Source organism: Suillus subalutaceus (assembly GCF_016647625.1).
Source record: "Suillus subalutaceus strain FC151 chromosome Unknown DFJ58scaffold_136, whole genome shotgun sequence".
NCBI lineage: Eukaryota > Fungi > Basidiomycota > Agaricomycetes > Boletales > Suillaceae > Suillus > Suillus subalutaceus.
In genome coordinates this window covers 1-127738 of record NW_024540385.1, presented here as the reverse complement: position 1 = coordinate 127738, position 127738 = coordinate 1, and the positions used below count along the sequence as shown (strand labels likewise).

The 127738-nt window shown below is 48.0% G+C and overlaps 37 protein-coding genes across 37 annotated transcripts in view; 16 read left to right on the top strand and 21 right to left on the bottom strand.

The window, feature by feature from the left end:
- The window catches only part of DFJ58DRAFT_907922 (RNA dependent RNA polymerase-domain-containing protein), a gene marked incomplete at its 3' end in the record, with an annotated part of 4557 nt that extends 1919 nt beyond the window's left edge, over positions 1–2638 (bottom strand). The window contains exons 1-10 of the mRNA XM_041395080.1: positions 2183–2638; positions 2058–2130; positions 1846–1998; positions 1785–1796; positions 1555–1730; positions 1204–1505; positions 683–1154; positions 532–631; positions 313–476; positions 1–263 (exon numbers count right to left, since the gene is read on the bottom strand). The exon at positions 1–263 is cut by the window's left edge and continues 362 nt beyond it. Of these exons, the coding sequence (XP_041239016.1) occupies positions 1–263; positions 313–476; positions 532–631; positions 683–1154; positions 1204–1505; positions 1555–1730; positions 1785–1796; positions 1846–1998; positions 2058–2130; positions 2183–2200 (1733 nt within the window). The 5' untranslated portion in view covers positions 2201–2638. The remainder of the gene's footprint in view (positions 264–312; positions 477–531; positions 632–682; positions 1155–1203; positions 1506–1554; positions 1731–1784; positions 1797–1845; positions 1999–2057; positions 2131–2182) is intronic.
- Positions 2639–2678: 40 nt separating this feature from the next.
- Positions 2679–3890, bottom strand: DFJ58DRAFT_810870 (uncharacterized protein). The gene is made up of 7 exons (XM_041391447.1): positions 3716–3890; positions 3487–3659; positions 3339–3435; positions 3219–3281; positions 3022–3163; positions 2836–2974; positions 2679–2788 (listed from the first exon to the last, which is right to left on the bottom strand). The coding sequence occupies exons 1-7, from the start codon at positions 3867–3869 to the stop codon at positions 2768–2770; spliced, it is 789 nt and encodes a 262-aa protein (XP_041239015.1). The 5' UTR covers positions 3870–3890; the 3' UTR covers positions 2679–2767.
- A 43-nt stretch (positions 3891–3933) lies between these two features.
- On the bottom strand, positions 3934–6816 carry DFJ58DRAFT_916783 (uncharacterized protein; the record flags this gene model as incomplete). Its single annotated transcript, XM_041395497.1, has 11 exons — positions 3934–4262; positions 4318–4535; positions 4586–5376; positions 5435–5574; positions 5622–5710; positions 5762–5886; positions 5941–6023; positions 6074–6150; positions 6201–6395; positions 6456–6743; positions 6769–6816. 11 exons carry the CDS (start codon positions 6814–6816, stop codon positions 4088–4090), a joined length of 2229 nt encoding a protein of 742 aa, XP_041239014.1. The 3' UTR covers positions 3934–4087.
- A 402-nt stretch (positions 6817–7218) lies between these two features.
- DFJ58DRAFT_858356 (CHAT domain-containing protein) lies at positions 7219–12271 on the top strand (the record flags this gene model as incomplete). The annotated part of the gene is made up of 9 exons (XM_041393967.1): positions 7219–7367; positions 7470–7592; positions 7642–7792; positions 7867–7984; positions 8019–8156; positions 8210–8986; positions 9083–9948; positions 10072–11570; positions 11652–12271. The coding sequence occupies exons 1-9, from the start codon at positions 7232–7234 to the stop codon at positions 12269–12271; spliced, it is 4428 nt and encodes a 1475-aa protein (XP_041239013.1). The 5' UTR covers positions 7219–7231.
- Positions 12272–12754: 483 nt separating this feature from the next.
- On the bottom strand, positions 12755–15133 carry DFJ58DRAFT_810866 (uncharacterized protein). Its single transcript, XM_041391446.1, has 10 exons — positions 14722–15133; positions 14493–14672; positions 14428–14436; positions 14347–14375; positions 14206–14299; positions 14103–14155; positions 13923–14048; positions 13302–13874; positions 13226–13242; positions 12755–13174 (listed from the first exon to the last, which is right to left on the bottom strand). The coding sequence occupies exons 1-10, from the start codon at positions 15061–15063 to the stop codon at positions 12852–12854; spliced, it is 1746 nt and encodes a 581-aa protein (XP_041239012.1). The 5' UTR covers positions 15064–15133; the 3' UTR covers positions 12755–12851.
- A 25-nt stretch (positions 15134–15158) lies between these two features.
- On the top strand, positions 15159–16162 carry DFJ58DRAFT_810862 (carbohydrate-binding module family 50 protein). The gene is made up of 4 exons (XM_041391445.1): positions 15159–15315; positions 15368–15500; positions 15556–15659; positions 15714–16162. The coding sequence occupies exons 1-4, from the start codon at positions 15289–15291 to the stop codon at positions 16026–16028; spliced, it is 579 nt and encodes a 192-aa protein (XP_041239011.1). The 5' UTR covers positions 15159–15288; the 3' UTR covers positions 16029–16162.
- Positions 16163–16203: 41 nt separating this feature from the next.
- Positions 16204–17376, top strand: DFJ58DRAFT_708482 (uncharacterized protein). The gene is made up of 6 exons (XM_041383786.1): positions 16204–16338; positions 16391–16428; positions 16478–16668; positions 16721–16798; positions 16852–16917; positions 16969–17376. Exons 1-6 carry the CDS (start codon positions 16302–16304, stop codon positions 17060–17062), a joined length of 504 nt encoding a protein of 167 aa, XP_041239010.1. The 5' UTR covers positions 16204–16301; the 3' UTR covers positions 17063–17376.
- A 186-nt stretch (positions 17377–17562) lies between these two features.
- On the top strand, positions 17563–19112 carry DFJ58DRAFT_689278 (Ribokinase-like protein). The gene is made up of 5 exons (XM_041383365.1): positions 17563–17813; positions 17869–17947; positions 18006–18172; positions 18225–18837; positions 18891–19112. The coding sequence occupies exons 1-5, from the start codon at positions 17674–17676 to the stop codon at positions 18930–18932; spliced, it is 1041 nt and encodes a 346-aa protein (XP_041239009.1). The 5' UTR covers positions 17563–17673; the 3' UTR covers positions 18933–19112.
- DFJ58DRAFT_810858 (uncharacterized protein) lies at positions 19113–21068 on the bottom strand. Its single transcript, XM_041391444.1, has 9 exons — positions 20878–21068; positions 20645–20811; positions 20549–20582; positions 20458–20489; positions 20193–20404; positions 19558–20145; positions 19387–19500; positions 19316–19332; positions 19113–19249 (listed from the first exon to the last, which is right to left on the bottom strand). The coding sequence occupies exons 1-9, from the start codon at positions 20899–20901 to the stop codon at positions 19217–19219; spliced, it is 1221 nt and encodes a 406-aa protein (XP_041239008.1). The 5' UTR covers positions 20902–21068; the 3' UTR covers positions 19113–19216.
- Positions 21069–21716: 648 nt separating this feature from the next.
- On the bottom strand, positions 21717–23254 carry DFJ58DRAFT_810849 (CRAL TRIO domain-containing protein; the record flags this gene model as incomplete). Its single annotated transcript, XM_041391443.1, has 8 exons — positions 21717–21953; positions 22001–22093; positions 22155–22270; positions 22321–22555; positions 22604–22711; positions 22767–22795; positions 22854–23045; positions 23096–23254. 8 exons carry the CDS (start codon positions 23252–23254, stop codon positions 21815–21817), a joined length of 1071 nt encoding a protein of 356 aa, XP_041239007.1. The 3' UTR covers positions 21717–21814.
- Positions 23255–23329: 75 nt separating this feature from the next.
- DFJ58DRAFT_810844 (H/ACA ribonucleoprotein complex, subunit Nop10) lies at positions 23330–23951 on the top strand. The gene is made up of 3 exons (XM_041391442.1): positions 23330–23438; positions 23495–23537; positions 23616–23951. Exons 1-3 carry the CDS (start codon positions 23385–23387, stop codon positions 23711–23713), a joined length of 195 nt encoding a protein of 64 aa, XP_041239006.1. The 5' UTR covers positions 23330–23384; the 3' UTR covers positions 23714–23951.
- A 682-nt stretch (positions 23952–24633) lies between these two features.
- DFJ58DRAFT_810842 (glycosyltransferase family 2 protein) lies at positions 24634–29791 on the top strand. The gene is made up of 6 exons (XM_041391441.1): positions 24634–25301; positions 25362–25640; positions 25690–26260; positions 26310–27772; positions 27834–28692; positions 28748–29791. Exons 1-6 carry the CDS (start codon positions 24848–24850, stop codon positions 29454–29456), a joined length of 4335 nt encoding a protein of 1444 aa, XP_041239005.1. The 5' UTR covers positions 24634–24847; the 3' UTR covers positions 29457–29791.
- A 32-nt stretch (positions 29792–29823) lies between these two features.
- DFJ58DRAFT_93695 (uncharacterized protein) lies at positions 29824–31397 on the top strand. Its single transcript, XM_041395630.1, has 5 exons — positions 29824–30175; positions 30228–30625; positions 30673–30871; positions 30926–31033; positions 31084–31397. Exons 1-5 carry the CDS (start codon positions 29909–29911, stop codon positions 31087–31089), a joined length of 978 nt encoding a protein of 325 aa, XP_041239004.1. The 5' UTR covers positions 29824–29908; the 3' UTR covers positions 31090–31397.
- Positions 31398–32377: 980 nt separating this feature from the next.
- Positions 32378–34320, top strand: DFJ58DRAFT_810834 (uncharacterized protein). Its single transcript, XM_041391440.1, has 14 exons — positions 32378–32621; positions 32676–32711; positions 32769–32788; positions 32847–32861; positions 32916–32954; positions 33007–33035; positions 33086–33096; positions 33159–33191; positions 33222–33224; positions 33359–33418; positions 33477–33617; positions 33671–33905; positions 33968–34013; positions 34069–34320. The coding sequence occupies exons 1-14, from the start codon at positions 32420–32422 to the stop codon at positions 34267–34269; spliced, it is 1071 nt and encodes a 356-aa protein (XP_041239003.1). The 5' UTR covers positions 32378–32419; the 3' UTR covers positions 34270–34320.
- A 245-nt stretch (positions 34321–34565) lies between these two features.
- DFJ58DRAFT_93625 (uncharacterized protein) lies at positions 34566–35984 on the bottom strand. Its single transcript, XM_041395628.1, has 3 exons — positions 35934–35984; positions 35429–35859; positions 34566–35380 (listed from the first exon to the last, which is right to left on the bottom strand). The coding sequence occupies exons 2-3, from the start codon at positions 35594–35596 to the stop codon at positions 34862–34864; spliced, it is 687 nt and encodes a 228-aa protein (XP_041239002.1). The 5' UTR covers positions 35597–35859; positions 35934–35984; the 3' UTR covers positions 34566–34861.
- A 419-nt stretch (positions 35985–36403) lies between these two features.
- Positions 36404–37116, bottom strand: DFJ58DRAFT_810828 (uncharacterized protein). Its single transcript, XM_041391439.1, has 2 exons — positions 36865–37116; positions 36404–36811 (listed from the first exon to the last, which is right to left on the bottom strand). The coding sequence occupies exons 1-2, from the start codon at positions 36907–36909 to the stop codon at positions 36578–36580; spliced, it is 279 nt and encodes a 92-aa protein (XP_041239001.1). The 5' UTR covers positions 36910–37116; the 3' UTR covers positions 36404–36577.
- Positions 37117–38662: 1546 nt separating this feature from the next.
- Positions 38663–38953, bottom strand: DFJ58DRAFT_627973 (uncharacterized protein; the record flags this gene model as incomplete). The annotated part of the gene is made up of 1 exon (XM_041381149.1): positions 38663–38953. A coding segment is annotated over one exon (291 nt), but the record flags the coding sequence as incomplete, so codon positions are not given.
- A 2263-nt stretch (positions 38954–41216) lies between these two features.
- Positions 41217–41979, bottom strand: DFJ58DRAFT_667220 (uncharacterized protein; the record flags this gene model as incomplete). The annotated part of the gene is made up of 2 exons (XM_041382606.1): positions 41217–41778; positions 41834–41979. The coding sequence occupies 2 exons, from the start codon at positions 41977–41979 to the stop codon at positions 41217–41219; spliced, it is 708 nt and encodes a 235-aa protein (XP_041238999.1).
- A 3270-nt stretch (positions 41980–45249) lies between these two features.
- On the bottom strand, positions 45250–46432 carry DFJ58DRAFT_810820 (uncharacterized protein). Its single transcript, XM_041391438.1, has 2 exons — positions 46124–46432; positions 45250–46071 (listed from the first exon to the last, which is right to left on the bottom strand). Exons 1-2 carry the CDS (start codon positions 46328–46330, stop codon positions 45523–45525), a joined length of 756 nt encoding a protein of 251 aa, XP_041238998.1. The 5' UTR covers positions 46331–46432; the 3' UTR covers positions 45250–45522.
- A 681-nt stretch (positions 46433–47113) lies between these two features.
- On the bottom strand, positions 47114–48323 carry DFJ58DRAFT_810818 (uncharacterized protein). The gene is made up of 3 exons (XM_041391437.1): positions 48240–48323; positions 47447–48193; positions 47114–47394 (listed from the first exon to the last, which is right to left on the bottom strand). The coding sequence occupies exons 1-3, from the start codon at positions 48291–48293 to the stop codon at positions 47272–47274; spliced, it is 924 nt and encodes a 307-aa protein (XP_041238997.1). The 5' UTR covers positions 48294–48323; the 3' UTR covers positions 47114–47271.
- Positions 48324–48325: 2 nt separating this feature from the next.
- DFJ58DRAFT_93523 (uncharacterized protein) lies at positions 48326–49205 on the bottom strand. The gene is made up of 2 exons (XM_041395627.1): positions 49031–49205; positions 48326–48974 (listed from the first exon to the last, which is right to left on the bottom strand). The coding sequence occupies exons 1-2, from the start codon at positions 49124–49126 to the stop codon at positions 48540–48542; spliced, it is 531 nt and encodes a 176-aa protein (XP_041238996.1). The 5' UTR covers positions 49127–49205; the 3' UTR covers positions 48326–48539.
- Positions 49206–49663: 458 nt separating this feature from the next.
- On the bottom strand, positions 49664–53610 carry DFJ58DRAFT_93518 (uncharacterized protein). The gene is made up of 3 exons (XM_041395626.1): positions 52166–53610; positions 50496–52117; positions 49664–50440 (listed from the first exon to the last, which is right to left on the bottom strand). Exons 1-3 carry the CDS (start codon positions 53520–53522, stop codon positions 49700–49702), a joined length of 3720 nt encoding a protein of 1239 aa, XP_041238995.1. The 5' UTR covers positions 53523–53610; the 3' UTR covers positions 49664–49699.
- Positions 53611–54223: 613 nt separating this feature from the next.
- Positions 54224–54975, bottom strand: DFJ58DRAFT_93485 (thioredoxin-like protein). The gene is made up of 4 exons (XM_041395624.1): positions 54814–54975; positions 54584–54760; positions 54451–54525; positions 54224–54399 (listed from the first exon to the last, which is right to left on the bottom strand). Exons 1-4 carry the CDS (start codon positions 54856–54858, stop codon positions 54355–54357), a joined length of 342 nt encoding a protein of 113 aa, XP_041238994.1. The 5' UTR covers positions 54859–54975; the 3' UTR covers positions 54224–54354.
- A 1006-nt stretch (positions 54976–55981) lies between these two features.
- Positions 55982–59321, top strand: DFJ58DRAFT_708457 (uncharacterized protein). The gene is made up of 5 exons (XM_041383785.1): positions 55982–57384; positions 57432–57535; positions 57587–58040; positions 58096–58404; positions 58460–59321. Exons 1-5 carry the CDS (start codon positions 56100–56102, stop codon positions 59161–59163), a joined length of 2856 nt encoding a protein of 951 aa, XP_041238993.1. The 5' UTR covers positions 55982–56099; the 3' UTR covers positions 59164–59321.
- A 10118-nt stretch (positions 59322–69439) lies between these two features.
- Positions 69440–73828, bottom strand: DFJ58DRAFT_718396 (uncharacterized protein; the record flags this gene model as incomplete). The annotated part of the gene is made up of 7 exons (XM_041384470.1): positions 69440–70896; positions 70960–70994; positions 71054–71124; positions 71180–71293; positions 71342–71839; positions 71894–73161; positions 73396–73828. The coding sequence occupies 7 exons, from the start codon at positions 73826–73828 to the stop codon at positions 69440–69442; spliced, it is 3876 nt and encodes a 1291-aa protein (XP_041238992.1).
- A 2781-nt stretch (positions 73829–76609) lies between these two features.
- DFJ58DRAFT_732939 (uncharacterized protein) lies at positions 76610–77442 on the bottom strand (the record flags this gene model as incomplete). The annotated part of the gene is made up of 6 exons (XM_041386224.1): positions 76610–76749; positions 76800–76874; positions 76941–77027; positions 77090–77166; positions 77223–77358; positions 77409–77442. 6 exons carry the CDS (start codon positions 77440–77442, stop codon positions 76610–76612), a joined length of 549 nt encoding a protein of 182 aa, XP_041238991.1.
- Positions 77443–78349: 907 nt separating this feature from the next.
- DFJ58DRAFT_810785 (uncharacterized protein) lies at positions 78350–79329 on the top strand. Its single transcript, XM_041391436.1, has 3 exons — positions 78350–78774; positions 78829–78864; positions 78917–79329. Exons 1-3 carry the CDS (start codon positions 78562–78564, stop codon positions 79115–79117), a joined length of 450 nt encoding a protein of 149 aa, XP_041238990.1. The 5' UTR covers positions 78350–78561; the 3' UTR covers positions 79118–79329.
- Positions 79330–80538: 1209 nt separating this feature from the next.
- Positions 80539–82181, top strand: DFJ58DRAFT_810780 (uncharacterized protein). The gene is made up of 2 exons (XM_041391435.1): positions 80539–80805; positions 80873–82181. Exons 1-2 carry the CDS (start codon positions 80554–80556, stop codon positions 82133–82135), a joined length of 1515 nt encoding a protein of 504 aa, XP_041238989.1. The 5' UTR covers positions 80539–80553; the 3' UTR covers positions 82136–82181.
- A 1716-nt stretch (positions 82182–83897) lies between these two features.
- Positions 83898–86197, bottom strand: DFJ58DRAFT_907910 (cytochrome P450). Its single transcript, XM_041395079.1, has 9 exons — positions 85828–86197; positions 85450–85771; positions 85250–85398; positions 85074–85189; positions 84872–85003; positions 84622–84811; positions 84360–84569; positions 84164–84299; positions 83898–84115 (listed from the first exon to the last, which is right to left on the bottom strand). The coding sequence occupies exons 1-9, from the start codon at positions 86006–86008 to the stop codon at positions 84046–84048; spliced, it is 1506 nt and encodes a 501-aa protein (XP_041238988.1). The 5' UTR covers positions 86009–86197; the 3' UTR covers positions 83898–84045.
- A 1954-nt stretch (positions 86198–88151) lies between these two features.
- On the bottom strand, positions 88152–89891 carry DFJ58DRAFT_810772 (heterokaryon incompatibility protein-domain-containing protein). Its single transcript, XM_041391434.1, has one exon. The coding sequence runs from the start codon at positions 89742–89744 to the stop codon at positions 88200–88202; it is 1545 nt and encodes a 514-aa protein (XP_041238987.1). The 5' UTR covers positions 89745–89891; the 3' UTR covers positions 88152–88199.
- Positions 89892–91072: 1181 nt separating this feature from the next.
- Positions 91073–91832, top strand: DFJ58DRAFT_845402 (uncharacterized protein; the record flags this gene model as incomplete). The annotated part of the gene is made up of 2 exons (XM_041393152.1): positions 91073–91145; positions 91198–91832. The coding sequence occupies 2 exons, from the start codon at positions 91073–91075 to the stop codon at positions 91830–91832; spliced, it is 708 nt and encodes a 235-aa protein (XP_041238986.1).
- Positions 91833–91973: 141 nt separating this feature from the next.
- DFJ58DRAFT_93110 (permease for cytosine/purines, uracil, thiamine, allantoin-domain-containing protein) lies at positions 91974–94357 on the bottom strand. The gene is made up of 10 exons (XM_041395622.1): positions 93912–94357; positions 93849–93863; positions 93712–93783; positions 93494–93658; positions 93126–93444; positions 92814–93073; positions 92477–92767; positions 92351–92423; positions 92238–92303; positions 91974–92187 (listed from the first exon to the last, which is right to left on the bottom strand). The coding sequence occupies exons 1-10, from the start codon at positions 94130–94132 to the stop codon at positions 92116–92118; spliced, it is 1554 nt and encodes a 517-aa protein (XP_041238985.1). The 5' UTR covers positions 94133–94357; the 3' UTR covers positions 91974–92115.
- Positions 94358–97870: 3513 nt separating this feature from the next.
- DFJ58DRAFT_858320 (uncharacterized protein) lies at positions 97871–103805 on the top strand (the record flags this gene model as incomplete). Its single annotated transcript, XM_041393966.1, has 19 exons — positions 97871–97960; positions 98011–98053; positions 98113–98156; positions 98211–98606; positions 98661–98760; positions 98814–98853; positions 98905–99021; positions 99085–99502; positions 99550–99824; positions 99887–100613; positions 100643–101464; positions 101513–101722; positions 101778–101900; positions 101949–102041; positions 102167–102470; positions 102502–102606; positions 102657–102962; positions 103014–103133; positions 103190–103805. The coding sequence occupies 19 exons, from the start codon at positions 97871–97873 to the stop codon at positions 103645–103647; spliced, it is 4791 nt and encodes a 1596-aa protein (XP_041238984.1). The 3' UTR covers positions 103648–103805.
- A 1873-nt stretch (positions 103806–105678) lies between these two features.
- Positions 105679–106306, top strand: DFJ58DRAFT_845398 (uncharacterized protein; the record flags this gene model as incomplete). Its single annotated transcript, XM_041393151.1, has 4 exons — positions 105679–105717; positions 105775–105858; positions 105885–105995; positions 106049–106306. The coding sequence occupies 4 exons, from the start codon at positions 105679–105681 to the stop codon at positions 106304–106306; spliced, it is 492 nt and encodes a 163-aa protein (XP_041238983.1).
- Positions 106307–112480: 6174 nt separating this feature from the next.
- Positions 112481–115226, top strand: DFJ58DRAFT_93032 (cytochrome P450). Its single transcript, XM_041395621.1, has 10 exons — positions 112481–112820; positions 112884–113139; positions 113195–113519; positions 113570–113718; positions 113777–113892; positions 113963–114094; positions 114155–114344; positions 114397–114606; positions 114666–114801; positions 114848–115226. The coding sequence occupies exons 1-10, from the start codon at positions 112800–112802 to the stop codon at positions 114915–114917; spliced, it is 1605 nt and encodes a 534-aa protein (XP_041238982.1). The 5' UTR covers positions 112481–112799; the 3' UTR covers positions 114918–115226.
- Positions 115227–116552: 1326 nt separating this feature from the next.
- On the bottom strand, positions 116553–122411 carry DFJ58DRAFT_718389 (uncharacterized protein; the record flags this gene model as incomplete). The annotated part of the gene is made up of 17 exons (XM_041384469.1): positions 116553–116560; positions 117050–117313; positions 117364–117573; positions 118315–118741; positions 118801–118940; positions 118987–119125; positions 119151–119163; positions 119208–119575; positions 120487–120535; positions 120603–120634; positions 120672–120746; positions 120803–120968; positions 121029–121222; positions 121359–121506; positions 121562–121647; positions 121698–121840; positions 122384–122411. The coding sequence occupies 17 exons, from the start codon at positions 122409–122411 to the stop codon at positions 116553–116555; spliced, it is 2490 nt and encodes an 829-aa protein (XP_041238981.1).
- Positions 122412–122876: 465 nt separating this feature from the next.
- Positions 122877–127576, top strand: DFJ58DRAFT_845393 (uncharacterized protein; the record flags this gene model as incomplete). Its single annotated transcript, XM_041393150.1, has 20 exons — positions 122877–123000; positions 123059–123195; positions 123288–123382; positions 123434–123537; positions 123972–123996; positions 124158–124198; positions 124271–124363; positions 124611–124674; positions 124695–124838; positions 124899–125068; positions 125234–125295; positions 125344–125374; positions 125508–125647; positions 125791–125844; positions 125978–126042; positions 126093–126197; positions 126257–126480; positions 126543–126848; positions 126960–127346; positions 127518–127576. The coding sequence occupies 20 exons, from the start codon at positions 122877–122879 to the stop codon at positions 127574–127576; spliced, it is 2430 nt and encodes an 809-aa protein (XP_041238980.1).
- Between the last annotated feature and the right edge of the window lie 162 nt (positions 127577–127738).

The following is a 127738-nucleotide window of genomic DNA, read 5'->3' as shown; positions in this document are numbered from 1 at the left end:
ACAGCTCGCCAGACCATAAGCATGCTGTCTGGTCCACTCCATTCAGTCAGCTGACGGACTTCCTCGTGAAGCCCATCTGCCATGAGATCCTTCAGAACAGACAGGGGAACACGGCCATGCGCCAAGTTGACGAGCGTCTGACTCGACAGACGACTTGGCCCGGTTACCCGAGATGGCGCAAGGAGGTCGAAAATCCTGTGCGCGCTGTCGACCTTGTGTAGCGAGCCAAGATTGATCTTATTCTGTGAATCACGTATCCAGATCTTCGGCAGGTCCATCGGCGATTTGATGGGCGGGATCTGGGTGCAGAACCCACATTCCCTTTGCACCGGCAATGCGTCCTTGTACGGCAGTCGGTCTACTCGAATACTTCATCACTCGCATGATGGCCGTCAAGGCCGCACCGCTGATATAACCACACCCATCAGTCATGATTTTTTCAGCTGGGGGCTTTCCATTGCCCCAGTCCACAGCATCTACGATACCTAAGCAGTCAGTGCCTCATAGTTCAGGAATTAGAGGAAATGCTACGTTGGTCACTAATGAAGAATATGTTTTCTGGAGGGAATTCAATTGTCGGCACCGATGTTGATAGGCCGAGCGCCCATCGTGTAGACCACTTGCTGATGGGCTACTCGGGGAGCGCGTCAGAGCTGCATAATGCGGACAGAAACGTAGTCACCTGTTTCGAATTCAAACTCAGAGGATTGTGCCATTTCACGAACTGGTAGAGTGTCAGTCTGTGACTGTCGCCATCGCCAAGGTTTGTCTGCCGATCTATGTTCTCGTTCGTTTCAAAAAGGTACATGCTCCCTTCCTTAGCATGGAAGGGTACGAAGACGCGGCCACATAACACGAATTTACTTGATATTAAGAATTCCCGGAGTGCCGAGCCGAGTTTATCATAGGTAAGGTTATCTGGCACGCGGACTTGGAGGATGCGACGAGACCCCAAGAACCGAGCGAACCGATGTGATCTCCGAATCTCTGGTTTCTCGAGTTCGAATTTAAAAGACGATCCAGCTTTCACGACACGGGCAACTTGCTGGATCTTCCCTCCGTACCAATGGTCTTTTCCTTCCCACTGTCCCATAGTTCCCAGACCGCGACCTTCGTTTTCGATAATCGCGAGCTGCTCGCGATCGTATTCGAGCCTTTCAATTACGTTTAGCTCGTAATTTATGAGGCGAATAGGATTAATACCAAAGTTCAGATGGCGCTCCCATCGCAGATGGAACTTTGTCTGCCATGACGATAGCGACTTTCCAGGCAGATTGAGCGTTTGAACCTTTGAGTTTTTGTAGACGATGCTCTGTCATGTCTTGGAATGTCCACATGCCACGAGTGACACCTCGTGCCAGTTCGAAAATCGTTCCCCACGCAAGTTTATGTCGATCAAGCACCATCTGAGCCTTCTCGCAGTGGGCGATGTTGACAATATCTAATTCGACACCGAACTCGGGGGATCTGCGTTTTCGACCTTTTCCGACCTGTGGCAGATTCACCTGCAGCATTGTGAAAACACGTTGGATGGAAGAGCATTTTATGACTTACAACTGGTGCGCAAGATGACACTTTGCGCTTAACCGCTGGCGGGGGAGGCGGCGACCAGTCTGGTCCACGCTTCAGGCACGTGGATTCAACGGACGATATCGAGGTCGTGCGACTCGAGAACAGCGAAGATTGCTCGGTCGACGGTGCTGACCCAGAATCACTGTCCGATTCTATCACTGGTTTGGATGATACTGATTAATAAAAGTGCGAATTAGGGAGAGATAACCTACATCGTTGAGCTACTGTGAGGGCGTGAATGATATATTCATTTGAGCAAACTCGACACTGTACCTTCATCGATCTCACGCATCTCCTCGTCGTCATGCGACAAGCGACTTCGTGAATGCGTATCCACCTTAGTCGCTCGAGGCGTTGTCTCCTGCGAAATGGACAGTTTTTCTCCAAGGACTTCAGCCAAAGGTTGAGTTGGAGACTGGGAGTGATCTATAGAGTTGCAACGATCAATTGAATCCGCGTCGACTTGGGTTGCCGCCAACGCGTACCTAAAGCTTCTACTTGCATCTTGAAATCGTCCAAGCCGTTTGAGTATTCCTCGTCGTCTGATGATTCATACACCTAGGAGGCCATGATTATCTTGACCATGCTGCCCCGCGGCGAGCGTACTCACCACAGTCTTCGGGTTCATTTTTGATTCGTGATTCAAGCTGGAACAAAGTTGAACGAACTTTAGAATGAGGAATAATGATCAACCAGGGTCTTGATGAATTCCAATCGCGATGCCGAACCCTTGCCAACCCAAGGTACACAATCCAGGTGATCAAGTTTAGAAGTGCCGTAAAGCTTGTATTGGTTTATCAAGATCAGCAAAGCTTCTGCTCCACGAGTGCATCGCGAACGTCTTCTAGGCCTTGCTATGGTGTTCCTTCAAGTTCCTGGCCAAACGCGGATAGGTAGTCTGAGTGCAGTCCGAGACTCAGTTGCATATTATGATGGCGGAAAAACAAGCAAAGATTCCATCAAAGCGCTCTCGGCTCGCTTGCGCGGCCCGGGACCGGAGTACAATTTTTAAATCACGCTGAGTCATTGGCTGATCTTCGAAATCTTGGTCTTGGTATCATTTGGCAAAGTGGGGGCTTGAGAGGGCTTGAGGCAGTCATGTCAACAACAGGGGACCACTCTAGAGTTCTGACTCAAGTAACGTCAATTAAAATATGATACAGTATCCCGAAACACGACAATACAAGAAGCAAGTTCACTTCCGGGCGAATGTGATCTGAAACGAAATGAGAGTAGTTCTTAAAGAAAAACGTATCCACAGACCTTGATCTTATTCTCTCCATCAAGCTTGTAGTTGTGAAGAGCATCTTTGGCAATCCCAGCACTGCCTTCATCCATGTATTCCACGAACGCGATATCTTTTTTTGTTGGGATAAGCCGAACCTCGTGGAGGTTTGGGTACCTGAGGAAGTCAAGAACGGCCTCCCAACACGGAGGAGGTTTACATACTGAGAAAAGAGGGCCATAAGCTGGTCCTTGGTAACGCTTTCAGGTAGATTTTGAAGGAAAAGGATCTTGTTGGGAGGCAAGTATTCGTCTGGCATCTGGACATTGGGACGCCTAGCTGCAGGAGCTGCAGCAGCTCCGTCAACTGAAAGGAATGTAATTCAGTGTGCAGCTGGTGAATATGAAGCTGTAGCACAAACTTTCTGCAGCCATCCGCTTAGCCTTGAATTTCTGTTTCAAGGGGTTCGAATATCGCGTACGCCCTGCACAATTCAACTCTTCTTAGCTCCGGGTAACAGACATTTTCAAGAATAACCCACTTTTTTGCTCAGCTCTCTTGGACGTGTGTTGTTCAAGGTTGGCAGCATCCAATCGTTTGACAACAGCATCAGATCGCGTCCGCGCAAACGTAATTTGCTGAGACAATCATGTGAGCGGAGAACAAGCTTGGAACTTAGAAATACATACCATAGGTTTGGAGTAGAGAGGGAAGCCGCGGACTTCCTTCATAGCTTTCTGTGCGATCTCTGGGGATGCAAATGAGACGAATGCTTGCCCCCTCATTCTTAGGTTGCTGTGCGCCACAACATCCAGCACCTCCCCATACGACTTGAACAAGCCTTTTAGTGAAGCCTTGAGCACTATGGAAAGAAGAGAGATCGGTTATGACCAAGCTGTAGTATATTTCGATGCTCACCGTCGATCTTCACCTTCTCATTGAGGTTTTGGATATAAAGGGTCTCGGAAACAATTTCATCCCCCTCTGGTTGAGGCGTCCCATTTTCTTCTAATGTTGGTGTAACATCTTGCATGGAGGTCGGGTCCACTGGGGCTGCCTGTAATGTGGCCATGACTTGATAAGTGCGAGCTTCATCGAACTCGGACTTACAGGGAGTGCTTAGTAATCATTTCGTTAAATTTAATCATAACCACAAGCTCTGCTCTAGTACGTACTACGTGGTATGTGATGCTAATTAATTATTCAAGCTTTTATTGGAGTATGGATGGGTAACCAATTACCCACGAACTCAATCGCAATATCTGCATACTTGGGTTCGCAATAGCGACTTCATGAAAACATATCGCTGAAGCTTCTTTCCCAGTGTGGTACTGGGTGATATTTCAAAGGCGGAGGGTCCACAGCTTTCGGCTTCAGTTTTGCAGAAGGAATAGCTAGAGGAGGCACGTCCAAAGCTTCAGCGAAGTCTTTTCCCACAACTTGGTCGATTGGATTTATCGAATGACTTCGCAGAGTCGATATCAGTCAAGAGAGATACATATACATGGTGAATCACTTACTGATCCTCCAAATGATCCGTCATTCCCTGCACAGTCATTTTCTCCGGTTCTTTAGGCTTGTCATGGCAATGAGTGCACCGCCAAATTTTGCGCGGAGGTGTCGTGGTACTCGCGGCGGCTTCCTGTTGGTCTTGGCGAAGACTTCTAGCCTCCTCGTCCGAAATTTTCTCCCACTTCACAGTGGAGTCACTCCAATGCTTCTTAGCGCAATGCTTGACCTGTTATATTTCGTCAACGCCGTCCTACTTCGGCCCACAGATCAACCTACAGATTCTCGCCACGAACGGGCTATCATAGGTCTCTCTCCATCACAGCGGTTGCCATAGCTGCACTTTAGGCAGACCAGCCTAGGGTCCAGATCATCGAGCTCGGACACTGTTGCCACTCTCCAGTTTAAGTCACATGCACGAAGGATGTTCTTCACGGTTTGGGAGGCCTTCTTGTCGAATTCGAGATCGTCCATGGACCACTTTCGTTGCACAGTACTTCCCGGGTATCCTTGGCCCATTGAAAACGTGTTGGGAAGGTGAAGTTCATCCCATGATCGTCGCCGGATCCGATTGCACCTATGGTGAAGATACTCCGGGAAGTACATGTACCGAGGCGAGTCATTAGGCTCAGGAATGTCTTCGCAAAGCCACACTCTGCACGTAAAGACAGCAACAGCAAGTTTCTCGCATCGAATAGAGAGTCGGTCTTGCCAGTACGGGGGGTGGATTTCAAGCTGCCATAGCAAATCTGGCCGCAAATCATGAATAGCGCAGCGCTTCCAGGTGTCGACTAGTTCAGATAGCTCCTCGCGAACGGGCTGAAAATTTTCCACAGTGATGGTCAGATGAGCAGGCAACTCCACGATATCGCGAACTTGTCGCATCCCCAAAAGATCAGCGGCAGTAGGCATGAGATACTTGTGATACCCTTTCTCCCGTTGCCAGTCACTGTATATCGTTGCGATGAGGCTCTGTCGCTCCCTGATCTGCTGTTTTCTTTCTTGTTGAATGCGGAATTCGCGCATTTGGCTCATGAATTCAACCATTTTGTGTTGGATATTTTGCCAGACTATTCAAAATCAGCGTTAAAGGAACACGAACGATTCAAAGCAAATGAAAAGCCTTACTACGATCGGTCAAGGGCTTTGGCTGCTTGACAAGTGGATGATCTTCAAAATGGGTCAGCTTGTAGATTCGTGCAGTATGCTGATCTGGAAGCTTGTTGACATCTTCCTCCCAGCCAAGTTCGATCAACTTCTTCACGATGCTGTAATTGTTGAGCAGTGAGCGCTATAAACTGGACACAAGACTTACGCGTCATAGCGTAAGCTTCTCAGATGGTCGAGCTCCTCCCATCTGCTCTGTTGTTCGCCCTGTGTCCATTTTGTGCACAGAATTGCATGCTGCATACGCTCAACAAACAAGAATGAGCCTTTTAAAAACAGGAGGCATACCTCCTTGCGAACGAGCACTGCATCTCTCTTTGTTCCTCGAAAGACAGATCTTTCTTCTGGCCCGAGCTTTAACAACTCGTCGACCAATGATTCCCTGTCTGAAATCAGACAGCGGATGTCATTGCCTTGAAAGTGAAATCAAGTAAGGACATGCGCCAGTGAATGGACCGAAAACTAACGATTCTGCGTCATGCTCAATGACAAGCAATGGTGCAATTTTGGTCCATATGCTTTTTTGAACTTATCATCGATAACCTCTGTGCTGAAGCGCCAGTCGGTAAGTCTACTATCATCAAACGAGATGTAGCTTACCGCTCTTTAAAGCATTTTTGGCAGTACCTCACTCGGAGGTTCCAGTCGACATTGCGCACATTTGGTTTGAGACAATTCTAAGTAAAGAGGGTCAAATGCATCCGAGTGCTATGTTTAGAACACTTACGTGACAATGCATGTCGAACGCGAGGCTCGCATGCGCAGGCTCTGACATGTCATCAGCACAAGCAGGCATTCCCTTCACATTGGACCGCGCAGCCATCCACACGGTGGTAGATGAGCGATGCATCAGCATGGCGCGCAGAGACTTGGTAGTGCGTGCGAGATGAAGTAAGTCGAGTGGAAGCAGCCTCCCAAAGATCTAGGCGCGGTGATTATGATTACTATCTCGAATGATCATATGACAAGGGACCTGGTTTACCTCGAATAGGATATCCAAAGGTAATGATATAAGTATTTCGAGACTCTGTTTTGGTGCTCGAGGACGATAGTTCTTGAGGAATTCTGTCGCATCTGCGGTGGTAGTTTTTGTAAAGCGCGTTTTGATTCCACCTCTTGCAAAGACGTGCTCCCACCCATTACTGGCGGTGATTTTGATCTTCTTCGTGACGTGTTCTGATTTTTTCTCTTCACTGTCCAATGTCGACAGCGGAGGACCCAAAAAGATTAGAAAAGGACATCTTGGCGGGGAAAAAATATCGAGCTTGATCTTGGACCAAGACGCGTCCAGTCACGTTTGTGACAAACGCGAAACCGTGACAAGTTTTGAAAATTCCTTCCATGATAGGGGTTTTTGGCTTATAGAAGCGTCACGCTTTGCTGGTGGGCATTGCCCACTACCCACCGTTTGGGGGCACCGCTAGACTAGTGACCCTCCATGAGGCTTTAAAGAGGGGCTGGCTGGTCAACCGGTCAACATTAACAGTCTAGAGCATCATGTACAGCAGTGGTCGCGGCAGTTGCCGCAAACAGTGGCGCAGCATGCCTATGCCCATTAATGGCCCATTTTATGTAAATGAGGTTATGGATAGCTGCGAGTTGCTTCTATCCTGTTATCATAAGCGCTGCAAGCTAGCGTGTGGATATCATGTGAATGCTGTAGTTTCCTCCTTTATAGTCCATTCGGCACAGCACTTTTCATGACCTCCAGCACACATCTTACTCTCAAGTGTTAGTTTGAATCTATCCCTCAGCCATATGTCAAGCTTCGTCCCTGGTCATTTCGGTGAATATCCTCCACCTTTTGGAGAGGAGCTGAGCCACCCAGAACGCCCCCAGGACCAAGGACAGACAAACCTCGTGATCAGTGAAATACTACAAGTTGCTGTTCATAGTATGTGTCATCTATCTTCATTCACCATGTATCGATAATTTCCCAAAGCGATTCTGGCAACACTTTATTTCGTCATTGCTCTGCTGTTTCATTTCTTGACAGACTCTGTGCCAGACCCGCTCAATGATACCCTCCAAGCCTTGGGTGAGGAGCCAAGCCACCCAGGACAACCCCAGGGCCCGGAAGAGACACATATTGTGGGAGTACAACAAGTCGTCATTACTGGTATGTAATATTTACCTTCGCTCAGCTCGTATTGACGATTTTCCTCAAGCCATTCGCGCAACCGATCTCACTCTTGGCCTCCGATGCATCCCCGCTGGCTTCCATGTGGTAATAAAGACTGACAGTGCTGAATGCCAGACGAGCAACAAACCTGTACACATAAATCAGGCTGTCGTCGAATGGAACGGGCCCATACTTCTGTAAGTTGCCCTTAATCTCGTCTTTCTTGCAGGTATTGAGAAAGACTCTAGGCCGCGCAAGACATCTTCTAAAGGTTCGGGTCAGCGTTTATGCCTCATTTGAGTTGGGTCCCATACTCTGTCATGGAGAAGCCCTCCGTACATTCGAGATCTCAGTCGGAGAATTACTGGATCGCAGCAAAAAATCACATCGTCAGTATGGTTTATTGCAAATAATGCGTAACAGATGTTAACGAGTATCATAGCCATAATCTTTCAGCCCAAGCAGGAGGAGGTTGTATCCGCGTGTACTTCACTGTTCATAACACTGGAGCAGCAACTTTTTGATGAAAACAATGCTGCAGTTCTTTGCCCCCTGACTACTGTGAGTGATCAATGCAGTCTGACATTCTGATGCTCAGGGTTTGTAACTTGTAGCTTACATCCCGTGATATGGATGCATTAGCACTAAGGACGGATTCCGGACATCGTCTTCTCGCACGATACCGCAGGACGCAGAACAGTAGGGATCTCTACCAATCCATAAAACACTTTGAACGTGCCTCGGATCTCTGTCCCATGGACCATCCCTACCGCTCTGCAGCACTGTTCAATCTAGCTACCACAAAGTTTGTTAGTTGCCAAGCAGACGGAAGATACCTTGACCTCGACATTCCTATCAATCTGTTTCAAGATGCCCTTAATTTATGTCCCACTGATCATCCAGACCGAACTGTCACCCAGCTCCATCTTGCCATTGCTCTACTCTCTCGCTTCGTGAAACGAGGATGTCAGACGGATGCTGATGCGGCTGAAGAGTTGCTGAGCGAAGTCGTCGATGTCTGCCACGCCGACAGCCACATTTACAGAGCAGCTTTGATTGCAATCAAAACATCCGCTCTACATTCTGCTGGAAGCATTGATGTAAATGATCTTGGGCAGGAGCGGCCCGCCGCATCCATGCTTCCGTTATCGCCGAATCAACTTGCTCATCTAGCAGAGCGGTGTTTGCAGAGAGATGAACCCCATGCCTTAGAAGAAGTGATATCCCTTCATTATGATGCACTGGGATACTACAACACTGGGCATGCTTTGCGAGGGCAATTGCTGGGTAATCTGGGTTTAATGCTGGAAACTCGCTTCAAACATCGAGGCAGTGACGAAGACTTGGACCAGGCTATTGCATTTCACGGGGAAACGCTGGCTTTACACCCGGTCGGTAACACAAATCGGTCCTGGTCATTAAATAACCTTGCAAATCAACTCTACATCCGCTTTTACCACTGAGGCAACGATGAAGACTTGGATCAGGCTATCGCACTTCAGAGAGAAGCGCTAGCTTTGTGCCCTGTGGGTCACACAGATCGGTCCAAGTCATTAAGTAACCTTGCGGTTCAACTCTTCACCCGCTTTGAGCACCGAGGCAACGACGAAGACTTGGATCAGGCTATCACACTTGACAGGGAAGCGCTGGTTTTGCACCCGGTCGGTCACACAGATCGGTCGTTGTCATTAAGTAACCTTGCAAATCAACTCTCCACCCGTTTTCAGCACCGAGGCAACGACGAAGACCTGGATCAGGCTATCACGCTTGACAGTGAAGCACTGGTTTTGCGCCCGATCGGTCACACAAATCGGTCCGAGTCATTACATAACCTCGCAAATCAACTCTCCACTCGCTTTCAGCACCGAGGCAATGACGACGATTTGGATCAGGCTATTGCACTTCAAAGGGAAGTGCTGGCTTTGCGTCCGGTCGGTCACACAGATTGGTCCAGGTCATTAAATAACCTTGTGGCTCAACTCTTCACCTGCTTTGACCACCGAGGCAACGACGAAGACTTGGATCAGGCTATTGCACTTGCCAGGGAAGCATTAGCTTTGTGGCCGGTCGGTCACACAAAATGGCCGTTGTCATTAAATAACCTTGTGATTCAACTCTTCACCCGCTTTGAGCACCGTGGCAACAACGAAGACTTGGATCAGGCTATCGCACTTCACAGAGAAGCGCTGGCTTTGCGCCCGGTCGGTCACACAGATCGGTCGTCGTCATTAGGTAACCTTGCCAGTCATCTCTGCATCCGCTTTGAGCACCGAGGCAACGACAAAGATTTGGATCAGGCTATCGCACTTCAGAGGGAATCGCTGGCTTTGCACCCAGTCGGTCACGCAGATCGGTCCGGGTCATTAAATAACCTTGCGAATCAACTCTCCACTCGCTTTGACCACTGAGGCAACGACGAAGACTTGGATCATGCTATCGCACTTCACAGAGAAGCTCTGGCTTTGCATCCGATCAGTCACACAGATCGGTCCAAGTCATTAAATTCCCTTGCGAATCGGCTCTCCACCCGCTTTTACCACCGAGGCAACGACGACAACTTGGATCAGGCTATCGCACTTCAGAGAGAAGCGCTAGCTTTGTGCCCGGTTGGTCACACAGATCGGTCCTGGTTATTAACCAACCTTGGGAATCGACTCTTCACTCGCCTTGAGCACCGAGGCACCGACAAAGACTTGGATCAGGCTACCACACTTTATAGGGAAGCGCTAGCTTTGTGCCCAGTCGGTCACACAGATCAGTTCAAGGCATTGAATACCCTTTCGAATCAACTCTCCACCCGCTTTGAGCACCGAGGCAACGACAAAGACTTGAACCAGGCTATCGCACTTCAGAGAGAAGCACTGGCTTTGTGCCCGGTTGGTCACACATATCGGTCCGGGTCATTAAGCAACCTTGCACATCAACTCTCCACTCGCTTTGACTGCCGAGGTGATAGAGAAGACCTCAACGAGTCACGAGAGAACCTACACTGTGCATTGACTCTGTTGACACAACATGATCCTTTCCAAGTAAATGTCCATGTTTCACTCGCTATCATCTATCTATCGTTCCATCGTTCAGGGCTTGACAGCACCGGCGCGGGCAAAGACTCCGACAGTCTGAATGCTGCCATGCATCATTTCAAGGCAGCAGTAAATGTTGTCTCTGCAGGTTTGGTGGCTCACCTGCAAGCTAGTCTGCGCTGGGTTAATTATGCTCGTCAATATTTACATGATACTGAACTGGAGGCTCATGCAACTTCCATGCAACTTCTGGACACTCACATGACCACGACAGCTTCAGCATCGTCTCGTCACAATATCATGAAGGACTTCCCAAGTACCCTTGCCATGGATGCTGCATCGTGTGCTCTTGGTCGTGGTGATGTGTGTCGCGCCGTTGAGTTGTTGGAACAAGGCAGGACTATCATCTGGACCCAGATGACACGACTCCGCACGCCTCTTGACAGCTTCCAGACACGCGGCGATCACGCAGCGGCCCTGATGAAGAAATTCAGAGACCTCAGCTCCCTCCTCAATAAACCTCCTGCGAACTATCCAGAAGCAAACCCAAGGGTCGATGTAGAAGCAGAAGAAACCAGGTACAGACATTTAGTGAAGGACTGGAATAGAACTGTAGAAGACATCCGGAAGATCGAAAGTTTCTCTCGCTTCCTCCTTCCCCCCTTATTCTCCGATCTTCAAGATGCGGCTCGTGATGGGCCTATCATCGTGCTCATCGCAAGCAAGTCGTCCTGCGATGCCATTATTATCCCGCACAAGCAACCTCCGACTAGCATTCAACTTCCTATCAACTGGTTGAAACTCATTAAGTTGGTGGTCGCAGTCCAGGAGGCAATTAATAAAGAGGCCGGTCCTAAAAGGAACCAATCAGCACTGATAAAAGTATTGAGGAAGTTGTGGGACAATGTCGTCCGCCCGGTGGTCGAGAATCTGGGCAGATTTGCACAACAAGGTTCCTGAATATGGTGGTGCCCGACGTCTCTCTTCAATTTCTTGCCGTTGCACGCTGCTGGCGAATACAGGGCAAATGGAGAGTCCCTTTCGCAGCAATATATCTCTTCATACACGCCATTGCTTACCGCATTGATGAAGGCTCACAGAAGTCACGACAGGTCACCGTCGGTGTCCTTCGCTGCCATTGGTCAGAATCTCCCCGCCGGTCATTCATCCACTTTGGATGGTGTGGAGCCTGAGCTGGAATTGGTGCAGAGTCTTTTGCCCCCTCCCCCAACTGTTTCCTTCACCAAGATAATGAGCATTGATGCAACGAAACGGAGGGCGCTGCGTGCATTGCAAGATAATACTTGGCTCCATTTTGCGTGTCACGGGACACAAAAATATGACGAACCCTTCAAGTCGGCCTTTCTTATGCGCGACCACCCCCTTTCACTCCTTGATATCACCCAAATGGATCTCTCTCGGCATCAATTTGCATTCCTTTCTGCCTGTGAAACCGCAGTTGGTGACTTCAGTACGCCCGACGAAGTGATACACCTAGCGGCTGGCCTGCAATTTGCTGGGGTTAACAGCGTCGTTGGGACATTATGGAATGTCAACGATAGTACTGTGCAGTGCTTAGTCGCGGCATTCTACAAAAACTTGTGCGGGGATGGCACAATGAATTCCAAACGAGCTGCGCGAGCGCTGCACTGAGCGGTCCAGTCGTTGGCTTGCGATAAGGACATGCCCTTAGACCAGCGCATAGTATTCATGCATATTGGCATATGATCAATTTCGTGCATACTCTCAGCTTGTTAATTAATGCGTTAATCTGACGACTTCGCAAGTATCCAGCCGTGGTTACGTGCAGCCTGTTGCCAAGGACTTCGACATTCCACTGATCTAGCATATGTATAACATGGAGAAGACACAATTTATGATAGATGTAGTGTATATACCAGAAAATTGGAAATGACCGTCCGTCCCGTTCGTTGACGTGATAGTCGAGTGTCTGAATTGCGCTAGTTAAGTACTAGCTTCTCTGCTCAAGTGGTCGTTGTATGACAAGGTACTGTGGTGATGCAATATTCATGTGCGCTTATAAGTATCACTTTTGCTATGGTGCGGTTCACTTATGTACCAACCTCGAGCAGAATCAGCAGCTGGCTTTATATCGATGAAGAAATGCATAACAACATCGCGATGGGCCACGCAGATATCCCACATCGAAGGCACTGGACGTCTTTGCAGCGGAAATTCAATTAGACATTTTGTTTCTGGAAATAGACCATGACTACTTCGCACCCTGCTCATCATACTCATACCTGCCATACACCGGCTTCCACTGCTTGCCTTCTGCCTTGGTTCTCACCTCCTCTCTGCTCCAGCTAACTCCTTGGATACCCTCGTCAAATGCCTGTTCTGCTACTGCTATTGCAACCTCAAGATTGGCTGCCGGAGCATCTTGGAAGTCAGGTAACAAGCCGCTGTCTGGGTCTTTGAGTGCAGGAGAGAGAGCAGCAAGACGTTGTGCGCCTGCGATGATCATCCCGTCAGTCATTTGCCTGGATTGCGACAGCATGGAACCAAATCCAAGTCCAGGATAGATAAGAGCATCTGAAAGCAGCAGTGGTCAGTATGCACAAACAGGGTATTGAACGAGCTTACTGTTGCATTCAGCGATGCTGCAAGTTGCAAATCAGCTTGTGCAATGTGCATGATACTCATGAAATGACAAGCTTACACATAGTCTTTGCCGTTCGGCATCTTAGCTGGTGGGAACGGGCTTCCCGTGGCTAGCAGGGCCATCCCTTCTGTCCAGTCATTCGCGTCCTTCGGATCAACTTCCACCAGGTTGCTAGGGTTGCTGAGAGGGAAAATGATAGGTCTCTCGCAACCGTCCTTCATTGTCCTCACGACGCGCTCGGTGAAAGCGCCACCTTTCGTCGAACATCCTATCAAAACTGTCGGCCGTACTTTCCTGACAACCTCCAGAAGCTCAACCTCTCCTGTGTCATTAGTCGGAACATCGCTCCATTCTTCATCAGGCCGCACAAATTCTTGTAGTGCAGGGCGTATCTTGTTAGGGCCAAGGGACTGCTTGATGAGACCAAAGCGATCAACGAGGTAGAGCTTCTTGTTGGCTTCCTCACGAGACACGCCGTCTGTGAGTATGATTGCATCCCGAACTTGTTTTGCAATACCAAGGCCCGCAGAACCCGCTCCGAAGATGACATAGCGTTGATCCGCCAGCTTCGATTTGGTCACCCCGATGGCGGCCATCAAGGCGGCCAGTGTAACCGCACCAGTTCCTTGGCTACAATACGTTAGTATCAATTGAAGCATGGATGACGGGTAGCCATACATATCATCATTGAAAACAGAATGTTCATTCCGGTACAGCTCAAGAAGTCGCTGAGCGTTGGTAACTCCAAAGTCTTCGAAGTGCAGCAGGCAGTGTGGATGATGTTTGCGGATCAGCTGGACAAACCTATGAGGGTATTGCAAGTCTATGAGGCGGGACCAGGGGGCACGTCAAACTTACTTGTCGATGAATTTATCGTACTCATCACCCCGGACCCTTCTTGAAGGCCATCCCTGAATTTGTCTGATGAGTGAATGATAACGGTGATTTAAAAGTCACGCACAACATAGAGCTGATCGCTCAAGAGCCTTTCATTGTCAGTGCCGACATCAAGGGTCACACTGAGCGCTTTCGCCGGGTTAATCCCACCCAATAACCTGTCACCACATGAAGTGAGAATAAGTCAAGGGCAAGGCGAACGCACGTGTATATCGCAGATTTGGCAGATGATATCTGGAACATCTGTTCAACAACGCCCTCTCGTGAGATATAAATGGATTCCCACCCCGATTCCCTATGACGTCAGGCGGTGGTAAGAGCTGCAAGGTAGAGTAACGGAAATGCACCTACTCCAACACCTTGGTCACCGATGCCTAGGATGGCTTCTGCATCTGTACAGACTATCAACTCGATATCTTTGCCACGGGTTTGCTCCAGGAAATCTTCCTCCATGGAGTCTTGGTTCGGGAATGTGAGAAATAACCCCTCGCTGCGACGAAAAAGATGAGAGTAGTTTTCAATCGCTTCTGCCTGCAATACAGTCAATCACTTGAGTATCCGAGACAGGACTAGAACTCACTTCGGTAGGCGTGTATATGATAGAAGTCAACTCCTTGAGATGCCTGGATAGCAAGGAATAGTAAAGAACCCAGTTTTGCTCTTTGAGGCTCTGCAAGAATGAGTTCTTTTGTATGGGGGATCCACGAGAGCTCAGCTGATCATAGGCTCTATCGCACTGTTCTTCGATGGTGTTGACGCGATAAGGAAGTCTGCCCGTTAGACCAAAATCATTACGCTCCTGTTTCGTGAAGGCCGTCCCCTTGTTCCAACGAGGTGAAGTGAGCAATGTCTCCCCGCGTAAGGCGACTTTGAATATGAGTTCTGAGTACATTGGAAATATAGTCTTCGCCAACTTTTGCATCTAGTGCGGCTGAGTTGGACTCCACAACCCCTAGCGGCACTACTAGCCACGTCGTAAAGTGGCAGTGACGGTTATTCGGCTTTCTCCGCGGCATTGTATTGCTTGTGAAAGCGCCAACTCATCTTCAGCTTCAGTCTCCATTTCAATCCTAATTGTGAAGGAGTTCTTTGTTTTGTGAAAACAGAACTTATCCACTGAGTTGGCCTTTTGTGTGCCACGAACACTATGGGGCGCTGGACGCAGTATGACGAAGTACTACTCTACTTTTGACTTTGTCCTCGACAAGCTAACCCAGCGTTTTTAGGATGATTACAGGCTTCCAGAAGGCATGAAGCGAATTGGTTACGACGCCGACAGTGAGCGGTATTATTTCCGCGACCGTGAAGGATCGGTGTACAAAGGACCGGAGGGCTCTGAATTCGGAGAGCTTACGCTAGGTATTAAGCTTTGGACGCTGTTTTGTTAGCACTCATATCTCACACCTACACGCAGTGTCTGAAATACCTTCTTCCATCCCTCAAGAGGTAGACGAAGACAGTGACCTGGAAGCTGCTCCTACCGGCACTAACGGTTATCGCATGTTAGCCCTGGATGAGGTAAGTTCTCACCGTCACTGTCACTGCCCGCGCCCTATCTCAATTTGGCTGTAGAATGGTACCCGGTACAATCCCCGGGGAGGAGCATATCGTACACTTTTCCCATTCTTTCTCATTATCGCTGTCGTCTTATTATTGGTCTGGCGTCTCGTCCTGTTACCCACACGCATTGCCCCTGTTCCATGCCCTTCAACGACCCTCTCCTATATCGTGCAACCTGGAGACACTTGTTGGGATATTGCCAACGACCACAATTCCTCCGTAGACAAACTCCTCATTGTCAACCCCAAAGTGAACTGCGACAAGCTCATGCCTGGTGACCGCGTTTGCGTGCCAGACGAAGGGATGTCCATTAGTGTCCGTTTCTAGTGACTTTTTATTTCAAAATATACTCCACGCAGCATATAGCTAGTCTCATTTGTATTTTATTGCTCATGCATATGCCGGACATTTGGATATCGCCTTTCGTATGCAATAACAGTTTAGATGACGTCAGAACCGAATTTGGTAACGCAGCGGCACAGCCGCTATATGCTTCTATCCAACTGTCTCCACTGGTCTCCATCAAAACTGCGGTTTCTTTCTGCTTGCTTTCATCCTTTCACGAACTATCACGAACATTAACCAAACAAGTCTTGCACAATGGCTTTTGATGCCCATATGCGAAGGGGACACCCTAGTAAGTCTCCGTTGTCTGTTTTATTCAGTTCGACTGACTTGCTGGATTTCAGTTGTATTTTCGTTGATCATCTTGTTCAGTATCATCGAGGTATGTGCACATTTTATGACAATGGTAAAATAATAAACCCCTGTGGTAGCTCGCAATCTCAGCCTGGCTCACATCACGTTTTAATGCCCACAACAACTACTTCAGTCTCACAGAACGAGACAGCACACGTTTTCTACTGTTCACTTCAATATGGACGATCGTGTTATCTGGTGCCTACATGTTTTTCTTCTTTTCTCTTTCAGGCCATGTTTTGAGTAGTGTGGCTTCTCATATCCTCTTGTAAGTCAGCCGCCTTTGCTTTGGACAGTAGAACTTGCTGACAAACTCATAGCCTGTTTCTGACATGGGTCTTCTGGACCGCGGGCGCTGCAAGTATAACCTCAGCTCTCGGTGGAGGGCTGAACTGCAAGTTGGTACATCTTCTTGCTAAATTCTCTCATTTCTCACGTCCTATCTCCTTAGTACCGAGTTCGTGTTCGTGTACTGCGGACAACTTAACGCGCTAGAAGGTTTTGCTTGGGTTATTTGGTATGTGTTATTGATATATGTTTATTGCTTCTTTGTTCATATTCTTGCTAGGATTCTTGTAACTTTCGCAATCCTTGTTGTGCTCATACGTGGCATTTTCGCGGCACGTCGAGGTGATGGAATGCGCGGGCCACTGATTGTATGAGCGTGCAGATTGTCCTTACTTAGTGCTTAGGTCGCCCCGCGCGGAAAACATCATCTTTAGCTTCTTCCAAATTGTTCTTCATTCTACAGACAATGCGCTACACCTGTTGTGTTACCTGAATTGTTCCATCTGCGCCATGCCTTGTCGTGATTGATTACTGACATATATATAGCTAGCTTATGTCCAGTGTCACCCATTCCTCCGATTCCCATATGTGTTCCAATATATCACTTTGTACAGACGCTCCCGCTCCTCTGATGTTGTTCCCGCGCACTGTTAATTCGGTTTGAGTAATACAAGTGTCATACTCGGTTTTCGGTTGCATGATATTGTTTTTAAAGGTTTCATATCTGCAACTTGGAGATGATCGCACAGAAAGTATTATTGGCAACCACTTGATCAACTTCATGCTAGATCCTATAGCTATAGATAGGCTACGATTTGTATGCCCAGAACCATTGGCAATTTATCAATGAAATTTTATGCTCGGTACAGCAGTTGACGTTGGCATGGAAATTTATCTGTATCATCACATGAGTGTCGGCTAGATATCGATCTTTTGGCGTCTTGTTCTCACTAAAGTTCACATCGTCTGTTAATCTCATACCACCATGGCCTCTCAGACGTACCAACTCTTTTGCATAGGTAACCCCCTCCTCGACGTGCAGGTTACCAACGGCGAGGAGCTGCTCAAGAAGTACGATCTGAAGGCCAACGATGCCATCCTTGCGGAGGAGAAGCACATGTCAATGTGAGTGTCCGATAACGGTTCTCTACATCAAACATTCATCGTCGACTGCCCACAGCTACGAGGAGATCGTGAAGAACTACAAGGTCACATACGTTGCTGGCGGTGCTTCTCAAAACGCTGCCCGGGGAGCTGCGGTGAAGTCTTTATGTTCTGTAATCAGGCCTCAGGTTTCAGATAGTGACACTCCCACAGTATGTCCTTCCCCCCAATTCAGTGGTTTACACCGGCTGCGTGGGAGATGATGGCCTGGCAGAGCAACTGCGGGCCGCAAACAAGCGTGAGGGCCTGCAGGAGGTCTACCTCGTCAAGCCAGGCGAAAAGACGGGAGCATGTGCTGTCGTCCTCACCGGGCACCACCGGTAAGGCTATCATCGTGGAATTTGTAGCATTGAACTCATTCGGTAATATTAGCTCCCTGGTCACGACCCTCCGAGCAGCTGAGATGTTCGAACAATCACATCTCTCTTCCCCCGTTGTTGCTCCCTTGGTGGACGCAGCAAATGTCTTCTACGTAGAAGGCTTTTTCCTGACGCACGGCGCGTCCATTGTGCTCGAGCTCAGCAAAAAGGCATCCGCCGCTTCCAAGACATTCGTCATGAACTTCTCGGCACCTTTCATCCCGCAGTTCTTCGGCACCCAACTGCAGTCCATCCTCCCCTACTGCGACATCATCATCGGCAACGAGACCGAAGCTGAGGCATACGCAGCTGCAAACGGTCTGCCAGACACCAAGGACCTTGCTGCGATTGCCAAGGCTGTTGCGACTTCCCCTAAATCGAACACATCTCGCCCACGTGTCGTGGTCTTCACGCACGGCGCTGAGTCCACTATCTTGGTATCATCCGCCGAGCCTGACAGTCCTAAGGTCTTCAAAGTCAGCGCCATCGACGACAAGCTGATCGTCGACACCAACGGCGCTGGTGATGCGTTCGCGGGTGGTTTCCTCGGCGCTTACGTCGCTGGTAAGAGCTTTGATGAGTGTGTCGAGGTTGGACACAAGATGGGCGCCATGTGTGTCCAGCTTGTAAGTCAATGCTTTTTTGATATCAGGACACTCGCTGATTATGAATCCATTAGGTTGGTCCCCAATTCCGGTGGCCCAAGGTCTCCGTTCTTTAGACACGTTGAACTATCTTATACACTTCCTGAATCCTTACATATATCACGCTTTCAACAGCGAAATTGTTGTATCCCTACACACACCGATGTTCTTCATCATTCGCTTTCCACAAGCATGTAGCAACTGATATTTCGAATCTATGATTTCGATGATAATTAAGACTAAAGTTTTACAAAAAGCTCCAATGTTATGCACGGAAGACAGGCTATGTATGCGTGAGTACAGTAAGGTAATGCATGTGAAGAATAGCGAGGAATATCATCAATAATCTAGAGTATGACTGTTATAGCGATGGGGGTGGGGATGCGAGAGATTCCTGGTTCAGTAGGTCCAGCATCAGATCATACACATTAGGTTCTACAGCAGTCATCACATTACCCACCTGAGTCAACAGCTCGGCTTTGCGGATACACATAAGCATCAACTTTCGAATCGCAAAAGAATAAAACGAACCTGGATTCAGCATAGGCTCTCCATCTTCTGTGAGCATGTGTTCCATCTCAGGTGGACGCTCGAAAGTGTGAGTATGGGGTGGTGATTGGGCAGCATAAAATAGTTCAGGTGATTCTATATCGTGGCTGGACGTGAGTTCTGTTGACAATTCGTTTCGTTCATCGATACTACCTCCAGTAGAAGCTGAGCTAGAAGGGTGTGATACCGATCGAGGGTCCACATGGCTGGGTGAATGTATGTTATCCGGTGCATGCGATGGCTCTCTTTCTGTCGACGACAAGGCGACTTCTACGGCGGTTTGATTGACCTTGAAAGATACCTTGTGATTTGTAGTTGGTGACACTGGTGAGATGTCTAGTGAAGGGTCGATGACAGGAGATCTTGCTTCATTCTCATGGAAGTTTCCTGCTCCCGACGCAGAGGGGTCGCCGCCATTGTGCATACTCGTCCTGGTAGGACTACTAGTACTCGATGAGTCGTCACAGGATGAGGGAGAATGCGGCTGGACACCGTTTTGCAGATGTGACATGAGTTCAGAGGGTGGTGGGCCTGGTGACGGGTGAGGCATTCCGCGATAGTATGAATAGTAGGCAGGATGCGGATAGCCCATGGGCGGCATGGGCGGCGGTTGCGACCCGTCAGGAATCCAGGCGCCTTGCGGCCATGTTGCCTGATGTAATCGAGCCGATGATGTCGGGAGTCCAATGTTGGGGGGATATTGACCTTCAACGATTACTCCAAGGGGAGGTGGCATGTATGCTGTCACAATTGAGAGGGTGAAGTAGGTTGAGAACAAATGTACCTACCACCTGCAGGCATAGTATGTTGACGATAATAACTGTGTGGGACTTGCGAACCGCCAAGGACACCGAGAGGGGGTGGAGCATCGGTTGGATTCTCTGCGCCTTTCGATGACGGAGATGGACTTCGGCTGTGAGATTGCGACCCAGATGCCCTAGGCTCGGTGCTACCTTTCTTCTTCTCGACCTCCGTGGGTTCGATGATTACACCGTTGTGTCTGTATGTAACCCCAATCAGATAAATTAGTTGACACTCAACATATGACCATGCCTCGACTTCTGATGCCTCCGTAGTGCATCAGTCTGCAAGATTCACGTATTAATTGCATCATATAAATGAAAATGATCAGAGAATAACGTACTCGTGTAAACGTAGCATCACATTGCGGACATGCACTACAGGGGCAGAGTCACGTCAGAACCGGTCTCGTATTATGCATGCTTGATTAAGCACTCACAATCCTGGCACGGAGTGTAATTTGGTAGTTCGCTGGTGCCGTTTCAGATCGGCCTCCCGAGCAAACTGCTTGTTGCAACCATCGATTTTGCATGGCCATACTCCAGTCTCTGTCACCTTTTTCTTCTGAGTCGTCTTTCTCTTCTGAGATTCTTTTTTCTGTTCCGGCTATAGTTCAGCCACAATAAATTCAGGTGGCTGATAAGCACAATTCAATCCGCGAGTACTACGCACTGTCTGTTTTGCTTGTCGAACCATCTTTGATGGTACGCTGCACTAGATCAACTGTTCAGACTCAAGATAATCCTGATTTTTTTTGTTCAGAATTTATTGGGGTTGGATTGCCTTGTCAATATGCGTTGTGGCTAAACTTGTGGCTGACGTCCGTGCGGCGGCGGGGGAATTTGGGCGATGGCAGACTGTGGCAGAAGGCGTCCGCGACTCGTGGCATTAGCACGGATGATTATGTCATCTTTCTAATTTAGGTAACTCTTCAAGTTCGTTCATTTAAATGCAATAACAACGTCGCCGGGCAGAAATACGTTGTAACTGAGCGGTGGCATAGGAATGAAGAAATAGGGATGATTAAAAAAATGCAACAATAACATGGCCGAAAATATAAACCTATATGGACAAATACAATATACTGTTCCAGTGGAATCTTTTTCCGCAGCGACTTCATAGCCTTGTGTACCTCTACCGTAACGCGTGCGCAGTCAGATCTCCTTGGCATTAACCAGGTTGTCGTTTACAGACCACATAGAACTTACGACACTGCGAAATGCGAAATCCGGAGAATTGCATGGTTACAGCAAGATGGATCGACTCTCCGTACCGATAAGAATGAAAACTCCGGGTGCCAGTTCAATTGGGTGATGTCTCTAATCATTAAGAACCCATCGTGCATTGCGAATTCTGTCGAAGGTTTCCAGACCTGCGTTACTGCCTTGAACGTCAAATCTCCTTGCACTGACGAAGACGGCCAGCAGCCGAGTATTGCAACGTTGAGTACTGAGCTGTGGGACTTAAAAGGTTGCCCAGTGACTTGGTGAGGCTGTTTGAAATATCTGTGGTAAGGATTTGAAGACCCTGTTATACAAACGCTTCTCTGTTAGACTACATTGATGTGTATATAGCGTACAATTATATATATATATAACACCTGGGTGATCTACGACACCTCATTTAACTCGGGGGCAGCGGGTGTCGCTTCGGGAGAAGCAAGCGCCTTTGTCTCGCCAGCAGACGTAACAGATGCAGTGGTGGACGAGGTGGAGGTGCGAGATGCAGTACCGGGTTCAGTATCCTCGCTGTTGACGTTCAGAAAACAAATCATTTAATTGGTAGAGAGACTCACTCGGAATGCTGTGAAGGCAGTTCTCCATGAATATTCTTTGGTCCGTCGAAATAGCCTTCTAAGCGGGTGCCGTCTTCAGCGATGCCACAGAAACTGATGTGATGTTAGGACTTGTGTCATTGATCAATGGGTAAGGCCCCCGAAAAAAACTTACTCGACGATCTGTTTCCAGTACGTCTCGTGATCGAACTCGAAATCAAAATCGCCTCCAAAGTCGGAGTCCAGCTGAGACTTTGGAATGAGGTCAAGAAGATCAGGATTAAACCTCATCTACAATCCGTCGAGTCACGTTTCCTACGCAGATACAGGATAACGCGCACCTTGTCCCGGGTGACAGGATCCAAGAACGGTGAAATGCCTTTGTAAAAGAAGTTGAGCAACATTGGGAGGTTGGTGACGATTGCGCGACCGAGAGTCTCTACATAGTGCTGCTGAAGGATCGTAAGTACTTTACTGGCAACGGAAATCGACGGGTTGGTGCGAAGCGTCGTGGATTTATAATCTACGATGATAACCAATGACTCTTGTCCTGGGGGCATGAAGTCTTTGCACGTTCTCTGCACTCCTGTAAGATAACGTTGAATGAGAGGACCAAGGACGTACAGCCACCAAACGAGGTGTCTTAACTGCCTAGGACTGGTTTCGGTATTCTCACGACCAGGGCGCATGTAGATGATGGGCCTGCCATCTTTATCGAACCCATTTAAGAGGCTGTGTTCCGTTGGTCAACTCTGATTTAATATGAAGTGGGGAAGAAGTTACATACATTTTCCCTGTCTCGGCTTCTATCTTCACCTGCGTTTTTGCAACTGCGTATGTATCAATATTATCTTCGAGTTCAATGTGCACATACCTCATCGGGTCTGATTAACTCCGGTCGGAATTCTCTCCTCCATTTGATTGTTCCCTCTATTCTACGTTTCGCATCAGGGAGTTTCCATTTTGCCGCGCGCATGTACCGAGGCATGGTATCTGGCTTGTTCAACCATCGCAGCTCCCATTTATAGTACGGATCTAATGGGTCCAGAAGCAGGGTATCTGCATACTTTTTACGACGACTCAGGTAACGGGTTGACAGAAAGAAAAATACCACACCTCCCGTAATGTCTTTATATGAGCTTGTTGCTCGTCGGAATACTCGTATATGGGCTGCAAGACAGTACCTGGCTCTGGAGTAGTAAAGACAGCGTTAACCATGGTGTGAAATGAACAGAAGTTAAACAAACACCGTGACAGTACCGCCATGCCAAGCATAGCACATGCATATGGTGGATTTAGTAATAGATAGGGTGCTGATATTTCTGGCAGCGTGGGAACACTGGAGAGATCATTTTGTAGTTTTGTGCTCCTCGTTTTTGCCAGCGTTCACAAGTCATTCGCAGCCATGCATCTTATGTATACGCTAGACGAGAGTGGGAACAGGATATACACTCTGAACGTGAGCATTTTTACTGTCATGGAGAAGCTTTAGTCTGACTTGCTGTTTTATAACAGAAAACAACGAATACAGGCCGAATTACCAAGTCTGCACACCCAGGTTCGTCTCTCGTGATGCCATTTTTTCTGGCTCAAGAGGGTGCATAGCTTGGTATACTGATATCCCTTGTCTATACAGCACGTTTCTCGCCCGATGATAAGTTCTCGAGGCACCGTGTTACCCTTAAAAAGCGCTATGGTGTCCTGTTAACCCAGCTCCCTAGCAAGCCCATGTGATCTTTTGTAAAGGGTCAGGCGTCTTCCGGACAAAATCGCGAGCACCATCAGCATCTCTGCCAAATTATACCTCCTCGCACGGGTTATAGAGTACGCCGTGTAATAACATGTCCTCGTGGTCCAATTGTTAAGCCGTCGCTTCTGGGTATTTGATGACGGGACTTGATCGTTCGTATGCCTTCGTTGACCTTTTTAGTACCTCTACGGGCGGGACCAATGAAAAGTGTATATTTATTCATCGTGCCTGTGCTCACTATAGCTGTGGTATCATCCACGCAACAGCTGCCATTCGGCTCCAGGAATATTCTTAGGATAGGAGTGCCGATGGCTACATATGTGCTAACCGTTTGCGAAAAGAGCGGGGATCGCATCACCATCCACAATAGCAACGGGGCAGAGCGCCACTCAAGTAGCTCACTACAGTCTATTCACCTGGGAGATTTGGATATGAATTCACTCATCATCCAATCAGTCGCTCAAGCTTTACTTTGTCTTCTGGTCACTTACGCCCCCAACGCATACGGCTGTTCCTAGACAAATTGGCGCTGACGGCGTCCACAATGCTGTGGGTGAGAATGTGTGAGAAAGTGTGCATAGAAATAAGTGCTGTTTTGTTTCCGTACACTGGCTCAATCATTGGTAGTGCCTAGACTCCTCATGTTACTTAGAGTATAGCATATGCATGTATTGGCTAAACGATGCACTATGGACAATTATGGGGCCAAAATTCTTCGCCTGTAGAGTCCAACAATTACTAATAGTACGCCCTCAGCTTGAGCGGTATGCTGTTTCTTGTACTGTTACCATTCAGAATACTTTGTTTTCTGACGAGTGTAGACATGACGATTTGAGCGCTCAGCAGTAGAAACGCACTGATTTTTGCATAAAGATTCAGAAATCAACATGTGTCCGGACTCGGCCGAAAATAGTCGTTAACCTGCTCGTGGCATAAAAGACGTTTTGAGAGGCCTGTTGCCTTGCGCCACCACACGGGGCATTACTCTATTTCCCATTCACTTCAATCGAATCCGCCGCTCTTTTCTCCTCACCATCACAATCGACCTCCAAAGCAGCGCTGACGTCCACGACAGCGACCACGTCAGGGTGATCTTAAACATTCCTTGACCCAAAACAATGGATTATCGTGATCAAAGACCTCCACGGTCTGCCCACCACCAGCAGTATCGTCCGTCGCCTCCGCAGACTCCCGTCTACCCAGAACGGCAGTATTCTGGGCATACTCATTCATCTTCGCCGTCACCTGCGAGCGCCTACTCGCAGCAGCGGCCATTTTTCAACCAGTCTCAAGACGGCAGGACGCCAAATATATCTTTCCGAGACACTGAGCGTGGTGATAGGCAGGGTGCCCTGGATCAACAACGCCAGCGTATACTGCCCTCTGCATACGAAAATCAACTTTCACCTACTTTTAAGTCTGAAGGAGCAGATCATTTCGATCCTGCACGAGTGGGGCGGAGGAAGAGTTTAGTAAAGCCAGACAGGGAGAAGATCGAACCTGGCCACAGGCAATGGCACTACCGCACTCATGCAGCACAGATGCAGAACGAGGGGACTTGGCAGAGTGGGCGTTCAGCCGTCAAGTGCGTATTTCCGCCCCGGTAGCATGTTGTCTAACTCGTCATTTTAGCTACTGGTAATCATCCACAGAAAGCAGTGCTCCGCAGAGGAAAATCTTTTCTTGCGCGTGAAGAGGACGTGCAAGAGTCGGGACTTGCCCTCTTTAAACGGGGTGCAACCCTTCGCCGCAAGCGCCCAGCGTCCACTCAGTCTGCCGCGCCACTAACAGCACCTGACCGCCAGTCGCGCAAATGTCTTGACAGCATCGGGCCAGGGCCAAAGGATGGCTGGTTTATTTACTGTTATATCATTACTTGTTGGATTCCTCACTTCATTTTCCGGGCATGCGGTACGCATTTTTGTATAGTTTCGTTGCAAAATTGCTTATTTTATGTCAGGTATCCGCACGCCAGATGCGCAACGTGCATGGCGCGAGAAAATTGGTCTCATAAGCATCATCTTGATAGAGATGTCTGGTGTCGGTTTCATCACATTCGGCTTCACAGAAACCGTTTGCGGCATTCCTCCAAATCGATTCCACCAGGGCCAGATTCAGAATAATTCGGTGATCATCCACGGCTATGACTATGACTTTTCCAACTTCAAGCATCCAGCCGTGGGGCCGTTCAACGGATCAACAAACCCGCTCCTGTATGGCGGGTGGGACCTGGCCAGTAATGACGCAAGCTTCCTGTTCCAGATCACCAATGATAATTGCTTGGGCATCATTACGAGGGCAAACGGTTCCAGTATCACGGGCAGTGGTCAATTGTTGGACTGGTACTTCCCCTGTAATGTGTACGATCCACAATCAAACGCACAGAATGTGTCCGGATATGGAGACTCGACAAATTGTCATGTATCGACCACAGCAAGGCAGGGGCTAGCTGCGATGAAGCCTCAGGGACAGGTCTACTACACATGGGATGATGTCGCAGCTTCCGATCGTAATTTGGCCGTGTTCGAGTCGTGAGTTTCCACGTAGTTAATATTTGCTTATTTTTCACCCTTTTTCTAGAAACATTCTCGACCTAGATCTCCTACAGTGGCTCAGCACCACTGAGGTGCAGTACCCTGCTCTTTTCGATGATATGAAGAATGCAGATGGAACGTACAATGGAAAAGACCTTTCTATGATGTTCATGCGAACAAACCAGCGCCAGGTCGGCATGTGCCTCCAGGACGTAATCTCGGTCGGGTTTATCGATACCAATTCAATCGGTTGCGTTGCCTCTTCGGTCGTCCTCTATCTGTCCCTCACTTTCATCATCGGTGTCGTCTCTATTCGCTTTGTCATGGCCGTCATGTTTTCATGGTTTTTCTCATGGAAGCTTGGTAATTTCCCGCGGGAGACATATGAGCAACGCATGCAGCGCTCAGCCGAGATTGAGGATTGGTCAAATGATATCTACCGGCCTGCACCGAGCCAGTATCGTCCCAACGTGAGCAAGAACGGGTTACGGAATGCGAAGGTCGGGAAAAAAGGATTCTTTCCGTCTACCTCTCGCTTCACACCACAGGAAAATATGCCTAAGGGCGCCTCTCCTCGGCCTACCACGAATTACGGAATGATAGATCCCTACAAGCGGCACACCACATACTCCACCAAAGCTTCTTCTAAAATCAGTCCCCCTGATACACCATACCGTCAATCAAGAAGCACCACGTCATTTGCTGACATAACATCCCGCAATATCTCCCCTCGCTCCGCGTTCCTTGATACACCCTGTCCGTTCCCTCTGCAGAATGTCGTGCCACAGCCTCCCCCCGATTTCGAACCGTTCAACTTCCCCCTAGCGCACACTATTTGCCTAGTCACGGCATACTCAGAGTCTGTCGATGGTCTTCGTACAACGCTCGATTCCCTCGCTACGACAGATTACCCTAACAGCCACAAGCTCATTCTAGTTATTGCGGATGGTATGGTCAAAGGTGCTGGTAATGAAATGACGACGCCGGAGATCTGTCTTTCGATGATGAAAGACTTTGTCATCCCACCGCATGAGGTCGAGCCACACTCTTATGTTGCCATTGCAGATGGGCACAAGCGTCATAACATGGCAAAGGTCTACGCCGGTTTCTACGACTACAATAATGACTCGGTTGAGGTGCCGAAGCAGCAGCGCGTCCCGATGGTTGTCGTTGCCAAGGTCGGCAACCCGCTGGAGACAAACGATGCGAAACCCGGAAACAGAGGCAAGCGTGACTCGCAAATCATGCTCATGGGGTTCTTGCAGAAGGTCATGTTTGACGAACGGATGACGACGTTTGAGTATGAGTTCTTCAACTCTATCTGGCGCGTGACGGGTGTCAGCCCAGATCGATATGAACTTGTGCTTTGCGTTGATGCGGATACTAAGGTGTTCCCGGATTCGCTGACACGCATGGTGTCGTGCATGGTTGTGGACGTTGAGATTATGGGTCTGTGTGGAGAGACAAAGATTGCGAACAAGGCGGATAATTTCGTGACGATGATGCAGGGTATGTTTTGTCTGTTGGTGATTGTTAGAACCTAACCCTAATCCTATTTTTTGTCTCGCAGTCTTCGAGTACTACATCTCACACCACATGACTAAGGCGTTCGAAGCCATGTTCGGTGGTGTCACTTGTTTGCCCGGTTGTTTCAGCATGTACCGGATCAAGGCTCCCAAGGGCGACACTGGGTACTGGGTTCCTGTCCTGGCAAACCCCGATATCGTGGAACGGTACTCGGAGAACGTTGTCGACACTTTGCACAAGAAGAACCTGTTGCTCCTCGGAGAAGATCGATTCCTCACAACCCTCCTACTCATGACGTTCCCGCGGCGCAAGAACATGTTCTGTCCCCAGGCAGTCTGCAAGACCATCGTCCCTGACTCCTTCCGCGTTCTGCTCTCCCAGCGTCGTCGGTGGATTAATTCGACGATCCATAATCTGTTTGAGCTCGTTCTTGTCCGTGATCTTTGTGGAACATTCTGTTTCTCGATGCAGTTTGTTGTGGGTATGGAGCTTATGGGAACGCTCGTCCTGCCCGCCGCTATTAGTTTCACTCTCTACCTCATCATCATCTCTATCATTCCCGGCGGTGCCAACACTACCATTCCTCTCGTGCTGCTTGCTATCGTCCTTGGTTTACCCGGTCTCCTCATTGTCGTAACGTCACGTAAGGTCGCTTATGTTGGATGGATGGTCATTTATTTGATTTCGTTGCCCATATGGAACGGTCTCCTCCCTGCCTATGCGTTCTGGCACTTTGATGACTTCTCATGGGGCCAGACGCGGCAAGTTGCAGGTGACAAGGGTGGCAACCATGGTGATAAGGAAGGAGAATTCGACTCTTCGCATATCGTCATGAAGCGCTGGGCTGAGTTCGAGCGTGATAGGCGGTGGAAGAATGGGGTGCAATCTCGTGATTCGACTTTGTAAGTCTTGTGATTGGTGGTATGCTCCGTTTCTTATCGCTGACTTCCATTACAGCAATAATCGGTACTCGATGGCATCAAACTCTGATGTTAACCATAATGGTGGTGTTGATTCATCGACGACGGAGTCTACACCCAGTGTGCCGTACGCGTCTGGTACTCGGTCAAGACACGACAGTAGCGGCCTTCTTACGCTCCCTGCACCACTTTACGCCAGTAAGAACCACAACTCTATAACATCAACCTCGTCAGCCGCTGTGTCGCGCTCTAGCGAGGACGTTGTTTATTCAGACAGCGGCTCCGCCTTTAATCAGCGACTTGTTTCTACCTCGCAAGACCAGTACATCGACTCGAATACTGAATCTCCGCGGTACCCTCAGTTTGACGCTCACGTTGCCCGGGCAGGGGGTGTTCTTCGCAATCAGACCATATCTAGCCAATACCCTGGAGAGACCCAGAACCCATTCCGTTCTGAACCACATGTGGCTACGTATGATGACCAGCATGGTGGCTATAGTACCGAACCGGAAGATATGTCGCCGCCACCTGTGCCCAGCAAACATCAAAAAGGGGGCCGTGGGGTCAGCTTGTCTGACAATGGACCTGTTCCTGGACCGGAGGGTGTCCGTAGGGTAGCGAAACCATCAGTCCGTCGGCCCACATCACAGGCGCCTCAGAACCGATACTCTCGTTCATCGACGGCGTTTAATCTGCCACCTGGTGCGGCACCTCCACAACCAGGAGGATCTGGAAGCGGATATTAAAGACTCATTCTATTTTTGATTTCATGTGACATTCCTCGATACCAGGTTCCAAACTTTTGGCTGGCCAGTGAATTTATGGATGCTCTTCGTTTACTCTCTTTGGACTCCTTGCACGTGTTCTATGATGATACATTACGATTTTTTTCATCCTTCCCGTCTTTCGTTGAATTTATCTTAGCGCAAAACGCAATATCTCTGTTACTGTAATATTTCAACTTTGATGCATGCACTATCACCCAGATTTATTACATGCATCGTCCACTCCTTATAGATACTAGAGGACTTCTTGTAGCAAAAAAGCCAGGTCTTAAATACAGCCCAGGGTTATTGTCGAAGTGTTTGGTTTGCACAAATAAGGGAGGTCGTGGTAGCCTTGAGGCGCTGGGGGAAGTTGATGTTCAGAAGCCCCGAGCAGCCTTCACAACATTTTCTTACCATCACTGTTAACCATCATGGCAGCAGTATCGATATCCTCCTCACCAATTACACAGGTGTCCCAGCATGCGCCCGTGAACACCAGCCTCCAGCCTCAGTTACTTACTAGGCTGCTCCTCGACCTCCGAGGCAGACGTTTCTCGGTTGACAGAGAAACTATCATGAATCTTCCTGAATCCGTTCTTCTATGTCTCTTTCCAAACGGGCTTGTTCTGAGTCGTCAGAGCCAAGCATTCTCAGATGGCGGGGAAAACGAAGAGGATGACGAAGTGTACGGCGTCGATGTGAGTGGTTACTGAACGATTCACGTGGTTCGGGTTTGCTGACGCGCCGCAGTTCGACCCAGAATGCTTTGCATACGTGCTTGATTTCTTCAGAAACGCATCAGACACGTTCTATGGTACAAATACTTCACCTGGTTTGTTCGCGGCACAGCAGCATCTCCTTGACGGGTCACCTTCAGACTTTGGTCCTTCTGTATCACAAAATCCGCTCCTTACCAAGCAGGCTATCATTGTGCTTCGCGAAGAACTTGAATACTTTGCTATACCGCCAAAAGGAGGAAGGGCTCTGACTGACGAGCACGGCACCGCCAATCAAGCGCTTCTTGATATCAAGCACAAGTGTGGACAAAATGTTATGGACAAGCGTAATATCTTTACCGCCCTCCAACGAAACGTTCACAAAGAGAACAATATTGCTGAACAGCATCTTATTGATATGTTGTGCATGAGGTAAGCCCACTGACGACTATCGGTGGTGCAACTGACAGCGTCCATAGTGGGTTCAATCGGGACGACGAATGGGGTTTCCGTGCTATGGAGCCTTCGCGGTGCTGCATTTCTTCAATAGCTCTTGTATTACTCAAGACGGGCATCGTACACCATCCTCTAGGACAAAACGGCGAGCGCCCGGTCACTATCGACTACAATCAAATGGCTACAGCACAGAAGTTGTTATTATTCTGGAGAAAACCAGCGGTAAGTTTACTTTAGACATGCATGCAACAGTCGTTCACGCAATGTTCATCCTAGCGCAAGTGCTGGTGGGACGGCCTTGAGGTTGATCTGGCTGCACCAGGAGAGCCATCTATTCCTGTGAAACTATGGGCAAGGCGAGTATGGACCCTTGAGCTTAGCTTAGTATGTGCCATCTTTTTCACACGCTTACTCTTTCTGATTAATTCCTTCAGGTATAGCTGTGAGGAAGATTAGAATTGTTGGATACAGACTCATCTCTCCTGCGGACCCTCCTTACGCGTATCATCGTCTCCCCCTGATATCGCATCGATACCCTCCACGATTTTTCCTGCTGCAACCATTAATTAATGCCACACACGCACCTTGACATTTGCTAACGTAACGCAATGGAGGGAATGCGCGTCTTCGACTGATTTATGATAACCGGAGGCGAAACCCCAGCCACTGAGTCACAGAAACAAGTCAACGACGACCTATTCTGAAATGGTTAAATGCGTACACTTCCATTGATGAGGGTAAACTAATGCTCATGGAAGGTGCCCATGCTCAATAAGTGGAGCGAGAAGACAACGGGCCGCTAGTAATCGCGTTACACTGGTGCCCATGGATCGCTATTGAAGGTTTCTTTCAAAATATTTCAAATTCAGTCCATTGATCAATCAATGGGTGGCACTGCTGACATGGGAATCTGATATTATTGGACCAGCTGCAACTCGCTAGTGCTGTGGGCAGAACTATTTTGAGGCAGTTCTGTCGGCAGAACTGCAGAACCTGCGGTGCAGAAGGCAGAATCACGTGTTTTTACACTAGAACACTGATGTCATAAAACCACACATGGAATCAATATTCCAGGTCCGCATCTTCGTTTGCATTATGATCCATGAATATAATCTCATCCTCTATTAAGCTGCGGGAACTAATCCCTCATCAACGTGCTGCATTTCTGCGAAGTCGAACGCTCTCCCTTCTAAAACCTCCGAATCCTTCAGTCCGAGGCAAACTCCGTGTCCATCATTTTTTCTGCATTACGAATATCTTCAAGAAGAGCAAACTCAGCATCACTGAGTGCCATCAAATGAGATTGATTTGGGACCACACTGGAGACTACTGCAAGTGGAAAAAAAAAATGCAAAGTAAGTCTCGAGCTGCTTGGCAACCTCTGTATGGAAGTTTGATTGTCACGGTATGCATGTGAACGTGGCGGCGTCGTGTTGGCTTGCTGTCAGCAACATTCTTAAGGTCGCCGATATGATAGCGAAGGTTAGCGCAAACCTTGCCAAGTGTCTCGAATATGCCGACAAGAGCGCTTGGCCCCATGTGACTGAGGCCGCCTCCAGACTTAGTAAATGATAAACGATTTTAATTGGCTGACTACTGAAGGGATGATGCAACTCTGTAACAGCCATTGTAGTACATCAAATCACGCTATTGATCATACACCGAGCCGATGCTGTGTACTATATAGTACCTCGTCGCGGTTCTTCCGAGTCGGAATTCTGCCACATTCTGCCCGGGAGGTTCTGCCGCATCTGCCTGGCAGTGCCCGCCATGTGGCAGAGTTCTGCCCATACTTTAAGGAAGTATCACGGTCACATGAACGGCGTTCCCGGGTGGCATTATAAGTATCAAGGCTCGACTTCTCGAGCATTGTTCTTCGTTCTGACCTACACGCAGGATATGAGCTTTACGTCCAACTCACCAAATTTTTGGCCAGTTGTCGGATATGATGACCTTCACTTTAGATTCAGTGGTAAGTCTCTGATCTTCTTTGTTCATGTTCTAAGAGTTCATTTTCGCACATTAGCAGTGGCTTCTACAGCGATCATCTTCTACGACTACGGTATCTAACCATTTATATCGCAAATTAGTGCAAGCATGCTCAAATGTGGTCTGCCAGGTCTTGTCTTCACTCGTGAAGTATGTTCTGCGATCTTTCGAAAACTGTTACTTCCACCATTTTACTGATTCATTCTAGGTGGAACTGGTATGGGTGAGGACTTCAAACCAATGTACTTATTGTCTGATTTATACTGACGCTCCGTAGCGTCAACGCTGGAAGCTAACAACAATTCTATATATCATTGTATGTCACCCTCTGAAAGCATCACACTATGTAGCCTGACGATATTGTATAGGCACGTTACTTGGGTCTTGCAATTGCAATGTAAGTTTTAAATGAAGGCCGTGGATCTGTTAACTGAAGAAGGGTTTCAGAGTTCAGATATGTACGTATCTTGTTGTGGAATTCTGATCTTAAACCAACCACTCATGTTTCGATTTGTGGTAGGGGGAGCGCCAGGCATCTTGTTGAGCGATACGGTGAAGCCTCTTAACTTACTTGCAGGTATACAGTAGTGACTGACTGGTCCAACGCAGGAGCACGTTCTACTAGCTACTAACTTGCTGCAGTCTATTTACTAATGTCAGTTCTAGGTGTGAGTCTAATATGAGCTACACGTGTGCGGCAATCCCTTTAACTCGTGATAGGTGGCATCGTTGGCCAATCATGGTCATGGGGAATGGTTGCCCTCGTGTGTACGATGTATGGTCCGTTCCATGATTAAATGAATGTGGGCCATTATTAATGTCTCGAAAACAACTGAAGCGGTCATGTCAATTCGTGTTTTCGCCATGTATAGCCGATCCATGCGGATGCGAATATTCCTGATTATTTGTTTTCTCGCCGCTAGCGCTTTCCGAGGATTAACGGATGGCCTAGCCCTCGTCCTTGCTTCAGGCCCAACATGCAAGTCAGCTGATTTTGTGATAACCACTTGCTCACGAATCGTTGATGTTTAGCTGAAGAATACGTACTTTCCGGGACGGGAGTCTGCACTACGTCCGTAGCCCCCATGGTGCCCTTTCTTGACGGCATCCCAAGTCTATGCATCGAGCTTCTATTTCTCTTCCTTGCCGCACGGGTCCTCGTTGAGCATTCCCGTGAGATGCAGAGAGCACGTTTAGGCTGTAGATTTGGTGATGGTCATGGCGACAGTCTTGCCATCCTCAGGGACCATGTACTGCATTTTTCGTGGTGAGTGAATGCGTTTTCTTGCCCTTCAATTACATATGAAACATTCTTACCATTATTTTTAGTTATGTCATGTTGAGCGTCATGCAGATTGCTGCTATATCCACGAAAGTAAGCATTTTCCTACCGAGACTCTCATCAATGACCACAACATGATGAACCGCAGGGTGATACCGACGGGAGTCGGTGGTATAGAAGCGCTGTAATATCATTCGTCACCATCCAGCAGTGTGTCCTGGTTCCCCGACTGGTTATCAGTACTCGAGAATATTTCTCTCGGATCGATTATGAATCGGACAGTGGCACAGATCTCGGCGCTATGACATTCGCACATACATATAACCTCGATGTAAATACGTCGGCTTGATTCACAAGAGTCTATGATACCACCATCCAATTGAATATGCACGAACATAAATGACAAATGGCCAGATGATGGTATCAATGAAGCCATCCGCAACTTAGGAGCACCTTCTGGTCCTCCAGAGGAGGTGAACCACGCTGAATGGGTGGACGACACTTAAATATTGATACATTGAACTACTGTGACTCGGGGAACCAAGATAATCAATAGTGCGGCAGCACGTAGGCAGAGACTGCGTACGTACTATTGATCACAAAGCATCAGTAGTGAAGTTTAGTCGGACCAGCAAAGAGGAAGCCCAGTCTTCGATTGAAGAACTAAGGGGAAGTGATTCCGAATAATAGGACGCTGTCAAGAAGGAAAATAATACACGAATGAATAGTTGTACATGTAGAATGAAGCGCGTACGGAGAACATGTCGTGATATGAAGCACCCTACGAAGAACCGAGGACAATATTTAGTACAAGTCGAGAAAATGACATCCGTAGAGACAATGAATGTGTTTTTATGTATATAAAAATCCTGCCATTGAACTGTGGAGAGCTGTAGACGGTTCCAGTTGCACAACGATGATATGGTCCATGCGCCTTGGGTTTAGTAGATACCAGGTATCAGCCGGTACCTGACTGCCTTCGCCCACTTCTCCCACTCGCCTCTGAAAGCTGATTTCAGGACTTCATCCTCTTGGCTGACCCTGAACACCACGCTTATCATAAGAATAGTGATCTCCGCCAGCCATACTACCACAATCACTTTCAGTCCAGGGATATCCAAAACCCCTGAGCGTCTAAGCCATGAATCGGTCGATCCGTGCAGGATCAATATGCCAATGACCTCCGTCATACCGGCTGTATAGGCTGGATGGCGTATGACTGCATATGGCCCGGTTGTTACAATGTGTTGCCCTTGGCGGATACTGAGCTGGAAAGTGAAAAAACGACCAAGGGTGCGATAACACCACCAGCGAATGAGACCACCCGTGACAGCGAGTGCGGTACCGAAAACGAAAGGGAAACCGATAGGTGTGTCACGTATTGTGGAAACAGAGTTGGGGTCCGTTGAATGATAGATAATTATGGCGATTTCTGCGAAAGAAAAAACCCAATAAAATGCCTGGTGCATGGTTCTATAAAACGTTTATGGGCAGGCGAAAGAACTCGCCTTTATGGTCGGAAACCCATATTTAACGAGCCGAGTGAAGATCCACTCGTTGAACGTTTGACGAATAACCTCTTTATTCGAAGGGACGTTTCCGGTCGTGAACGATACGTGCAGCGCGATAGCAGACGAGAGGATAAGTGGAACCTTGAGAAGGGACTCCATGATCATGAAGAGCACCTGAACTTTTCAACGCGTGCTTTTATACATGAATACATCGCTGGGCTGTAGTCAAGGGTCGAACCTTATGGCGATCATGTCGTCATAATGCGAAAGTCGGCGTTAGTGAAACAGGGTGTCACGGTGGGGGTGTGATTATGTCGTTGGTTTTGCATTCTTTTGAATTCAGCTCCATGGTACACATGCTAGGCCAGGCCAGATCACGATGGATCCCCGACTCCACGCAGCGGATAATCCTAGTTTGTGTGCTAAAACTGTTTTGAGGAAAGGGGTGAGACAGTGTCGTTAGTTCTGCGATTATTACGCTCGATGGCCCGCTTGCACGCACGCTGAGGTACATACATATGTAGATGGTTCCATGACTCCACACTGCCGTGGCAATCCCTAACTAGAGGAGAAAGTTTGAAATTTGAAACAAAGGTTGCCAATTACGAGTTGTTATTTGACTGCTTATCCAGCGGGAAAGGTCTCGAGCGCTGCGCTTCGCTTCTAGATCCGAGTCTGGTGGATTAATCTTGTTGAAATGTTGACGCGTTGACGATTGATTAGAGTGTTTTTGCTAAGAAATATCATTTAGGTTTTCACGATATAAAATGCCACTTGTTGTAGGATCCACCCCTAGTAGAGACACCATCCCTCTACGAATTGCATTCAAGTTGTAGACACTGGAGGAAAGACAGCAACGAGCTTGTGCCCGACCAAGATATCCCCGGCCTGTCAATGAAAGTCGTTTTCTGATCAGTCACCGGAACTACTAGTATCCTTGATGCGCTATAAACATTGTGGTATCAAGGTGAACAGTATTTCTCCACAAATTTCTGGGTGGGCAAAATGGGTTTCGATTCGTAATGCTAAGAGACTAATAGTATAAACGCACCTGCAGCCTCTCGCGAGCAGCACCAAACGTGGATTCCTCCATCTTGTTGCCGTCCTTGAATGCGATGAATGTAGGATACTGAGCAGCCATACAGATCAGTAGTCAGCGCAAGGTGATTGTTGTGTGCAAAGACATCCGATATTTACGCTCGTTATGCCACCAACTTCGAAGCTGATATCGTCGAGTTTTTCGGCATTAATGACGTAAAATTCGACCTTGTCCGACGAGAACTTGCTTGCGAGCTCATCAAAGGTGGGGGCGATGGCTTTGCAATGAGGGCAACTTTCGGACACGAAGTCTACGATGACAGTCTTCCCCTCCTCCATCATCTGTGGGCTTAAGTGTGATTTTCGTGCTATGCCACTGGCTATGAAGTGCCTACGATGGAAATGAACTGGCTATGAGATGTGATCGGTTTGACAGACATGGTGAGCAGGGTATTTCAAGGACTTGAACGGCACACTGCTGCTTGTGACTGACGATCGACAAATAAAACTAGTTCGTGGTTAACTACACATGTTGACCCGTCCGTGGAACTTTTTGGGAGTTCAACCTCAATTCACGATGCTGGCCGAATTCCCGAGCTGGAAGGTCTACCACATCTCGCAGATAACCGGTTCACTGGGGATCACCGCCCAACATTATTTGAAGGACGCTGATATCTCCTTCCAGGTAGTATGCTCGCCAACACAATGGCTGTCTGCTGCATTACTTGCGCCTCTTCAGATCTGATACCGCACCTGGGCCCATCTGAAATATCCACTTTCTATTGGATTCCCACTCGTTCCCACACCGCCGCTTGCATTAAAAATAATATCGTGTTTTGAGATTCATTCTGAAGACATCTCCATGCCCGTCAATGACGTGGCATGTACATTTCAAGGGGCTCTGTGTCTACGGCGAGGGATAACCCACAATATACCTCCACCAATTATGCAGAATCGCCACAAACTCTTCCGGACGCTCACAACATACCAACCTACTCGTCCTTCTCACTTCAATAGATTGGCACGACCCTCCATCAGCGCAGGATACCCCCTCCCTCTCTTCAGGCAACACGGAGTCATCCCCACGATTAAACAGAGCAGGCACAAGTAGCGTGCTGAGGATATGCTTTGCACCATACCCACTGTCGCCATACTACGCGCTTTCGATTACAGCGCTTGTCACCTTCTCCATCCCCTGCGCACCCCCTTGTGCGATCATCTCCCTCGCGCGCAGCCATTCCGGCCCGTTGCATACATCAGCTGTGAACCACCTAGCAACAGTTTTGTCGGCCACTAAGCTGATGTGTTTCTCCGTGTTGTAGTTGGGGTAAATGTGACATGACCATTCGTACTCGACGTCTTCTCGCGACTTTGACCAGTACTTGAAGCACCGACGAAAGACGAGGTAATTCTGGGGATTGTGCAAAAGGAAATGAAGGGCGATACGAGTGCCAAGGCCAAGGCCGATGAATGAGTGTACGAAGAACACATCATCACTTTTGGAGCCAGTAATTGTCTTCAGGAAGTGTCATGTGGCGAAATATATTCCGCTGTAGACGGGGAAATAAGTTTCAGCGTCTGCACAAAGTTATTCTTGTCAGCTGGCACAGGTCTGTAATTGCACATGGCGATGACATGATATCTCGCCATTCGAACATTTATCCTGTAATGATGGGGCCGCATGCCGCCTGAAACGATATTATTGATAGCGGCCAGATGATTCCGGTGAATGGTTGATCCTAATCTCCCCTAGATAGCCCTTTATGGACGAAGGAAGATAGTCGTTCCTAAAGGGTTGATGCTGAATTTCTCACATGACAGTAGTAGGGGAAAGACTAAGAAAGAAAATCGAAATACGCACTACGTATCGTCAACAAACATCAGGTTAGCCTAGTCGAATGACAATAGACGGGATTAAATAGAAAGTCGGAATCGAAAAAAGACTAAGCCAGTAATACAAAATTCATTGCACGTTTCTACAGTCTGGTTACCGGTGTCACCGTCAACAAAAGAAGAAACCGAGCGCTATCGTAAAATGAGATAAACCTGAAATGAATACCCTTTTGACTAATTCGGAGGAGGAAAGGGGGAGACGATCTCCTTGTATGAGCGTGTCATCTAGAATCTAGATCTAAGATTGAACAGTGAATAGTCGTCGCCATCGCAAACACCAATGTGTTAAGTGCTATGGGTTCAGTAGACCCCAGGTACCAGTCGGTACCTAACTACCTTCGCCCACCTCTCCCACTCGTCTCCGAAAGCTGATTTTAGTGCTTCATCCTCTTGGCTGATCCTGCGCACGATGTTTATCGCAATAAGTGACATCTGCGCCAGCCATGCCACCACAACCAATTTGAGTCCAGGAACATCTAAAATTCCGGAGTGTCTAAGCCATGAAGTGGGCGATCCGTGCAGGATTAAAATGCCAATGAGATGTATAATACCTGCTGTATATGATGGATGGCGTATGACAGTGTATGGTCCAGTCGTGACAATATGGTGCCCTTTGCGGACACTGAGTTGGAAGGTGAAAAAAACGTCCGAGGGTGCGATAGCACCACCAACGGACGAGACCTCCTGTGACGGCAAGTGCGGTGCCAAAAATGAAAGGGAAAGTAATGGGCATATCACGAATCCTGTGACCGACCGCATACTGTGTGATGGCCTGTATAACGGACAGAGAGTCCGTCGTGTGAGAGACGATAGTAGCGATCTCTGCGAAAGAAATAGCCCAGTAAATTGCCTGGCGCATCGCTCTGTAAAAATGATCGTGGACAAGCAATCAAAACACTTGCCTTCATGACCGGAAACCCGTATATAACAAGCCGAGTGAGGACCCACTCATTAAATGTTTGGTGGATAATCTCTTTACTCGGGGGGACGTTTGGGGGTGTGAACGATATTTGCTGCGTGATAGCAGACGAGAGAATAAGTGGAACTTTGAGAAGTGACACCATTTTCATGAAGAGCAGCTGACCTTTCAATGATTGCTTTTTATGCATGAATGCTTCGCTGAGGCTGAGGCTGTACCAAATGGTATCATATGATTGTGGTAAAGGTTGGCATTCATAACAACAGTCGTCACTCGCCTATCACATAGAATGTCAGTCTGTTTCAACCCTTCAAAATTTATACTTGACCTGTCATGCCGGAGAGAAGAAACGGACTAAACCAGTTGCAGGTACTAGCCGGTGAGTAGCATTGAATTTCTTGCCGATAACTGTCGGGAATAAATATCGCTTTGCATATAACGAGTAAGGGAGAAGATAGTGGACAAGTGCCGTCCCACGTATGTCGCTTAGGAGTTGACTTACGCTCCATGATATGCGTTCTGGGCATGATGGTTAAATAAGAGGTCATATGTAGGAATGACTAGCATCACGTACCGTAAGACCTCGACCATAGACGTAGTAAACGAGACGCCCGGATCGCAATTCAAAAGAAGTGTCACTTCGCAAGTTACTTGCTTGTCGTACACCCCTGGAAATGGTGGAAGTGAAGAATGAAGAGTTTAATTTAGGATAGCCTCCCCTGGGACAAACCGCCATCATTCCTGTCACCTCGTGAGTGTCCATTACTTCGCACAGGAACTGGCAAATCACTATACATCAAAAATGACTCACGAAGTCATGGGTCACCCACAAAGTGATGCCACGGCACGGACAATTGAAGGCAGCCGTTTCTTCTTACTAGTTGTTGTCTGTGTAAGCTACAGAACCCTCGTACATTCCGTACCGCAGCATTCGAGGTCGGATCGTATTCTTAGCAAGCAAACATTTCATCTGTTTCTTATCTAACTTGAAGTCCTTAGATATATCCATCTCGAAGCCGCACTGGAAGATTGAGAGATGGCGCTTGCTTGAAATTTCCATGATGATGACTTCACCTTGCGGTACTTTTGGCATCAAATAGCCTAGTTGCAGTGACGGGCGTGATGTCCGGTCCCGTCGAAGTTGGTAGATAATCTGCACAATCGGTCTCTGCAAGAAGTTCTGCAATGAAAGAATTATTCAGAACATATGTGACCTCTGCATTAGCATAGAACCGGAGGAAAAAACATGGTAAATGGGGCCTATTTAATACGCCTTACCGTATGTTATCGTTGCCTTGAGCGTTTCCCGGATGAACTGGCAACTCTCACGAGGTGAGTCACATGATTCGAATTTTGTCCAAACAGGACCTTATAGATTAGATAAAGCGGCGAGTACAACTTACTTTTAATCATACCGGTACATACAGACGAGTTAGAGTTACTAAAACCTCAGTCCGCTACACTACGAGTACGCGACTGAGTATACATTCCTTTCTTTCAGCTCTCGAACGAGTCCGTCCGTTCACTCCCGCGTGTCACTCTAGGATGAACAAAAGATGCTGGATTTCTCACATGACGGTAATACTAGTAGGGGAAAGACTAAGAAAGAAACTCGAAATACGCGCTATGTATTGTCAACAAATATCAGGTCAGCCTGGTAGTGGAATGACAATAGACGAAATTAAATAGAAAGTTAAAATCGAAAAAAGACTCAGCCTCTACAGTCTAGCTACCGACGTCACCGGAAACCAAAGAAAAAACCGAGCACTATCGTAGAATGAAATGAACTTGAAATGAATCCCCTTCAAAAGTTGACAATTTCGGAGGAGGAAAGGAAGCGACGATCTCCTCGTATGAGCGTGTCATCTAGATCTAAGATTGAACAGTGAATAGTTGTCACCATTGCGAAACACCAATGTGTCAAGTGCTATGGGTTCAGTAGACCCCAGGTACCAGTCGGTACCTAACTACCTTCGCCCACTTCTCCCACTCGTCTCCGAAAGCTGATTTCAGTACTTCATCCTCTTGGCTGACCCTGCACACGGTGTTTATCATAAGAATTGTCATCTGCGCTAGCCATGCCACCGCAACTAATTTGAGTCCAGGAACATCTAAAATTCCGGAGTGTCTAAGCCATGAGGTGGGCGATCCGTGCAGGATTACCATGCCAATGATCTGTATAATACCTGCTGTGTACGATGGATGGCGTATGACAGCGTATGGTCCAGTCGTGACAATAGAGTGCCCTTTGCGGATACTGAGTTGGAAGGTGAAAAAACATCCGAGGGTGCGAAAACACCACCAGCGGACGAGACCTCCTGTGACGGCAAGTGAGGTGCCCAAAACGAAAGGGAAAGTAATGGGCGTATCACAAATCCTGTGGCCGACCGCGTACTGTGTGATGGACTGTATAACGGACAGAGAGTCCGTCGCGTGAGAGGCAATGGTGGCGATCTCTGCGAGAGAAAAAGCCCAATAAATTGTCTGGCGTATCGCTCTGTAAAAATGATCATGGACAAGCAATCAAAACACTTGCCTTGATAACCGGATACCCGTATACAATATGCCGACTGAGGACCCACTCGTTAAATGTTTGGTGAATAATCTCTGTACTCGGGGGGACGTTTGGGGCTGTGAACGATATTTGCTGCGCGATAGCAGACAAGAGAATAAGTGGAACTTTGAGAAGTGACGCCATTTTCATGAAGATCAACTGACCTTTCAATGGTTGCTTTTTATGCATGAATGCTTTGCTGAGGCTGTACCAAATGGTATCATATGATTGTAGCAAAGGTCGGCAATCATAAAAACAGTCATCACTTGTCTATCATCGAATGTCAGTCTATTTCATCCCTTCAAAATTTATACTTAACTTGTCATGCCGGCGGGACTAAACCAGTTGCAGGTACTAGCCGATGAGTAGCATTGAATTTCTTGCCGATAACTGTCGGGAATAAATATCGCTTTGCATATAACGAGTAATGGAGAAGATAGTGGACAAGTGCCGTTCCACATATGTCCTTAGGGGTTGACTTACGCTCCATGATGTGCGTTCTGGGCATGATGGTTAAATAAGAGGTCGTATGTAGGAATGACTAGCATCACGTACCGAAAGACCTCGACCATAGACGTAGTAAACGAGATGCCCGGATCGCAATAAGTGTCACTTCGCTAGTTACTTGCTTGCCGTACACCCCTGGGAATGGTGGAAGTGAAGAATGAAGAGTTGCTAGCATCCCCTGGGACAAACCACCATCATTCCTGTCACCTCGTGAGTGCCCATTACTTCACACATGAACTGAAAAATCACTATACATCAAAAATGACTCACGAAGTCATGCGGCACAGACAATTGAAGGCAGCCGTTTCTTCTTACTAATTGTTGTCTGTGTAAGCTACAGAACCCTACATTCCGTAGTGCAGCATTCGAGATCGGATCATATTCGTAGCAAGCAAACATTTCATCTGTTTCTTATCTAACTTGAAGTCCTTGGATATATCCATCTCGAAGCCGCGCTAGAAGATTGAGACGTGGCGCTTGCTTGCAATTTCCACTTTGCGGTGCTTTTGGCATCAAATAGCCTAGTGCAGTGACGGGCGTGATGTCCGGTCCCGTCGAAGTTGGTAGATATTTGGCACAATCGGTCTCTGCAAGAAGTTCTGCAAGGAAAAAATTATTCAGAACATATGTGACCTCTGCATTAGCATAGAACCGGAGGAAAAGACATGGTAAATGGGACCTATATTCGAGCAGTTGGGCTCCCCAGAATCAGAGGTACATATAGTTGTTTCCCAAGTCGGAACCCTCCTCGATGGTAATATAAACGCACCTGCAGCCTCTCGCGAACAGCACCAAACGTGGATTCCTCCATCTCGTTACCATCCTTGAATGCGCGATTACAGCACTTGCCATCCCCTGGGCATTGCGCAACCCCTTGTACGATCACCTCCTTCACGTGCAGCCATTCCGGCCCATTGCATACATCAGCTGCGAACCACCTAGCAACAGCTTTGTCGGTCACTAAGCTGATGTGTTGTAGCTGAGGTAAATGTGGCATGACTATTCGTACTCGACGTCTTCTCGCGACTTTGACCAGTACTTGAAGCCAGCACCGTCGAAAGACGAGGTAATTCTGGGGATTGTGCAAAAGGAAATCAAGGGCGATACGAATGCCTAGGCCAAGGCTGATGAATGAGTGTACGAGTGGGATGCTTAGATGCGCAAGGAAGGCACGAAGGTCAGCGGAGTGACTTGACCGTTATCTTCGTCACACTTTTAACGGAGTTAGACGAGTAGCCTCGAGGTCACAATCATAGAGCAGCCTGAGCATGCGACGGTTGAAACATTAATTTGCCAGCAGAACTTGAAGATGCGGTACTTTGGGTATCGAAGTGTCAACATTACCACGGTCGGATCCTAAATGTGAGGCTTCAATTTTGAAGGTTGACAAATGCGTCGTTGATGAATCCGAGGATGGTGTTAGATATTTCGTTATTCCCCTCCAAGAAATAGTGGAGGTAGCTTCCGTCATTCGAAAGCGATACATCAATCAAGGAATTGTCATCACTTTTGGAACCAGTGACTGTCGACTCTACGAAGTAGGGAGGCTTCTGTACGCACGAAATGTACAGGCACCTGGTCAGAAGATTTCACATTGTGATATTGACGCCCAATAACTAGTCTCTCTGATAAGTCGTTTGCATTATACACTGTTTTTGACCAACAATGTCGAGTGGAGAAAGATGGGGAAAAGACGGTATGTAGTGTGTAAGAAGGTGCCTGCACCGTCGGTGTCTCTGAGTCAGTGCGAGATTACCACCTGACAAGCGATGCAAACTGGCGAGGGCCCACTGCCGCAGCAAAGCACATATGTGACGCGAGGCCGTTGTGCATGACAGGGTTGCCTCACAATGTCCCATTTGCATTCGACCATGATGTGACAGTAAAAAATCTGAAGTTATTGCAAGACAAAGTTGCAGAAGAGAACGACTTCGGACGATGAGGGGGTTCTTGGCCGAGGACAGAGCGGTCAGACTGACATTTGAACACAAATTTGTGAGCGATCACAGAGACAGAGAAGATCACACGTTGACAAGAAAAGACAGTGAGGACAGAATGTAATAGAATATAGACGCACACACTGGCGGTGCGAGAAGCGTTGTATGAGTTGTCAAGGACACCGTGATGAGCCACAGTATGGGCGAAAAAATGAACACATACAGAGCACATATCACAGCCATAAGAGTGCTGGTGCCGCCCCCAAGAATCATGGATGAGAATACACCAATGTACAGTGTAAATGAACAGCACTGGGGACCAGTGCAGTACTGGAATTGGACTGAGGGAGGGAGTTCACAGCACATGAGCGCATACAGGAGCTCGGTTAAGTAGAAAACAAATCATTAGACACAGGAGGTAACGAGAACAAGGTGCATGTCCAGCATCAACACAATGGCGTAGCGTGGAATACAGCATACGACCTTGTAATCAGGCAGGCAGAGTCGGGGATTGGTGGCTCGCCACTGCTACGATCTGATAGGAGGTGTCATGTGGTAAAGTATATTCCACTGTAGATGGGGGAACAGGTTCCGGCCGCGTCAGTGCAAGCATCTGCACAAAGTTATTCTTGTCAGTTGGCACAGGTCCGTAATTGCACCATATGGCGATGATTTGTTATCTCACCATTCGAACATTTGATCCTGTAATGACATGGGGGATTGGGGGGGGCATGGCGCCTGAAACGATGCCGCCGGATGATTCCGGTGAATGGTTGATCCTAGTCTCTCTTAAATATAGTCGTGCCTTAAGGGTTGATCGAGATCCTGAATTTCTCACATGACGTAGGGGAAAAAAAGAAAGTCGAAATATGTACTATGTCAACAAATATCAGGTTAGCATAGAATGTCATGTACAATAGATGAGACTGATGGGTCTCGCACGATTCAAGGAGGCGCACGCACGCCGGAATAGCCAAAAACGGTCCCTCGATACGCAGAGGAGACCAGCTGAAATAAATTATAATTGACTAGCAGTATGACGCGGTAAACAGTAGTAGAAAATCGAAATTGAAAGACCAAGTTAGTAATACAAAATCTATAGCACATCCCTACAGTCTGGCTACCAGCGCTACCGTCAACCAAAGAAGAAACCGAGCGCTATCGTAGAATGAAATGAACTTGAAATGAATCCCCTTCAATGTCGGAGGAGGAAAGGGGGCGACTAAATTCAGGTGCTATGGGTTCAGTAGACGCCAGGCACCAATCGGTACCTGACTACCTTCGCCCACCTCTCCCACTCGTCTCTGAAAGCCGATTTCAGTGCTTCATCCTCTTGGCTGATCCTGCACACGATGTTTATCATAACAACTGACATCTGCGCCAGCCATGCCACCACAACTAATTTGAGTCCAGGAACATCTAAAATTCCGGAGCGTCTAAGCCATGAAGTGGGCGATCCGTGCAGAATTAGCATGCCGGTGAGGTGTATAAAAGCTGCTGTATATGATGGATGGCGTATGACAGCATATGGTCCAGTCGTGACAATAGAGTGCCCTTGGCGGACACTGAGTTGGAAGGTGAAAAAACGTCCGAGGGTGCGATAACACCACCAGCGGATGACACCTCCTGTGATGGCAAGTGCGGTGCCCAAAATGAAAGGGAAAGTAATGGGTGTATCGAGAATCCTATGGCCGACCGCATACTGTGTGATGGCCTGTATAACGGACAGAGAGTCGATTGCATGAGAGGCAATGGTAGCGATCTCTGCTAAAGAAACAGCCCAGTAAATTGCCTGGCGCATCGCTCTGTAAAAATGACCGTGGACAAACAACCAAAACACTTGCCTTCAAAACCGGAAACCCGTATTTAATAGTCCGAGTGAAAACCCACTCATTAAATGTTTGGTGGATAATCTCTTTACTCGGGGGGACGTGTGGGGGAGTGAGCGATATTTGCAGCATGATAGCAGACGAGAGGATAAGTGGAACTTTGAGAAGTGACGCCATGTTCATGAAGAGCAACTGACCTTTCAATGGTCGCTTTTTATGCATGAATACTTCGCTGAGGCTGTACCCAATGGCTGACGCTAGCGCAACAGAGTATCATGACTTGTTCATTGCTTCGCACAGGAACTGACAAATCCAGCCAGGGGGGCGGGTTAACGTTGGCGTTTTACAATGTTTCATGACAACTGACAAATCATTGCTGTATATCAAAAATGACTCACGAAGTCATGCACATGGGTCACCCATAGTGCTGTAGGCAGAACTATTTGCGGGTAGTTCCGCCGGCAGAACTGGCAGAACACGGCAGTAGTAGGGTTGTGCCAACCCACGAAGTGATGGCCCGCCACGGACAATTGAAGGTAGCCGTTTCTTCTTACTAATCATTGTTGTCCGGGTAAGCTACAGAACCCTACATTCCGTAGTGCAGCATTCGAGGTCAGATCATTTTCGTCAGCGGTACTACCGTCCGTGACGAAAATGATCTGACCTCGAATGCTTGCTTGCTACTAGCAAGCAAGCATTTCCATCAGTTTCTTACCTAACTTGAAGATCTCGAAGCATCATCAAAGTCCATTACCGCTGCTGTCGACTGCCTCACTCACTGTGCACCCGTCTACCTGGAATTCCTGCGGACCAGCATCCGGTGATTAACCTGGTACGTGTTTTGTGTATGTTGTAGACTTCGGCAAGCGAGCAAAGTCGCTAAAACTGCTTCTTGTTATGATCATCGGGTCGGACCGCCGTGAGAGTATTCCAGGACCTAGAATAGGTACTGGTATAGCAAAATTAATTGTCTATCACACAGGGCCGGTTTGATACCCGGTCCGGTCTAAACCCGTAAAATATCAACAGCATCACTGAAAACCAACGCCATGGTCATGAGGCGTCTATGCAATGCCTTATTCAATGGTGAGACCCCAAGGCCTCGGGCCCCCCACGCGTACATACATGGAGTCACAGTAAGCCTGAGTAAAAATACGAAAGCACTAAACCAAATATCGTCGTCGCCGAGTCCAACGCTCTTTCCCTTTTCTATGAGGTCCAGAACTCCGGCCAACCTCCGCCTGGACGGGGGAAATGACCTTGATACTAATCTCACCTTCCCGAGCCTACAATTTGGCCACATCAGACCGTTGCTGTATTCAAACGAAGAACACGTACCCATGTCAAAGTAAGCCGATCCAGTTCTAAGAACATTCTGGAGTCACGCGGCATCGGAAAAGGTGTACGACAGACAGTCGCAGTGTATGCATGATTTGAGAAGATTTCTCCAGAGTCAGTCATTCGAGCTGGCTTGCAGATGAAAAAATCTGGCGAGTCGGGATCATTGATACTTTGCGAACGAGCAATGACCCGCTTATTGAAGTCCCAGATGTGGACGTAGAAGTAGCTCTCAGTTGAGAGCACTTCTAGTCTTTGACCAGGATCAGGAACACGATCTTGGGGAAGAGCATAGGCCATTTTGCTACCAAACACACTGATATGGCAGTTTCTGTCGTGCGGAAAATAGTACACGTGCTGAGGTCCCCAGTTTGACCAAGGAACATTGATGGGCGTATCCGAGTGCAAGGCCATATCAGAGAAGATGGCCATATCGATGACTAGGATAGCGTCCCCCGCGAAGGAAAGAAATTCTAAAACCATAATCTGCGACTCCAGGGATGGCACGTAGCTGGGCATGAGGTCTGAGCGTGCTACTTTACCATGGAATGATGGGTGGACATGAATAAGGATGCCCAACAAGGATGAATCATAGCAGCTCTTCGGAAGGTGATATGTGATTCGGCGTTGAGGCGCCCCATCAAGCCCTTGTAACGTGTACAGGTATATCAAGCCTGTGTGGCCAATGACAACAATCTTCTGTTCGTCAACTGGATAGTAATAACGATCCATTTGACATAAATAATGCTGCTGATGTTGAGCAGCAGAATTTTCACAAACAGAGGGAACTTACACTATTTGCATATCCCTTCCTCCAATTGATCACTTGTATGAATATGCCGGACATCAAGTCATCCGCGCCATCATCCGTGCCATCATCCGTGCCATCATCCGCGCCATCTGTGCAATAAAAGACAAATACACGATCACCACAGATTACGGGGCTCTGCGCAAAATCAGCACGGTAATATCCAGGTGCATCAAAAGTATGTTTGCACTCCAAGGAAGCGCACACAGCATTCGGATGCGGACGCTGGGATGAAGCCAGTCGAAACTCCACCGAAAAAAACATGGTGATCTCGTTCTGCATCGGTCACAGTGATACAATGGGGCTCAGAAATACGGCCATAAGATCCTGCAGTGGATCGAAGGCAACAAAGCCCGGGGGCCAGTGCTGTGGAAATAAATCATTTGTAGACCATGCACGGGAGAGTTTGGGATCCGTTCTACAGTCCTGGATGTGGAATGTGTCCAATGTCATGCCCGGGTCTGTCCACCAAAGCCCACATTTCACAAATTGGGATGGCATGGGAAAGGTAGCAGCAGTAACCAAGGTTTCAAAGATAGTGTTCGCTTGAAAGTCAGATCGCCACAAAAATGCCAATTTCTTGAGCGAACACATCTTTCCGGAAATGCCGTTCGAGTGCATGGCACCAGTCTCAGTACTAATCAAGCCCTGAGCATAAAGTTCAAGCTTGTATTGAATGTCAACAGAATTCCAGACCACAGTGCAAAAGGTATTACAGGTCTAGCATGATGAAAAGTTAGCCCTGGAGGAAATGTGAAACAAGAGAAATAGCGGACCATTGCACAGCGATTAATGTCCTTGGGGTTAAGGAGGGTTAGAATGCGACATATGAGTTCTGTAGGAAGCGACAAGAATCCAACCGTCATCGTCATGGTTGTAGAAGAAGAGGGGATTTCGAATTTGAAAATTTTTAGGAGGCCGATTTGTCTCCTCTCCTGGGCGGGAGCAACAAAACAATTCTCATTTGGGATATGAGCGCTTGAGCCTCTGGCAGTTACGTAGCTTTGCTCTGTGTGAAGGCCGTGACACGTTAGATGTGATTCAAATTCATACTCAAATATCGAACGATGACGATGCAAGCAAGTGAGATTGATGATGCGTAAGATTGTCCCAACAGGAACCATAATCGTGGTATATGCTAGTTCAATGTCAATGCAAATGATGACGATGATAAGAAAGTCGAAAAAAGAAAGAGAGAGAAAGTCGAAATCCAAACGAATCGAATCGACTAATGCAAAATCCACGCACATCTTTGTATGCAGCTTGAAGTATATGCGTCAGTGTCTTCAACCAAAAAACAAACAGAAAGAAAAAAAAACGTTCGAGCGCTGTCGTGGAATTAAAAGAAAAGTCGTAGTACCAAAGAGCGACTAGGCGGAACGTCTTAATAAATATGCAGGTGAAAATCAAAAAAATGGATGCACGTCATGAAGTCATCGTACGTGTTATCGCGCGCTCTTCCAGCTCGATGGGGGAGCAGCTTTTCGTCCGGGATTCCTACCAGGCATCGGTGGCTGCAAGTTCGAAGGCTGAGAAGCGCCAGTCTTGGCGCGCGGTCGTGAACCTCCTCCATAGGAACTCGCAGGATTGTTCGGGACGCCGTGCCCAGATGGCGTGTGGCTCGAACGGGAGGACATTGATGGGCCAAACGACTCCCCGTACACACTCCTCGACCCTCCTCCGAACTCACTCTGCGTACTGTTGATCCGACCGGGGAACATGACGGAGCCCGTGGACCACTGGTTTGGCATCATACCAGGCATGCTCATCCCAGGGACGCCCAGCATACTCATCCCGCCCCCTCCCATTCCGCTGTACACGCTACCTCCACCACCCCCATACACAGACCCACCGCCGATATTGGACCCTCGTTCCCACTCGTCTCCGGCTAACGCCATCGCATGTTGAGCCACTGCCATTTGGTACGCTTGCTTCGCGATCATCATCGCGCGCTGGTGAGCAACGAAGTAGCTCTGGTCGGGGCTGAACTGAGAAGCCACCATAGGCCCCATACCTGTCGGCATGGGCTGCTGCCACGGCCCCCACGCAGGAGCATTCATCCCAGGCATCATGCCATCCATGCCCATCATGGGATTGATGCTCATCCGCTGTCCATGCTGAGGCACAAGATCTTCGTCGGAACCATTATGCACAATGGGTCCACGACCATTGACGATTTTCCCGAACTACGATCAAAAAAAATCAGGGCGACGAATAACAATCACAAAAGATAACACAAACCTCAATAGCAGACTTCGCTTCATTCCGTCTCCTCTCATTCCGCTTCTCCTCATCATCAGCGTCATTCTTCACCCTCTCACGACCACGCGGCAGATCATCTCCAAAGCTCACAGATGACCGCTTCGCATTCGCCCCGCGCGCCTTGAGCGTCGAGTCCGCATCGCTTCCATCCCTCAGCCCAATGTTCACCCCAATATCACTACCATCATGTGGAGTGAACGGCGCACCACGACCACTGCTGGAGTCACCTGTTGAGCTACCGGCGGGGCTCTGGCCTCGTAAAGAACTGTTGCTGGCGAATGGGCGGGAGGGCATGAGTGACTGCGATTGCGACCTTGGTGCTGCGGGGATCCCAGGCCTTGCGGAAGGCGCAAGGGAGACAAGCGTGCCTGACGGTGGCCGAGACATTCTGCTATCCAACACACTTGGCGTCGAAGGAGGGCGTGTCTTGTATAAGTCCTTCGAAGACCCCCAACTGGCTTTCACGGAAGGTGAATCAGGTACAGCGGTGATGAGAGGGACAGGTGGGACACGAGAAGAGCGCGAGGAACGAGAAGTTGAGACGACGGAAGAAACATCTGACTTGTCGGTTGATGGTACCTTGGACTGCTGAGCTAGGATACCTGCACGAGAACGAGGAGAGAATGAAGACTTGGTGGGAGAAGGAGATCGTTGCGGAGAAGGAGCCCTTTTGGAGACGGTGGAGAACGTCGCTGTCGGCGAGGCTGATGATACTGCCTGAGAACGAGGACGGGAAGAGAATGAAGACTTGATAGGAGAAGGAGATCGTTGTGGAGAAGGAGGCCTTTTGGAGACGGTGGAGAATGTCGCTGTCGGCGAGGCTGGTGATACTGCCTGAGAGAGATCAGTGGTATATCGACGCGGAGGGCGTGAGGTGACGCTGAAAGAAGCCGGTGGTTTATACTCTCGAACAGGCGTTGGTACAATGCGGTCGTCACGAGGAGATTCTGGCTTGTCATCAGCACTTGGCAAACGTTCGACAGCAGGTGGCGGAACGGCGTTCAGGGGCGGCACTTGTTGGGAAGGTTGTGTAGGCGACTGTGAGGAATCTCGTGATTGATCAAAGGAAGTAACGAGTCTGATGGCGTCCTTCAAATCATCATCAACCTCAATTGGTGAAGAGGATGGCCGAGGGATGGACCCAACATCGCTGCTCGACTTCTTATGGCGGGTGGGAGAAGGAACCTTGGGAGTTGGGCCAGCAGGTGAACGGGGAGTTTCCTGAGCAAAACTCTCAGCCATGCGACTCGGCGTCAAGCTGATAACAGGGGGAGGAGCAAAGGGCTCGTCCCTATCCACTTCACGTTCCTTACCCTTTGTAGACGGTTTTTTCACTGAATGCTCGTGCCTCAGGACAGGCGTGAGCATCGGAGGACTTCCTACGAGTGATTTGATATCAATCAGGGGCTTCGCGGGCATCCGAGGCCGCGAGGCAGCGGATCTGTTAGTGGATATGGATGCAGAACTTCCCGGTCTGCGTGGTGCAACGAGCGCGGACAAAGGCATGTCTTCAGAATCATTATCCGAATCTGATGAAGTATCGGAGTCGTCATCCTTCACCGCTCTTGGTGACAAAGGCGACGACGAAGATTTATCTGAAGCTAAAAGTCATGTTTAGAAACAAGAATATTGATAACTTGTATACTTGCCTGATGATGCGGCAGAAGCGTTTACAGCAGCCAAAGTCGATGCACGACGGGCAGCAGCATTGGGTGTAAGAGCACTAGTGGAGGCAGATGCTCTCGCTCGCATGGCAGCCATGTTGTCAGGCTGCCGTAGCTGCACATTGTCCGATTTTGACCATCTCGGAGGAACTGGCCGTCGAGCCTGAGCGTTCGATGCAGTGGGTGCATGCCCCGCATCGGACTGCGAGCGCGGACCAGGGCGACGAGTCACGGTGCGTTTGCGACTGGGCTTGATAGGCACGCCATCACTATCCACTTCTTCATTAGATTCGTCAGATTCATCCGACTCTGAAGTACTAGTGTCCAAAGCGGACGAAGTTCGGTTAACCAAGATGGACAGCTGGGTGGTAGTTGAATCACGATTAGATGATAGGTGGTGTTCACTTCCGGTAGGCGTTGAAACCGTAGAAGCCCGCTGTCTGGACATATTTTCAGCACGAAGAGTATCGAGGGAAGAAGGGGGTCGGAATGAAGGTACAGGGGAATTTGCACGGCTCCGACGAGCTTGTGCTTCACGAAATGCTGCAACAGATATCCTTTGAGAGGAATCTGAAGCAACACTGTCTCCGCGCGGCCGTGGCCGGACAGGAGGAAGCGGAAGCTCGACATTTGGAACATCAGCTAGAGAAGGGGGCGACTCGGAACGAACGTGGCGGAAAGCTTTCAAATTAAAATTCTCCCTCGGTGAGGGACTTGGAGTGGGAGGAGCTGCAATAGTTGCTGGTGGCGGGGCAGGTTTCGATTTAGTACGCTCTCTAGCCCACGAGAATAACCCGCCAGATTTTTTTGGATTAGGTGGCATCGAAGAAGAAGACGGGGGTGCACTGTGTATCTCATTCCGTGCGATGACGGAAGGGGTATCCAAGCCGGATTGATGGCGCGTGTTTTCATTGGGAAGCGAAAGTGTGGAATTAATGCTGGGGTCGTGGTATGCTCCAAAGAAGAACGGTTTTGGTGGGGAAGGCGGGAGGTCGTGCCCTGAATCAGAGACAACGCTGGATATATGTGTGCGTGGCGGGCTATCGTTGAGAGAGAATACGCTTGTGGAGGTGCCTGAGACATGTGGCTGATGTACATGTCTCCGACGGAATGGCAGTTTCAGCTTGCTCGATGAAGCGACTGCTGGACCGGTATAAACTGCGGCCGGAATAGACTTTAGAGACTTGTCTGGAAAGACATAATCTGGTTCTGAAGAGACTACGGTGCCACTAGAGATGGAAGCCGTAGAAGTCGGCGTCGTTGGGACGTTTAAATTGGATGTTGCGCTGCGAGCACCGGACTGCCTATCTCGTTTAGCAAATATTCCTGCAAGCAATGGCATGAAGAGGGTCAGCAGCAGAAAAGCAGCAGTCCGAATGGTGAATGAAAGAAAGAGCAAGAAATGAAAGGTCGATGTTCGCGATGCCGGGTATGACAAGTTAACAGGGATTGTTTGTCTTTGTTTTCTTCTGCTCCCATTTAGAATGCAAAGTAAAATTGGAACCGACCTGGCGTGACGCGGACGACGAGCATCAGGCTACAGCACAGGGCGACAGAGCGGCCGTACAGGCTACTGTATTAACCGAAAACGCCTAGACTTATCGCCTTGCATACGCATAATCTGTGTTTCATCGAAGTACAACGTTTCAGATCCTACGAATCAAAAAATAGAATCAGTTCCTGCGTACTCTCACAGTCACCGTGATGTTGCCCAACGAAGCACGGCAGATCCTCTCCGGCCACTCGTCCCCGCATTCATATCCAACCATCTCAATAACGCTCTTGATTCACTTTGTATAAACTCACGAAGCTCGATGTGCAGCCGCGGCAGAAGAGAACATGGGAAGTAGTCATTATTTTTTGATACGACTCGCGATTATAGGCGCTATACTAGGTTTGTATCGAGACACGTTGCTTCCCATGACGGCAAGCTTCCATTCGCACTAATAGCGGGATTTCTCTTACTTATCTTTGTGGTGCCAGCATCCGAAGATAGGTCACGTTTGTGCGAGCTAAGCATAATGCGGCTACGCGCAGTGTATGGTAAGCCAAAAGTCGTTATACATGATGTAATTTATACATTGATTTCCCCATATCATAACCAGACGATCCCTTCCATGACCTCTTCATATTATTACAACGCAATTGATTGTCTCTTGTCTAGTAAGTTGCCTTTAAGCAACAACTTCGCATTCCGTCATGTACGAACCCATCAATTTCTACCCGCGACAATCGGTGAGGGTGCACGACATCAAACACGAGGTACTCACGTGCAGACTTAACGCATCGGCGCCCGTGGCATGCCCTACCTTCTTCCCGTCCTTGAACACCATATAAGTAGGGACCTATAATATTCTTCGGTTTCAATTGGCTCCACAAAGACATCATGTTGAAAATACATACAACGCGTACATCAGCTTCCATCACCACGTCCTCCAGTTCATCCACGTTCACACGATAGAAATCCACGCCGATGCGAACGAATGTGTCAGAGAGCTCGGAGAATTGCTGAGAAGTCGACCGGCATAAGCCACTCCAGTCTGCGTGGAAATCTATCAATACGGTTTTACCGCTGTTGATCTGGGAGCGACAGTGAGAAAAGGAGTTTAAGAATGCATGGAATAGGCACTCACGATTCTTGTGAAGTCTTGGGCATCGTCTATGGGGTTGAAAGGCATATTACGACCTTGGTCCAAGTGTAATGAGAATATATGTATTTTATATGTAATACGGAAGAGTGAGACAAGGGTATGACAGAACAAACAAACAAAAGGGGGTTGAAGAAAAGTACAAAGAGGATGTCAAAGGATGTCGGAGGATGTATATCGATTGGAATGGGGACTGGGAGAACTTCATTTCAGCTATGCACGTCACCGTGACGTCGAGGCCCCTTTAAGTGGCTGCCTGCAGGATTAGGTCTAGGTCAATCGATTAGTGATAAGATAACGAATATTCGAATTGCAGGTATCACTTTATCCGGAGGCCTGGACCTGAGAAAAACCTCCCAGTAATCACAAAGGCTGCACAGCAAGATCAACTTGAGACCCTTCTGAGACTCCGCGGCCACAAAATGGGGTATCTGATAAGTACAAGACGACAATGGGCGCCCATTGTCTTTGCTACTCACGGGCACAATTTCGCAACTGGAACCGTCCAGTTCCGAAGACGATGTTGTCGTATGTGTCGGACTGAGCGAGTTATTGGAAGTGGGGGGACTATGCATAGACATCAGTAATCAATGATAGCTTCATTTCCTGGGCATTCGATCTGTTCGATGAAATAATTGTCAGCCTATGTCAACGGTATGTCAATGATACGTGTGCCTACGAGTTCTTGGATAACGATAACCGAATCGCTTGCCGCCAAAAGTGAGTCAGAAGTCTAAGCAGGTTTGGTAGGATATTCGATTAACTTTCTATACGTCTGCGGTCTGCCTAATAATACTACGAGACTATGGAATATAATGAGGCTGATCATCAAGTAGTTGATTCGACTCATCAGTATAGTATGCGGATGGTGAACCTCTCGATAATCGGTGATGGATCCAAAGATACCGATGACATTATTGTGTTCAGAGACTCGCAAATGAATTACTGGTCCTCATTATGATTTGAGCCCAAGTGATTGCTGGAGGAAAGGTGATCATCACTGTAAAGAGTTCGACGGATCGATCATGGTGATGGTAGTTAATTCACTAACTAGTTAGACATGCTTTTATATCTAAGCGAGAAGGTCAGCGGAGTGCTGATTACCTTTTTGGGTTAAGTGGTGCAATGTCAAGATTATTAATTCCTGTGTTGGGCGTCGTTGGCAGCGTCGACCTCGGTAAGTAAACGCAGTCGGTACCGCCTGCGTCGTCGAGCTCAACCATCAATTGCAACGTGTCACGACGTCGCTAATAGCTCCTATCAGCTAGACCATGGCACCCAACTTCTTTTCAAAGCTCGTGAAGCCTAGTACGTCTTCATCTCCGAGCGGAAGAGAGAATACGACTGCTCCATCCCGTCAAAACATTCACGCATCTCCACATTCTCAAAATATTTCACACCCATCTCTTCCTGACCCCGCCAGTGACAATTCTAGTACAAAAGGCAGTGTCAAAATTGGTATAATTCCACCTTCCCCTCGTTCAGCCCTTTCTACTTTTCCTGATCCTCCTCCGCAAGACCACCCTCCTGATACATCTCAACATCGACGTGCCCGCTCACAGGACAGGATGGTCCCAGATAGACATGCTTTATCCTTCGCTGCTCGTCCCATGACAAGTGACTCGTCTTTGTCCACAGATGACATGCTTCCAACTCCAACCCCCTCTCGTTCTCGTCCTGAAGAATGGAAGACAAGCGCTGACAGCTCACCCAAAGCCTCTCATCAGCTGACACCTGCATCGTCCACCGGGAACCTGAAAGCCCTTATAGACAAGCGCACCAACACTCATCCTTCAAATACTCACAAGGTGGTCGATAGAACTCCCTCAAAGAAGTCACTACGCAATAGGACACAGCCCCCAGCTCCACTCGATTTCGATCACTCCCAGAGTAATACTCGTTCCGATGCGCACCGGCGAACTGGTCGCCACGAACACAATGCCGTCATAATTGAAAATGGCCTCGTGGACTCACCCACCGCAATAAGCCATGCCCAAAGAGGCACCCATCATCAACAGGAGCTTTTACCTACCCTCACCGACGCCGACGCAAGATCCATCCGCTCAGCTAATAGTTCAGCTTCAAAGAAGAAGAAAGGTTGGCGTCGTCCTTCACTCACTACTCCCACTCGCAAACATCCTGGTGTTGCTCCTGCTACAGCCGCTTCTAGTCTCACCATGTCCAATACTGGTTCTCAAATCTCCCCTGTTTCTCCTCTTTCAAATTCGGCATCAAAAAAAGTTACCAATGGAACGGTCAGATCAAATGGTTCCGCTCGCTCTGCGATGCAGTATGCCGCTTCTGCCTCCGTGACGTCTATGCCCAGTCCTGTCGATGCCAGCGCTCGCACGAGGCACCCCTTGTCCAGTCGAGATGACTTTTCAGACGGCCAGACAGACACGTTTGCTTCCAGCGAAGAGAGCGAGGGGTCGGATGACGAACTTGATATTAATGAAGATATTCCCGTCACGGGTTTCGCCGTTGCAAGCAGCAAGCGTAATGCAGACTTCCACGAGTTGTTCCCTAGTATTCCCGAAGGCGATTATCTCATCGAAGGTTTGTCCCATTTTGAAAATGTCAAATATCTGCTTCATATCTTGTAGATTATGGGTGCGCATTACAGCGCGAGATCCTCATCCAAGGCCGGATATACATCTCAGAGAACCACATATGTTTCCATGCGAACATTTTCGGGTGGATCACCGACGTACGTTGCACGCGGTTATACATTCTTGCAAATTAAGTGATACCCCCACAGCTGTCAATCCCAATATACGAAATAACCGCTCTCGAGAAGAAGATGACAGCATTTGTCATCCCCAATGCCATCCAAATAACCACCCGACAGGCAAAATACACCTTTGCCTCGTTCCTCTCCCGTGATACGACTTATGACGTGATCGCCAATATCTGGCGACTCTCCCGTCCTGATGATACTCTAAGTCAAAACGGCTCGTCTGGCAACATCATTTCGCCCGCTAGTACTTCTGATGTTTCAGGTCCCCTGGTCACGAGCGGAGGCAAAGAAACAGCTCCTGTGGCTCGCTTTAACAAAAACAAAGTCACGCACTGCGCATGCTCGAAGAATGCACAGCATCTTAATGAGATCGCGCTAGAAACAGTATTACCTGGGACACCGGACAAGATTTATAACCTGATGTTTGCGAGTGGGTTTATCAAGGATTTTATGCGGGTGGATCAGAAGCTTATGGGTGGGTGGCATCTCACTTTACCCGCGAATCACTGGCACTAATGCTTCCCATTCAGATGTGCAGATATCGGATTGGATTCCCACAGGCGACAACTTGAAGCTTTTGGCGCGGAATATGTCATATATTAAGCCCCTGAACAATAGCGTCGGCCCGAAGCAAACAAAGTGCGAGATCCACGATGAAACCTTGACCTGTGACTTTGATGACCACGTCGTGATGTTGACGACGACGAAGACACCCGACGTGCCTAGCGGAGGCGTGTTCACCGTCAAGACGAAGACATGCTTAATGTGGGCAAGCGCTATTTCCACACGGGTGATCGTCACCACGCAAGTAGATTGGACTGGGAGAAGTTTCATTAAAGGTTTGCTATTCTCTCTTCCCACAACATCTTGTGCTCACGCTCGCAATACGCAAAGGTCTGATCGAAAAGTCAGCAATAGACGGTCAAAAGGTATACCACTCCGACCTCGACAAAGCCATGCGGATGTACATCCAAGAACACCAATCCGAATTCATCCCAGCAGGCGTAGACCCAACAGCCGTGGCACCCGTCGAGCCCCTCAGCCCCGTAATCGAATTCATGAACCCCACTCTCCTCGGTGGCTCTTCGGGCATCTCAGACGCGGCAGCCCGCAAGGCACGCGAACACGAACGTAACAGACGTGGGCTTCAATGGGCATATGAGACGTTTGATGGTGCCTACGGCGTTGCGACGCGCTCTACGTTTGGAGCGCTTGAACTTGTCAAGGAAGCTTGGGAACAGAGCTCGGCGATGACGATTTTATATTTCGTTATTGTTATTCTTGTGTTTAGTAATCTGTGGACATTGATGCTTGTGGGTCAGAGGGAGGAAGCGGGGAGAAGGAAGGAGGCGAAGAGGACTGAGGAGAGGGAGAAGTGGGTGCAGGATATTGTTTCTCGGATTTGGGAGGAGTTGGCTGTTGGGAGGGCGAGAGGTAATATTGGGCCTTTTGGTGGTGGGGCTGTTGGTGATGGGTCGGTACTTGTGAGTCAAGTGGGCGGTGATTGGAGGTCGGAGGTGGATTCTATCACTTCGACGTTGAATGCTGTTGAGGAGCGGGTAAGACTCTTACGGGAGAGTCTGGATGCTCTGGATTAACTCATGGGAGATCTACGCTCTTATGTACATACTACGCTTATTATTGTAGACACTGGCTAACTTCTCGGCGCCAGCCCCTACTCGGTTATTCTTATTTTGTGTCCATCGAATTAAACGCAAGCTGATCTTTTTGTTTAATTTTGCATTGGCAAATAACTGCTAATCCCCCGTAATTCTACTGTTAGTACATGATGTTCTTCGACTCGTAGACACCAGTCTTAGTCAAGTGGTAAGGGTGACAGAATAGAAATCTGTCGACAAGGTTCGAAACCTGCTCAACAATGTTTTTCCTTTTACCACGCCTTGAACATTCAAATATTCACTCATGGACGGATCCTTCAAGGTCTATCTCATCACACCCAACTGGCAGATTAGAAATCTGTTCTCAAAGGTGTTGCAGATTTGAAATATGATTTTCCCTCACCTTGACCAGTTCTTCGGAGGTTCTCAAACTTAGGAAGCACCCTGGCCGAAGTGCACTGGTCACCACAACAGAATCGAATTCTGTTTCTCTTCAACTGCGCCGGTTCGAGACCTGCTGATGAGACAAGGTTTTTTCCTATAGGAACGCGCCTTGACATTCACTCATGGATGGTTTCGTTGGAGATGCATATGAACTCGTCTTAGCCAAGTGGTTACCACAACAGAATCCAAATCTGTTTCCCTTGGACTGTGTAGGTTCCAAACCTGCCGATCGACACAGCAGAATTGAAATCTGTTTCCCTTGTACTGTGCAGGTTCGAAACCTGCTAATTTGACAAGGTTTTTCTCTATCTGAACGCACCTTGACATTCACTTATGGATAGTTTCGTTGGGATGCGTATTAACTCGTCTTAGTCAAGTGGTTGTCACAACAGAATCAAATTCTGTTTCCCCCGGACTGTGTAGGTTCCAAACCTGCCGATCGCCAGGTTTTTTCTGAATACACCTTGAAGATTCCCTCATGAATGGTCTCCTCAGAGGGCCATCTCAACTGCGTCCTGGCCGAAGTAGTACTACTACTACAACAGAATCTAAATCTGTCTCTTCGACTCTGCCGTGCAGGTTCGAAACCTGCCGATCATAAGGTTTTTTTCTATCGGAATGCGCCAAGATTCACTCATGGTTTCGTTGGAGGACCATCTTGATTCATGACTGGTCTAAGCCAGGTTACCACAACAGAATCAAAATCTGTCGAATCGACAACAAGGTTTTTTTTCCTATCAGAATACACCTGACATTCACTCATGCATGGTTTCGTTAGATGTTCACCTTAACAGTTCTCAGCCAAGTGGTTACCACAACAGAATCAAAATCTGTTTCTCTTGGATTGCGTAGGTTTGGAACCTTCCTCCGACAAGTTTTGTTTCCGGAACACACCTTGACATTCACTCACGGATGGCTTCCTCCGAGGTCCATCTAACTGGTCTTAGCCAAGTGGTTACCGCAACGGAGTCAAAATATTTTTCTCTTGGAATGTACAGGTTCAAAACCTGCTGAATGGTGGTTTTTTCTATCGGAACACACCTTGACATTGACTCGTGGATGGTTTCCTCGGAGGTCCATCCACCTGCTCTTAGTCAAGTGGTTACCGCAACAGAATCAAAATCTGTTTCTCTTGGACTGCGTAGGTTTGAAACCTCAGTGCGACAAGTTTTTTTTCCTGGAACACACCTTGACATTCACTCATGGATGGCTTCCTCCGACCTCCATCCAACTGGTCTTAGCCAAGTTGTTACCGCAACGGAGTCAAAATCTATTCGTCTTGGACTGTGCAGGTTCAAAACCTGCCGAATGGCGGTTTTTTTCTATCGGAACACACCTTAACATTGACTCATGGATGGTTTCCTCGGAGGTCCACCCAACTGGTCTTAGCCAAGTGGTCACCGCAACAGAATCAAAATCTGTTTCTCTTGGACTGTGTAGGTTTGAAACCTCAGTCCGACAAGTTTTTTCACGGAACACGCCTTGACATTCACTCATGGATGGTGTCCTCCCAGCTTCATCCAACTGATCTTAGCCAAATGGTTACCGCAACGGAGTCAAAATCTGTTTCTCTTGGACTGTGCAGGTTCAAAACCTGCCGAATGGCGGTTTTTTTCTATCGGAACACACCTTGATATTTACTCATGGATGGTTTCCTCGGAGGTCCATCCAACTGGTCTTAGCCAAGTGATTACCGCAACAGAGTCAAAATCTGTTTCTCTTGGAGTTGGTTCGAAACCTACTGATAACATTTTTGGGTGTATAGATACTCGGAGGTCCATCTTAACTAGGTCTAGTCATTGCGCCGAAACCTCCTTTTTTATGTGATAGTCTGTCCACGACAAGGAATCCCCTTCACACCCCGCGAGGGTCGTCTCAGAAACATAAGATATATCCCCGAGGTGCGTACGTGCCAACCTAGATTCTCGACGGACTGACCAAAATCGTTGGGATTCACCACCGAACGAAAACTGTTAATGGGGCCAGAGGCCAGAAGAATGCACGCAAACTAAGTACTCTGGCCCGAGTCAGGAATCCGAAGATGATGTAACTTGCCAGCCTTGCTGAAGCCTCATCGATGGACACTCCTTCAGTTATTGGTTCTTCCAATGCGATCGAGGATGACTTGAAAGCTAAAGGTCGAAGAATTGAAAGTGGCAGACCGAACCATATCGTTGTGATGTGTGTGATTTGCGTGCGCTCCTGTGTTATGTCGAGAACAAAAAATTATTTACTTTCGATCGCCCTAGCAAGACCTGGGTACCGGACAGAGATGTCACCGCGATACTCTAGAACACTCTGTTGTCAACAGAAAGCTCAAGACAGGATCCGGAGCGATCAGGAATGAATTTCATTGTTCAGACCTCATATATTCTTGAACAGTTTTTGCATTCAACAATCTGTTTACAGTATCATTATGTCATGCATTCATGAGGCACCGTACTTACTTGCTATATAAACGTAGGCTGGCCCCCGTGCTTCTCTTGTACTGTAATATAACTAGTATTGCCCACACTAGCACCGGCCTTCCCACCGTGACCTCACGTCTCTTCTATGAGTCGGTCGATACTAGCTATCATCAGAGGAGTCATATGTAGTTTGACATATCTTGGGACAGCGTTTGCGCTCCACGTCACATGAATTGTCCTGTGCGACGATCGACGGATAAAAATATTATATGCGCAACTCTGGCGTCAGCTTTTTTTTTTGCAACACAGGCTTGTACCTTTCACCCTAGAGCAAACAACATGCGTACGATAGTCATCCTTAGCTAGCAAAAATATATTCACGAAGCTCAGATGATACACATCCGCACTACTAGTGACATCACCGAAGTGTCTTTCACTCTCGCACATTGCAATCACCTTCATCATTCCTCTCAGGCTGGGTCCATATTTAACTTCATGGATTTATGCTCATGTATTTTTTCTTCGATCCATCGACAATTGAAAAATAGTAGGAAGCAAAATTAGTATTTCCTCGACATATTACCACACATTCTCATGTGAAAGCGGTCAGCAGATCTACGCGGATTGTGTAATAATATATTGCCTTAGTAGATATCATTCTCATTTGTTCACCGGTTCACTGGTGGCCCATATGTCACTATTCAATATTCAATGTCCTGCAGGCGCTGCGTCCATCATAGTCATCTCGGTTGCAGCTTACCCGGGCCATGAGCCGTCGGAATATGAAACTTTTGCTCAGGTCGCGCAGTCGACGCTACTAAGTACTTGCTAGCGCTGCTGTACGTCTCTCCACAACAATCATGCGCATATGACAACTGTTGTGCAACCATCCTCTAGCAAAACGCAAACGCGACAAGCGTATCTTAATTTCTCTCCCAAAAGTCACTTTATCCAAAATTCGAGGATGGGTAACAAACTTAATATCTAACATGTCACCGCGGCCACCAGTCTTCTTCAAGTTAGTGGTATTCCCACCCAGATTGGATGAGAACTCGTCACAGGTGGAATACCTAGAATTGGACCTACACAAGTTTCTGCCATTCACTTGGTAATTCACGACGCTGACTTTGACGATTAAATCAAGTACTTCAACTCAGCAGACGCAATGCAGATGCCTACTGATCAACGTGTACATCGTGAGTACATAGAATTCGCGTGGACAAGCGTGTAGCCTTCACGATGTCTGTCCTTTGGGACAACCGAGTACGCGCTTCAGAACACAAACCCCATGATCAAACGACTCACATAACACGACACGAAGAGAGCAGTCAACTTATCTTCGAATGGACTTGCGCATCTCAAACGACCGGCAGGAACGGCGGACCGACCGACAGGGTTCTTCCTGTGACATCGGGGCATTCCGAGTCGGAGTCCAGAGATGTAGACAGGGCAGGAGCCCCACAGACTACTGTCCGACACAAGGTATTGTACCCCATTAATATTGGAATAAATAAAAAAACCTCACGATGACGTGCATAGTGTCTTGGCCAGTTGTCGGCAAGGAAACATTCCATAAGTACTGTGAATCCAAGAGCCAACAACCGGTGAGATTCACCTGTGATTCACCTATCAGTCGTTCACGCCGCAGGCACGGGTCGCTCTTGTCAAGTACAAATTACTAGCCACCGATATTGATATAGTAGGTACCTAAACCTAGCAGGCGGAGGTAGCAACGTTCTTCCGATTTCGTGGCAATTGGCTAGAATGAACATCAAGAAGTGAAAATTGCATATGTACAAGGTCACCTGTCACTGCGCCAGCGGGTTGGCCGGAAAGTAACGGCGGGTCATCGTTGGTGCCAGGACACGATAGGAACACGATCATTTTCCACAACGCCCTCCTCCCCACTAACTTGGAAGTTAGGAATTGGTCGAGATCAAAGTACACGGACCGCAAAAATACTAAGTATATATTCGGCTCTGTCACAAACCTTGCAGCTGGCTAAACGGCATTCGATCCCATCGGCTCGGTCCAGTTTACAGTTAACTTCTTTGGGCAAATACCATTCGAACGGTTTCGTCTCAACCATTCTGCCAGTATGTCCAAAACACGACTTGACGCCCTCTTCTGTGTGGAGTATAAAAGAGACAGCACCAACAATCAAGTTGCCAACAACCATTTTACAAGTGGAATCAACTTATCATCATGTTTATCCGCCTCCCTACTGTTTTCGTTATGCTTCTCAGCCTGACGGCCCTTGTCAGCGCTGGAGCGCCAGTAAGCCTCTTCTTGCATTAAATCTTGTCATATTGTAATACGACGTCTGCAGAAGCCTCGTAAAACTCACAGAACCGCGGACCGTGCGGACAAAGCTCCAGTGGCCAGTAAGCCTCTCCTCGCGTCAAATTTTATCACATTGTCATATGATGTCCGCAGCTTCCTCGTAGAACTTGGACGCCTGAACCTGATGCCTGAGGTCCCCGTGCCTCACGGCATATTGTACGAAGGAAAACTGCTGTGCTGGATGCCTTGATGCAGAACCAGTTACAAGGAGGAATGTAAGTAGTACTTAGAAGGATACAAGTCAATTTGAAATACTAGGTGTATTACCGATTGTGTCTCTGGATCTGCTAAATATGCCTTGAAGATTCCCTCATGGATAGTTTCCTCAGACGTTCATGCCACCTTCGTCCTGGCCGAAGTAGTTCAACTACCACAACAGAATCTAAATCTGTCTCTTAGACTGTGCCGTGCAGGTTCGAAACCTGTCGATCGTAAGATTTTTTTCTATCGGAATGCGCCTTGAAGATCCATCTCAACTGGTCTTAGCCAGGTGGTTACCACAACAGAATCAAAATCTGTCGAACCGACGACAAGGTTTTTTTCCATATCAGAACACACCTGACATTCACCCATGCATGGTTTCGTTAGATGTTTATTGTAAGAGGTCTGAGCCAAGTAGTTACCATAACAGAATCAAAATCTGTTTTTCTTGGACTGCGTAGGTTTGAACCCTTCCCCCGACAATTTTTTTTTTCCGGAACACCTTGACATTCATGCATGGATGGTTTCCTCGACAACTTATCATAACCGGACTTAGCCAAGTGGTTACCATAACAGAATCAAAATCTGGACTGCGTAGGTTCAAAACCTGCCGAATGACGGTTTTTTTCTATCGGAACACACATTGACATTGACTCATGGATGCTTTCCTCGCAGGTTCATCCAACTGGTCTTAGCCAAGTGGTTACCGCAACAGAATCAAAATCTGTTTCTCTTGGACTGCGTAGTACGTAGGCAAGTGGAAAGTGTGACAGAATAGAAATCTGTTGACAAGGTTCGAAACCTGCCCACAATCTTTTTCGTCTTACCACGCCTTGAACATTCAAATATTCACTCATGGGCGGATCCTTCAAGGTCTATCTTATCATAGCCAACTGGCAGATTAGAAATCTGCTCTCTTAGGTGTTGCAGATTTGAAATATGATTTTCCCTCACCTTGACCAGTTCTTCCGAGTCGGAGGTTCATCTCAGACGGGGGAAGCCTCCTGGCCGAAGTGCACTGGTTACCACAACACAGTCCGACAAGACTTTTCCCGGAACACACCTTGACATTCACTCATGGATGACTTCCTCCGAGGTTAATCTAACTAGTCTTAGCCAAGTGGTTACCGCAACGGAGTCAAAATCTGTTTCTCTTGGACTGTGCAGGTTCAAAACCTGCCGAATGGCGGTTTTTTTTCCATCGGAATGCACCTTGACATTCACTCATGGATGGCTTCGTTGCAGGAGCATATTAACTGGTCTTGGTCAAGTGGTTACCACAACGGAATCAAAATCTGTTTCGCTTGGACTGTGTAGGTTCAAAACCTGCCGATCGACAAAGTAGAATTCAAATCTATTTCTCTTGGACTGCGCAGGTTCGAAACCTGCTAATGTGACAAGGTTTTTTTCTATCGGAACGCACCTTGACACTCACTCATGGATGGTTTCGTTGGGGGACATATTAACTTGTCTTAGTCAAGTGGTTGTCACAACAGAATCAAAATCTGTTTCCCTTGGACTGTGTAGGTTCCAAACCTGCCGATCGGCATTTTTTTTTCTGAACACACCTTGACGATTCCCTCGTGAATGGTCTCCTCAGAGGGCCCTCTCAACTGCGTCCTGGCCGAAGTAGTACAACTACTGCAACAGAATTTAAATCTGTCTCTTGGACTGTGCCGTGCAGGTTCGAAACCTGCCGATCATAAGGTTTTTCCCTATCGGAATGCACCAAGATTCACTCATGGTTTCGTTGGAGGTCCATTTTAACTGGTCTTGGCCAGATCACCACAACAGAATCAAAATCTGTCGAATCGACAACAAGGGTTTTTTCCCTATCGGAACAATCCTGACATTCACTCATGTATGGTTTCGTTAGATGTTCATCTCAACAGGTCTCACCCATGTGGTTACCACCACAGAATCAAAATTTGTTTCTCTTGGATTGCGTAGGTTTGAAACCTCCCTCCGACAATTTTTTTTCCGGAACACACCTTGGCATTCACTCATGGATGGGTTCCTCCGAGGTCCATCTAACTGGCCTTAGCCAAGTGGTTACCGCAACGGAGTCAAAATCTGTTTCTCTTGGACTGTGCAGGTTCAAAACCTGCCGAATAACGGTTTTTTTTCTGAAAACACCTTGACATTGACTCATGGATGGTTTCCTCGGAGTTCCATCCAACTGGTCTTACCCAAGTGGTTACCGTAACAGAATCAAATTTTGTTTCTCTTGGACTGCGTAGGTTTGAAACCTCCCTCCGACAATTTTTTTCCCGGAACACACCTTGACATTCACTCATGGATGGCTTCCTCCGAGATCCATCTAACTGTTCTTAGCCAAATAGTTAGCAACGGAGTCAAAATCTGTTTCCCTTGGACTGTGCAAGTTCAAAACTTGCCGAACGACGATTTTTTTCTATCGGAACACACCTTGACATTGACTCATGGATGGTTTCCTCGGAGATACATCCAACTGGTCTTAGCCAAGTTATTACCGCAACAGAGTCAAAATCTGTTTCTCTTGGAGTTGGTTCGAAACCTGCTGGCAACATTTTTGGGAGCATAGATTCTCGGGGGTCCATCTTAACTAGGCCCAGTCGTTGCGCCAAAACCTCCTTTTTTATGTGATAGTCTGTCCATGAAAAAAGGAATCCCCTTCATGCCGCAAGGGTCATCTCAGAAACATAAGATATATCCCCGAGGTGTGTACGTGCCAACCTAGATTCTCGACAGACTGACCAAAACCGTTGGGATTCACCACCAAATGAAAAATTTTAATGGTGCCGGAGGCCAGAAGAATGCATGCAAGCTGGGGACTCGGGCCCGAGTCAGGAATCTGAAACTGATGCTAATCTGCTAGCCTTACGACCGAGGATGACTTGAAAGTGGCAGACCGAGTCATATCATTCTGATGCGTGTAGTTCAATTGCGCGCGCTCCTGTTTTATGTCACCTCCTGCATGAAGCACTTGCGCCAGATCTCTTCAGTTGAACAGTACTACCGTAACTCTTCCTCCTCCACCGCGGAGACATTCTCCTACTAGTACCATTGGCTCATGGCTACCTTATTTACTCTCCCACCACCGCGACCTCTATCACTCCTTTGTTTCTTCTAATACGGACACAGTTCTCTCCGTTAACTTCGTAACGAGCTTGGCGATTCTCCGCTTGAAGTGATGCTCCAAAACCTCACGGGGTATGTCACCAAGGACGAAGACTACCCCGCTGCTCCGGGCGGGTTTTGGGAGATCTGGAAATGCACATGTTACATAGATCAGTCTCCGATCAAGTTCGTTTGTAGTATTCTATTTCTCCGTCTGTCTAAAATAGACATTTGGGTAGGTTGCAGTGAAAGCATTGCAGGCCTACACTGCCAATCAACTTGGTGAGGGAAGACGAAAAAGATCCAGGTGGATGACTCGACAAAGGACTGCGTCTAGTCTATGGCTCTGGCCCCGGTCCCGGTAGGGGGTCCATTGTAGTCATCCTCGGTTGCAGCATACCACGAGCCATCGGAAAATGAAACCTTTGTTCAGGTCGCGCAGCCGACGCTAAGTACTCGCTAGCGCCACTGCCTACTCGCCCGTCTCTCCACGACCATCATGACATCTGTTGTGCAGCCGTCTTCTCAGGCTAGTAAACGCGACAAGCGTATCTTAATTTCTCTCCCAAACCATGTAAAGCTAGTTTGCTGCAGTCTTCTAGATGACTTCGATCTCATCACCAGTAGTTGTTCTCGGGCTACTGATCGGTCCATAGTTGGTTTAACGCTTCAACGGTCATCCGATGACACGAAGACCGCCCTCATACCATATAAGTTGGGGGGAGTTTACGACCGACACAATTGGCAAGATTTAGCAAGCCTCTTGCTGGAGATTCCACTCCCAAGCAGCCTTCCTGGGGGCGTCGTAGCCTATTTGAGAGCAGAACCCCGAGTGAGCTGTCTCTTCTACCTTCTGTGGTAGCACCAACTTATAAGTTTCTAGCCTTTGTATCTCCCAGGGTCAACAGTCGCCGACTCCGACACGGAGTCTATTAGTCCCATGGTACCTAATTTAAGTTATTTCGCTACCCAATAAATTGCTGATATTCTTCATACTTAACAATAGGATGATGAATGATGACCGGGGTCCAGGCCGCTTGTTTCTCATGGGAAGGTTGGATACATGCAGACATTGTGTGTTCCGGCAACTTTATTACGGTACAGAGGCCACCATGGTGGTACCATGTCTATTTGTCAGTTTGTTGACCACTAGACGCCATGCAATTCAAAATTCATATACCTCCGTGAACGTTTGAATTCCTGCTGGTGGCGACAAAATTGCTACGGCCAATCGAAGGCCATACGCCCATTTGATGTCTATGAGTCTGATCAAAGATTCAGGCTAAATGTACATCGTGACACGTCTCGCAGAAGTTGATCGATTACGGGTAATTTGTCACTTCAGGTTGGTATTGTGTACAAGCGTCCAAGGGTATTGAAAATGACGCCTTTGAAAAAATGTCAATAGCAAACTTGTAGCAAACCGACCGATTATTGGGATGCAATACGATTGAAATCCTGAGCAAAACAGTAATGCAAGTAACGACAGAAGGACGCAATCAATTAAGAAACATAAAACGAGCACCCAGTCCATATGTAATGGAGCAAAAAACCGGTCGCGATTCTAGTTCGCGACCCATCCTCGATGAATGATATAAAAAGGACAATGAAAAAAGGAAAGTGCTAGTAAGTAATTGTGAGGCGATGCATAATGAGTCTTGAGATGAAGGATACAAGATTATTGTTTGACTTTGAGTTGGCGAAAATGCGGTAGCAGCAGAGGAGAAGAGGGACCGGTCCTGCGGTCAACTGGATCATGATCATTGACGAGGAGAAGCAAAGAGAGACAGCATTTTTTCTGCTCCTTCTTTGTACTTCTTGAGCTTTTTGTTCTTAAGCTTTTCGGGCTCCTCGGTGTGAGCGGCCGGGGCTCTCCTCGTCGATTCAGGTGAAAGGGGGGTTTCTGGTATCGTATCACCGTTTGACTGATCCGACGATAGACTTTCGCCGACTGAAGTCGCTGATTCTTTCGATTTGAGCGATGGGCACATTGCTGTTGAACTCGTGCCCGAAACGGAAGGCGATAGAAGGCCACCGCTTGATGCCGATGATAGCGTGGCAGATGTGGAAGGAGTGAGGGTTTTCGCAGTAGAACCTGACTTGGCGGAAAATGATGATGGCGGAGACTTTGCACGGAGGAACTGTCTGGGCGCTTTTCGGAACTTCAACGCAGGTGTACGTCCGCGACGGTGCTTCTCTGATGGACTAGGTGACTCTGCCGGGTCGGTACCGCGAACGTCAGACTCTTTGGACATGCCAGAAAATGAGCGTCCACCCATCCGTTGCGAAGGGGTCGATGCTTTGCGGAATACGGCCAACCGGTATCGGTCGACGACACCCCGAGCAAACAAGCTTGTGCCCTTGGTGCCATTGCGGTCCTCACCATCTCCAGCTTCAATAAAGTCCCAGTCCTCATCCTCTTCCTTCTCCGTACATTCTTCCTCATCAGGGCCATCGGAAAGGAAGCGGTCAAGCGCAGGGACACCAGATTTCTCTCGGCGATTTCGCGTTCCACGATGGGCGCTCGGCCGAGAGGCGGCTGGCTTCGTGACCTTTGGCTTGACATCCTTGGCTGGTGGAATAGGCACAATCTCCTGAGGTGGCGACGTGGGAGTAGTTGGCAATGGTGATTCTTTGAGAGGAGAAGATGTCGGCTCTAAGGGTGCGATAGGCTCAACTAGCGTTGCAGGTTCCTCAATTGCTGTTGCAGTGTCCTCTTGCGGCTGAGCGATGATCTCGGCAGGCTGCTCCTCTGGTAGAACTTGTGGTCTCGCTTCAGGAGTCTTTGGTTCTGGAGTCGCTTCATTAAGAACAGGTGACGCCTCCTCGACCTCCGGTTGCAGCTGGGTTTCCGCAGTATTTGCAAGAATCTCTGGTATCTCTTCCTCATCAGTCTCTTCCCGTTCAGATTCTCCAGATGCGTCATCGTCGTCGTCGTCATCCAGGATAACAGAATGCCGGCCCTTGAACGAGTACCCGTCAAAGACATCGACGCTCTCGTCAATTGGGTGCACTGATGGGCTACGGGAATGCGAGGGCGTCGTATTTGAATCCTCGCCTTCCCCATCTGTAGGCTCAGCGTCCGTTTGGTCACGGTCTGTATCAGTCTGTTCCTGATCATTCGGGTCGTCAATCACTGGTTCCATATCCAGGAATGTGTCGTCGAAGTTCTGGGTATCACTGGCATTGGATGGGTCAATAGGTGGGATATAGGGGGCTAGAGGGACAACGCCAAGTAAGCACATCATATCTAGCTATTGCAGTAGCAAATATGCCTCACGTATATAGCGCTTGTAATACACGTGCGACCAGTCACTGAAGGGGAGGAAATCAGGGATCAGTGATCAGGAAAGTTGGCCACGTGATAAACTCACATCATGGAGAAGTACGGGTGCCGCTTGATCCGCGGCTCGCACATCCTAAGTGCAGGATTTCGTTGCAAGAGCTATGTGGGGGCGACTATAAATGACTTGCGATCATAGACAAAAAGTATCACCCACCCCTCTAATCAAGCTCTTAGTATCTTGGTCAATCGCTCTGTCCTCAGGGAATTGCAGCTCGTCCTGCAGGACTCTGACATACATGTCGGAGTGGTTATTCGCCCAGAATGGCGTCTGTTACGCATCTAAGCAACCGTTGGAGCTTAAAGCCAGGACACTTACAATTCCCGTCAACATCTCATAAAGCATGGTGCCAAAACTCCACCAGTCAACCTCGTAACTGTATGGCAGTCCCTGGATCACCTCTGGAGCCAAATACTCTGCTGTGCCACAAAAAGTCGTCGTCGTGTCCATAGGGCCAACAGTCTGCCCATGCCATCCCATTACAAGGTCCTGGCTCTTCTCGACCTTCATCCAGGGCGGCGTCGCAGGCTCAATGCCCGGAGCTGAATAGAACTCGCCCCGTGTGGGGGTAGGAGGGGCGGTCGTTGCGGCTACACGGCGTGGGAACTCTTTTGAGAGGCCAAAGTCTGTCAGTACGATGTGCCCGTCTGCACCAATAAGGATGTTTTCAGGTTTGAGATCGCGGTAGATGACGCCGGCTGCATGTAGGCCCTCGACACCCTCGACTATCTCCGCGGCGTAAAATCGGGCACGGTCCCGACCTAGCCTACCCCAACGCGCAAGCTGCGTGGCAAGGTCACCGCCTGGATGGAAGTCCTAGGAGAAAACGCCATTAACGTGCGTATTGTGCACTTGTGTGAAGAAGCATACCATGACTAAAAATAGATTCTCCTTATCATGAAAACTCCACCACAGCTTAACAACGAATGGGTCTTTCGACTCTGCTGCCATCCGTTTGAGCACGGCTTGTTCGGTCAACGTATGCTGCAACTCCTGGTGCGCCAACACATGACGCTTCGTGATTGCCTTCAGGGCATACAGATCCGAGCTCGTCTTGTGTCTCACAAGTAAGACCTTGCCTGCACACCCCTTTCCAAGGACACGCATCATCTCAAAGTCATCAATGACAACTTTGCGCTTTGAGCGCTTCTTGGGTCCCTTGTTCGGGTCAGCCGACTTGGTGCGTTTCTTGCGCCGCCCAGTGTTGGTGCTGATCGAAGAGTCATCGCCCGTCTGGGAACTTGTGCCATCCTGCAGTGTCGAGGACGTGTATACTCGCGACAAACGACTGGCTTTATCGGGATCGGCAGAGTGGGAGCGAAGTATCCGGGAAGCTTGGACCTCTGCAACAGGAGTAGAGACAACTGTCTCTTCCTCATCGGTTGCGTTAGGACCCGTAAGTTCTGCCTCTATGGGTTCAGGAACCGCTTCATCCACAACGACGATGTCCTCAGGCGCTTCAGTAAGAGGAGCCTCATCCGCAACAGGAGCTAGACCCTCCACCTCAACAGGAGTAGACTCAGCGTCTTCTTCTTCCTCTTTAATCCCCTCCTCTCTCAAGTCACCGACAGCGAAATCGTTCAGATTGACTTCACTCGCAGCACCATTGATACCATCTACCTCGATTTCGTTGACGCTGGCCGAACTGACATTTGTGGTAACTTTAGAGCTCCCATGCGCTGCCAGATCAGAGCGTACACGCTTGATTGCGCGCTCTACACGCACGCTCTCGAGGTCATCGGTGCGCACACGTACAAAACGCTTCCATGCGCGGGCCTGTCGGAACGTTGGCTCATTTGAGATGGTGGTAAGATATGCAGCAAGGCTCGTGACTACGTTGGTCCCTGAACCTGTGGTGCCCGGCTCTGTAAAAGGGTCGCCAATCTCGTGCGTGGGTGAAACGATGGGAGTGATGGAACTGGCGCTGGCGATGCGTGTAGATACCGTACGCGCTACTTTGTTGCTTGGTGAGGCAAGGCGGGACAGCGTGTTGAGGAAGATATTCCGCTTGATGGGCTGGGCCGCCAAGTCTATGGGCAACTTCGGAAGTCTGGTGCCTGGGACGGAGTCTGCAAGCTTGACGTGCAACTCGACGACCTCTGTGGCAGTGCGGGTCAGGGTGAGGTTGTGCGTGGAAGCTGCGGAAGAAGGAATATCATTAGCAGGTTCGTTTGTCAAAGACATGTTGCGGGAATTAACGGGGCCTCAGGACATAAAACCCTGGACGGCAATCACATGGCGCTGTTGATTGCGCACAGAATGGCAACCCGGCTACCTCGGAAGCCAAACGGAAACCCAAATGCGTAGGGAGTAAACAAACTCGTCAAACCAACATGGTGGAGAAAGAGTGGAGCGAAAAATGTGTGACTCACTCTTTATGTAAATGCTATATGAGTGTGCATCATGTGGAGTCTCAGCGACGCTGACGCTCCAGGGACCTTCCTGAGCATCAATCCTGACCGGTGGTCTTCTAGCAGGACGGGTATGAGCGGCGTCTATGGACTTCATACTGCGGACGGAGTTATTGGGGTCGTGTTTATGGTTCTGACTCTGCTCCTGATGTGCGTGGGGGGAACTTGAGAGTGAATCAGAGGAGACGTCGGTTGCACTTGCACGTTCTTGGCGGGATTTGCGCTTGTATTGAAAACTTCTTGTGGTATCGATGCTGACTCTACTTGTAGGTTGACGGGGAAGGTAAGAGTCAACGGAAGAACGGCTTCGGTTGAAAGACCCGAAGCCAAGGACGGATTTGAAGTTTTTCTTTGAAGCACCGCGCTGATGAAAGGTGGCGGCTACACCAGGCATCCGCGGGAATAAAAATTGGCGAGGTTTACGAGAAAAGGGATAAGCAAGCCGTCTCTCTAAAGTCCTAGATGAATCGGAAAGGGAGGTTGTGGGTTGGGTATGTGACTTCCGGTGAACGGGGAGTATGTGGGAGTGAAGGTGCAAGAGAGAAGAGCAGACGACAAAGGAATTTGGATTCTGTGACAATTGAGAAATCGATTAATTAGGGCGGGAGATATTATGGGTAATCGTCGCGCGGCGTTGGCGTGAAAGGCCACGAGGAGACCACGGGGGAAATGAAAGATGCGTTTTAAACGGTGAACGATGCCGTCCAGGTACTGACAATCAATGATTTTGGTACTGACTTGACAGAGATTACTGGCAGTTAATACTGCGGGACCTTGATCAAGGTTACGGTTGAAAAGCTGCCAGATATGAACAAACTGAGTTCAGATTTCTGCCTCGAGGCTGCTGCTAAGAGCTGTGCAGCGACACGGTATGATTCAACCGCAAGCTGCCTAGGCCAAGAAACGCAAATAACCGCACTTGTGAGAGTATAAGAAAAGCAGGATTATAAAGTATTAATGAAAGACTGAGTCAATGAATATGATTGACTTTGAGTGAAAAAAGGATTTGGTAGCTGGAGTTAGTTTAGTTCACTTGGTTGATGGGCTCGTTCAAGTTGGTTGTCTGGTTTTGCTTTGTCACAATTAATGCTCGAAGGCCTGCCGTAACTCGAAAAACATCTCTCCGTTTTGTCTCCCCTTCTCCGTTTCTTCCATCTATTCTTGTTATATATTGTATTGCTTCCTAGAACCTTTCCTGAATTATTATAAAGCCTCAGAGCAAGTGCAACGCCAGAACAGGACCACCCATAGAAGTGAACCACACTCGTCTCCAGGCCCATTCGAACTGGCTGGGAACCTCAAGAAATAGATACCGGACGCCATAATCACCTTAGAGATAACAGAATCACGGATGTTTGCGAACGCCAATAGCCAGCAATCCTGTTCCCCTTCCAGCTCACTCGCTCAAGTGCAACGGATGAGACCGAACTGTGATATTACAAATTAGTATCATATTCACATCGGGCATATTCTGTCGTGGTGCCGTTGTTGCTGTGCGAAACACACAGCTCTTGCTACACAGGTCACAAGACCCATCTAAAGCCATTCACATGTACGTGATCAGTACTTGCATGAAATAGGGCTAGTTGATAACTTACCCCGCACGAGCAGGATCTGATCTGTGTGGCACAGGACATATCGTTGAACAATCGAACTCCTGGGCAATATCGCGAGGCATCTAACTCATGGCTCATTCTAGGCTCGTAGATCATGCTCATGTCAAAATATTACACTGATGAACTGCCGTGCAAGCCGTCGGCGATAGACTGCTAAAAGCGTCACTGCAATTTCAGCGCCTCGGACCTAGCACTAGAATGCGATCTGAGTTGTATGTTACCGCGCAGCACAGATACCGACCCACGCAACCAATAGCTCAATCGTAGCTGATAACGCAGTGATACGAAAGCAGTCGCTATAGCACGCCGTGACGTGCTGTGCGTGCAAGGGGAACCACTCGTCCAATCAGCACTCAGTGCTCAGCATAGAAAAGACTTGACACGCACCTAATAAAGCTCGGTGGTTCAAAAAAACACTAGGCGGTATAAAAACAGACGCGAACGCAATGCGCGTATGCTTCCATGATAGTCGTAGATGTTCTATCAATGTATAAGACGAGACAAGAATGCCTGTGGCTGGATAGCATAAACGTGTTCAATAAGAAGAGTCATCACGGAGCGATCCGTCAGAATTTAGAAACGTGCAACGCAGGTAGTTCGACCATGGAGAAAGTCGGGTCACCGTGATCCATCGCAGACTCGCAGAGGTCCCATTTTCCCGTATATTGTTATACAGACGATAGGTCAGCCTGGCAATACATGCAACGCGAGGCAGAAAGCAGTGTCCTGCCATGGCAGAATGAGTAAAGACTGCTTTCTAATCAAATTGTGCCCCGTTGCGGCATTCCCTCAGAATCGTACGACTCGGCTAGATTAGCATGTCCCTTCAAGTAAGTGCTAGATACGTTGATCGACAGGCGTGGCAAGCACGAGGCTGTCTTTCAGATCAGCGGCGCACTGCAACCCTCGGTTATGCGTGCTAGAAGCAGAAAAATGTTAGCGTTGGCCATCTCCGCGATGAGCAGTCGGAGGTGTAAAAGCTTCATTCAGATAACTCAAGTATCTCACACTAGGATTTCCAGGTTTGGCTGACAAGACGAGAGAACTTCAGATGGTCAAATTTGAAATCTTGAGAAGAAATACTTCCAACGAATCTGAAGTTGGTGGAGGTTGGTGGCTTATGCGGCAGATAGCCCCGCGTAACTTGACACCTGTTTGGTACTGCCCTTATTGGTATCAGCACCACCGAAAGCCGTTAGCTTGAGGATTTCGGCATAGTGCTACATCTAGTCGCGGTGTCACGAGGATCTCCAAAATCTAAGATATCTCACTCACGGCAATTCGAGAAGAACGGGAACAATACTCAGTAACTCAAGTGGACTTTTACAGCGACGGACTGGTCAAGGAAGCAGGCTACTTGATGCAAAAGTGCAATTGAACAATAATTACGCATACAAAATTAGGCAGTGATAGTTTTCAGAACGTAAGTGGAAACTACGTTGCAATCCAATTTCCTACACATTAGGCTTGGAGGACTTAACATTCGGCGATTCACCTTGTGACAGCCGTTGATCACGCGCAGCATCGGTTGCATGAACTGATGTAGCAAAACACTGCTGCTAACCTGAGGTCGCAGGAGCTTTTGTTACCTGTGCGGTTTGACTCCCACGGCCGCCTTCAACACCTCCTGCTTGGGTGTGACCATCCCGATCGTCGCGAGTGAACTCAAACACCATTAGCCCGATCGTGTAGCTGAGCACTGGAAATATCCCTTTAGACACACAAAAAATGAAAAAGGAAAAGACGCACGAATGATGAAGATGATGTAGGAGAAAGCCTCCACGACCCTGAACTCATTGCAGATCTTATTGGAATAGCCAGAGACTGGAGAAGTTAAGGTGAAGATAAAATGATAAGAAAGCGCCCCTGTTCGAGAAATATGGCACTTACAGAAACTACAACCACCAGAAAAGAAGTGTGCTCGAGCCGCATGAGTGGCATTGGCTCCAGTTGCGAGCCACAGAATCCACATGATAGCTTGAGAAACAAACAAAGCCGTAAATAATCATCAAGATATCTGAGGGTTAGGAGGTACATACCCAGCCAGCCAGCCTCGCCTATGATCCGTTCTGATGAAATATTTTCATCACGAACCAGCAAAGTATTAACTATCAGACTAAATTTTGCGACCATAAATCAGTGCTAGCTCGGTCAATCGAAAAGAACACGCACATAACAGGGAATGTAAGAATCGTCAAGGAAGAGACTGCGATTGCAAGCGCAGCAAACCGCCAGTAGTGTGTAGGTCGGATGGCGATGAGGTGGCCACTTATGCCGAGCACCACGATCGCAAGGATGAAAGTGAGAGCTGCGATGAAGATGAGCTAGTCCCCAACGTGCGGTGGAATAACGACGCACTCAAAATACACCATCGAACTATCTTGAGAATCATATTGACTGAGTGTTGAACGTTGAAGGGATGGTTAGTCTTGCGGAAGACAGTTGTCTTAAATCACTGAGAGCCCATTCAAGCCCCTGTATGATAGTGTCTCCTAACAGATCTCGGATTGCTGACGAAGCGTCTGACGTCAGAGGCCGGTAGATTGATCTTGTTCACTTACCGCATTCATAGAACATTATCCGCGCGCCTCCTTCATCGTCGGGCGGTTGGCGCGAAAGTCAACATATAGATGAAGCGTCCAGATCGCACTTATACACAGGAAAGTTTGCAGGTCAAAGTATAAAAACTCCCCAGCTGTTTTGTATCAGTTTCCATGTTCTGCTGCCTCTGCCGAATCATAGAAATTCAATTTCATATCAGCTGCCAGATAACGAGATTGAAGATTGATCATAACTTGATCATACTCCGAATTTGGCGGGCGCTGATAAGATCAGCATTAGCGGCTCTCCACAATGATCTGAAAGCCAAGTGACACCAAGTGACCAGATTGATCAAATTCTAAGCTAGTGACCACTGACCAGGTAGTGTCCTCAAGTTATTCGAAAGTAGGTTACTAGTACGCAATGAACCAAGATAAATCGTCACTCAATGTCCTAAATTTTCAAGGTATTAGCATAAATAATTGTGCGTAAATTTGATGTACCATTGGGAGACTAGAATAAACCACACAACGGATGTTCAGTGCTTCACTTACCCTGCCTATAGTAGACGGACGTTTCAGAGAGGAAATAAAGGGTTAATAATAAGTTTAGCATGGTGTGAACGACCCCCCCACTCAGTGACCTCCCGCCTCATCCAAAGACAGCAATCCCCCTGGGACGGCGACCTTTTCTAAGCGTGCGACGTGTTGAGCACAGGACCAAACGTTCGTCAGCTACCTACCCTGAGGTGAGAATCATCATTTCGCTACTAATGTCACTACGGCGCTAATCCTTTTCTCGCTTCCTCCTTCACAGCTGGTTGAAATTCAACCAACATTGAACACAGTCCCTTAAGGCTCTGCGTCACATACTTTTACAGCCTCGAAAATGTCCCCTGACCCCATACTGAAGCCTACGGTCCCTGGAGAAGAGCCAGAGGAAGTTGACGAAGGCGAGGAGAGTGACGAATATGAAGTTGAGGTTTGCAAAATATTTTCCGATAATTCTAGACTCGTGCTTATATTTTGTGCATCTAAACTCGCTGTTGTCTTCGTACAACAATTGTGTTTACCTCCTTTTCTGTCAACAGGGCGAAGAAGAAGAGCAAGGTGGCTCGCCCCACCCAGTTGGAGCTGAAGAAGACGATGAGGAGGATGGAGAGGAAGGAGGTGCCGCATCAAGGGTATGTTTAGTCCTGGTTCGTCGCCTCTTGCAGAAAGTTGAGTTATTGGCACAGAGTAAACCAAGTTTGACGGCGCTACTGGTTGGCGAGGTACGTGTACATTATTTTCTTTCTCTATGGAAAAACCATGCAATTCTTCCAGAATGGCACGTCAGCCTCAGCTGCTCTTGCTGATGAGGATGAGGACGCCGAGGACGACGACGAGTATTTCGAGGAAGACGAAGACGAGCCTCCTACTTCTGCTGGCGGCTTGAAGCGTTATGCGGATGAAATCAGTGAAGCAGACGAAGAAGAGGAAGAAGAGGAAGATGGCGGAGCTGCAAAGAGGGCACGAGTTGGCTGAAGACCATAAAAATGTAATAACAACACGCGTACGATGCGATTAAGTCTTATTATTTCCTATTTCCTGTTTCTCAGAAGATGTTGGCTATACTAGTGGGTAGTAGGATATCTACGGTTATGTACTTACATAGATGTAGACGTACTTGGCAGACCCCCGGTCTCTTGCACTGTAACCAACCTAAAGGTGTACGTATGGTGCACTCAAAAACCGCATTAATAAGTTAAATAAAATTCCAATTTGCAAGAATAACGGGATCCACCATTTTTTTGGGAGGAGTTGCCAAATTAGGAATACTATATCTATAATGAGATTGGCTAAGGTAGATCACAGTATATGCGCAAAACCGCTGTTGTTTTTGACTTCAAACGTTCAATGTTCAACCACCCCCTCATCGACCAGTATGTCCTAAACACACACACAGAGAACAGCAAAAAACAGCTGACTGGTACTAGCTACAGTAATACTAATAAAACATGTGTCTAGGGCCACCCGTATTGGTATGCGCGTGTGTTAGGTATCTTTCATATGGAAACATGGATAAACACGGGGGGCAACCTGTTAAGCAGCACCTAGAGGCTCTATGGGTTAGATGGCTGGCTCCCTTGCGGAACCATAAATCCGGCACAAAACATGCACGTCTTCCCAAGGGTCGCCTTTGTAGAGGAGTCGGACGCGGATGCTGTCGGGTTTCTCGATCCGGGACAGGTGATTCGAGGCGCGCATTTAATTCCAGCCTTTGTTTCAGGTCGCGGTGTTAGCTCCCTTCGCTATGGAAAATCGTTCGCGCGTCCTGAAGGGGAGTTAGATGATTGGGAAGTATATTGTGTTGGCACGTGAGCGCAAATATCTATTTTAATGAACTATTGATTCTCAATCTCCGAGTCAGGTTTGTCGATCGGGATATGTTTATGAGGTATACTCACCTCGGTGTTGGCCATCCGGCAATGCAGCGGAACATAACCAAAGACTGTCTTGGGTTCAATTCTCCTGGCTCAACCGTCATAAGTGAGAGCGACGAGGCAGATATGGACTGCGAAGGCAACAGTGACGAAGAATGCTATTCAGGATGCAGCGATGCAGAAGAAGAAAGTGACGAAGAGATTAGTGACGACGAACCGGGAGATGAAGACTCAGACGAAGGTAGTGGGGATGATGACGATGACCTACCATCGTTCTGAATTCCCTCCGTTCGGTATCGATCTTCACTCGGTAGTAGTGGTAGCTTTGTAACTGTCATGCCAGTAAACCTCCCTTCTGACTTGAATGTCAGGCACTTCAAGTTCGCACGATGATGTTGAGGTTTGACGTCGTGAAACATAGTACTGTCGCCCGCACGGAGCAAGATACATTACGGCCAGTTCTGCAGACAGGAGTCCGAGCCTAATCAAGTAGTGGTTGGGGTGTGACATGTAACACATCATCTCTTGTCGACATCCATGCATCAGATGCATCAAGCTCTGTTCGTTTGTGAAATTCTTCTGAACATATTCACGCATGTTGATCAATTTCCCCCATCATCATATCACCCAAAGTCATCGGCTTGGAAATCTCTCGCAGCGCTTGCAAGGACATGCAAACGCTTTCACGAGCCCGCAATGGATTTACTTTGGGCTGACATGCATAGGATAGAACCACTGCTAGGATGCGTGACGAGGCTGTATCCAGTCATATATCGGAACTCCAAAATGGTCGGTGCGGACTCGTCGTGTCCTGTTCATTCCTTTCGTTCGCTGACTCGCTAACTTCTCAACGCAGTACCTCTGGTCCTCTCAAGACATTGAACCTTTATCTGAGCATGAGGCCCGTCAATTTTTGCGTCACGCTTCCCGTGTGCGCTCATTGCGTGTAGAAAACAGCAAGCATTTTCACCTTTTCACAAATCTTCCCACCGATAAATGCGTCTTCCCGAGTCTGTTTTCATTATCCTTTATCGTCGATCATCCTTACGCTAGATACTTACATCTCTTTCTATCCCCTACGCTGCGCCGGTGCAACCTATCGGCCATTCATCCCGATTTCACATACATCGCGACCCGTTTTGCTGCTTTGGAGCACTTGTCCATCGAGCCCTTTGATGACGGCGTGGCGGATGACCTGCCCCTGCTGTTAAACAGTGTCCGTTTGTGCAAGCAGCTTGCAACTTTGTTTTGCCCACCTCTCGATTGGGCAGCATGGAAGCACATTTCCAACCTCCCCACCCTCCTCACAGTGAAAATTAGCGAGCCGCGCAGGGCTTCTCACTGGCCTTTGAGTCGGAGCACCCACGACTCCGCATCTTTCTGCAACCTCACAGGTCTTTTTTTCTATGTAAACACGGCTGCGTACACTATCGCAGCCATTCGACACTCAGAATTCCCCTCGCTGCAAGAGTTTGTAATGAAAGTCAGCGTTTTGCCTTTGGCAGAGGCGGAACAACTTTGTCGCGCACTGTCCCAGTGCAAGGCAAATCAGAGCCTCAAACGCATTGATATAATCTCCCATGGTCTAACGTCTGGGGAGCCCTCGAGCACAGTGATCACTCAATTCTTTTGTTTCACCCAGCTCCGAACCCTGCAGCTCGACTTTTTTCATTGCTGCTTCAACCTTGATAATGACCTTCTTTTGGAAGCCATGGAAAGTTGGCCACACATCCGCTCGTTGGAATTAGTGGACCTGGACACGGTACCCACCGTCACATTTCGCGGACTATTCACAGCGCTCCCTCAATGTCCCAACTTGCTTAGCTTGGACATGTCAGTGGACGCCGTGAGAATCGATATCGATCCTACAGCCGAGTCATTTCAACATACCACCCTAGAATCATTGAACTTGACCCGGTCTCCTGTAGCAGATGCTGAGGCTGTTGCTCGCATCCTCTTCTCCATGCTCCCTCGTATTGAACAAGTCTGCGACCAGCGAGACCCATTCGAGACATGGGACATCGGGGGTCAATTTGAGGAGCAGTGGGACGAGGTCAACAAGCACCTCGATCTTTTAAATGGCCGCGAGCCACAAAGCCCCGAGTTTGGGACATATTGATGTTTGTGAAAATTTCTGGAGTTGTACATGGCAATGCGCTCGCGTCAAGTATATTTTTATACCACCCTGACTGCAGTATTGTTTTCATCGTCGCACTTTTCTTTTTCTGGTCTCGTGCATCCTATGCTATCCACTTAAAAATTCACGCTCTACTTGAATTTATCTCGTGCCTTCCAATGTCACCAGCTTGCGCGCCGCTGAATGATATAATTGATAAAAGGACATGTATCACTCTTATCCAAACGTCGTAAGTTACCTGCTAGCTGCTAGCTAGACGGCTGGATTCGCCTGGTATCATCGCGATCCGAAATACTGATGCATAGTATGACCCAAGATCAGTCCGTACACTACCTTATACTTGTCGTCTAGAATTTAGAAAGCATCTATCTGATTCACCTATCTCAACCAACCCAATGAACCTACGAAGAACATAAGTATATCTACTTAGGTATTACAGCGCTATAATCCAGTTGAAGGATGTCGCGAGATGCCTGGGATGCAGATGGTGTTTGTGTTTGAGAAGTGACCTGGGGGGCGTGCCAGGGGTGCATGCAGAGGCTCTGTGAAGGTGCGTCGTGTCGAGAACGTTTGCGAATGATGTCAGTATGGTACTTACAGGGCATTTCTCTTGTTGTATTCACTTCACAAATGTATTGCCATCATGGGGCACTGCCGCATGCAGTTGGCACGCTGGAATAAAGATTACAAGTGGAGTGGTTGTAACTAGGAAGGCTGCAGAGAGGAATTGATTTGCTCACCCACGACTTTCGGTGCGCTGATTGGATAAAAATTAATAGAGGATACTGAAAGCCAAAAATAAAACCATATGCAGCAAATGTGGGGGTTGCCTGAGATGTGTATTGTGGGTGGTGAAGGACATGCCAACGCGTCGTCGACGGTGACGGTGCACGATAATATAAAATTGCCAGCTCGGGACGGTCCGCTAGGTTAGGTTTCGGACACCGTCAGGACCTATTGGACCGCGAAGTTCCAACCCGAGAAGGTGGGAGAGAATGCAGGGAAGCTGCGACTCGGAGATGGTGTGCAACAACATCGCGTGACAGTCCTAGGGGTATGAAAAGGCATAAGACAGTGACAATGCGAGATGGTGCTAGACAGCGTGAAAAAGCGCAGGCACAGAGATCACAGCAGGGGTGCTGCAGTGCTGCAGGATATGCAGGAGGCTGCAGGGCAGGGTAAAAAAAGACAACACGAATTTAAAAGCAGCTATAAGCTTTTTCAAAGGAGAATTACTAAGATCAAGGGAGGGGTGCCAATATGTAGCACAAGCTTGACACTGTATGTTAGCAATACTGGTAGTAAGTATATCTTAGCTAGTAAGTGAGATATGAATGAGAGATGGTGAGCTTAAGAGTATGATAAAGTAGAAGTTAGGTCTTGGCGAAAATTCCGTGTCTGCTTCGACTTATCTAAATTTTGTCTAGTACTGACCAAACGGGCCTGTTGACCTTGGAGTAGTAAACGCGATGACGGCGAATAGACGACTGCCCAAGCTGATAACGCGCTGATTGAGCCGCAGGATCATGATGTGACAGGATATATCATAGACCGCTTTCGCGGACGATGATCAAAATGCAGGGTTGAACTTCGAATGAACCTGGGGCCATTCACTCGGCGACTCCCGAACAATTGAACGTTAACATTCGTCGTTGTTTAAACGTTTATGCCCCACCGATAGAGCGTATCCCCACTTAGTACTCTACCTTTATTGAAACGGTACAGGATGCATGCCATCTTACTGCGCATTTTTCGGGACACATAATCTATATGTATTGAACGCAAAAACGATAAAATCGACTTCAAGCCTAACTAACTTCTTGTGGTGTACATACGATCTACTGTGAACATACTAATCCGTGGGGGTTAGCCCAATTCGGCTGATGTCCTGATTAGTGCGAGAGAGTTGCCAGCAGATCCTGGTTCCTCGGCATGAACCTGCACTTGAATGGTTTAGGGTGCCTTTGTGTGCGTCAGAATAGATTGTGGGCTCAAAGAGAGACGACTTACCAGAGCACACCAACATTGTGGTATTCTGGAGGAGGTGTGAACTCTTTCCCTCTCTCATCAAGCGGTTTGGCGATTGTGAACGCAGCCAGGATGCAAGAAATATTGAGGAACAACGTAGCTTCCGCAAGATGCGACCCTGAAACAGGATGCCACCGTTCAGTGGCAGCTTGGATAGTATCATGTAAAGGACACGCACCGGGGCATCTACGACGCCCGAAACCAAAGAACCACTTGCGAGGGTCTGACTGGGGCGAGGGACCGAGGAAGCGCTCAGGCTTGAACACCGTTGGGTCGGGGTACATTTCTTTATCCCGTGACATGGAAACAAGGTTCGCGATGACGGCTGCACCCTTGGGGATGCGGTACCCTTCGTAGACGTCGTCCCTCATTGCGTGGTGCGGGAGCCCTGCGTCGCTGAGAGTGAGCGGGAAGTAAAACAAAAAAGTCATGTGGCTGACCTTGCGGAGATACAGGTGCCCAGCGGAGGAGCTCCAGGGCGAGCGCTTGGACGTACGGAAGCTTGTCTCTGTCCTCGAACGTGGGAAATCGGTCCTGACCCACGACGGCATCGATCTCTGCCTGCGCAAGCTTCTGCACCTCGGGATAAATCACCATCGCCAGAATAAAAGACTTCATGGATGATGCCGTCTGTTCACGCCAATGATTGTTTCAAAAGTCACATGAGTAAGGATGCCAAAGATATCTTACGGTGTCAGATCCCCCTCCATAGATCACCTGACCGCACCTCATGGTGATATCTTCAATTCGGGGGCTGACCGTGGACCCATCCTCTGGAAGGAGCTGATCTGAAACGAAGGAACGCGTATAACTGCCGCCTTGCTGATCGGCGACAACAATTGATTAGGACTCCGGATAACACGAACTCGCGAAATTGCTGAGCAAAGCTTACTATTTGCTGTTTGGTCCAGTTAAATGGTATTGTGTCAAGGCTACCCAACTTTTTCCCGTAGTCAATAGCCGCGCGCTTGAAACCTGCCCCTGGGAACCATGAAGGTAGGAAACGCACTTATGGAAGGTTAACTAGCTTAGTTTTATAATAACTCGGAAAATGAAAGGGGGACATACAAAATGGCATCCCTTCGACCCACCAACGTCCAGGCAGGGATAGTATGGCATTAGATTCAAAGGCTACGCTCAACATCTTAACGAAATGATCGTTATCGTCGGCGACCTTCCAGCCGTATGCGAGATTAAGGACAATGGCCGCTGTGTTCCTGCACCCTCGATGAGAAACGAGTAAAATAAGCAATCGCAAGAATGTTTACCTTCTGATGTGATCGGCGAAATCGTCAGGGTTCTTGTGCAGACCGTTGAGCAGCACACGACATTCGTCAGCTTGCACCGACTGGTAGTTTAGTATAGTGCGGGTACTCAGTCCGTTCTTGAGGGCCGTGCGATACTCCTTGAAATACGGGTGTTTGAAAGATACATTGAACGGGTTCAAATTGCGCTTCGCAAGTTCTATCATCCATATTTTTGGACGATCAGAATACGTAGTGGCGCGCACATCGAGCAGTTCAGTAGCCACCTTCAGGGAGCTGAGAACTATGAACTGCCGGTTGGGCACGCGGAAGGATAATATGGGCCCTGTTAGACATAGGTCAGCAAGTCTTGCAGCAAGAGGAAAATCGGACAATGTGCACCATAGATTTCAGCCCACTTGACATACGTCCGCCAAGGCTCGTTCTTTGGCAGAAGTTCATGGGCATTTCCGATAAAGAGCTTCGGAGGTGGCCCAGGGGGTAGTGGTAATCTACCGCGTCGACGGCTGTAGACGAAAACTGCGGCTGCAGCCACAAAGAGGATGATCACGCCAGAAGACATGTCACAGACACCTAGACTAGCGACAGATGGGTCATCTGCGGTTCGCTCTTCGAGTTTTTATATCATTGTCCTGAACATACTATGATATAAGCGATGTGCTGTCACCAGTCAGTTTCTGCGACCTGCTACCTCTCGCAATATCGCATTATGAACGCAACACATCACCGGCTTGGGCAAGATGCGCCGACGGTTGGGTGGGAGTCCAACTACCAATGTGGTGGGTTTTGCATCCTTGTCAAATGGGTTTATTGATATGCTCCGAGTCGGATTGTCAAGGCAGGCGTCTTTAGTCAGCGGATACACCACACCCAATTCAAATTAAGCTGCAACCTGCAGGTATAAATTTTACAAATGAATAAAACGTTGTCAGTCTGTTTGAGCACTGGCGCGGGTCAGCTAGCTATTGGCAGAACGTGAGCCCGACTCGGAGTGAGCTACAACGAATAAGTACTGTAGTATTTCGTTCAATTCGACACACCCTTCTGGTGCTTTCGACATTTCGACAGATCCATCCTGTGACCTGTGACATATCCTAAATTTTCGTCAGTCTTGATATCATTGGCCAGAACCATGCAGCCGGAGGTCCATCATGCTTATGAAATTTGTTAAGCCTAACTGCAATCTATTGTGAGGTGAAGGAATTGAGAATTCGCAGCCTTTGCACGAATAGTGTACCTAGCGTGCGAAAATTGCTTCCGCTGTCACTCTCTGGATGGATTCGACAAATGCGCTTGTGACCTGTGACAGGTGCCAAATTTCGTTTTCGACAAGGGGGTATGTGACACGTGACTGTCGAATTGAACGAAATACTACAGTACAAATATAAATGAGAAGCACTATTGCATTTGCAGAGTTCAATCATGCGACCTCCTCCGCTTCCCGAATCACATTTCAAACCAACAATAGTGAGATACAACGAAATACAAATCTGACAAATCTGAACTGTTTAACGCTTAACAGATATGTTCAAACATACACAATGATAATAAATTATTCACAAACGCAGACCGCCCCCAGTTCCTTGGACTTGGATCACTTCAAGGTACAAGCGATATCGGTCACTAGTCGCATCCTCTCGTACGATTTGGACAAAAGAAATGCACTTGGTACGTGGCGTAACGTGTGCGTGAGACTAGGTTACTTGTGAGTCACTGCTTATCTTTTTCATTGGATCATTCATTTTTACGCTGATTCTTTCATCAGGCAATGCGTTGCAAGAGAAATGTCTTCAAACTGGCAGGATACTTCTCCGATGCTCGTATCTGTACACCGCCCACTCCAAGATAGCAATTTTGGCATGATATTTAGGGAGCAAGGTGGACGGTAACTGTGCCATGTGGGTAAGCTTTCAAGTTGGCGCTTCGTAAACCTGCAGCTCGAATGAATGTTGTCGCACTATACTGGAAAGGTGGTGGGCAGAATGACAAGTACTATGTGGATGTGGATGCGATTGCTGCCGCATCTCGTAACTTGGGATTCAGGTCTACCAACATTTCCTCCAGCATTTCCGCTCTCTGCCTGATGCAACTAGCATCTTTTAGTGCCATCAATTTGCTTTCCTTCCCTCTACCGCCTTCCTTTGCCTTTTCACTTCTACACCTAAAGTGACACCTCCAGGGCCTGAACTTGCGCCAGCTGACGTCCCCGCGTTCAAAATGCTATATTATGCTTCGCCTCGACTTACCGAAGCAGTAAAACTTTTTCGCAAAAGGGTAAACCGGACCGGAGTCTTATGAGGGGATGAGGAGGCTGAATAGTGATATTTCTATGCTTCTTGAGCTGCGCTATATGACCCCTCTAACATGCCAAAGAATCGCATTTTTGAAATTTATCATAACACCCAGACAAATTTATATACTCGTGGACGAACCCAGGACGCACAAATTTCCCGGAATCCATACGGGGCTAGATCTGCTTACCTGGCTTCTAAAAACGTTAACACGTACGTGCACGGAGTCCTGGAAAACGTAGGTTTGAACTTTGGATGAGATGTAATTTAACTTGCGTGAATCCACGATGTGAATTTGATTTGATAGGCAAATCAGATTGGTTGCGATCAGTAGCGTCATGGCCGATACCGGGGTCGAGATGTCTGCGTCCCGTCAGTCATACACTGAAGCTAGGTTCATAACTGTACAGTACAATAGCTTTTAAACAATCGAGGTGAAATTCAAACCGACACTGCCAGCTATTATCGGAGAAACACCACCTTCTCCTCCGGTGTGGAAGCAACCCAGGCAACGATATGAATGACGCCCAACCCAACACGTTCCATCAAGCCCTCATTCTCACAAACCGCCATCACATGCAGCAAGCACCCACGGTAACGCTCAAGATCGCACACTCCGTCCACACCATCACAACGGGAAAGCACGATGAACTCGATAGAAGTTGGCGGGGCAGGGATCAATGGCAGGATGACAGTGCCAACCCACGTGGGAGGGGAAGACGTGGTGGAGATGATATTAAAGAGACCATAGTGGTCGGCGGGACTTGATTCTCCGTCTGATTCACCACCTCGCCTTGTAATGTCAAAGTGGCTAGAAGTCGTGCGGAAAATGAGGGTGCCTGGTTTTAGCGGTCGATGAATGTCCAGTGGTATCTCTGCTGGATCTAAGATCCCTCCTGGAGGGGAATACGGGGGCTGCTCTTCTTCTATCCAATAAACACGTGAAACCCTCCGAACATCGAGCGGCACTATATCGCCACTGTGGTCCACGATGTACCAAGCATCAATAAGCGTCTCATCGACCGACGCCTCGCTGCTATAACTGGCAACCCGAGTCTGCCTATACACTCCCCACGACATGTAGATAACGGCACCACGCCACGTTGCCCATGCCCAAGAAGGCCAAGAAGAGTCGCCTCCTTCAGCAAGCGAACGACGAACACGAGGCGTATGTGGATCGTGTTGCCAGAGAAGCGCGTGATGTAGTTCCGTCAACATCATTCCATATTGGAAAGCTCTGGCGGGGTCGCCGAGTCCAAATGCTACCACCAAAGCATTTGTCACTCCAGTGGGAGCATCGACAATGTCTGATTCGACGGTGAGATTGCGTCGTGTACACCTCTCAACGGCAAACATGTAACTCTTGAAGGAGTCAGTCGAGGCTGGGAAATATTCTCCCCGTGGATACCTTACAAAACTGGTGGAGAAGTCGGCCTCACTTTCCGCGACGATGTCTTCGCGGAAAACCTGACATCGGCAGTCGAAGTAGACCTGCTTCTCAGTGAAGTATATCCTTCGGCAAGACAGCGCGCACTCTTGATAGGTCCAACAACGCGTAATCCAAACGGACAGTGCCAGAGCAACCTCATGTGTTGGAGGAGTCACAAAGAGATGAAGTCCTTGAATGACTTCGATATGTATTTGTGGCGTTCTAGTTCGTGGACGGTATCCTGGGAGAGGGTCTCGAGCCGTCTTGCCGCCAGCAGCAATTAACGTGAAATAAGACAGGCCATATACCAAATCCATAGCATGCAGCTGAATGACCTTGTCCTGCGAATCATCTTGAATGATGCATAGAGCGTCGATCCATATATAACGTTCACCAAGCTGTCGAACGAATGAAATCGAGTCTGTGATGGTGTCAGGGAGGTTTGCCGCGTTCAATCCGCCAGGCATGGAGCGCTTTGCTATATCATCCTTCGTCGTCCAATACTCTGCGCCGTTGACTCCCCATACATAACTGAGGGCAACATAACGACAGCCAGAAGGTGCAGGGACCACGGCCATCGATACTACGTCCACCACTCTCACGGACCCCGGCAGGTTCCTGTCCGTTCCCCAAACATTCTGACATTTATCTCCATGGTTCTCCTGGCACAACTTAACCCACTTCTTCACCAGACCGATATCCACCGTGTTCTTCACCCTACGACCATGAAGATCGACCGGCCTCCCAAACTTGAAAGCATCTTCTTGCATGAGGTGAATTATCAGCAAACCCGCTGCTTTGAAAGCGGGATGTGTCTGCCAAAGGTCGTTCCCAGTGATGTGAAGGCGACGGCCATAACGGAGTGGGGGATAAGGTCCCCTTCGAAGAGCACCACAAACTATCGTGCACAGCCTACATTCAATCTCTGAGAGATCGGTGTGAGGAAAGTTCTCCATAATCCGTGATCGACGGACATACAATGATATGAGGCGGCAGAAACTGCATTGATAAGATTTTTCCAAGATAGATGAGAGTGAACCGAGTGGAATCGCCTCCAGCTCATGGATGCCATAAAGGAAGATCCTGTAAAAATCCAGCTTTGCACAGATGGAACAAAGTAGTATGTCGTTTTCTAACGTTGCAGTAGAAGTCTATTCACCCTCTTCAATCAGTCTACTGCGCTGGTTACGCGGAAATGTCATCGAGCTCCTCACCTGAAGATCAATTGGTGCTTGATATCGAACTAGAAGAGGTGAGGATTCAGAGGTCCCAGCGGATGCAACGATCGCTTTGAGTTTGAGTTTGCGTATGCGGACGACCAACAGCCAGACGGCCCCAATTCCAAGAGCGATCCCTCCAATAATTCCAGCAAGGGCCAAGCTATGTGTGGAGACTAGACGGTGAGTCGCAATAGTACCAGCAGTTGGGGCACTACTAGGTAGTATTAATGTAAACGCTTCAGGATTACCCGAGAATCACTTGAATACGTGAGGAATAAACCAACATTAAGGCGATACCTACCTGAGTGAGTTGCGCTACTGAAGGGAGGAATCATAAGTACGGGCTTGCACGGTTCAGACGCACGACAGCAGTACCACGAGTCGAGGGCAGTTCAGTCAGACAGGCTGTGTCATTGGCAGTCTTCTTATGTAAATGTTACAACAGCGACCTGAAGGCTAAGAAGCGATAGGCTTGACACGCGTCTAAAAGCCATCCAGCAGCTTCAAACGTTAAGGGGATGAAATCAATGAAAGGACCACTTAACTGGAAGCCGCTGCAAGCCTAGAACTTCAAAACCAATTCAAATTTCAAAACACTCAATTAGCTTTTCCCACCAATTATGGAAGAGAAGAACTGATACCGTCACCAAACCAACTTGAAGTACATTCACATTACTTATTTCATGATGGCTGCTGGCAGTGCACGCTGGCATAATGCTCTCCAGCTCGCTCTGCAGAAGGAAGAAGGAAAGAAAAATGGTGAGCATCTAACTACGCTTCATGAGGCGCTCGATATTAGTGTTCGAACCAGTCTTTCAGCTCGCAACTACTGACGTCAATAGCGCTACTCCATACGTTCGTAGCCATATCCTCAGGGACCACATCATCCATCCATCCCTGCCTTCTCTGCCTTGCTCCTCACAAGCACAGACATCCGTACTCCGAAGGTCACTCAGATCAAATCCAACCCTAACCATCGCGTTGAAGCGCACTTCTGGATCGAAGCCACAAACGAGGAATTCCGTGTCTCTGGGCGTGCAGGCTATCTACCCCTCACCTGACCTTAAGGAGACAAAAGGAATCGAGGGCGTGGGGGAGGTGTATGATGCATTCCGGAGTCAGGGGTGGGACTGGGAGGACGAGCGACGGAAGCAATTCGATAGTGTCGGTGCGCACATGCGCGCATCCTGGTGCCGGCCTGTTCCTGGTTCCCTCATGGACTCTTACAGCGATGCAGAGAAGTGGCCTGTCAAGGTCGCGAAACCCGGAGAGGAAGGGTATGACGCTAAGAATTACGAGGAGGCCCGAGGAAATTTTTCTTTAGTTCTAATTGACCCTGTTGAAGTTGACTATGTCGAACTGGGGGTTATGCCTAACCGGAGGACAAAGTTCATTAAACAGGAAACGGAGAACGAAAGATGGAAGGAGGTGATAGTGGTCCCATAATCTCCACCTATACCTTTCAGGATGTCAACCTACTAGACTCGGAAAGCGGCAGAAAGCACTGTTACGAGGGAAATTCCAGATGTACGATACCATTAGAAGCACGTCATGCGCCTGTGAATTCAACAGAAGTCGAGCACCTGCTATAGCTCAACGCCTTTAATGGTTTCGTTCTACAGGATATGTAATCTACCCAGCCAGTCTTCCCACAATTCGTGATTATTGATAGGTGATCAGAAGGTACACCAAGACGCTACAGCATTCATACCAGTGCAGTAGATCTCCCTTATCGTCCAATGAGCTTAATCTCAAGCGCACGTAGCGGAGGGTAAGTAACAGCCGAGAAAGCGGCCGCGAGCTATATGCAAATATTATGAGCGCGTGTTTAATCAGCCAAAACAATTGTACCTCGAACCCAAGATCAGCGCCGTACGCCGCTCCTGCCATCTTCCCAAGCGGTCCTGTATACCATACCTACGGACGAATTCAGTGTACGAGGCTAGGATAAGGAAACGACATACCTCTGACATCCCAACCACAGCACCTGCAATTCCAAAGCACATTGCGAGTATACCTGCTATGCCTAGTGGCAGCCTTGAAGACATGGCAGGGTCAACGGCATCTTCACCCAAAACCAGCAGACTCACTTTGACGGCGTATCGTAAGCATCCAAATTGTAACCCCCAAGCGGCCCGTTCTTCCGCCTGAAGATGAAATGTTCCTCGGCTACGATCACGATGAAGAAAGCCGTCCAGTAACTGAGAATACTGAGGAAATTGGAAAGGATGACGCTGAAGTGTTCGCGGCCTGCGACGCCTGCTACGGTATATACGACGAAAGCGATGAAAACCCAGAAGAAGCGCGGGATGATGGCGAATGGGCGTCCGAGGGCTTGTATCGACAGGCCGGTGGAATATGTATTTGGGATATTGTTGGCGCTATTCCTGGATTAGTACATACAAGAAGGTATTAATCCGATCTTACATGACGGAAAGTGCGAGAAGGACAAGGATGAATTGGCCAAAGTGACCCCAAGGAGAAAGAACTTGCGCGATTAGACCGCCTGTTGAGCCGTCTGCGAACGCGTTGATATATGCGGGATCTGTGATTGTCATAAGGGCTGCACCAAGGATCTCTACGAAGCAGATGGGGATAAACAGGCCAAAGAATGTAAGCAGGAATACGCGCATGGCTGGCGTATCAGCCGGTAGCCGGCAATTATAATCTGCGGCAACTGGAGCCCACTAGTGGATAAAGGTTCACATGTGATACAAGAGAGATAATGTTTGGACGCACCCCTGAAAATGAGCCGAATACGATTCCGCCAAAACTGAGAATATCTGCTGAAAGAGCACGCCCTGTGTCTTCGAAAGGTTTTTGCGCGTTTATGTCATATCCAGCTTTACCACCAAGACCCCAGAGGAAAAGCATTATGACACTGGTAACCATCCATGCATAGCGCTCGTAGACGTGTACCATGTTGTACCCGATAAAACACGGGATGAGGCAACACACGCCAATGATAACGATGCCAACGACGAGCGGAAGGGTGCCGGGATTGATATTGGCGAGCGTTTGACCTCCCAGAATGACTGCTGTTGTGGAAAAGCCGAGCCTAGGCATGATCAGTGAGATAATGTGCATATAAAGGAGAATCCTCGCACTGAGTAAGGATGTTGAGGACCGAGTAGATGGTGCCGCCGCAGTATCCTGAGCTGAAACGGGTGATAATCATGGTGCGGAGACCAGTTATGGGGCCGAGAGTAGCTATGAATGCTGTTGCAACGCCGCCAAGAGCGCCAAAGCAGAGAATAGTTGCTACAGCGTTACTTGAGAGAATAAGCGTGGTTTGTTATGGAGCGGCATATGCTGAGTAACATACCCAAAACTCAGAGTGTAAATGGACTGTGCGAGCACCCCGACAGGAATGGTAGTCAACACTGTGTTAACGGACCTACGCAAAGATCAAGGAAAGAGGATATGAAAAAAAAGCAAAGCGTTGCATCATGTCGGACTGACCACCACATGAGAAGACTACATTGGGTTCAGGACAGGCATATGAGCACAAGACAAGACACGCACTTGTTCCAAGCATTTTTCGACTCTCTCTGGTTTTCCGGTACACGCTCTACTCCACGAGCCTCGACACCGCTGGCAAAGAGTCTTGAAAGAAGTGGACCGAGTGTACCAAAACGGCTTGCGATCACGCGATCTGGCGCTACCTCGGCATACACAACTTCATCTTCAACCGAGCTAAGGGCTTTCTCCTTGTCTTCTGTGTAATAGTCTGGGGGAGCAGACATGGTGCTTGTTGGGCAGGGTGCGAAGGCTCAGCGCTCAGCGACGTCAACGGGCCGGTTGTTAAATGATTTCCACCGCGCATCACTTGATAGAACAGATCCATAAATACTAAACTGAGCCCGAATTCAGGGCGCCCCGATTCATAAGGCAGCGCTCAACTGGCACTACTAGTAGTAGTACTGCGTGCGTCTCGGGTTCCTCAGAAACCGATCTGACGCATCATTGGGTTTTCCAAGATGCCGAGTACAAGTACTAGTCTAAATGGGTCTATATCATGCGACAAAGAAATGAAATTAACGTGTCACGGACACTACAATTGAAGTTACTGAACTGCTGTCTATCAACGTTCAACATTCAATTGTGTTATACATCCACAACGTGGTGCGAAGGTATTTGGCCATTGGCCGGTACTCGAAGTGTGTGCAAAGGATCTACAAGGAAGTAACAAATGAGCTGTCAGCTCGTTGAAAAGGGTATAATTGACCGCACCTAATACCTTGTAGGTAGTCAAACTGCCTTCCAATGATGTGCCTCCTTTGCAATCTGAGCACCATATGGGTTTTTAGGATCCTTGGCATACTGTAAGTAGTCAAGACTGACATCCCTTAACCGTTACACCAAAAGGTAGTGACACTGAAAGCTTGTGCTTCAGTATCTCGGACAGGTATTTATGTAGATTATGGGAACTCTAGTAAGCCAGCGGGCTTACACGTACTTCTCCACTGTAGCATTCATTCATGAGAGGTCAAAGTAGAAAAAACATGTAACGTACGACGAACACCTATCTCCTGCATCATGAAGGCAAGGTAAAAGGTGACTATGCTTACTGCTAGGGCACCATTTGTAGCACGAGAAGTGGAACGTGCAGGAGTGGACCACTTGGGAAGACCAGGAAATGTCATAGGTTCTATGTGATAGTACAGGGTTATCTGAAGTAGAACACGAATTAGTTTGAAGTTTGAACAGACATTGTACGCGTATTCGGAAGGTGTTTCTCACGCCTTTATACAGCCATATTCAATCTTGCGTCGATACACTGACAAGTCACTCAGTCACCAGTGGTCCTGAACGTTTGAACGGTGGACACATCCAAAGTAACGCTCGGGTTCACCGTCAATCACGTCGTCTAGTGGCAGCAGACGCACCATGCTACACAGTCGTATTTAAAGATACCACAGAGAGCCCATCCACGCAGGAGTTTAGAATATCTCTAGAAAGGTATGTACTGATGAAGAGACGTTGAGCGTGATTATCGTGTCGATGATTAATGGAAACACTCAGGTATACTCCTTGATCTTTCCTGTAGACCTCATTATGACGATCATACAATATATTGAAACAAGCAGGAGTCTTACTTCTACTGGGAAGTGCGTCAAACGGTTTGATGAGAACAAGAAGCATATGTGATTCTCGTCGTGTACGTGTATCTTCTATTATCCTTCTACCGTACATATACTCACCTTCCCTAGCAATGCCGTCCGAAATGTGCACGTTGCCGTGGACTAAACTTGGGTAGGCCCGGGAGTACGGGCAACTTCTAATCCAATCGACCCGTGTTAACGGTCAAGTTTTCCGAGGTGGCTGCAAGTGCTTTACACGCACTCATTGAATTCGTTGGAGACTCGAATAACTCCTCTGTGCTGGACGTTGTGGCCTTGTTTCCCTTCCCAGTCCTCGCAGCTCTGGCAGTCCATATGCGAAAAGCTCACTCAAATTCTGACAGAGATCAAATCCGGCAAAGCCTTCCGCAGCGTCCTCTGGATTCTGGGCGAGTACGTCGAAGGCCTGTAGGCCACGTTCCGAGGACATCCACAAAGTGGTTGATGTACATAACTCAGGGGTATTTTTGACTCATGCCACCAATCATGACTAACGCGCACTAAGTCAGCGCTCCTCTCAAAATTAGGCAGAACTTCTGTGCCTGGCACATCAATGGAGCGGCCCGATTACCTCACACGTATAGTGCAGACCGTTCCTTTCTTTAATTCCCCATTTTCACAGGCCTTCCATCCCCTGAATAGTTTATCGCCTACGTGGGGTTTATATAAACTTTGGAACACATACAACTATTAATGCAATTGGTCGCCCAGGCGAATCCGATGTCTTGATTCCTGTCGGAAGAAGCAAGACTTCCAGCATGGACAACGTATCATTGCGATCCATATACCACATAGTATCGAGTGGTTTTTGGGAGAAAGTGCTGTGGGAGTGCATATAGGCCCGATGCGAGACATCATGTTGTGCGACTCTTCCGATTCCCGGTGAAGCAAATAAACAAGCGAAGGCACAGAATGAGGACGCAGGACTCGGAAGATTGAAACCGCGCAGAGTCTGTGGTTGCGCATAGATTGTACTGAAGTCGGAAAGCGACATCCAAATCGAACACAAGAGTCAGCGTCACCTGGTATGGCATTAGTAACTACTTTATTGAAGCTATCACGGATGCATGAGCGCTGAGCGCCACCATTCTACTATTGTAAAATGGGTTAGTGGTATAGTGGCAACAACCTTGACCTGGGAGGCTAGTGTCACTACGATTGTAACCACGCCCACGGCGTTTCGATACCTATGGTGCGTGTTACTTGGTCACCACTACCTTTTGACCCCTCCAGAATTTTCTGTCCCCCTGGTAGAAATTAAGAGGGACTCTTATTTGAATCAAAACTGAGCGAGATACAGGATATTTTGTACGTACCTTGGGTAGGACAGACAATTTGGCCTGCGGTAAATTTATGCTAAGACGACGTCTTTTCGAGTTCGGTATTAATTTGGGTGTTCATGCTAATTAGCTCTAAGATTCAGTCAACGCTAAGAATTCCTGTGCAATTGGCGGTCGGAAAACTTAAACCATCGATTTGTCCTCTGCGTGCAAGTAGCGGTCGGTAGCGCACTGTAGTATTTGTGGACCTACGCGCTTGACGGTGAAGACATGCACACAAATATTGATTCATTACATTGACGAGACACCGAACTAGGCGACGCGTACTGTGTCGTGATGCGGCCTCAGGCTGTCCTTCCATTTAAAAATTGGTACAATTCGACGCGATCTTTGGTGTTCCCGAGTCCAGTGCGGTCGGCACTCAGCGTCAACTTGAAAGGAAGGAATGTAGGTGTTCCTTCCTCAAAGTTTGAATACGAACGGGATGCCAAGCTGTGCAAAACTTGGAGTTGTTCTAATTTGAGTAAGCGGTCAAACTCCGACGGAAGGCAGAAAGGCGGTGTACTGTCCAAGTACTGTCATTGGTGGTTTTCTCCTGTCTTCTCATGTCTCCAGCTGCAGCTCCACTGGACCCGGATGGGTAACACAGCGAAGCTAAGAAAAACACAATAGGCTTCGCACGCCTCCACCAAGTACCCATGCAGCAAACGGTCTTGAATGAAATGCTAGTTGTACTAGTTCGAATTGCAAGTTACTTACCAGTACTTGACGGTAGAATGCTCGTACGCGTAGGGCTGTTCAGACGGTTGCCAAGCATCAAGAGACAAGAACTTGATCTGTTTAATCATGTCCGTAAATTCTATTTTCAATCGTAACATACCTATACTTAGGGGAAGCTTGTAAAACATTCTAACTCTAAATTCTCCCAATTTTCCGCGTCTCACGATATCGATGCGGCGGCATCTCCTGTGCGTTGTAATGGACAAATCCAGATCGATACACCGGCTGCTGCGTATTCCCTGAAACTGCGTCCTAGGGTATATAAGCTCCAGTCGAACCTTCGTCTCTCCTGGTACGGCCCATGGCATTCCGAGTCACGGGGAGTTTGTTCCTCCGGCAATTCATAATACTATGCTGGAAGAACTGGATCGTTCTCTCTAAACATTCGCTCGTGAGTAAAATGCCACATGTGGAGCGTTCACCACTCTGACCATGGCATAGTTGAACATCCTGCGCTGCTTGTTGTTGCCGATCGGATACGGAAGTACGTCCAGCTCCCTCTTAATTTCATGAATATAGTACATACTTACAACGGTTATTAAGTTTTCCTTGCTGCCGCACAGACATTCCTTGTAAAGCCAAATAATGTGAGGAATATTTTCAAATTATTCGACTCCACCGCCTCAAATCCTTGTCACTAGTATGGGTTTGGCTCTCCGATCTCGGTCTACAATCTCCAGAATGAGTTTGATGGCTCTCTAACCTTAGTCTGGGCTGATGGAACCAATGGCACTGGAACACCCTCTGCGGAACAAGTCATGGCGCGCATCACCAGTAACTTCACGTCAAATCAACTTCAAGCGGTCATGCAGGTTGCGACACCCGCAGACATACCAACTCAGTGTCCACAAAACTTTGACTTGACCTCTCAGTGCTTTGCTGGTATTGCGTTCAATTACCTTCCAATGAACGCCACAGATACGACACCAATTAACTACACCATAAGTGCCGACGCTGGACTTGTCTATGTCAACGTAATCAGCCATACTAGTGATTTCGAGACACGTATTCTGCCGTTGCAATGGGCATTAGACCAGGTATCGCATTCGCTTGCTCTCTTTTCCTTTCAACGTGTTAATCGTTCACCTCAGGCAATCATTGAGCTCAGATCTGGACAGGAGGTACTCACTCCTATGGAATGGCCATATAGTCAGGAAACCAATCAAGAACAGGCCACTGCTATGAGACTTAGTATGTCGTTTACATTCATGGTATGATCGCGTACTGACTTGTTACTGTCTCAGGTTTCATTAGAGGCATCCGGAATCTTCTTGTCATTGCACTGTGAGTCCAATACATCAACTGCCAATCCTACAACTCTAATTCGGGATCCAGCTTTATTTGTTATATCGGCATTGCGTATCATCTTCCAGGGGCATTCACCGGCGAGAGAGCCAATCTCCTGACCAGCCACATGAAGGCTATGGGTCTTCTGGATGCTGCCAGAATAGCGTATGTCTCCGCTCACAAGGACTCGTCAATCATCGCGCTTCACTGATTACTTGTGGCGTTCAGGTCATGGCATATTAGTATCTCTCTAGCATATCTTCCCGCATGGATTGTCGTTTCTATCATATGGCACTACCGAATTTTCAGCGCTACTAATATCGGCCTGGTGCTTATTGTGCACCTTCTATTTGGATTCTCGTTTGCCAGTTGGTCCTTCTTCGTCGCAGCTCCTTTTGGCAAGAGTCCTCAGCTTGCGGCTGTGGCAACTACATTCCTTGGTATCATATTTGCTATCGTCGCGCTAGTCTTTAGCAGCGCTAGCACGACTGCGGCGACTATTTTTACCCTAATATTCCCGCCTGGATACTATGTCTTCGCGATCCGTGCTATATGTGGCTGGGAAAACCACCAAATTCCAACCAATATCCTGAAGCCAGATCCGGATGACAATCTAATTTTGTTGCCCTTGATCATTGCTGCCATTGTACGTGGTGCATATTTATCGTGTACAATGTCTTAACCTATGCTTAGGTTGACGTGTTCCTATGGCCATACTTAGGTGTCCTGCTCGAGAGAAGGCTCTATGACGCCAGAAAGCCGTCCTCGGGCTTTTGGTCATGCTGCCGCAGGCAGAAAAAGTCTGACCTACCTCCGCACCCTGACGGAGTTGCAATTTCTGTCAGGAATTTGGGCAAGACGTTTTCCCCTTCCATGTTCCATCGTGAGAAGCGACGGGTCACTGCCATCGCAGATTTGTCTTTCGACGTTCCGAAGTCTGGTATCTTCGTTCTTTTAGGATCAAATGGGTGAGTTTAGCTTTACCTCCGGCAAATTGGAAAGTTTCCTAACAACCAGGGGGATGGTATAGCGCCGGTAAGTCAACAGCATTATCAATCATTGGAAATCTCCTCGGGCGCAGCACTGGAACTGTCACCTTTGAGGGTGGTGTCTCTCATCCCCCCCGCGGAACGCTTGGCATCGTGCCTCAGAAAAATGTGATATTCCCTGAACTTTCTTGCTACCAAACTCTCCGCGTATGGCGCGCAGTGAAGCATTCTGCTCAATCGATAGACGAAAACGAAGATTACGAGCAGCTATTACGTGACTGCGATCTCGGCAAAAAGATCCACGCCAATGCCAGTACTCTCTCTGGTGGTCAGAAGCGCAAGCTGCAGCTCGCTATTGGACTTGTCGGAGGCTCCAAGATTGTCCTTGTGGATGAGTGTACATCCGGTGTTGATCCGTTATCCCGCCGGGCGTTGTGGAGGACTTTGACGTCTGTTCGCCTCGACCGGACCATCGTGTTCACCACTCATTTCTTGGACGAAGCTGATCTGTTGGCCGATAACATAGCCATTTTGGCTGCGCCAGGCAAGTTGGTAGCTGAGGGCACTCCTGTTGCTCTCAAGTCAAACCTCGGGCAGGGATATAGCGTCCAAGTTATGTTCGACTCCCATGATTTGCCCGAGAAGGACCTTCCAACAGAAACTTTGGATTGTATTCGCCAAATTTGCACCCAGTGCTCCATGTCACTCTCCTCGCCGAGCCAGGCATCATACCACCTCAAGTCGAAGGATCCCGTGGTTGTGGAGAAGGTCCTCCAGCTGTTAGATAAGGAGCGCAGTGCTCTCACGTCGCATCCTGCGATGTGTTGGGGACGTCCATTGAAGATATCTTCCTGGATCTCATGGCCCGTCAAACTGGCAGTGTCTCCCTAGATAGCACCGAGAAGTCCATTGCAAGTTCAGGTGGCATTTCTGAGCCCATCCTGGCTAAGTTGACCGACGACCCATCTGCTCCACCTGGGGCCCTTCAGCTTACCGATGGGCGACCTCGTTCTCCTCTTAGCCAAGCTTTGACGATCTTCTACAAGCGTGCATTAATCGCTCGCAGAAGTTGGCTGACGCCCTTGTTGGTCGTGCTCATCGCGGTCTGCGGTTCATGCATCCCGCTAGTTTTCCTATCTGGCCAGGACACAACATGTACCACTCAGTTCAAGAACGAGTCCGTCATTTCGTTGTACTTTCCCGAATCGCCTGTCTACTATTCAGAAACCGGACCTGGTACCCAGATCTTGGAGTCACCCCCGGATATCATTGCGACTCTCGGACAAAGCGCCTTATTCCTGAAAACGGAAAACATCCTTAACAATGCTACATTCATCTCAACGATTGACCAGGACTACTCTAACTTGATTTTTGGTGGGATATCGATAGATATGCAGACGGGTGATTCGTTATTTGCATGGGATGCAACCCCGCCCGGTTTAACTGGTCCGACCATGATGAATCTGGTGACAAATATACTGTACAATCGGGCATTGAACGCGTCTGGGAACACTGCAAGCAAGCCGCACCTCATTTACGCGAGCTATGCTGCTTTCCCTCATCTTAATACAGGGACTCTGGTTGATCTCAAGTGGGTGGCGTTCTTCGGAGCTGCTATGGTACGCGAATTCCATACACATAGAGTCATGCGCTAATATCTTGCTTAGGCTGTCTTCCCTGCGTTTTTCTCCCTCTATGTCTCAAGAGAGCGGAGATCAGCCGTGCAAGCTATGCAACTATCGAACGGTCTTTCAGATCCCATTGGGCTTTGGATCGGCCATCTCCTGTGGGACTCGATATTTTCGGTGACACTGGCTACAATCATTATCATTATATTCGCTGTCACTACAAATCAGTTCAGCGGCCTTGGTTTCTTCGTATGTTTACCTTTATTTTTTTTGAGCATTATAATTCACTGATGCATTCTGGTAGTGGCTCGTCCTCGTTTTGTACGGCATCGTTGGCGCGTTGTTCGCGTACTGCGTATCGTTGTTCATGTCGTCACCACTGTCCTCTTTTGCAGCAGTGGCAGGATACCAAATCGTCATTTATATTGTGAGCTCTTGCAGTTTTTTGGGCACACCACCACTAACGCAGGACTAGATGTACTTGGGTGCATATCTCCTGACGCTGACTTATGCGTTACCGTCTCAATCCAGTGCCATTATCACGATCATCCGTAAGGCGTTGTTATATGTGCATCTGTGACCTGGCGTTTTAAATGATCTTTCTAGACTTCACGTTTTCGGTGTTATCACCGGTGGCTAGTGTCGTAAGTTGCATTATTTTCTTCGTGCAAACTAGCCTTCACCATGTAACAGATGCGTGCGGCCTTTGTATCAATAAATCTCTTCTCACTGCTCTGCGACGGCACGACTCCCGTGACAACGTCATCACTTGGTGACATCCTGCGATATGGAGGCCCCATCGTCTACCTCGTCGTTTATGGCTTTATCCTGTTCGGTATTCTCGTATGGGTCGATTCTGGGTCAATCATCCCTCGTCGATTCCTCAATACCAAGGGACGGAAAGGACGAATGGATGAGTTGCAGGCCAACTTTGAGGCCAACAGACAAGACGTTGCTGCTGAAGCGCGTGCGGTGGCACACTCCAGTGACGCGCTACGTCTGCTCCATCTTACAAAGACATTTAGCAGCAATAAAGTTGTCGATGACGTGTCTTATGGGGTGTCTCGGGATACTATTTTTGCCTATGCTTGGGCCTAACGGGGCTGGAAAAACTACAACGTTCAACATGATTCGTATGTATATCTGATATGACGATTACACTCTGAGACTCATTTCCGTCTAGGTGGCGATATCGTTCCGGACATGGGAGACGTATTGATCAAGGGGGTATCAGTATTAAACTCTCCAAGGACCGCACGTCTATCTTTGGGAGTCTGCCCACAGTTCACTGCAATTGACTCTCAGTTGACTGTTCGGGAACACCTCATGATCTATGGACGTCTCAAAGGCCTGAACAGGGGTCATGAACTAAAAACAAATGTCGAGGCACTCATGATTGCTACATCATTGCATATGTATGCTGACCGACTAGCGAGTCAACTGTCCGGCGGGAATCAACGCAAGCTCTCTCTTGCTATCGCCCTCATTGGTGAGCTCTTACACTTCTGGTGCATGTGATGGCTGACGTGGACACATGCAGGTAACCCTTCTGTTGTTCTCATTGATGAGTTCTCTACGGGAGTAGATGCGAAGATGAAGAGAGAGATGTGGGGCACTCTCCGAAACGTCGCTGTCGGAAAAGCAATTGTTATCACGACACGTACGTTTTCTTTGAGATCATCCTGACCTTGCCTCTAATTTCCGATGGCTATATAGATTCCATGGAAGAAGCTTCAGCTCTAGCAAATAAGTCGGCATCATATCTAAACAATTACTGGGTAAGCACATTGTTCGCTATGATGTTTGCAATATCTTATCGCCTTGCAGCTGTTGGTACGATCGAGGACCTGGTCTCGCGTTATGCCACGTACCAAGTGCATTTCTCTTGTCCGACACGAGAAGACACGTTCAAAGCTCAGGTCCTCATGAGTCGGATTCCAGGCTCCCGTCTAGCCGACGACGTTGCTACGCGTTTCGAAGTTCCTATACAAGACGGCACTGGCAGTGGGCTCACGCTTGCGCAATTGTTCCATATTCTCTCGTCCCAAGGCGATTTCCAGGAGTACAGCGTAGAAAAAGCAACACTAGAGAGCGTGTTCCTGAAGGTTATTAGAGGAAATAATGTTATCGAGGACGATTCCCCTAGAAGACGACGCAGGTTTCGACTGTGTTAGGGCCGTAAGTTGCCCAAGCATTTAATTAGACTGGACTGACTCGGACTTACACGTACTTGGACATGGACAATGCATGCATTTATTGATTAATAGTAGTGTATCCTTATGACGATTGATTGCAGTCGAGCAAGTACTTGGTAGCAATAGTATGCTTACCGTGTTGGTGTCATCTTAGGTTGCCGAGTGCAAAAACGGTACGAGTGAGTCAAAATTCCAGTGACGGAGAATCCCGGGCAGCAGGGACAGTCGGCGTCGCTGGGTAGAGCGGTTGATGATCTCGATGATCATTGAGCGCTGAGCTGCCGAAGCTATTCTTTGCCATGCGAGCGCCCTGCAGAGGCGGTCCAGGGCTCCAGGAGCTTGGAATAATCATGCAACATTTTTAGCCATGGTAACGCCGCTCACACAGCAAGTTCCTGACTCCGACTCGCTTGCACTTTTCTTTCTGCGGCAAGATTAGGTTCAGACTTGCTAGTCTGCTGTGTTACTTTATGCAACTGAGAATATTCTCGCAATGTAACGAACACTGAATTTCAACTCATCTTCCATCTCCAGAACCTAGACTGATACACTGATCTGCAATTCGCGAATAGATACATCATGACAGGCATCTTTGACTTACTACTGTTTGACGATCCCGTTGACCCACGATATGTCCACTTCTCCACGGTCCATAACCTCGCCGTGTTTTTCCCGCATACGTGTCCACGTTTCCAGCGACGTCGGCTGCGTTTAACGTGATTCCTATAATCTCGCGAATCAAAGCATTTGGTGGCGCGTGTACCATTGAATGGATATTCTCGAAAGAACGTGTACCTAAGTGCCGGGGCACCCACGGGCAATGCTGTCCGTAACGAGATCGTGTAGTTTACGAAACCGCCTTGTAGGTGAGACGAAGAAATCTAGTCCAAGCTAATTGACCCACTGGGTCACTCGGAGATGTCGGTCACTGTCTCCACGCCGTCCCGGAGTGGGATTGACATCAGTTGTCGCGCTACTGAGACGGTCATATTGCAGTGAGTGGCGACAAAGGTGGCAATGCGACGTAGACGCACGTCGCAGTCACAGAATCAGGGCAGACGTTATAGCCACATTAATAACAAGGTGCTGCCAGTGGGGACAGAAAATTATTCGATCGGAAGCATTACTGAGGCGACATTGACGAGGCAGGGGACTGGCAGGAAGTAAGGAAAGGCTGCCGAAGGGCGTAACTACTTTCATTGGCTGGCTAGCGGGTAAGAAGTGAGCCTGGGTTGAGACGAATGACGCGGACGTGAGACTGGCAAAGTCCCTCCACCATGGCATCCTGCAGGCCCAGGTCCATGGGAGTCGGGGATTCATTTCGATAGAAGGAACTAGCTCGTCGGAGTATCCCAGCAGCACACTTCGAGGTCTGTTCCTTTTTATGCGTTCTTCGTTCTTCGCGACGAGTTCGACATAGAGGCTCGCGTATCCTCACTCGATATTCCTCTCGTTCTTTACGCCCACCACCACCACATCATAATTTCTGTTGTTGCATTGTACCGTCGTTAGTGCAGTGTGAATAGAACATGTTAACAGTTATGGTCATTTACCTAATTAGCGTACCACACACTGAGAGTCCTGCAGTACTAATCAGTGCACACTGCACGATCGAACTCGTAAGCAGGTTCTCCGCCCTCCCAGCGGTTCCACTTGCTTGCGTCCACCCCAAGCTGACGCGACGCTCGGACCAGCCCAACATCATTAGATCTCGCATTGCCTCTTCGGGGGCTAAGTTGTACCCGCGCCCCCTTATTCCCATGGCTGCTGATAATCATGTTAGCGCTCGAGGTCTTCTCCCTTCTCCAATTTACTTCTTGCACCCCACTTTTCTCACATTGACCACTTGTACTGAGTGGAGACCATAAGCCAGATCCTCCTTCAGAAACCTGCGAAGCAACTGTTCGTGAAAGCTCGGTATGTGGTCTCATGGGTTCACCACTGTGGATGAGCGCGTATGAAATTCGTCGCTGCCTCTTACTCTTTCTTCGTCCAGAGCCATCGCAAGTTATGAGGAAATTTACGAAAGGCATCACCAAGAAACTTTCTGTAAGTAGACTGCTATTGTTCTGATAATGGATATGGTTGACTTTGTGCAGATTCCAGAAGTCCTTCAAGTTTTCCCGCAACCGCATTCCTGCAGTCCAGAACGTTGACCCTCAAGGTGCTGTATCGAGTCAGAAAGTCGAGGTAAGTGCTCGAAATCGTAATCCCAGTCCTTCATTTTTTACGAGGCCCCCAGGACACGTCACATCCGCATTCTTCCACCGACAAGCATCCCGCCTCTTCTGAAAATCCAAGGCTCATCCAGAGAACCTGCTTCGAAGGTACTTGCATCAAATTATCTGGTTTTCGTCTCTGAATTTTCTTGGTCACGCAGGTTCTCGACACCCCCTTTAGCGTGGAGGAAACCCCTGGTCCCCAATCGGTTGATGCTGAACTTCGGAATGCCCATGAGGATTTAGAACGCATAAAAACACTTGGGGGACCTGCGACTTCGATGGCATCCGCCATCGCCGATTCCCCAGCGGATCTCGCCGCCGCGGATGATTTCCAGACCACATACCTCCAACCCCTCAAAATTTTCAACACTGTCATCGAGAACATCGCAAATGTATGGGCTGCTCTCCTTGATTGATAACAAACTAATCAAGTTATAGGTACATCCATACGCGAAGATAGCGTTGGGTGTGCTGTCTGTTGCATCCAAAGTGCGTTCATGTTGCCCAGAGATCTGCCTCCCGCTCAGAGGTCACAATCCCTTGTAGATTATAATCACTCAAGCAGAGCGAGATAAATCGATCCACGGTCTTCTCAAGAAATTGGCTGAAGTTTACCGCTTCATGACTCAAGATGACAGCCTTGGCAAAATTGGATCGATGCGCGGTATTGTTGGAAAGATCGCTCAGCAGACTCTCGAGTGTGCCCGTTTCATCAGGGATTACTCGGAGACGAAGAGCTTCTGTGAGTCGTCCGGCTGTTGTATTATGCACATGAATCATATACTTACCATGATCATAGGGAAGAGAGCCGGTAAAAACATCGTCGCGGAAACGGATGATATGATCATACAGTATAACGACGCCTTGGATGGCCTTATGCAACAATTTCGGGATCAAGCTAGTCGGGATGTAGCTGTCTTTGTCCAGTTTGCGGGTAAGGATTTATACGTGCCTCTGATTTTATATGTACTCATACCCTTAAAGGTGAAACACTCGATCTCAGTGGCATAGTTTATGCAAGGGGCGCGGGAATACTTACTGAGAAGCAATGTCTGTCAGGCACTCGCACGGAAATTCTCTCCCAAATCACCAAGTGGATCAACAGCAGTGGAGATTCTGTTCCGCGTGTAATGTGGCTATCCGGCCCTGCAGGCAAGGGCAAATCGGCCATCGCCCACACGATTGCCAACTGGTTCAAAGAAGCGGGAGGCCTTGGTTCATGTTTTTGTTTCGATCGGCACAGAGAAGCAGACCTTCGCCATGAAAAGATTCTCTCCACCATCGCACTCGACCTTGCTGACCGTGATCCTGGGATGAAACGAGCGTTAGCGGATGCAGTCAAAGATGCGAACTCGCTCAAGAATACGACGGACATTATCCAGCAGTGGCGTGGGCTTCTCATGGAACCGCTAAAGAAGTTATCTGCGTCAAGTGTAGGGCCTGTCTTGATCGTGATTGAGGCACTAGATGAGAGTGGTGGACTGGAAACGCGGCGTAACCTCCTCCGCATACTTTCCGGTAAACTTCAGGACAAAGGACTTCCTCAAATAACGGAACTCCCTTCCAACTTTCGGATTCTCGTCACCTCTCGCCCACTTCATGATATCGAAAAGGAGTTTGAAGGTGTTGATCATATTCTACGGTTGTCCATGGACGATATTCCACCAGAAGTCGTGAAACGCGACATTCACGCCTTCGTATCTGAGGAGCTGAAAGAGCTATCAGAATTTCGGGACATACATCTTGCAGACCTGGCTACGAAATCCGACGGACTCTTCGAGTGGGTGCGTCTCGCGTGCGGATACATCAAAGAACCCTATTTCGGTTTATCCCCAATGGAGTGCTTCAATGCTGTCATGAACCGCGGTCCTGGGGAGCGGAAAAACTTGTTGTATGATATGTATCGGCTCATGTTAGAAGAAGTTGCGCCAAAGGATCAGTATACAAAAGCCCAGTACCAGCAAGTAATAGCGAGATTTCGTTCCGTGATGGGACAAATACTTGCCACAGCCGAACCGCTCCCTTTAGTTTCACTGCAAGTTATGCGACACTATTTCCCGGAGGACCACGACCATTACGAAGTAGATATAATGATAAAACACATGGGAGCCCTCCTTAGTGGCACTACCGATTCACATACCCCCATCCGACCCCTTCATGCGACCTTCCAAGAATTCCTGAGGGACGAATCATCCAGGGGAGACTTCTTCGTCGAGAGAACGAGGGAACAACAACGCGACCTTGCAATTGCGTCGCTACGAGTGATGGAACATGACCTTCGTTTCAATATCTGTGATTTAAAGTCGTCGTACCTCCCTAAGACACCGAGCTGCCTCAACGAGTCAAAACATCAATTCCTCCGCATCTGTCCTATTCCTGTCGATTTTGGGCTTCCCACGTATCAGCATCAAATTTCAACTCAGAGCTCGCCAACACAATAAAATCATTCTTCGACGATGAGCGACTACTCTTCTGGGTTGAAGCACTCGGCCTTCTCAACGGAACCAGGAGCGCAATAACAGTGCTTCCACTCGTTGCCAAGTGGTTGAAGGTGAGCACATGCCTACCAGGCAGTGTCGGATGAACAGCTGATAAATAAATACAGGGCCATTCTGGACACGATGATTTGCGGTCCACCACAATGGATGTGCAAAGGTTCATTCAGGTCTTTGGGAGCATGATTTTGCACAGCACGCCGCATCTGTATTTATCAGCGCTGCCATTCTCACCTGTCAAGTCCACCATGGCTACCAAATTTATGGCAAAGTTTCCGAACACCCTTCGTCTGGCATCCGGACGTCATTTGAACTGGACGGCAGCTCAGATCGTGATCAGCGGGCATACTGAGCAGGTCCTGTCAGTCGCGTTCTCACCAGATGGTACTCGCATCGCGTCTGGTTCTTTGGATAAGACTGTGCGGCTGTGGGATGCGGCAACGGGACAGCCATTGGGTGAGCCCTTGCAGGGGCACACTGAAGAGGTTTGCTCAGTCTCGTTCTCACCGGATGGTACTCGCATCGCGTCTGGTTCATCTGATAAGACCGTCCGCCTGTGGAGTGCAGCGACAGGACAGCCATTGGGTGAGCCCTTGCGGGGGCACACTGCAGATGTTTGGTCGATCTCGTTCTCACCGGATGGTACTCGCATCGCGTCTGGTTCAGGGGATAAGACTGTGCGGCTGTGGGATGCAGTGACGGGACAGCCATTGGGTGAGCCCTTGGAGGGGCACACTGAATTCGTTTGGTCAGTCTCGTTCTCACCGGATGGTACTCGCATCGCGTCTGGTTCATCTGATAAGACCGTCCAGTCTGTTGAGTGCAATGAAAGTGCAGCCATCCCCCGAGTCCAGAGAGCCATATTCCTCCGCATTTGCGCTGCATTGAGGCACCACACCTTCCACCCACGAAAGCTGTATCATGCCAACCAACACTTGTAACGATCACCTCATTTACTTCTCGTCCAGTCTGGAACACGCCCTGCCCAACCCCGTTGACTTACTCGAACCCACCTCTCATCATAATTCTAATTCAACTCCTTTCTTACTGCAGGCTGATGGGTGGATTATGGGACCCAATTATCAGCTCCTTTTCTGGGTACCTCCCGCTTCCCGACATGCATTTTATACTCCTTGGACTTCATTGGTGATACCCAGAGGATATCCTGAGCTTGATTTGAGACGCATGTCACATGGGACACACTGGTCGAGTTGCCGAGATGCGTGAGTTCTTAATCTTTACCATCCGTCTTCGCAGTTGCTAATATCAATCCTTCTAGCTCCCCGTAACGATGATTTTATTGCTGCAATATCGAGCGTACCGTTGGAGCAGGGCCATGCGTAGCTCCTGCCCTTGGGACCCCTGGTCCACCGTTTAATTCTTTGATTCCTTGCCAGTTTTATACCTAGCACCGAGCCTGTTGTCCGACTCAATGATATGCTGAAAAGCAGACTGGGTGAAATTTAAATGTCGCTACTAATTCGTGAGAGCACATGCTGAAAACTAATTTCATCAGAGACGTGGTTGCGCCCTTGAAAATTGATGCAGATGTCGACGTTCCGAAAGCACAGAACTGAAGGAGAATTCTTTATTTGAATGAGAACAGCTCTAGGAATCATTGGTTCAGAATGGTTGGTGGTCAGATGAAGCGCGCACAGGTGCCCATTACTCAATCCGACTCCTGCTGAACTCCTACTACTTAGCTTCTCGGTAACACCGAATCTCATATGAACTTCCAGAAATTTGGCTTCAGCAGGCAAAATGTCTTCAGTGAGAACTTCGGTTCAAAATGACTACCAACGTCGAGACTCGAGCCTACAGCACACGAGCACCTCCCGTGACCTCCGTTCCTTCAAATGTATCCTTTACTACTCCAACTTCAAGTTGCCTCCACTTGCAAAGGCACAGCCCCAGACGCTACCACCTCCACATCGATACAATCCCCCGCTCCAGCAACCAAGATGAATCCTGACGTCCTCCATAAACTTGGAGGGTCAGCAACGAATACAGGGAAGCATGACGATGCGCCTTGACGAAGATGATGGCCCTTTTACCATGGCTGCTTCTCCAGATGGCAAGCTTTGACGCTGGAAATTGACGGCAACATCGATCACCCCACACATTTCTATGATTTGAAGAGTCACGAATTCACTACCTCCAATGCCCATCCATTTGCACTTCACCAGATGGCAAGTTTTTTGCGGCCTCGAGCGTGTCCTCGGATTTGAAGGATGGCTCTTGTAGGCTGGTTATTCATTCAGTGGAAGAGAAACTTACACTACACGATCAATCCCGACTACTAGCGAAGCGAACTAGGTTCTTGGTTGCAGCCCCCTTGATGTGAGATCTAGGTTTGTGTTAGGATACTAAACTCATGGTATGCAACAATTGCTCCAAGAGCCAAAGGAAAACAACATTCGCTGGGACTCAACTCGGCGTTTTTCGATCAGCCACCACATCCCTCTGGCAATGCAAATGGTCGCCTTGTAAGACGTCCCAGATTCGAACTCAGGTATATGCTAAAATTGATTTGTTAGATACGATTTGGACCTGGACCCTCATCAGGCTCTGTTCACCAGTAGGCCTCCCCAAGGATCACCGGTCGGGAGCGCGACGTATCCTACCTCTTCCCAAAAATATGGAAACGGATTCGTCATCCTCGGTCTCCCAAGGCAAAGTCCACTGTAAGGGAAGCTCAGCAGACGTCCTCAAGAACTGCCAGTCTGGAACGGTGTATTCAATCTTGGTAACATTTGGACACGCATTCGTCACCCCCAAGGCCACAGAGCAGCGTTGACTCAACATGCACAAGCTAAAAGGGTACGTTCAGTCTCAATAACGTATCTCAGGAAGTTCCCGGAGGACTGTAGTTTCACGTACACGTCGGACAACGACGGCTCAGTCTTCTAGTGGTATCAGGGTACTTAAATCCCCATTCGCAGTCGGCATCGACTCAGGAAGGCTCGGCTCAGGCGTCTGTGACATTAGGCATAATTACCGAGGAGTGACTCCGCACAGCCCTCTGGGCAAGCCAGACGACCAGGACATGAACAAGGCCACATCGATAGAAAGGACTGGGAGAGCGTTGATTCAAGGATTGTCCATCCGGAACGGAATACCAAGAGCGTCAAAGCGCATGAATGCTGGAATTTTTTCTGGAATTGGTTGTGCTACAAAGGTGGGTTTCTTTACATCTGGAATGGACGTAGTCAATTCATGCATCGGCCATCAGCGTTCTGACATCGCCCGTTTCCTGATTTATGTATGGCATTGGAGTAGGGGACCCCGGGGGGTAGCAGCCGAGTAGCACCGTAGTTTAGCGAGCCGCTGGGCGTCCTTCGGGCTTTGTCGTAGCGTAGTGCTCTTCACCACTTCTTGCCTTGCTCGCGGCATGCAGGCACAGTCGCGGACACACCGCTCCAGCATGCTCTATGTAAATCCTGTTTTCCTGTGGCTCTTGCTATACCAATCGTGTCGATGCCACATATCTTGCATGGTTTGTAAGGAATTGATATGGTAATTGTTTTGACGAAGTTAGCTAATAGTCGTAGCGATTAACGAGCTACAATAGAAAGCCAGGAACAATCCCCAGTGACACTGACCCTAAAGGACAATAGATATGATCTTTTAACAAAAAAACGCGTGGTGCAAGGCGGTAGATGCTAATGTTGGCCTACCGCTTCTCGCATGTGTTACATCTCCTAAGGATTATAGCTAGTCTCCCTAGTCAGACGATTAGAAGAAAGACAGTCGGCCCTTCTGAATTTCCCTTTGCAATAGCCTGAGAGAAGACTTGCTGAGGCGACATTGACGAGGCGAGGGACCGGCAGGAAAGGTCGCCGAAGAGTGTAACGAGAGAAGGTAGGTGGAAGGGGTGGGAAGCTTTATGACGTAAGAGTAGGGCCCAGAGATAAAGTTAAGGTTGACATTAGTGATCCCCGTGGGAGGTGGAGATAGACGTGGCGGTATGACCAGGTCTCTCCTCCAAGTCGGGGACGTTGCAACAAAGTAACAACTTGTCAAGGAAATAAAAACTTTTTGACAGAGTCGGGGACCCTGAGTTTGATCCCACGCGTGCCGTCCCTACCTCTGCGACGGAACCGAAAGTTCTGTACTGCTCTGAGTCCTAACTTCTTCTCGGTGTAGATCCAGTGGTGTCGCTAGCACTGACTGCTTCAGCTGACTAAGCCGCCTGAAAGTTTGCCTCTATCTCAACGCCAGCAGCCAGACGTTTTAGGAACAGAAGTTTCTCCAATTCCCAAATTGCCTGGACTCGGAGGACTCCGGGTATACATCCATGGGGTTTCCCCGTAGCACCTACTCATAAGTAAAGGACACGTGAGTTTCAATTCAATTAAACGCGCCGTGACTTATCTCCGAGTCACGTCTTACCCAAGGGGGGCTTCCCGCGCCCATGACGCGGTGTTTCGAGAGCGTAAGTCGCACTGCGAAACTATCCGGTGACAGCTCCGAGTCATAACTTATATCATCTACTTAGGACAATGATGATATAAGAACTCATGATCAGAGCGCAACCCGTAAAAAAGCCGACCCACCTGTTCAATCTGTCACATGTCTTCTGATATACTCATCCTCTTCGTGGCTGCACTGGCCACAGTTTTCTTCTACAGTCGTCGACACAGTAGATTACCACTACCCCCCTGGGCCATCTCCAAAGTTCTTTACCGGAAATGCTCATCAACTGCCAAAGAAAGAGCCTTGGCTGATGTATGCCACGTGGGCTGAAAGCTATGGTGCACATTGTCCAATTTTTCGCTTGTTATGACATTCCTGACCAATGTCTCGTAGGCCCCATATTCTCCTTCCGCGTGCCTAACCGGCAGTTCATAGTCCTCAGCTCCCTACAATCGGCTACTGAATTGCTCGATTCACGCGCCACTACATATTCTGATCGTCCAAGAATATGGATGTACACAGAACTTGCGAAGCGCAACCTGACCCCGTTCCACATATCTTTCACTCACCCGTATTTCAAGACTTATCGCACGGCCCTCAAAGCCAGTCTGAGTCCCCGCACTATACAAAGCTACCAGTCGCTGCAAACCGAACAATCTCGTGTCCTGCTTGATGGTCTGCACAAGAGCCCTGAACATTTCGCCGATCAGATCAAAAGGTAAAATTCTTGCGATTGCTTGTTTTGCTCGTTTCTCATCCGAGGTGTAGGAATTCAGCGGCCGTTGTCCTTTATCTCGCATATGGTTGGAAGGTTACCGACAATGACGATTATTTCATCGGTATCCTGAAAGAAGGCACAGAAATCCCAGCCATACTATCCCAGCCTGGACGTTGGTTGGTCGAAGCGATACCATCATGTAGGCCCTCTTTCACTTTCCAGGTATCATAAAACTCAGCTAGTCGACCTTCCATGAGTGCGTTTCCTACCTTCATGGTTTCCAGGGGCGGGTTTCAAGCGTGTAGCATTTGACCTCGGGCACAAGTTAAGTAGGGTCGACACATTGCCATTCAAGTGGTCCAAACAGCAAATAGTAAGCCTTGCGAAGCAGTCTTGCGAGTTCCTATGATCCGGAATCCTAACCAATTTTCATCGCCGATTAGCACAGCGGCAGCTACACGCATTCCTTCGTTTCAGAACAGCTCCTTCCAGAGGATGGGTCCACGGTCAGCGCCCAACAAGAAGAGATCACCAAGTGGTGCAGTCAGGGGATCTATGCAGGGGGAGTAGACACCGTAAGATATCATTTGCACTTTCCCTTATGTGAATTTTGAAACAATCATTGGCATGAGTAGACATCATCATCCTTGACATCTTTTATCCTGGCGATGGTGCTTTATCCCGAGGTGCAGAAGCATGCTCAGGCAGAGATCGATGCCATCGTAGGTCAGGACCGATTTCCCACGTTCAAGGACAGAGACAAGCTTCCGTACATCGGAGCACTCATCCAAGAGCTCCTCCGCTGGGCACCCGTGGCTCCGCAAGGTCAGCCACATGGCTTTCTTGTCCTGGTTCCCGCTCACTCTCAGCGACGCAGGGCTCCCGCACCACGCCATGAGGGAAGACGTCTACAAAGGGTACCGCATCCCCAAGGGTGCAACCATCATCGCGAACATTCTTGCCATGTCACGTGATAAAGACATGTATCCCGACCCATTGGAGTTCAGGCCTGAGCGTTTCCTTGGTCCCTCGCCACAATTGGACCCACGCAAGTTCATCTTTGGGTTTGGGCGCCGTGCATGCCCTGGTGCCTATTATTTACATGACACTATCTCGGCCGAAACTAACGACCGCATCTTATTTCAGGGCTGTATTTTGCCCAAGCCTCCTTGTACCTCAATATCGCTTGCATCCTTGCTGTGTTCACGATCGACAAACCGCTCGATGAGAGAGGAGAGGAGATCACACCTCCTGCAGAGTTCGAGAATGCTGGTGTACTCTGGTAACTCGACCCTCTGAGCCTGAAACGCATTCTTACACACCCAAAGGAACCCTAAACCATTCAAGTGCAGGTTCATCCCAAGGAACAAGGATTTGATGACAACTCTCTCACAATGATAAGCACATCAGTCAACATCAGCCAAACTCCACGGATATGTAGATTATCATGATTGCTTCGTTCTGAGATATTTCTAACAACCATGTACTTTTATCTTGTCAGCAGTCATGAATCTCGTTGAGTACAGTCAGTATCGACTGGGACAATGCCTGTATGATCCATCTATGTCCTATGTCTGCTCCCGTTGTTGGCATTTCGCTATGTTTCCATTTCCTGTCACTGTCTCGTGATAACGTTACCATTTCTTATCGGTTCACAGTTGGGTCTTTCCCTCAGGCTTAGACTAGTACGCCTTCATCAACTTGCTTTCTCAACTCGTTGTCTGTCCGAGTCTGACGGAAGTTCTGACGACTAATGTGCAGTACTAGTGCGACTAGTAAGTCACTGCATGTTGAACGGGAGCTTTCACTCTTGTTCAATAGTCCTACCAGTGACAGGTAGCAGAACTTCCGCTCGAGCTCCGGTAATGTTTGATGGAGCTAAATGCACATTCAAGTGGATCTATATTTACTCCCGCAAGTCTTGGTCATAACGCGGAGATGGTTGCCAGCTTAAATACACACTAACTCTCACAAGTCTAGGTGTTTTTAATCTTTCCGTTTCTAAGGAGAAAGACAATGGACATATGCCACTTGGCTGAGTTCATTGATTCGATGATGACCAAGGTGGTGAGCTAAGCTGGCCAGTGAGGCACAAGGCAGGTGTAGGAATTAGTCTACCCACAAATAAGTGAGGTGGTGCAGCATCTCTTGCTTCTGCCCACCTCACAGCCTAGTCATTCCTAAGCTTCAGCTACTTTAGCTTAGTCTTTTTGCATCAGCTCTAGCCCCACCATGCACATGGGAGTAATGTATCAAGTACTTGTACCTGTAATAAAGGGTGATACACCAATCGCTCTGAGCTGTAGGACCGCTGATACATCAATGTACTGGGCTGTATAATCCCTTAATAGGCTGAGCATAGAACATGATCCAAGGCCATTCTCGGCATTCTCAATCCTACAGATCTCATATGTTGTTGGTACCTGACATTCTCAATCTTAGAGATCTCTATGTAGTCAGTACCTTGCGATCCAGATTAGTGTTTTAAAGTCCAGTTGCTGGACTGAAAAAAGACTGGCAACTGGACCAAAACTGGACTTTAAAAGACTGGACTTCAGTTGCGGTTGCCTGGTTTCAGAAAAGTCCAGTTGCAGGTTGCCTACCTTTATGAAAATTTGAAAACCGATAAAAACCGGTTGCAACCGGTATTAGGGTTAGGGTTAGGGTCATAGTACTCAATCAGGCGATTCCAACGGTGGTTTGGTCATGTCAAACGGTTAAGATCTGAAAAAGATATGAGTATTACAAGAAAGGCTCGCAAAATTGAAGGATGTTGGCATAAAAATTAAAGATTGGCTTATAACTTGCCCAAACCTTGAATGTTTGACAAGATAAGACTAGCAATAGAGTCATTTAGACTAGGACTACAATTAGTGTTGGGATACCTAAGCCTTATAATGACTTTCATATTTTTCATATTTGGAAGACAAGCCTGATAATGATTTTTGTTAAGCTTATACCTTGCTTATGTGTGAACCTATTGAAAAGATAAGACCAGTCCTAGACTTGTCTAGACTTCAAGCACAACTTTTGTTAAGCCACTTAAGCAATCACAACACATTTCATATTTGTCTTGTGCTCTAGGGTGGTGTATTTTTAAAATGCTCATATCTCTCTCAAATCTTAACCGTTTTACATGATCAGACCACTGTTGGAAAGGTCCTGAATGGTACTACACTATTATTGGACTTATTGAGGTTGCAACTGGTTCAAAACCGGTTGCAGGACCGAAAAAGACCAAAATATCGGTCTTTATCAGTCCTGGTCTGGTCTTTTTGATATCGTGGGAATCAGGCAACCGGTCCTGGTCCGGTTGCCTCCAAATAAGGCAAAAGACTGGACTTAACCGGACTTTTAAACTCTAATCCTGATCTTGTTCCTCGCGATCAAGCTATGTTTGGACGGTTGAGTGCAAGATATATATATTAATGTCTGTACATGGGTGATGTATCAACTGTGCAACTGAGGCCGTGTGTCGATGGTAGGTTCATCCTCACTGTTGCTGTCCAGTGGAATGTCCATGGCAGCACTTATGAACATCAGTACATCTTTCCATAGGTCCTGAAAGGAGGCCATGAGAGACAGATGCAGCGCAGCCTGTTGACATGCATACACAGCCAGTCCTTCCTGTTCTGCTGTCAACTCTGGGGCTTGAGAACTACGCCTTTCACTCCACCACTCCACCTGCCACCTCAAGAACACGATAACTCTTTGCATCTCCTCGAGGAGGAGTTCAACTTCCTCCAACCAGCGGTTTGTGTGTGTGTGTGCTTTGCACCACTCAACTCGAACAGCTATCAGATGTAGTCAGTATACCATATCAAACTAGAGCTAGCAGACTTACAATCCTGAACTCGCTCATTTTCTGAGCTGCTATTGTCCACATGTGAGTCCAGCCAGATCCAGGAAATAGTATCGGTGCCTTGTCTCTCCATATTGCCCACAGGCCTCACTTGTGAGTCCAGGAGTGGTGGAAGGGATGTGTCCCAGCCAGACCTATTGAGTCGGTGGCTGAGAGCTAACAGCACATTACGCGCTGTAGAGGCTTGTGCCCCTACAGGCGCATATCTAGCATTTTCCCTCTTCCACTATAGGCACCCTCTCATAGATAGAAGGCCCACGCCTTATAGGCGCACTGCACTACAAGTGCTTGTGGCCGCTCATGCTCGCGCACTGGATCCCATCGCCTGTCCTCCGCACATCCTATCCATGTCCTCCCCGGTCCATTGGTGCGTGTTTCCTTTGTTTGAGTCACGCTGACAATATCTCTGCATTGTACGACACTATTCACGTTATGGAGCCTTACTTACGTGCTGTTACATACCGTATGTACTCGCTTGCTCGGCTCCGTGCCATGGGAAAGCGCTTAGCAGTACTTACGTGTTAGAATTACTTTTTGATACTTACTTCCATTCCACGAGCATCGCAGTCCATAGCCCCAGTTATTATTTGAATCCACTCGAGTTTTCTTATCCGCACTTGAAATTATCAGCGCGCACCTTATATTTGTCGGCCACATCTTCAGTGCATTTGAAGCGCTTTGCGCAGTTTATACTCTTTTCAGTGCATTTAGGCTTTAGCGCTCTACTTAGGCTTTCTAGACTGAAGTTCTAGTCTTGGATCTCCCTCACTTATATTAGAGGAATCTATTCTCAGTAGCAATCCCCTTGGGATGACTGTTGCTCACTTCCAGAGGAGCACTTGAGAGCCTCACTACACACTACCCCCCCTAGTATCCATTTATCATTCCTCGCCCTCAGCGCACGTCAATACTTGTCAAAACTAGCACATTTACTCAGCTCCAAGCCTTTGATGAGGGCCTGTGCACGGGTAGAAGCGGCCTGTCCATGCACATTTCTATCTTTGTAGATATACATGTGAGACTGGAGGTGGAGATGTGAACAGATTTTGTTAAGGGCATCCAGTGCTTGTGCATGCTGTAGATCCCATTTGTGTGCAGCCAGCCTGTTGTCACATCCTGCTGTTGGTTGGAGTTCAGATGGGAGCCAAAGCTTGAATGCCTCAGGCTTTAGCTGTACCGTATTTGTCATGCCAGCTTCTGAAGATCGATGATGAAGCTGGGACACAATGGGCATATATAGTTCTTGGACACAAGCCCAGGCATCCAGTTGACGGTGAAGGGTGGTGACACAAGTCTGCATGGTAGTCTTCTGCTTGTCCATGGGGTGAAGAGATGCATTGGTGATATCCGTCTTCAGGTGCTGTCTTGTTGGGATCTTTTTATTGTGGCGAACTTGATTTTTTGAACAAAGAAACTCACTGTTGGTCTTGAAGATCGATGCCAGTGGTGATTAATCTTGCTTGGGGAAAGGCCAGTATGCAGGGAGACATTTATCCCTGCCTGAAGTTTATGGGCTTCAAGCTCAGCAAGCTGTAGATGAACTGCAGCTTGTGTAATGGCTGCCAGACATTAATTCGCTGAACTCTAAAAGATAGCATTAGTCACGAGCATAGTGGCTCTTGAACGGATTAGGTTGAGAGTTGTCTTCCTCCCAAGCTTCAACTTCTTTCCTCCACTGAAGGACGAACATTGGCTGAATGGTCCTCTCTAGCTCTGCTAGTCCTTCCTCATGCTCCTTCTTCCACTTAATGGTGTTGCAGATCTTGCACAAGAGTGTACGGCCTATTCTCAGATAAGCACAAGATATTCCACCAGAGAAAAAAAACAGACCCAGTGCCGTAACCTTCTTCCAGTTCCAATCCCTGAAATGATCATTGAGGGTATCTAAACATGATCCTGGACCCATCTCCTTTGTGCTTATCGCGACCTGGTTTATATTCGACCAACCACGCTCAGGAGCCTTGCCATCTGTTTGTCCCACATGTTTTGACCAATTGAATGAGAAGTTTCTCTGACATTCATCAATGTGCACCTTCAGATGAAACTTTGGCACAAAAAATTGGATGGTCATCGAGTCACGAGGGATGTGAAACCTTGATGGCATGCCTTCCATACATGCCCAGAGCTTCTTATGCCATTGACAGGCAATGTCATATGAGATGTTGACCATGGTGACTGTTGTGAAAAACACAACCTGACTAGGCACTTGTTAAGGTACTCAGCCAGTATATGTCTAATGCTCTGCCTATGCTGCTATACTTGCAAACAATAAAGCAAGAATGTTCGACCAGAGGGAAAAGCTACTAAGGACAACTCAAGATCGAAAGACCTGAAAGAGCGCTAAAGCGTGGGAATAGCGCGTCACAAGATAGAGTGCTAATGTGCGGGAAAGAGCGGAAGTCAAGAAAGTGGACTCTAAGTCAAAGGAGGGTAATGGATAGCGAGTGAGATCAAAGGTATTGATTGCAAGGGTAAGGAAAGTCAAATAGGGGCCATAGAGCGCAACTAAAGGGGTGACTACTTCTAAGTAAAACCTAAGGGAAAGGAAATACAGTTGAAGGGAAGTAATGTCAAAGTAATCACCATAGGCTTCTTATACTAGTAAACTATACCATCTTGGACTCGGAAGGGATAGGATATACATGTAATAAGACTGTAGCACTTGTTACAAACTCGAGGCAAGGCAAATTACATACCAATGAGGTAGGATGGACAATGGATAGATTCCGACATTTTGGGTGGATCCTAGAGCGCGAGAACAGCGCGCTGGACAAGCGCTAGGCGCAGGAACAAGCGCTAGATAGAGTGGACAAGCACTAGGTAGAGCGGACATGCACTAATGCTCCTATAGACACTTTGCTGGTAGTTCTGATAGTGCTATAAGTGCGGGAATAGCGTCGGATAAGTCGTGGGAGCATGAATAGCGCTGCAGGAATGTGCAGCGCATAGTGCGGGAAAGTGCAGAATAGCGTTGAACAAGGGTTATGGCTGAGACAAGTGAAGACTGCTGATAGGGGAGTAGTGAATAATATGAGGGTTAACTTTGGTCCACCTATTGAAGGCTTATGCAGGTATACATGCCTAGCACCAATATGATTGTCACACCGTGAAGGCCAACAGCGCTGAGAACACAAGGTAGTCCATGTTTATATATCTATATATGGCAAATCAATCAATTAGTATGTGCATGATATAAGATGAAAGTACAATGCACTTTTCACCCTTCTGTAAATCTCCTGACACCATTGGCGAGCTTCATGTCATGCCTGGCACAGTCTACTGTAACAAACACCTGTGGTGGCCAGACCATATGAGGACTTCGTATCTGTCAGATTGATGATATTGTGACTGACACATGTACTACACTGTATACTACTAGTCAGATGAGTCACATCACAAAATAGTATGGCCATGTACTTACATCTTGCTTGACGCCAGCTTGATGGGCCAGGTATGCATTGTAGGCAGCCTCCTCAAGGAAATATGCCCACCCAGAGTTGAGGCTAGGGTCTACATTGTCTGACGACACTGCCTTGCATTTCAATCTGAAGTTGGCATCAATCACAATAAACAGTGCATATTTCCACCTGGATAAAAAATAGGTCATCAGCCTGAAGACACTGCTGTAATCAGCAATTGAGACTGACCTAACCCATGGTGGCTCATCCTCCCAGCCTTGTGGTATATTTTTGCCAGGGTGGGGACATGCTGGGCACTGCACAGCCAATTCACCCGCGGTGATGGCATGAATGCCATTAGGATCATTTCCTCTCCCTGCACACCGAAGTTGCCTGAGATGGCGCCACTCACGGACCATGTGCATGAATGCAGAGTAGTGATCCTAATGTCTCATGTCAGTATCCTGTAGTCATCATATCTTCTGGATACATACCTTTATATCCAACAGGCCAGCATTATTGTTCCATCTTGCCAGTGAGTGGTAAAATTTGTAGGCAGACACTTTGCTCTTGAATGACAGAAGGTGGAAAGTGTTCCATTAGAGCGAATGTCGCAGCAGTGCAAGGGTCTGATGTGGTTGCTGGATACCAGCATGTGTGGAGTAGCTGTTTGTAGCAAATTTGAGCACTCACACACCCACAAAAATTGAGGGCAATCTCATGGATACTGTGGACATCAATGATAACAAAGTCATCACCGGAGGAGGGATGAGGATTATAACACCATGTCACCTGGGGCGTGACCTAGCTGTATGTGTAGGCCCAATTTTTTCAGAGTGGTAGGCTGGAAAAATGAGTCGTTCCACATCTTATAGGCTACTGTCAGTTTTTGATATAGCAATAAAAATATTTACATACATCAATCCTGTGCAAAGGATCCCTTGTGTGGCTGTCAAGGATGCACTTGTGGCAAAACATTTGTATGCCAAAGCAGTCACGACATCTGAAATGAGGAGCAGCAAGACCACAGCAACATAGAATTTCAGAAGTTCCGCGACCCTCTAAGCAAAAGCATTTTGTCCAGAAATGCTTGATGCTCATGGATCCACATTAACAGTGGTGTATCCTGAGGCATGATTGAGTAAAAATAACAAGCATAAGTGGCAGTACTCACTGCAGCAGTGCATTTGCATTTGTCAAATGATAGCTGGCAATCAATTTCTTGTGGTCCCTCTTGTTCCAGGGATAATTCATCCCAACCATCCCCAAAAAATGGGCCTGCATCAGAACCAGCATCCAGGAAGTCGAAAATGGAGAGAGAGGGAGCAGGAACATAGTGAGTGTATAGTTGGGTAGTGACCCTCAGTAGTGATTTCTCCTGTGTGAAACCTGCAACAGTGGAGTATTGGTGGTGGAGGGTATGAAATGAGTTTGATCAACCCGGGAACTCTTGGCTGAGCGTCCCCGTGACATTACACCTGTCCAACAGTCATCGACCAGCGCCAGTGTCTAAGTCTCCAAAGCCAAAAAGAAGCTTGGAGAATCATGATACTTCAAGCAGTAAGTAAATACTCCATGTAATGGCAAGGAGAATAAACACTCACTGGCCTCAGAATAGACATAGTTGTACATGTTATAGCTGCTTCGACTAAAGCTATGGGCATAATACCCTGGCACAAACTATGATACTTCGAGAGGTAAATGCTCCATGTAATGATAATGGGCACAAAACTCACTGTCCTTGGAGTAGAAACAAGCTGGTTACCTGTTGCAGCAGACACCATGTAAGCTGTGTCCAAAACAGAAATCAGAGCTTCAATCATGATCATGATGTTAATGACAGTGAATCATGGTTGATATGTATGAGCTTAGTCAGCCAATCTTTTCCTCACACTGCTTTGTCTGAGTCATCAAACTCCTCCTCTGATATCCATGAACTTAGTAGCTGCAATGTGTTCTTGAGGATCAAAAATTATGACAGCACTTGCTGTATAAATACCTGTCCTGGTGAGTAATGTATTATTCACTGTTCACATCCTCCTCTGCTCAATATACAGCCTTGTTAAGATGACTCAAAGCCCATCTCCCTCCAGTCAGATGGACACTATGGTGTCCATTTGGCTGGACGGCCTCATCAGCATGCTGCAGGGCCTTTGTCTTGACGACAGGACAGCAATATCAGTTGTGTTGCAGGCTGGCACTAGTCCAAATGTTGCCAAAGGTGGATCCACCTGTTTCTTTGATTCATCATTATTAATTTTGCTTTAACAATGCCACAGGGCCTGTTGCTAATCTTACAGGTCCATTGGCCCATAGTGATGATTCTATATCTGCTCCAGATGATTTTCCTGCTATCATTGCAGCTCATTCCCCAACTTCTACTACCGTGGCTCCTGCTCCTGCCCTTGGCCCAGCTGTAGGACATGTCTTGATGACAGGGAAGACTCATCTGATAATGAGGATATAGCTAATACAGCTATGTCTCTTGCTGATGACTCCACCCTTCAGTATTACAATGGCACGTACTTCAATGTGCCCATTGAAGTCAAGTCCCCACTGTACTACATAATGAGGGGTTGTTATATTGGGGTCTTCTCAGGATGGTAAGTCTAGATGTTCTCCGTTCATTTCATTCACTAATTCTTTTTGGACAGGGATGCTACTGGTCCCAAGGTGCTTGGTGTTTTACATGCCATATATCGCAAGGCAAATTCTCTTGAGCATGGTGTTTGGATTGTGAAGCACACCATAGAACATGGTGAGGTGGCACAGGTAGTCTAGTCTTAGTAGTCACACACTGTGCAATTGTCAAATACCAAGCTGTTATATTTGTTTGAGTGAGCAGAGGAGCACAGTGAAAATTTGAACAGAACACTTTGATTCTTCTTTGGAAGCACAGACCATTCGCTGATTGTGTGACCCACTCAAAAATAGCCCATGTGCCATAGGCTAGCTATTAATAACGCTTAATTCTATGTTTTGGTCCTACTGCATCCTACAACATACTGTTCTTGCCATTGCAAGCCTGTATCTTAGCTGAATTGATCTCAGTGAAGGACCAAAGGACCATAGTACTCTACAAGTCAGTGTGCTTAGCTATCTTGTTACAATATCTGCGCAATTAGTTGCTGTTGATCAATCATTGGTTCAACCTTTTTCAAGGATCTGGTTACTGACTTTACTAGAACTTAGGGGGATTTGGGCATTCGAACACTAGGTAAGTCCAGAATGATATTTCTCACGAGGCAGCACTACCGTAACACATATCACACTCACAGTTAATCTTTCTACTAACATTCTACCTAGCTAGCAGGTCTCTCTCAGTCACAATGTCTTAAGATTGTATTATGGTCTGACCATCCTCACACATCCTCACAGGTGCTTCATTCACCAATCAAAGAGTTTTGGTTCAAACAAATGTAAGTGCTCGCTGCAATACATATCATACTGATTCATACACATAGGTATCTTAATATTAACATTTCATTGAGGCAGCGGGTCTCTCTTGGACGCACCATGTGTTATGGTCCAACCATCCTCACGTATTGACAAATCAAAGACTTATTATTTTGGTCCAAACAAATGTGAGTGCTTCATATTAAATGCTGCATTCTTCCCTGACTTTCACTACTCGTCATTATGGTATGCTCAACTATTCATGAAACTCATCGAGATAGAGTACAAGCTGCAGAGACAAGCGTAGACGACACTATCTAAAGTAAGCAATACACCAACAGTGTCTTTGAGTCGACTTAATTGAAAAATTCCAGGTGTTGAGAGGCTATACTAGCAAAGCGGTGTCAGTTACGCAAAAAAAAAAACTTTGTCCAGTCAATGATCCTTTGGATGATGAAGATGAACCAATGTTGTGCGGCTTTGACTTACATGTCTCAATGTAACTGACATTAGCAACAGTGAAACTTTACAAGACTACATTGCCACAGTCAAGTATGCCAAGGACGACTTCATGGCGCATATCAAAGCTCCACAAAGATTCTTTGACCTTCTCATGGACAAGTACTCCAAGACTATGCCTGATCCCAACTTATATCCTACCAGGTGCAGAGGCAAATCTGTCTTTGAACACACTATTGAAAGTCTTGAAAACTTTATCGACAGAGCGAACAGCGGACTGGATGGTATTCTTAAGATGTGTGGTATTTGTGATGAGTGGCGTGCTGCAGATGCCATCTGCAAGTTCATGAGGGAAATGGTAGGGATGGTGGAAGACATCTTGTTGCATCTGGCAGAAGGCAGAGATAGTGAACTAGTGGTTGCCTTCATGGGGGGTGAATTGTGGTACCAGGAGTACAAGTTCCCCATCTAGTGTACCTAGCACCATGTACTTCTATCTATGTCTATGGGACTATTGATTGGTGACAACAAACAGTGTGAAACATGCCTATGCTCAAATCTTTCTGTGAAGATATCATGTATTGTCTCTATTGGTCTAGTTATGGTGCAATGGGACAACTATTTCTGGGAGTACTTGCCACATCTGTGGCTGAAGCAATTAGTGTGTGTCTGACTGATCCTTTTCATTTTGTGTCTGTCTTTTATCTAGGGCATCTCATATGACACGACAAACAGCAAAAGTATGTGTAGATTATCTTAATGTTAGTGCACTGACAAGTAGTCATTTAAGATGGCACCACATAGTTGGCTCTCGGAGGAGCAGCAGACCTTTGTGCTCACCTACCATGAGAGTTTTCTTGAGTGCAAAAAAAGGGAACTACAACAATTTCTGGCCCCCCTTTTTTGAGAGGTGGGAAGAAAATTTGCCAATCACTCTGGAAGACTCATCAGAGCCCCTAGATGAGAACATGAGACTTGAGCAGATAGCTAAGGCAAGGGATGCCCTTCAGACGGTAATATTTGTATCCTAATCAGTATTTGAATATTGGCTAACATCAGAAAACTACAATGGCCTTATACAGCTCCTACAGAGGGCTACAGCGCTATGGCTTGATCCCTTCTGTATAGTTTGCTGATGAATCAGGTATGAACCTAGCATTCGATGGTCAAACTACACAATGACTTTGGTAATTTGAAGATAGGCCACCAGGTAAACACCGCTGGGAATACCATCATCAGCAATCTGATTGGTGACATCACCATCAAGTCAGGTAAGAAGAAATTGCACCCCCTCAATGCAAATGAGGTTTACACCAAGAAATATGAACACATCGCATGTGCAGCCTGCAGTCAAGAAGGAACTCAATGCCATGAAGAATGCACTTGATGCACCTGAACCCAAAAGCAGGTGATTCGGGTTGTTCATAAACAACTAGCAACCTGCTGGGAGAATGAAAGTGTGGAGGTGAAGGAGGAAGTCACAAAATTGGCCCAAGAGATGAAGGAAAAGAGGGAGAAAGAGAAAGAAGTGATTCGTGACAAGAATGAGCTGCCAAAGGAGTTGTGAGTGACACTGACTATCTCACTTCATCATCACTGATGGCAGGCAGGGTTATATGCAGACTTACAGAAATCCTGTCGACATTTTTCACCGAGTTGTACGATTCGACAGGATGGATGTTCAGTGTCTTACTTGCTGGTCCTGACCCTATGAATGCTGGCAAGCTCAATGTCAATAGCCTGCATATTGGGACAACCATTGCTGGCAATCAGTTCAATCAAGCATATCCAACATTTGAGGAGAGTATCATGGTGCCTTACTTTGAGTTTGCATCTCGAGCATTTTGTGAGTCGTCTAATGGTTGGCGTCTCTGTTTGAAGCTGATCAAGATGTAGCCAATGCTGCAGTATTATTATCAAAGGGAACCACCATGCCTGATCAGAATGATACATCACTGCCAGACACACAGGTGCGGGTAACCCTGCCAGCCCATAACTCCCTCACACATTCTGCCATGGATATCACAACTGATACATCACTTGCTACTGTTTCTTCTGCATCCACTTCCACACCCAATATATTACTCATGCTGTCAGAACAATCCCCATTGCACTCAGAACTGTCAGGCACACTTTTGGGACAGTTTGCTTACAATTTCTTCCAATTTTCTCCCCCCTATCTTCAAGATGACGACATTGATCTAGACTTCAATAGTACACTCCTACCGATGCCACCCAACTACAAGCTGCCATCTCCATTACCTCCCTTTTCTCCACTACAGTCTTCACCCACTTCCTCTTGAATGGATTGGTTTCCTTCTTCAGGATTCTCTCCTCTAACTTCTACCTCAAGAACTACTCATGATATCTCATCCCGCAATGTGGCAGACTTTAGTTTCGCTGCTCCACACAACAATGCCTCTGCTCCCATGGCAACTCCTACTCCTGCACACACTCCAACTCCAGTAGAAATCCCTACTTCTGTGCAACCATCTACAGTTGTGCCTGAACCTCTCACCACAGAACCTATTATGGCCACTCCTTCTCCACCCGCCACAGTTGGTGAGGTGTTACCAGTAACAATGAAGGCTTCCAAACGCAAGTCCATGAAGAGCAACACACATCTCAAGACAGTCTCCACAAAGCATCAGAAGAGGGAGGGTGCAGTGGTCCTATCCACTGAGAGCTCACAGCCCATTGAGGGAGGCCGAGGTAAATGACAGCGCTGAGGGCGAGGAATGATAGCTGCATGCTAGGGGGAAGAGTGGGAAGTGGGCTTTCAAATGCTCTTCTGGATACGAGTGGAAAGTCATCCCAAGGGGATTGCTACTGAGAAAGATTCCTCTAGTGAAAGGTGAGGGAGATCTATAACCAGTGGTTCAGTCTCGAAGCCTGAATGGGACACTGAGGCAAGTAATGCACCCAAAAGTGAAGAGTGCTAGCTAAAGGCGCCTAAATGCGCTAATAAGGCAGAAAGTGCGGAAAAGCACGCTTCAATGTCAAAGCGCACTTCGTGCGATCACAACGGAGTGCTTCAAGTAGAGGTGGCAATCAAATGGGGGAATCAGGACTTTGATAGATGTGGAAGTAGACACTTAAAGGTG

Excerpts from the sequence above, each read along its gene's own strand:
- DFJ58DRAFT_810870 (XM_041391447.1), bottom strand. The coding sequence starts at position 3,869 with ATGGCCACATTACAGGCAGCCCCAGTGGACCCGACCTCCATGCAAGAT. Across the intron at positions 3,282-3,338 it reads CAAGAGAGCTGAGCAAAAAA|GGCGTACGCGATATTCGAAC; the intron begins GTGGGTTATTCT and ends TGAATTGTGCAG. Across the intron at positions 2,789-2,835 it reads ATGGAGAGAATAAGATCAAG|ATCACATTCGCCCGGAAGTG; the intron begins GTCTGTGGATAC and ends ATTTCGTTTCAG.
- DFJ58DRAFT_810866 (XM_041391446.1), bottom strand. The coding sequence starts at position 15,063 with ATGCAAAAGTTGGCGAAGACTATATTTCCAATGTACTCAGAACTCATA. Across the intron at positions 14,673-14,721 it reads TCATATACACGCCTACCGAA|GCAGAAGCGATTGAAAACTA; the intron begins GTGAGTTCTAGT and ends ACTGTATTGCAG. Across the intron at positions 13,875-13,922 it reads TCTGTTTTCAATGATGATAT|CCAAGGAACTGGTGCGGTTA; the intron begins GTATGGCTACCC and ends AACGTATTGTAG.
- DFJ58DRAFT_810862 (XM_041391445.1), top strand. The coding sequence starts at position 15,289 with ATGGGGCGCTGGACGCAGTATGACGAA. Across the intron at positions 15,316-15,367 it reads GCTGGACGCAGTATGACGAA|GATGATTACAGGCTTCCAGA; the intron begins GTACTACTCTAC and ends CAGCGTTTTTAG. Across the intron at positions 15,501-15,555 it reads ATTCGGAGAGCTTACGCTAG|TGTCTGAAATACCTTCTTCC; the intron begins GTATTAAGCTTT and ends ACCTACACGCAG.
- DFJ58DRAFT_708482 (XM_041383786.1), top strand. The coding sequence starts at position 16,302 with ATGGCTTTTGATGCCCATATGCGAAGGGGACACCCTA. Across the intron at positions 16,429-16,477 it reads TCTTGTTCAGTATCATCGAG|CTCGCAATCTCAGCCTGGCT; the intron begins GTATGTGCACAT and ends CCCCTGTGGTAG. Across the intron at positions 16,918-16,968 it reads GGTTTTGCTTGGGTTATTTG|GATTCTTGTAACTTTCGCAA; the intron begins GTATGTGTTATT and ends TATTCTTGCTAG.
- DFJ58DRAFT_689278 (XM_041383365.1), top strand. The coding sequence starts at position 17,674 with ATGGCCTCTCAGACGTACCAACTCTTTTGCATAGGTAACCCCCTCCTC. Across the intron at positions 18,173-18,224 it reads GTCCTCACCGGGCACCACCG|CTCCCTGGTCACGACCCTCC; the intron begins GTAAGGCTATCA and ends CGGTAATATTAG. Across the intron at positions 18,838-18,890 it reads GCGCCATGTGTGTCCAGCTT|GTTGGTCCCCAATTCCGGTG; the intron begins GTAAGTCAATGC and ends TGAATCCATTAG.
- DFJ58DRAFT_810858 (XM_041391444.1), bottom strand. The coding sequence starts at position 20,901 with ATGGTTCGACAAGCAAAACAGACA. Across the intron at positions 20,812-20,877 it reads TTCGACAAGCAAAACAGACA|CCGGAACAGAAAAAAGAATC; the intron begins GTGCGTAGTACT and ends GCTGAACTATAG. Across the intron at positions 20,490-20,548 it reads GTGATGCTACGTTTACACGA|ACTGATGCACTACGGAGGCA; the intron begins GTACGTTATTCT and ends TGAATCTTGCAG.
- DFJ58DRAFT_810844 (XM_041391442.1), top strand. The coding sequence starts at position 23,385 with ATGCATCTTATGTATACGCTAGACGAGAGTGGGAACAGGATATACACT. Across the intron at positions 23,439-23,494 it reads ACAGGATATACACTCTGAAC|AAAACAACGAATACAGGCCG; the intron begins GTGAGCATTTTT and ends GTTTTATAACAG. Across the intron at positions 23,538-23,615 it reads TACCAAGTCTGCACACCCAG|CACGTTTCTCGCCCGATGAT; the intron begins GTTCGTCTCTCG and ends TTGTCTATACAG.
- DFJ58DRAFT_810842 (XM_041391441.1), top strand. The coding sequence starts at position 24,848 with ATGGATTATCGTGATCAAAGACCTCCACGGTCTGCCCACCACCAGCAG. Across the intron at positions 25,641-25,689 it reads CTTCATTTTCCGGGCATGCG|GTATCCGCACGCCAGATGCG; the intron begins GTACGCATTTTT and ends ATTTTATGTCAG. Across the intron at positions 26,261-26,309 it reads AATTTGGCCGTGTTCGAGTC|AAACATTCTCGACCTAGATC; the intron begins GTGAGTTTCCAC and ends CCCTTTTTCTAG.
- DFJ58DRAFT_93695 (XM_041395630.1), top strand. The coding sequence starts at position 29,909 with ATGGCAGCAGTATCGATATCCTCCTCACCAATTACACAGGTGTCCCAG. Across the intron at positions 30,176-30,227 it reads ACGAAGTGTACGGCGTCGAT|TTCGACCCAGAATGCTTTGC; the intron begins GTGAGTGGTTAC and ends GACGCGCCGCAG. Across the intron at positions 30,872-30,925 it reads TATTCTGGAGAAAACCAGCG|CGCAAGTGCTGGTGGGACGG; the intron begins GTAAGTTTACTT and ends TGTTCATCCTAG.
- DFJ58DRAFT_810834 (XM_041391440.1), top strand. The coding sequence starts at position 32,420 with ATGTGGCAGAGTTCTGCCCATACTTTAAGGAAGTATCACGGTCACATG. Across the intron at positions 32,712-32,768 it reads GATCATCTTCTACGACTACG|GTCTTGTCTTCACTCGTGAA; the intron begins GTATCTAACCAT and ends GTGGTCTGCCAG. Across the intron at positions 33,906-33,967 it reads CATGTACTGCATTTTTCGTG|TTATGTCATGTTGAGCGTCA; the intron begins GTGAGTGAATGC and ends CATTATTTTTAG.
- DFJ58DRAFT_93625 (XM_041395628.1), bottom strand. The coding sequence starts at position 35,596 with ATGATCATGGAGTCCCTTCTCAAGGTTCCACTTATCCTCTCGTCTGCT. Across the intron at positions 35,381-35,428 it reads ATGGGTTTCCGACCATAAAG|GCATTTTATTGGGTTTTTTC; the intron begins GCGAGTTCTTTC and ends ACCATGCACCAG.
- DFJ58DRAFT_810828 (XM_041391439.1), bottom strand. The coding sequence starts at position 36,909 with ATGTCTGTCAAACCGATCACATCTCATAGCCAGTTCATTTCCATC. Across the intron at positions 36,812-36,864 it reads ATAGCCAGTTCATTTCCATC|ATGATGGAGGAGGGGAAGAC; the intron begins GTAGGCACTTCA and ends TTAAGCCCACAG.
- DFJ58DRAFT_810820 (XM_041391438.1), bottom strand. The coding sequence starts at position 46,330 with ATGCATAAAAAGCGACCATTGAAAGGTCAGTTGCTCTTCATGAACATG. Across the intron at positions 46,072-46,123 it reads ACGGGTTTCCGGTTTTGAAG|GCAATTTACTGGGCTGTTTC; the intron begins GCAAGTGTTTTG and ends GCGATGCGCCAG.
- DFJ58DRAFT_810818 (XM_041391437.1), bottom strand. The coding sequence starts at position 48,293 with ATGTCCGGCATATTCATACAAGTGATCAATTGGAGGAAGGGATATGCA. Across the intron at positions 48,194-48,239 it reads GGAAGGGATATGCAAATAGT|CATTATTTATGTCAAATGGA; the intron begins GTAAGTTCCCTC and ends CAACATCAGCAG. Across the intron at positions 47,395-47,446 it reads ATCGGCTTACTTTGACATGG|GCTCGGGAAGGTGAGATTAG; the intron begins GTACGTGTTCTT and ends GCCAAATTGTAG.
- DFJ58DRAFT_93523 (XM_041395627.1), bottom strand. The coding sequence starts at position 49,126 with ATGACGATGACGGTTGGATTCTTGTCGCTTCCTACAGAACTCATATGT. Across the intron at positions 48,975-49,030 it reads ACATTAATCGCTGTGCAATG|ACCTGTAATACCTTTTGCAC; the intron begins GTCCGCTATTTC and ends TCATCATGCTAG.
- DFJ58DRAFT_93518 (XM_041395626.1), bottom strand. The coding sequence starts at position 53,522 with ATGCCATTGCTTGCAGGAATATTTGCTAAACGAGATAGGCAGTCCGGT. Across the intron at positions 52,118-52,165 it reads CGCTTCTGCCGCATCATCAG|CTTCAGATAAATCTTCGTCG; the intron begins GCAAGTATACAA and ends CATGACTTTTAG. Across the intron at positions 50,441-50,495 it reads AAGCGAAGTCTGCTATTGAG|TTCGGGAAAATCGTCAATGG; the intron begins GTTTGTGTTATC and ends TTTTGATCGTAG.
- DFJ58DRAFT_93485 (XM_041395624.1), bottom strand. The coding sequence starts at position 54,858 with ATGCCTTTCAACCCCATAGACGATGCCCAAGACTTCACAAGAATC. Across the intron at positions 54,761-54,813 it reads CCCAAGACTTCACAAGAATC|ATCAACAGCGGTAAAACCGT; the intron begins GTGAGTGCCTAT and ends TGTCGCTCCCAG. Across the intron at positions 54,526-54,583 it reads TGGAAGCTGATGTACGCGTT|GTCCCTACTTATATGGTGTT; the intron begins GTATGTATTTTC and ends AGAATATTATAG.
- DFJ58DRAFT_708457 (XM_041383785.1), top strand. The coding sequence starts at position 56,100 with ATGGCACCCAACTTCTTTTCAAAGCTCGTGAAGCCTAGTACGTCTTCA. Across the intron at positions 57,385-57,431 it reads AGGCGATTATCTCATCGAAG|ATTATGGGTGCGCATTACAG; the intron begins GTTTGTCCCATT and ends CATATCTTGTAG. Across the intron at positions 58,041-58,095 it reads GGTGGATCAGAAGCTTATGG|ATGTGCAGATATCGGATTGG; the intron begins GTGGGTGGCATC and ends CTTCCCATTCAG.
- DFJ58DRAFT_810785 (XM_041391436.1), top strand. The coding sequence starts at position 78,562 with ATGAAGTTGAGGTTTGCAAAATATTTTCCGATAATTCTAGACTCGTGC. Across the intron at positions 78,775-78,828 it reads AAGGAGGTGCCGCATCAAGG|AGTAAACCAAGTTTGACGGC; the intron begins GTATGTTTAGTC and ends TTATTGGCACAG. Across the intron at positions 78,865-78,916 it reads CGGCGCTACTGGTTGGCGAG|AATGGCACGTCAGCCTCAGC; the intron begins GTACGTGTACAT and ends CAATTCTTCCAG.
- DFJ58DRAFT_810780 (XM_041391435.1), top strand. The coding sequence starts at position 80,554 with ATGCATCAGATGCATCAAGCTCTGTTCGTTTGTGAAATTCTTCTGAAC. Across the intron at positions 80,806-80,872 it reads TATATCGGAACTCCAAAATG|TACCTCTGGTCCTCTCAAGA; the intron begins GTCGGTGCGGAC and ends TTCTCAACGCAG.
- DFJ58DRAFT_907910 (XM_041395079.1), bottom strand. The coding sequence starts at position 86,008 with ATGTCTTCTGGCGTGATCATCCTCTTTGTGGCTGCAGCCGCAGTTTTC. Across the intron at positions 85,772-85,827 it reads CAAGTGGGCTGAAATCTATG|GGCCCATATTATCCTTCCGC; the intron begins GTGCACATTGTC and ends TATGTCTAACAG. Across the intron at positions 85,399-85,449 it reads TTCGCCGATCACATCAGAAG|GAACACAGCGGCCATTGTCC; the intron begins GTAAACATTCTT and ends TCGAGGGTGCAG.
- DFJ58DRAFT_810772 (XM_041391434.1), bottom strand. The coding sequence starts at position 89,744 with ATGGCCGTGGTCCCTGCACCTTCTGGCTGTCGTTATGTTGCCCTCAGT.
- DFJ58DRAFT_93110 (XM_041395622.1), bottom strand. The coding sequence starts at position 94,132 with ATGTCTGCTCCCCCAGACTATTACACAGAAGACAAGGAGAAAGCCCTT. Across the intron at positions 93,074-93,125 it reads TATTCGGCTCATTTTCAGGG|TGGGCTCCAGTTGCCGCAGA; the intron begins GTGCGTCCAAAC and ends TTTATCCACTAG. Across the intron at positions 92,768-92,813 it reads CTTCTCGCACTTTCCGTCAT|CGCCAACAATATCCCAAATA; the intron begins GTAAGATCGGAT and ends ATCCAGGAATAG.
- DFJ58DRAFT_93032 (XM_041395621.1), top strand. The coding sequence starts at position 112,800 with ATGACGCGGTGTTTCGAGAGC. Across the intron at positions 113,893-113,962 it reads AGTGGTCCAAACAGCAAATA|CACAGCGGCAGCTACACGCA; the intron begins GTAAGCCTTGCG and ends ATCGCCGATTAG. Across the intron at positions 114,095-114,154 it reads ATGCAGGGGGAGTAGACACC|ACATCATCATCCTTGACATC; the intron begins GTAAGATATCAT and ends TGGCATGAGTAG.